Here is a 143,175-nt window from a genome sequence, read left to right on the forward strand (position 1 = left end):
AATGCATCATGAGGCAGGAAAATGATGTGGATATATTGATACAACATCTCAAGACATCAGACAGGAAGTTAAAGCTTGGTCGCAAATGGGTCTTCCAAATGGACAATGACCCCAAGCATACTTCCAAGGTTGTGGCAAAATGGCTTAAGGACAACAAAGTCAAGGTATTGGAGTGGCCATCACAAAGCCCTGACCTCAATCCTATCGAAAATGTGTGGGTGGAACTGATAAGCGTGTGCGAGCAAGGAGGCCTACAAACCTGACTCAGTTACACCAGCTCTGTCAGGAGGAATGGGCCAAAATTCACCCAACTTATTGTGGGAAGCTTGTGGAAGGCTACTTGAAACGTTTGACCCAAGTTAAACAATTTAAAGGCAATGCTACCAAACACTAATTGAGTGTATGTAAACTTCTGACCCACTGGGAATGTGATGAAAGAAATAAAATATGAAATAAATAATTCTCTCTACTATTATTCTGACATTTCACATTCTTAAAATAAAGTGGTGATCCTAACTGACCGAAGACAGGGAATTTGTACTTGGATTTTTACTTGGATTAAATGTCAGGAATTGTGAAAAACTGAGTTTAAATGTATTTGGCTAAGGTGTATGTAAACTTCTGACTTCAACTGTATATAGTAGGCCGTGTCAGAGGAAGGCCCAAAAAATTGTCAAAGACTCCAGTCACCCAAGTCATAAACTGTTCCCTCTGCTACCGCACGGCAAGTGGTACCGGAGCGCCAAGTCTAGGTCAAGGTCCAAAAGGCTCCTTAACAGCTTCTACCCACAAGCCATAAGACTGCTGAACAATTAATCAAATGGCCACCCAGACTAATTGCATTGACACCCCCCCTTGTTTTTACACTGCTGCTACTCGCTGTTTATTATCTATGCACAATCACTTTACCCCTACCGACATGTACAAATTACCTCGACTAACCTGTACCCCCGCATTGTATATAGCCTCATTATTTTTATTTTATTGTGTTACTTTATTTTATTTAATTTTTTTTGCTTTAGTTTACTTAGTAAATATTTTTCTTAACTGCATTGTTGGTTAAGGGCTTGTAAGTAAACGTTTCGTGGTAGGGTCTACACCTGCTGTATTCGGCGCATGTGACAAATACAATTTGATTTGATTTATTTATTCCAGACTGTGAATATATTAAGGTATCATGTCATACTGTTGTCAGGAAGGTAAACAGGAAAGGTGGTTGGTTGAGAGGGTAGGAGAACTAGCATAAGGTACCTGAATCAGAGGTTACTACATTTCACATTTTTCAGTGAGGTCAGCTGAGGATATAACAGTCTCATTGAGTCATTAGTCAACAAGCACCAGGCTAACTCTCACTACCTACAGAGAGAAAACGGAGCTGGACTGACAGAACAGTTTCTTCCTGGCTGCCACCATTTCTCACGCCTCCTTGAGCTGTCTGAGCAGAGCAATGATCACAGCAGTAGCGATCAGTGCCATTTAAGATAAGGGAGGATGATTATTATTTTTTTAGCATGGCCTTATTTCTATTACAGCATTTTGGATGGCTGTCATTCATATTCCATTCACCCAGCTCAATGCAACATCGATAGGTTTAGGCTACTACATGATACTCAAATTTTCTATGTACCCATCATGAGGTTGCTACAACCTAGCTGATGAATGAAAGTTTAAAACGTAGGTGCACAGGTTGAGAGAATTTTGGGTAATCAAGGTAACAGACAGTGACACGTTCAATACCGGCTTGCACACTCTTGCCTGCATCTAGCTGATCTAGGGTGTAATCATTAGTCTTTCCAAGCCAAACTTTCATACAATGACCGCTAACCGGTACACACAGCTTACATCGTTGTCAAGTCATAGTCTACATAGCTACTAGAACTAACGCATTAGTAAACCCGCTACAATCATGCAGCCAGCAGAAAGCAGTTTAGCAGTTACACCGGCAGCCCCTGGTGGCAACAAATGAATAAAACCAAAAGCTTACCTTGACTTGGAAGAGTTCCAGTGTTGGTTATCCATAGCCACCTAGCTAATATAGCATCCCTCTCTGTTTAAGCCGGGAATTTGAGTAGGTTAAACTAGCTAGCTGCATTCGAAGCTAGCTAAATAAGTGAAAGTGAAAAAAATATATACTATGAAATATACAGTAGCTAGCTCTCTCTCTCTCTCTCTCTCTCTCTCTCTATTGTTTCTCCATTTTGGAGAAATGTCAAAACTGTTCAACTATTGTCTTTTTCTCTCTTTGAGTCAAGACCGAGACTGCTCTTCTCTGGGACACGGAGGCTCTCCGCACTGCCAAAGCTGACTCTCTCTCCTCTGTTTTCATCTTCTTAGATCTATCCGCTGCCTTCGACACCGTGAATCATCAGATCCTCCTCTCCACCCTCTCAGGGCTGGGCTTCTCAGGCTCAACACACTCAACACACTCCGCTCTGGGTTGGCGCCCCCCCCCTTGGGTTGTGCCATGGCGGAGATCGTTGTGGGCTATACTCGGCCTTGTCTTAGGACGGTAAGTTGGTGGTTGGAGACATCCCTCTAGTGGTGTGGGGGCTGTGCTTTGGCAAAGTGGGTGGGGGTATCATCGGATGGGGCCACAGTGTCTTCTGATCCCTCCTGTCTCAGCCTCCAGTATTTATGCTGCAGTAGTTTATGTGTCGGGGGGCTAGGGTCAGTCTGTTACATCTGGAGTATTTCTCTTGTCTTATCCGGTGTCCTGTGTGAATTTAAATATGCTCTCTCTAATTCTCTCTTTCTCTCTTTCTGTCTTTCTCTCGGAGGACCTGAGCCCTAGGACCATGCCTCAGGACTACCTGGTATGATGACTCCTTGCTGTCCCCAGTCCACCTGGCCGTGCTGCTGCTCCAGTTTCAACTGTTCTGCCTGCGGCTATGGAACCCTGACCTGTTCACCGGACGTGCTTGTTGCACCCTCGACAACTACTATGATTATTATTATTTGACCATGCTGGTCATTTATGAACATTTTAACATTTTAACATCTTGACCATGTTCTGTTATAATATCCACCCTGCACAGCCAGAAGAGGACTGGCCACCCCTCATAGCCTGGTTCCTCTCTAGGTTTCTTCCTAGGTTTTTGGCCTTTCTAGGGAGTTTTTCCTAGGGAGTTTTTCCTAGCCACCGTGCTTCTTTCACATGCTTTGCTTGCTGTTTGGGGTTTTAGGCTGGGTTTCTGTACAGCACTTTGAGATATCAGCTGATGTACGAAGGGCTATATAAAAATACATTTGATTGATTGATTGATCTTGGATTGCATCCTACCTGGCAGGCCGCTCCTACCAGGTGACGTGGAGAGAATCTGTGTCTGCACCACGTACTCTCACTACTGGTGTCCCCCAGGGCTCGGTTCTAGGCCCTCTCCTTTTCTCTTTATACACCAAGTCACTTGTGTCCGTCATATCCTCACATGATCTCTCCTATCATTGCTATGCGGATGACACTCAACTACTTTTCTCCTTCCCCCTTTTGACACCCAGGTGGCGACACTCATCTCTGTATGCCTGGCAGATATCTCAACTTGAATGTCGGCCCACCACCTCAAGCTCAACAAGACGGAACTGCTCTTCCTCCAGGGGAAGGCCTGCCTGCTCAAAGACCTCTCCATCACGGTTGACAACTCCACAGTGTCGCCCATCCAGAGTGCAAAGAACCTTGGCGTGACCCTGGACAACACCATGTCATTCTCTGCAAACATCAAAGCAGTGACCCGCTCCTGCAGGTGCATGCTCTACATCATTCGTGGAGTACGACCCCACCTTACGCAGGAAGCGGCACAGGTCCTAATCCAGGCACTTGTCTTCTCCCATCTAGACTACTACAACTCGCTGTTGGCTGGGCTCCCTGCTTGTGCCATCAAACCCCTGTAATTTATCCAGAACGCTGCTGCACGCCTGGTTTTCAACCTTCCCAGGTTCTCTCATGTCACCCTGCTCCTCCGCTCTCTCCATTGGCTTGCAGTCAAAGCTCGCATCCACTACAAGACCATGGTGCTTACCTACGGAACAGCAAGAGGAACTGTCCCTCCCTACCTTCAGGCTATGCTCAAACCTTACACCCCAACCCAAGCACTCCGTTCTGCCACCTCAGGTCTCTTGACCCTCCCACCCCTACAGGAGGGCAGCTCCCGCTCAGCCCAGTCAACGCTCTTCTCTGTCCTGGCACCTCAATGGTGGAAGCAGCTTCCCCCTGAAGCTAATATATTTAATATAGTTTTATCTTGAAAGGATAACTTTTTAGATGTTTCACCGTTTTTTTATTTCTGAAATTCACTGAGGATTTGGATCACAGAGGGGGAAGGCTGTGGCTTACCTTCCATGCCATTTGTGGTCTGTTGGCCTGGTAAACTGCCCTTAGTGGCTTAGCATCCGATTTCAATCATGAGTTGAAGTTGGAGTCACTTAGTTAATACTACAGAAAATGGCATTAATGTTGTTACTGTAACTATTGTGTTCTGTCACATCATTCATAGTCATTTAGTATCAGGTCTGAGGATGCAAAGCACTTGAAAAGTCAAGTTTACCAGGCCAACAGACCTGGATTCATATTATTCAGACCACTGAATAATGTAAATCCATGCCCTGACACGCAGGTCTATGAAGGAGAAATGTAGTCCTTTAGGGCAGTGGTTCTCCACCTTTTTCAGGTACTGTACCACCAACTGAATGTTGCTCTGCCCGGAGTACATCTGAAGTACCCACTCATCTGCATTTTACCAGTAGGCCTATGTTCTCATGTGTGTTCTCAAGTACCCCCTGTGGACAGACCAAGTACTCCCTGTGGACAGACCAAGTACTCCCTGTGGACAGACCAAGTACCCCCTGTGGACAGACCAAGTACTCCCTGTGGACAGACCAAGTACTCCCTGTGGACAGACCAAGTACTCCCTGTGGACAGACCAAGTACCCCCTGTGGACAGACCAAGTACTCCCTGTGGACAGACCAAGTACTCCCTGTGGACAGACCAAGTACTCCCTGTGGACAGACCAAGTACCCCCTGTGGACAGACCAAGTAATCCCGGGGGTCCTAGTACACCTGGTTGGGAACCACTGTTCTAGGGAATGTGTAATAAACCATTTCACTGGTGTTCATAGATCCTCATTGTTTCATTGGAAGTAGAGTATCACACATGCTGAAAAATGTATATACCCAGATAAATGTGTGACACCAGAAAGGTGGCAATAAATGCAACACAATATAAATTCATTTATATAAAGATTTATTTGAGAAAGAGAAGTAAATATTTCATGATGCTTTTCTCCAACACTTGAGTACTGGTATAGAATAGAGTATTACAGCCTCATAATGTACAGCAGGGTTTCCCAAACTCAGTTGTGGGGCCCACCCTGGGTCCATATATCTTTTTTGCCCTAGCACTACACAGCTGATTCAAATAACCAATTTAAATGACTTTGGGAAACCCTGCTTTACAGCATAAATATACTTGTAAATAGACTTACTGCATTTCACAAACACTAGCATTAGAAATACAGTACTGACATAGACAAATAGCACAGTACAACATAATGCTTTTACATACAGTACAGTGGTGGTGAAGGCTAGGATAAATCCTTTTCATTAGGGAGATGGATGGCACAAATCATTTATGAACCCAGGTTGATTTTCAGTAGTGGGGTCCTGTACCATCATCTTGATGGTAATAACTTGTATTATAAATCACTACATTCCTCCCTCAGCCATGTGCAGACCAGACTCATATGAAGTTTCAAAGGTGGAATGGGTGTTATAGAACATGTGTAAATTATAATTCATTGGTGGGTTAAAGTGAATCAACTTTTGAATAAGCTTATCTCTGCTTGATTAATAACTGGACATATTTTCCTTTTTTGCCCCATTCAAAATACCCTGGTAGATGCGTCATGGGTAAAACATTTGTATTTCCATACTTATTCCTAAGAATAAGAGTAGGCTTTAGCCGGCTGGTGTCAGTATTAGAGGACCAAAAATTATCCAAGGCACTGGTTTAACGGTACTGATTTACAAGAATATGAATATGAAAACGTATTAAAAGATTACAACTTTAAGAAGAAGAGTTAAAGTGATGGAATTAAGGCAGAGATAACGCAGCAGCATCCTGATCTGGGGGTTTGGGTAGTCCTGAGTGCTGTCCCTGTCACTTTCTCTGGGGGTTGGGTCCAAATAGCTTGGTTAAGGGATGGGTAGTCCTGAGTGCTGTCCCAAAAAAGGAAAGAGATAGGGAAGAGATAATGAATAGGATGTAGCAAGCAGTATCTACAAATGTCTGGTGTTTAGGCCCTCAGTGACATCATAATCACAGTATCTATGAATGTCTGGTGGTCAGGTCCTCAGTGACATCATAATCACAGTATCTACAAATGTCTGGTGGTCAGGTCCTCAGTGACATTATAATCACAGTATCTATGAATGTCTGGTGGTCAGGTCCTCAGTGACATCATAATCACAGTATCTATGAATGTCTGGTGGTCAGGTCCTCAGTGACATCATAATCACAGTATCTATGAATGTCTGGTGGTCAGGTCCTCAGTGACATCATAATCACAGTATCTATGAATGTCTGGTGGTCAGGTCCTCAGTGACATCATAATCACAGTATCTATGAATGTCTGGTGGTCAGGTCCTCAGTGACATTATAATCACAGTATCTATGAATGTCTGGTGGTCAGGTCCTCAGTGACATCATAATCACAGTATCTATGAATGTCTGGTGGTCAGGTCCTCAGTGACATCATAATCACAGTATCTATGAATGTCTGGTGGTCAGGTCCTCAGTGACATTATAATCACAGTATCTATGAATGTCTGGTGGTCAGGTCCTCAGTGACATTATAATCACAGTATCTATGAATGTCTGGTGGTCAGGTCCTCAGTGACATCATAATCATAAGCTATAGACAAGTCTGTTGTTACAGCCTGATAGAGAACACACTCACCCTTATATGACATAGTTTTTTATTTTGCGCTTCTTGATACACCTGTAAGTAATGATGCCAATGCAAACAACGACCAGGACAGGGATAAGTAAACACCACCACCCTTAATAACAACAGATAAAAACACAACATTATTGGATAAGTATGTATCATATTACAATTGGAGGACTAATTATTTACAATGAGGAGGAATCATAAAGCACTAATCAATCAACGGATTAATATTTTTTTTTTTAAAAAGCCACTGAGGAGTATATTAGTCTGTCAGAGTGAAATTGTCAGTGTTGAGCAGCATTGCTGCGCTGTGTATTTCTGCACTCACCAGGATGTCCATATTGAGCAGCAGCTCCAGTGAAGTCTGAACCTGCCACCAAGACAAACAACTCAACAGCCAGACTGCAGATGTCTTTGTTAGGGATTCACTCAACTGTACACAGGACAATTAAGTCTCACTAACAAAGCTAGGATGGGAATCAATCCGAGTGTCAATTTGGACAATGCTCCATTTTAAGGTAATTTTCAATTGAGCAACCGTGAATGTGATCTCCACTAAGGCAGAAACATTGCCTTTAAAACGTGCATTGTGGGCAAAGCTCAATCAGACTGAATCCTGGCCTTAGTGTTCAATTAAGCAAGGGACACTGCATAAATAGTGCTGTGTAAAATGACCATAAGATTCTCTACAGCCAGTTTGTGAAAATAATACAGAATGTTTGAATCGATGACTCACCATTCACAGTAGTTGGTGCGATGCCGATGACAAGGCAATCTGAAATAGCAGAACAGGGCTGATTAGCCTACATGCAACAATTGACAGACGGAGCACATATGGAAATTTGTTTTTGGTTTGGTGATGGATTTTTTCTCATACTCTATAATATAGGCTACTGGTAACTTCCTATAGCCCCTGGGATTATAGACACCCAGGACCATCGATTTGTTCACTCTACGCACTCTAGCATTTTGTTCACGTTGTATTATCTTGGGCCATCACAGAGACACTCACTGGCTTGTTCATAGTTGGTAATGGCTGTGCTGTTGGCCTCCAGGGCAGGCTGGAAGCTCTCTGAGACGTTTCTGCACACAGTGTAATAATAATCCAGACTACACATGGTGCACCTCCCAGAAGGAGGATAGGGGGTGGATGTGCATTGCTGGAAAGGACCTGGCACCATCAGCAGATTCTGGTTCAGGTCATCATTATGATCAAAACATTTCGTCACCTCTGGGCACTTTGTGTCATTACACCGGAAACACATGTCCTTCATTGCAACTGAGAGAAACAGTGAGATGTATTCACACAAACAGGCAGAGGAGGATTACACTGTTGGCCAGAACAGACAACTCATCACATCGGCCATCCAGTGGAATAGAGACAAAAGTATACCAGTTTCATGGGTTAACTTTGGTTTTAATCACACATACATGTATACATACACATATACGTTAGATTATTCAATGTAAAGATCATTCTATAGCTGGGGTGGTGACATTTTTCTCATGTCAGGCATTAATACTGATGAATGATAGAGTGTGTTATCATACCTACCTTTTATTCGAATCCAACCTGTGAAATAATGGACCAGGAATATTAGTCTAACGCAAACACTACAAATTCCTGCAATCATTTGTCATACCATCTCTTCAAGTATGAGTTTTAGGACATTCTTATCTTTATTAAATTCCTAACAGAAAATAAGAAATAAAGCTCTTCCTTCCTGTTTTTACTGAACTTTTGGTATTTGAAGGACAGCTTGAGATAATATAATAATTCCAGTCTAGCAAGGAACATAAAAACAGCATGACGGTCTCTCCGTTTGTCTGCGGCGTAAGATCTCTGCAGGCTACCTGCTAGAATTCTCCCCCCTCCCTTCTAATTTCCTTAATTTTGTGGCTAGAGTCAAATGCTTTCTGTGACACAGAGTCAAATACTTTCCGAAATTAATAATGAATGTACGTGTGTTATATTAAACAGAGGAGGGAGTAAAATGTTGGCAAGCAATAAACATTTCAGAACAACTATGGCTGAATTATTATCCTTACACTTTCAAAAATACTAGTCGAATAAGACATTGGAGAGATTACGAATTTTGGCAAAGTGATTTATTTATTGACTAATACAAAAATCAGTAGCGGTTCGGGCGACTTGGGCAGCCGCCCAGGGCGGCAGGTTCGAGGTTCGCCCAGGGCGGCAGGTTCGCCCAGGGCGCCATACAAGCTAGAACCGTCACATACACTTGAAACAAATAGCCAAACCGAAAACTGCAGACAAAAATGCTATCTTCTACTGTGATCGGTGAAATGCAGGTTAAACTGACAACGGAGTGAAGAGCAGAAATCTCAACTAGCAAGCAAGTCGCAGCAATGAAGACAGCAAAGGGGGGGGGGGGGGTTCTGGCAGGGGGAGATTCTCGGCACAACACCGGTACCTGTGGTTCGAAGCATTCCAGTATCTATCTGCAGGTTGGCATTTATTGTCATGAATCTTACCTTGGAGGCAGTTCTGCAGAGATGTCAGCCATAAAGTCATAAAATCGGATTTTAAACCTAACCTTAACCACACTGCTAACCCTAACTCAAACGTTAAATTAAGACCAAAAACCGCTGGCCCAGAGAGGAAATCGCTCAGTTCTGCATACAGGGCAAGATTCGTGCCAAACGTCGACCTGCTCCCTATCCTGGCGCGTAGACTCTGAGACCGCAACAAGGTTATCGAGTTGGGTCAGACGATCGTCTGGCCAAAACGATCTAGAGGCCATCAGAACAGTACGATATATTCAAATAAATAGGCTATATAGGCTCAATATGGCTCTGATATTTCCGGTTATATTCCATGCAAAATAAGATGATATATTCTACGTCTACAAGCGTGGCCGACCTTGACATGTGATACAATTCCATAATAAGGTCTTGAAACACCATGAAAGACAGCGGTACTCTATAACAACATTCAACGACCCAACCGATACAATGACAATAAACTCACCTGGCGGTTGTATCCTTTGGTACCGGCCCAGTATTTTCTGGCTACTGTTATCTACTGGTGCGTGCAGCCCTACTTACTACCCTCTCCGCCTCTAGCCAGTACCCGATCCGCACTCGTGCTTTTTTGTCCACCCACACCAGACGCGCTCAGGTCACGCAGGGGGGGAGGGGGGGCCACAATAATTTTAACATAACTAATTTTTGCTATCGTTCTTTTTTACATCCGTTATTAGACAGTGGCAACGATGATGATTATGAACATGGTATTTTGCCTGCTAATGCCTACAATGCAGTGAAGAACAATAACGTCTAATGTAACTGGTCCCTCTAACAGTACAACTGGCCCCAGCTTGGCCCCCCCAATTGAAATGGTCTAGAACCGCTACTACTACTACTACTACTACTCAGGGGCGGAAATCCCGGGGGGGACGGGGGGGACACGACCCCCCCATTATGGGAAAAATATGATTTGTCCCCCCCAATATATCACTGAAACATAACTATGTCATTTAAATAATATTAATAATATGCAATGAAAGCAATTGTGCTAATTATAGACACTTAATAGCATGTTTTTAAGTTTCAAAAGATTGCGACCCCCCCACCCTTTGCCTCACAATGGTTTGATCCACTGCCAGTTCCTTAGTTGGCAAGGTAACAGAGGGGTCGTATCTACTGTCTGAAAGGCACTCAACGAACGTAACTGACATGAGGTTAATCCAGTCAATCGTGCACACACACTAGCTGAATATGCAGAGCTAGCGCGCAAATATTAACTATTAAGCTAGCTAGTACCTATTCCATTTATGTGGCCTCGTCAAAGATGGAATCTTTGCTATCGTCAATTTATTCCAAGATCAGCATGCAGATGATGTAAGTTAGTGCTTCAAAGTCCCTGTGATAAGGTTAGCGATAAACTGAAGTCCAAACTGAACAGAACTACACTCTCTTCTACCATTGTCTGAAATATATTTAATGGTCTCGTTGCAAAAGCTAAATTGTCACAAGGGAACTTTTATTTATTTATTTTATTTAACCCGGGTAGCAAAGATTATAGCAAACACCACTGAAACGGAATTGGTGCTCGCTAGCTTTGCAAATTCAGCTATTGTTGGAAGCCAGCCAATATGAAACAAACTATTAAAATTACAAAAGGTTGCAGCATATGTTGTGTAAATGGTGAACTCATACAGCTGTCAACTCTTGTCATTTTAATCCGTTTCACATTTGCTCGCTACCTTTTAGATCGAAGCCCAAATAGAATGATAAAAGAGAAGATGATAAAAGCCCATCTCCTACTGTAAATAACTTACACACTGTGTGTGTGTGTAGCCAGCCAGCCAGCCAGCCAGGTAGAAAAATGGCAGAAAAATAAAAGACGGACATCAGAGTATTTTTCAGTACACCAAAACGCAAAGTAAGAACCCTAGTAGCCTAATATCTCAAAGACTAGTTGATAAAATGTTCATAAGAAAGAAATGAAATTCTAATGGAAATGTTTCACAATGATGTCATTGGGCAGAGCAGGCAACAGATGGCACACAGACAGCAGAGTTGGGGACAGATATGCAGGGACAGACTGGCAGAGACAGGGAGTCTCAGGTAAGTTTGTTGAGTCTTTGTTTGGCAACATTATGAAAGGTTCTCAATTTTTTTGACTTGTAAAATAGGAACATAATTGGAAAATGCCATGGATACCCCCAATCTCAACTTAAACTGGTAACTGAACTAAGATTTGTTAAAGGCAATGGTATTGCTGTTGTGATTAGTTGTGTAGTTTTGGGTACCGGTAGTTAGGAGTACGGCAAACACCTTATTTCTTTGGTTCCTCAATATACATTTACCATATTACAATGTAAGCTATGTGTTACAGCACTACTTTTGGTATCCCCCTCAGGAATTGCTCTTGAGAAAATTTCATGTAATTGTCCCCTCCAAAGTTGATATCAGATTTTCGCCCCTGCTACTACTACTACTACTACTACTACTACTACTACTACTACTACTACTACTACTACTACTACTACTACTACTACTACTACTACTACTACTACTCATGCAGGTCCAGGATTTGTTTCAGCCTGGGTTCGTTTGCATTTTATAGCATCAAACACTCTAGGATGAGCTCTAACAGAATATGCGAAAGCGCAGTAGCTGCATAGCTCAGGACTCCTGACAGCTAGTTTTAGCTTATTTGGTTCTGCTGCCACCATCTGGTCAGTCGAGCGTTGGAAAAGTAAACTGATGTCTTGGCTCTTTCTGGCCCTGGCTCTGACTGCAAGTGGTGAATTGTCCTGTAATGCCATTGCTGCAGACTCTGTAGTATGCACCACTTATTTAGCTACATGGTATGGATACTCAACTATTGTTGTCCATGTTCAGAAGCAGGCTACTGCACCTTGCATGTAGCTTGGTAGCTGTAGCGTTTCTGCTTTAGCCAGCAACTCATCATGCATGACAATGCCAAATAAGTCTTTAAAGCAGGAACAAGCAGGTAAATGTGCTACATGTACTGTTCCTTTTCCTAATGAGCATCATTATTACTGCTAATTAGAGATGAGTCCTGGGGGATTGCAGTGAGCTGGCTTGTTGTTTAACAGGCAGCCTGCTCCATGGGGAGGGTAGGCCACTGCATCTGCTGCTAGGTTTAGGAACAGAACCTTACAACTGGCCTCTCTGTGTGGTAACCTACAGTACCATAGTCTGCTGTGTGTGTAGCCATATGTAACTGTGAGGCAGGGGAAGTACTATTGGGTCAAAGTTTATGGTACACCTAATGTCCAGTCATGATCATTATATTTATGGGATTCTGAGTGGCGCAGCGGTCTAAGGCACTGCATCGCAGTGCTAGAGGCGTCACTACAGACCCGGGTTTGATCCCGGGCTGTATCACAACCGGCCGTGATTGGGAGTCCCATGGGGCAGCGCACAATTGGCCGGGTTAGGGGAGGGCTTGGCTGAGGTACGCCGTCATTGTAAATCAGAATGTGTTCTTAACTGACTTGCCTAGTTAAATAAAGGTAAACAAATATATATATATTTGAGATAGGGGTTGGCTTTTATTGTCGTTGTGTGCCCAGTTCATCTCAAATAATGCCATTGGCAAACTCAATAGAGGTCCAATTCAATTACTCACATTTCAGTATTTACACAGTAGTATACACAGTATTATTTTAAAAAATCATACTAAATCAAAGACTCCCCTCACTGTTTTCAGAGTAAACATTGTGAACACTGACAGCCTATTGCATTTGGCTCCTATGTGTTGATATTGAGCTGCTCAGATTTCACCCCAGCCCTATAGGGTAGTAATGTCCTTCTCCTATTGGTGGTAGGCCATGTTAGATGTTTCTGTAACGTATCGGTCTCATGCTGTGTACATGACAGTGTCACTATCTGGATCCGCTGTGTCTGTTGACCTTTCCATTGGTTGAGGTTCATCACCCACCACTCCTAAAGAGTTCCTCATAGATAGATGTTTTATGTGAGTTTCCAATCTCTATGCGTTTTTCTTTGTGTATACAGTAATGGTTGAGGCTCTGTCTGGGGGAACTCAACCCTCTGGTATATGATTCTGTATGGATCATCAACTAAAGGTCAAATGTTCAGGACCGGTTTATAAAGTGAACATTTTCAGCCTGTGTCATATTTCTAACAAGGAAATTGTTAGTCAATGCAGTGAGGAACAACATTTGATCTCTTTGTTATTAATATGCCATTGTGTTCATATTGTTATGTAATGTTTAGTCAAATATGGCCACGGCTGTTTCCCAAACTCCAGTCATCCTGTGTCTTTTGACCTGCCACACTGTTACAGGGAAAGATGGTAGCATTACTTATATTACTGTGAGGCTACTTGATTGAATATAGGGCCTAGTCATTCTGACCTTCCCACCCATTGCCCAATCTCTTCATCTTCAGAAATACAAATATTTGTTTACCCGCATCTCACTCTCATTGTCATTAGTGAAAACATTCCCCTACCTCACTGAATGTAGAGAAGACTAAATGGAGAGAGCACTGAATGGAGAGAGCTTCTGCCCTGTGTAGTCTTTGATAAGCACAAAGATATGAAACAGGACTAAACCTCACTACAAGGTTGTTTTTTTACCATGTTACAAAGTTGATATGATGCCATAGGGTAATCCCAAGGATCTAAACTTCCATAAAGGTCAGTTAAAGGTCATTGTGTGGAATGGACGTACAATAACAAGATCCACAGGGCCATGATCGGTGTGCCCACTCACAGATATGCTCCTGAGTGGCGCAGCGGTCTAAGGCATTGCATCTCAGTTTAAGAGGCGTCACTGTAGTCCCTGGTTTGAATCCAGGCTGCATCACAACTGTGATTGGGAGTCCCATAGGGCGGTGCACAATTGGCCCAGCATGGTCCAGGTTTGGCCGGGGTAGGCCGTCATTGTAAATAAGAATGTGTTCTTAACTGACATGCCTAGTTAAATAAAGGTTACATTAAAAAAATATGTACACAAAGATCATGTCTCTCATGTTTGAGTAGGTACAAGTTGCAACTAATTACTGGTTTGATGTTTTCATGTTAACGTGTATTTGAAAGTTCACCTGTGTTTGAGTCATTTGAAAAGATTACGTAAAAGAGATTTTAAGCCTTTTTCCAAGACACAAAACATTTATTCTCTGAGAATGTATTTCTCTCTGATATAGTATGATAATGATGATCTTTGACATAAAATGACTGTGAACTAAGGCCTGATTACTGTAACATGGCCAACATAGCATTCCCACACACAATACTGTGGGCTTGTATGAGACACACACACACAGAGCGTATGCACCTGGTCTGACACCTTTACAGGTAACCTCCCAGGAGGGAGGGAGGGAGGGAGAGAGGACACATACACTCTTCTCCTGCTGAACATACTGCTGTTACATACTCTACTCTACATCCAACAAGAAAACACCATTCAGTAAGTACATTTATATTTGGTTTGGTTGTGGACTCCATTATGGTTAGAACTGTGTTGGTTGTGGACTCCATTATGGTTAGAACTGTGTTGGTTGTGGACTCCATTATGGTTAGAACTGTGTTGGTTGTGGCCTCCATTATGGTTAGAACTGTGTTGGTTGTGGACTCCATTATGGGTAGAACTGTGTTGGTTGTGTGTTGTTGCTCTGTCAATTGCATCATTATCTAATAAGGATTTGACAGTGTGTTGCTTTTTATATTTTGAAGTAAACAATTATCTGTCTCACAGAAGAAGGATATTTATAATACTTTAAAAAAGCCACCATTTTCAATCAATGAATAGTTAATCTATGAAAAATGCATCACTAATGTTCAAGGACAGAGTATTAAAAATGGACTAATGAACTAATTCAAATGAATAAGATATTCAGAATAGACTGGAGTGTATTTAGAGGAGACAGTCCCAGGAATTTGTAACCAATGTATATTCATATAGTGAAATAATTGTGTGATTGGTGATTATGACCATAAACCCCAGAATCCCCACGCTCAGACAGGCAGATTGCATGACACACCTCAAGGCCAAACCCAAATGAGAAGTCAAATCTTCGGAAGCCATGCCAATGACTTAGAGAGGAAAGTCTTTTACAGAAGTGATGATAGGAAAGCAGTGGTTTTGAAAGAGAGACATGGAAAGAGAGGAGGAGAGAGAGAGAGAGAGAGAGAGAGAGAGAGAGAGAGAGAGGGAGTGGAGGGAAGAGGGAGAGAGAGGAGGAAAAGAGTACGGTAGAAAGGCAAATATAACCGAGAGAAAGATAGAGAGATGGAGAAAGAGCGTGACATAACACATCAATTAAAGTGCATGTTTTTCTCAGCATGTTTTCCTTTACCCCCAGTGGGCTATATCCATGGGGCAGGTAACTAGGTGGGTAACTAGGGCGGTAGCTAGGCAGCTGTGAGCTCACAGCCTCAGAGGAGGAAGCCTTAAAGAATATACCCTAGTATCCCTGAGACCTGGCTCACATGGAGACACGTTGTCCAGCTGACATTTTTCCGACAATAAAAGTTGTCTTTTACTGAGAACGAAGGGATGCACAATAGATAGAAACAATATTAGAATTACGTTTAGTGAAAGGTGGGAAATTAAAATGATTCCACGTTTAGAATTGATGTTTACAATGGCTGACATCACCTCTCTCCTCCTCTTTAAAGCAGAGGTGGACTGTTCCACCATGGCTTCACCAGGGGAGAAGGCTCTCCTCCTCCTCTTCCTAGTCCATGCAGTCTCAGGTAAGCAGCAAACGCACCAGGCCTAATCCTCTTCCATTTTGCAACAGTGGATCATTCCTAAATTACATTTAGATCCAAACAGGAAACAAGTGTAGCATACACACATAACATGTTGACAGTTTGTGGACGTGTGCGTGTCCGTGCTCATGCGTGTGTCTGTGTATGCGATATTCCCCTCTCAGCCCTCTACCCAGATACAATGCCACCGATGTCTCCCATGATGCTTAACCCTGACCCCGCGACCCCAGGCTTCCCATCTCCACCCGCTCGCTTCCAAGACATGGCCAAGAAACTGGTAATCAATCAAACAATCAGTCAATCAATCAACCAATCAATCAATAGTCTATGGCCTGCCTTACCTGACCAGGTGACCTCCCTCACCAGAGGTGTCTGTAAACTGTGACCACAATACACAGAACCATGTGACTGGATGATCTATTTTCCTGCTTTCCCCTGAAGGACACATACTACTCCCTCCACCTGGATCAAACACACACCTCTGGGTGATATTACTGCAGTACTGATCAAACACACACCTCTGGGTGATGTTACTGCAGTACTGATCAAACACACACCTCTGGGTGATGTTACTACAGTACTGATCAAACACACACCTCTGGGTGATGTTACTACAGTACTGATCAAACACACACCTCTGGGTGATGTTACTACAGTACTGATCAAACACACACCTCTGGGTGATGTTACTGCAGTACTGATCAAACACACACCTCTGGGTGATGTTACTGCAGTACTGATCAGTACACACACCTCTGGGTGATGTTACTGCAGTACTGATCAGTACACACACCTCTGGGTGATGTTACTGCAGTACTGATCAGTACACACACCTCTGGGTGATGTTACTGCAGTACTGATCAGTACACACACCTCTGGGTGATGTTACTACAGTACTGATCAGTACACACACCTCTGGGTGATGTTACTGCAGTACTGATCAGTACACACACCTCTGGGTGATGTTACTGCAGTACTGATCAGTACACACACCTCTGGGTGATGTTACTGCAGTACTGATCAGTATACACACCTCTGGGTGATGTTACTGCAGTACTGATCAAACACACACCTCTGGGTGATGTTACTGCAGTACTGATCAAACACACACCTCTGGGTGATGTTACTACAGTACTGATCAAACACACACCTCTGGGTGATGTTACTGCAGTACTGATCAAACACACACCTCTGGGTGATGTTACTGCAGTACTGATCAAACACACACCTCTGGGTGATGTTACTACAGTACTGATCAGTACACACACCTCTGGGTGATGTTACTACAGTACTGATCAGTACACACACCTCTGGGTGATGTTACTGCAGTACTGATCAAACACACACCTCTGGGTGATGTTACTACAGTACTGATCAGTACACACACCTCTGGGTGATGTTACTGCAGTACTGATCAGTACACACACCTCTGGGTGATGTTACTGCAGTACTGATCAGTACACACACAGTTGGCCTATGTTGATGTTACAGTTACACCCTTCCCAGCTGTAGTTTAAGCCCTACACAAACTCCTTCACCTGCTATGTGTATTGTTACACCCTAGACTGGCAAGGCTGTCTCACACCTCACTGTAAAGTGGTATGACATTATACCTCAGTTTGTACTGTAGGTTACATGTAGATAGTCAATGAAGATACAACAGGTAGAAAGACATCAGTAAAAGTAACAGTTCCGTAGTTCATTCTGGTGTCCCTCTGTCCCCACAGATGATGAGATGCCTGCAAATGGGTGAGGACACAGCACATACCTCCTCTAACCTAGTAAACACAGAGGGTATCACTAATGTATCGTTGTAATAATATTGCTCATGAACAACATGCTGGAAACAGCACTACATTATTGTTGCATACATTAACACAGTTTGATAATGCTTATTACATCATCTTGTTTTTTCCTGTGTGTTTCTTAATGCATGGTTGCTATGCTACAGGACACCTGGTACCCATGACGATGGACAACCCCTTTAATAACAGGTAAGGTGACCCATGTGTGTGTGTGTGTGTGTGTGTGTGTGTGTGTGTGTGTGTGTGTGTGTGTGTGTGTGTGTGTGTGTGTGTGTGTGTGTGTGTGTGTGTGTGTGTGTGTGTGTGTGTGTGTGTGTGCAAATTAATGGATCTACAAGTTAGCCCCCCCTCTCGCTCTCTCTCACGCTCTTTCTCTTTCTCTCTCTATCAGTGGGGTGCAAATGGAAGACAGCATGTCTAGTCCCAACCCTCTCTCCCACTTCCACTCTCTCCTCACCTCCCTCTCTGCTGAGGAAACAGATACCTACTCAGACATGGACTCTGCTTCCCACTTCTATTTCCAGCCCAATGGCACCATGAAATACCCTGACTCTGACCGTGAATGGGTACCTCAACATTCATCTTCATTTACATAGCTAGATATATTCAAAATATGCAAATACACTGACAGTACTCTAGTCATACACCAGGAGTGTTGCAAACAATTATTTACATAATGAGGATTGTATCCATTTTAGACACAAAGGCCATATTTGGTCTTGTTTTATGTAAAGTTTTACAGTGGTTTTTATAACCTGTTTATTAAACTAAAAGGCATAAGATAATGACATATTTAATAAATGTTCCTCTATCTCTCTCTTTCTAGAACGTGACAGAGAGGATGTGGAACTGTTCCAGTCTACCAAGCTTCATTGAGCACATGAGGAACTCTTCGGTCAGTGTCACTCAAGCCCTCTCAGCCAATTACCAGCTGTTTTCAACAATACTGCATCTTCAGTCCTCCCACTAGTCGTGGTTTTGTCACGCCTGCTTCCGCTCCCCCTCCCTGGTGCTCGAGGGCGCCAGGCTACCTGTCCTTATACGCAACTGTTACCATCATTACATGCAGCTGCGCTCATTGGACTCACCTGGACTCCCTCACTTTGTTGATTGTCCCTGCATATATGTCTGCTCCTCTGTGTTGTTCCCTGTAGTAGCACTGTTTGTCGTGTCATATCTATGTCCAGACGCTGTTCTTGTTCCGCTGTGTGTCCGTCTATATTAAATGGTTCACTTCCTGTACCTGCTTCTCATCTCCTGCGTTGGGCGTGACAGGTTTAGCCCTAGCATGAGATTATAACCTGGCTTCAACAATGCTCCTGTTTTACTTCCCAAATGCAACATCTTTCTTTCTCTCTCTCAGGCTGGTCCCCAGTGCTTCCTGAGAGCGTTCATCGCCCCCCTCTCTTGGGTTGCCCTGATGATGAAGGGTGGGGACGACATGGAACCAGAGGATTATGGGAGGCTGGTGTGGGCTGCTAAGCCCCTCCTACAGAACATGCCCCCGCCTCAGATGACCCTGCCTCCCTGGATACAGAACCCCCACCTGGAAGAGATGTGAGTGGATGTGGGGCTGGTGTGTGTGTGTGTGTGTGTGTGTGTGTGTGTGTGTGTGTGTGTGTGTGTGTGTGTGTGTGTGTGTGTGTGTGTGTGTGTGTGTGTGTGTGTGTGTGTGTGTGTGTGTGTGTGTGTGTGTGTGTGTGTGTGTGTGTGGTAACAGTATGGTCTGGTTCCAGGATGAAGATGTTGGGAGAGGTGTTTGGGTCTCTCTCTGAGGAGCAGCGTGTTCAGATCAGAGAGTGGGCCAAGGAGCGGGTGGCCCAGAACAACTACAACTGCAGCCACACTGCTGCAGCCTGGCGCCCCAGACCTATACCAGAACAGAAACCAGCACCGACACACAGACCAGCACAGGAACCAGGACAGACACACAGACCAGCACAGGAACCAGGACAGACACCTAAACCAAAACAGGAGCCAGGACAGACACTCAGACCAGAAGTAGGACAGAACTGGCCTGCTAGACCACCACAGCCTGATATGACAGGTGAGAACCACCTCAGCACAGATAGAATATGTTACATTATTCATTATTATAATTAAACTAAATACTGATACAAATATGTTTAGTTGAGATTTTAGATGTTACAACAATCTTTGATTTATCAAGCTCTTAGAAACAGTCTTGTTATATACCTTATGACCCAAATACTAATGATTAATCTCTTCAAGTCAAACCGGGGAAAGAAAATGATAGATAGGATGAGAGGGACCCAAATCAAGAGGGGGAGAGAGGAAAGGAAAGAGGAGTAGAATGAGAACGAGAAGAAACCATTGAAAGGTGGGAAACCTCCTAAAGGAAAACCAAATGGAAAGAAATTATGAGAAAATACAGGAAACAAGCTTGGAAGAAGAGGAGAAGAGCAGGGAGGAAGGAGAGAAAGATACAAGCTAGAAAGGAGAGGAGAAGAGCAGGGAGGAAGGAGAGAAAGATACAAGCTGGAAAGGAGAGGAGAAGAGCATGGAGGAAGGAGAGAAAGATACAAGCTGGAAAGGAGAGGAGAAGAGCATGGAGGAAGGAGAGAAAGATACAAGCTGGAAAGGAGAAGACCGAAGCAGAGTGGAGGGAGGAAGAGGAGGAAGAGGAGGAGGCATGAAAAGGGACATAGATGCGGGAAGTAGGGATGCTGAGGGTGTTGCAGCACCTCCTGAAAAATCACCCCAAAACTAATTCCCGCGGCTATGAAAAGGGAGAGAGTGAGTTGTGTCCAAAGGACAGCGGAGAGGTGTGTGTTAATTCGAGACACAACACCTGATTTGCGTGTGTGTCACACAGATCTTCACTCTGCAGTGTGTTTATGTGTTTATTACATCTGCATGTGTGTGTTCAAGTAATACTGGGCCCTGCCGTGTGTGTGTGTGTGTGTGTGTGTGTGTGTGTGTGTGTGTGTGTGTGTGTGTGTGTGTGTGTGTGTGTGTGTGTGTGTGTGTGTGTGTGTGTGTGTGTGTGTGTGTGTGTGTGTGTGTGTGTGTGTGTGTGTGTGTGTGTGTGTGTGTGTGCATGTGCATGTGTCTACTGAACACAACTCTGGTGACTACAACCACTGTTGTGACATCATGTGTGTGTTCAAGTACTACTCTGCCCTGTGTGTGTATGTGTGTGTGCCAACTGTGTGTGCCAACTGTGTGTGTGTGTTTGCCACCCTCCTCTCTCTCCAGTGATGCCCAGCCCCTGTCCTCCCAGGCTGGTGTGGCTGAAGATGGATGTGATGAAGATGATGGGGCCCTTCCTTTCCGGGCTGCCCATGGACGACATCCAAACCATCCCCAACGACCAGGTCTTTGTTTGTTGTTGTTCTCCCCACTCTGCTTTTTAATGGATCACATCAAACCTCACTGAGGCCCTCAAACAGATCACAGTCCCCTATTTTAATCTATCTGTTTTCCACACTATCTCTCTCTTTCCCTAGTTGTGTCAATTCTTCCATTTGCCCCAGTTCCCTTCCTCCTTCAGAGGGGTGGGGGGGCTCCCTCCTCTTCAGGGCAGAAAGATACTCCAGAAGATCCGAGAGTGTTCCCAGAAGAGAGATGACTTGGTGCAGAACCTGGACAGGTCTGTACGTGCCTGAGAGAAGGACTGGAGCAGTATCACCTGGACATCACAGGAGGCTGCTGAGGGGAGGACGGCTGATAATAATAGCTAGAATGGAGTGAATGGAAAGGTATCAAACACATAGAAACCATGTGTTTGAGTTCAATTCCATTCCATTCATTCCATTCCAGCCATTACTATGAGCCCATCCTCCCCAATTAAGATGCCACCAACCTCCTGTGCTGGACATGCAAATTACCATTCATTTTGCTAATTGTTCAGACCATCCTGTAGTTACATAATTACTTTACTAAACAAAATATGTATTGACGGTTAGATTAGCATTTTTCCTGAATTAGCCAGATCTACAGTACATTTACCTTGACCATGAGCGAGTGCTTAGTCACAGAAATGTGACAAATAAACAAGAAAGGAGAGTTCAGAACAGATGTTGGATGACTTACCAAACACAGTACTGAATAGCCAGTAGGGTATTTTACTTAACTCTGACCTCTGACCCTTTCCTATCCAGACTAGGCTCGCTGGCATGTTTCTATGACGACGCCCCAACCCTAAACTCCTCCATGAGCCGGCTCCTCCTCTCTCAACTCGACGACTGTAGCAACTCTGGAGTCAACAAGGTATCCCCCCAATCTCTCTCTCTCACTCTTTCCAAAGTTGTTGTAGTTTATAGTTTATAACTCAGGAATCACTAAAGTAGGGGTTTTACAGAGAACAATTATGGGAATAATCTGTGGTGTTTATTTTTAACCCTCCTCTTCCTCCCACATCTCCCCTCCACTTCCTCTCCCCTCCTCCTCCGGCTTCCAGCTGAAGAAGAAGCTCGTCAACACTGTGATGTCATCATCTGTGGATGATTCCAGTCCTGAGCTGCTGCGTGCGCTGGGTCCCGGTGTTACACTGCTTTCCCCTTTCCATCTCTCCCAGTTCTCCCCCGACGCCCTCAAGGACACCCTGATGTCACTGGGGTCAGAGGTGAAGTGGGGTCTGACCCAGGCCAAAACACTGGCCAATAAACTACTGCAGGGGAAGCAGGTGAGAGAGGTGTTACTCTTATCAATATGTCTTTGTCTCAGTCAGTACTATTAACAGGCTTCTTAACTGGAATGTTTAGGTGATCCTCTTCTATTGTATGAGGGGCCGAGTTAGGAACTAATGGTCAAATAGAGAGCAGCTCTAAAAACTCTCATTTCTGTATCTGTACTCTTCCTTCTTCCCTTCCTCCCTCTTTCTTTCTCTCTCTCTCTCTCTCTCTCTCTCTCTCTCTCTCTCTCTCTTCCTCTCTCTATCCCTCCCTCCCCCCCTCTCTCTCTCCCTCCCCCTCTCTCTCTCTCTCTTTCTCTCTCTCTCTCTCTCTCTCTCTCTCTCTCTCTCTCTCTCTCTCTCTCTCTCTCTCTCTCTCTCTCTCTCTCAGGAGGTGTCTGGTAAAGAGTTAATGTCTCTGGGTTCAGCTGTGACGGGCGTGGCCTCCTCTGTCCTCAGGAAGGTCAAATCCCAGGGGCTTCTGGGTAATGAGGGTCTGGACATGATGAGTCAAAAGATGACCAGTCTACAGAGAAAAGCATTGTTGGAGGGGGTGAGAGGGGAAGGGAGGGGTGAGAGGGGAAGGGAGGGGTGAGAGGGGAAGGGAGGGGTGAGAGGGGAAGGGAGGGGTGAGAGGGGAAGGGAGGGGTGAGAGGGGAAGGGAGGGGTGAGAGGGGAAGGGAGGGGAGGGAGGGGTGAGAGGGGAAGGGAGGGGTGAGAGGGGAAGGGAGGGGTGAGAGGGGAAGGGAGGGGTGAGAGGGGAAGGGAGGGGTGAGAGGGGAAGGGAGGGGTGAGAGGGGAAGGGAGGGGTGAGAGGGGAAGGGAGGGGTGAGAGGGGAAGGGAGGGGTGAGAGGGGAAGGGAGGGAGAAGTCATAGAAGAAAAGTAGATGTGCAGCAAAGATGGTTCAGGTTGATCCTAAAGTTGTGTGTGTGTGTGTGTGTGTGTGTGTGTGTGTGTGTGTGTGTGTGTGTGTGTGTGTGTGTGTGTGTGTGTGTGTGTGTGTGTGTGTGTGTGTGTGTGTGTGTGTGTGTGTGTGTGTGTGTGTAGCTGCTTGGGGATGTGAATGCCTCAGAGCTGATCCAGAAAGTCCCTGCCTCTCTGCTGTCCAGCCTATCCCTGACCACCCTGGACAAGGCTAACCTGACCTCCCTCGACCAACTGGAGGGCAAGCAATGGACACGTGCACAGGTGTGTGTGTGTCTTCTGAACGCAACTCTGGGGACTACGGCCACTGGTGTGACATTACACACTGTTCTCTGTCTTGCAGTCGGCCTTTCTGGTCAGAAATATCCTAGGCAAGAAGATGACACTTACAGACATGCGGTGAGAACACACACATCCAGTTTTTAATGGTACTGATGATGAGGATGATGATGATAAGCAAGGTAGTTGCTCCTGTAAGTCGCTCTGGATAAGAGCGTCTGCCTAATGACTACAATGTAAATGATGATGATGATGATGACAGGAAGCTGGGCTCGGCGATGCAGGGCGTGGCCTGTGAGATGATTGAAAAGGTGGCTGAAAGTGGCGTCATGGAGATGGCCCAAGCTGTGACAGAGACTCCACGCTGGCTCTCTAAGACACAGGTACACACACGCACACATATACACACATACACACATACACACACACACACACAAGTCATGACTGCAACTCCTACTATTCTGTATGTAAATCTGTGACAACTGATAGGTTACATTAGGTTACATTATGAATGGAGTAGCGCTCATTAAATATCATATGAATTAGAGGACGTATAGTATCATACATCTCATACAATAGCATACGAATTGGATGATGTAAGTTATTATACATCTTGGAGGACTGATATGTATTTCTCTGAGACCAGGGTGCTTGTTGCATCATAACAGCGAAGGAGAATTACGTTCGTGGTTAGGTGAACTAACAACAAAGGTTAGGATAATTTGCATAGCCTGTTAGGTGAATTGGGTCAAGTTTAGAATAAGGGTTAGGGGAAGGGTTAGCTAATTAAGTGATAATGCCTGATAAAACAGTGTTTGGAGGATATATTGGCACGGGTGTTGTTAGGCCCGTGACAAAGTCGAGGGCCGGCAAACTGTGCCAATATATCCTCCAAACACCGGCTTCTCTGGCATTATCACTTTTATACACCGGGTTACAAACATATTCAAACAATGATTGACATATTTTCATTAAAAAACGTTATTTTGATTCATTTATTTATACTATTTCATGCTTCCACAAGATATAGTCCGGACACAAATCTAGGGTTGCAAACAGAATAATAGCAAAGTAGCTTCATTTGCATTTGTTTAAGCTGTTTTCTAGTGACATTTATTTGGATACATCCATAACAATGAGCTAATGATGCGTGATTTTGCATGGCATAGAAAATGTGCTCACTCCTCAGGACACTGTTGTTCAGAGGAGCTAGCTAACACAATCACTTCAAACGGAAGCTGGAAAGACTGCAAACTAGCTGCTCTTCGTTTCGTTTGACCGTTTTGCAATTTACATTTCTTTGTATATATCCATGAAAATGATGCCAGCTGATTCATGATTTCGACTGGCTGAGAAACACTGCTTGTCTGTCTCGTCCCGACACGTTCATTACTATGGGACAGCTGGAGATCCAATTTGAATATTGAAACAATGTTGCAAATGTCGGAGAGACCGATAGCAAGGTTTATACAAATCTCCACTGTTGAAAACTAAACACTGTCTAAAAGAAATGTCTAGATGTCTAGAGATAATGTCTAGATGCACTTTATAGTGGAGATCAAGTTTATAAATTGCTTGGCTGGGCTGATGAGACAGTGGATTGCACAGTCAGATGAAACGGAGTAAATAGGCATTTTAATGTCATAGATTTAGCCGGTGGTAATTTATGGAATAGACACCGGCTGGAATGCGATTTTAACCAATCAGCATTCAGGATTAGACCCACCCGTTGTATAAAAAGCTACAATTGCCCCCAACACGACTCAAACACGCAACCTTTGGATTGTTAGATGGTCGCGGATTACACCCACTCATCCTCTCCGACCAACCTCCCTAAATTATCTTCTGTCTAAAGTAACTAGGCCATTAGTAGATATCATACGTCTTGGAGATGCTCAGAAATACATACAAGTTTGTTTCATATAGCTCTGAGGTCAGGCTGGTTATTACATGCTTAGGGGCTATTTTTACATTGATTTTGAGACACTCTTTTATCTCCCGCCCTCTCACTTTGTCTGTCAGGTGTGCTGTACTGCACAGAGTCTGTTTGCAGGTTTGGAGAAAAAGAGAGCAGGCTACTTCAACAACATCACAGACACAGAGCTGGAGGAGATCCCCACCCTGCTGCTGCTTCACCTGCCGTGATTACACACACACACACTGGCAGATTTTGCTGTGTTTCAGGGGTTTCAATTGAAATCGTCACCAGCTGTCCAGGGGGCCACACTGACCCATTGTTTTTATGCAAATGATTTTTTTGTTAAAGTGTATACCCTATATATTTCAGAATTTCCTGAAATTAAAAACATACATGAAATAAATATTTTTAATTGTGGGATAATAAATTAAGAATAAATCAGCAGGTAATGTCTGTGGAAAAATTGCTCTTTTGGGGGTGACGCACACTTACACACACATATTCACTCTCTCTCTCTCTCTCTGTCTCTCTCTCTCTCTCTCTCTCTCTGTCTCTCTCTCTCTCTCTGTCTCTCTCTCTCTCTCTCTCTCTCTCTCTCTCTCTCTCTCTCTCTCTCTCTCAGGGCTGAGAAGATAGCCAGTCTACCTGCCTCTGTATGTGCTGTGTTCATGAAGAAGATGAAAGAGGCCAACCTGAGTTCTTTGCCTCTCACCTCTCGCTCTCGCCCCACACTGACCAACAGAGCCCTGAACTGCCTGGTAAACACACAACCCTAACCATAACCCTACAGATGTAGGGTCTTCATTTGGTCACTCTATTGTTGCTGAGACCGTAGGAATGCAAACTTGTAGTGTATTCAAGGTTTAAAAGGGCTTCTAAGTTTATCATTTCTACTTTAAAATGTCAGACTTGATTTGCCATAACAATATTTTTTATCAATCCCAGCAACAAAAAATGATATTGATTATAATCCACATAATAATTCATATTTCCTGTTGCTGCAGGATTATTTTCCTACTGTAGCAGACGGGCTCAAATTAAGATCGTACATGTGTAGCTTCATGTCCACATCCTAGTTCAACCTTAACCCTAAACTTAGTGTAAATCACACACACACACACACACACACACACACACACACACACACACACACACACACACACACACACACACACACACACACACACACACACACACACACACACACACACACACACACACACACACACACACACACACACACACACACACACATATACTGCAATGAGTGATAGAGAACGGTGCACCCCTGTGTCCCCAGGGGAGGAACATGTCAAAGTTGTCCAGTGAGGAGGTGTTGAGTCTGGGGTCGCTGCTGTGTGAGTTGGCCCCCTCTCAGATGTCCCTCCTGGCCCCTGAGATCCTCAACTCCACCTTGCAGGCCCTGGCCTCCTGCAAACAGATTCCTCCACGCCACTGGAGGGCGCTCTTCCAGCTGCTCAATGATACATACGGGTACGAACAAGCACATCCTCTCACCTTTCTAGATAGAACTGCTACTGCCAAAATAACATTTGACAAATATACAATTATTATTGTTTCTCTCCTCTGAAAGTGACCCGTCTGATTGGACGGCTGACACCATCAAATCCCTGGGTCCTCTCCTCCTGTGGGATGATTCTGCTGTCCGCTCACTGCGCTTTAAGGTCAGTGACTCTCTATCACCATCATCTCCTTGACAACCACATATGAAAGGCCCTTGAATAGTCTCTCCCTGATGTTGTCTACGCTTGTGAAAAAAAGAAAGCTTTCATAATCCAAAATGTTTCTGTGAATTTCAAAAAATTAAGATAACCTCTGCACTTTTACTTTCTACCCTGGCTTCTCCCCCCTCTAGTCGTGGCTGAAAGAGACTCTGTCTGACCTGATGGACAGCCTACCCAGCCCTCCGGTCCCTACCCCTCCTCAGGAGTTTAGTAGGGGTCCGGACCTCTCAGCCCTGCGATGGAAACTCTTCTCTCTCTCCACCTCCACATCTGAAGTAATGCCCATGCGCAGGAGGAGAGAAGGTGAGAGAGGAGAAACACACTGCACTAAGGTGCAGATAAGAATGTGTGTGGGATTATTTTGAATATGAACATGTTAAAGAGGTACATTACAATACATTTACCACAACCTCCCTGGACCCTCTCTCTCTAGTTCTCCCTCAGGGGGAGGCGGGCCTTACTGTGTCTCTGTTGGAGGAACTGAGCGGAGCCAATGTCTACTGGAGCCCAGCCCAGCTCTCCAAGATGGACGCCGCCACAATCACCGCTGCCGTGGAAACGCTGGGGGAGGTCCTTGATTACAGCGCCGAGCAACTAGTGGTGCTCAGAGAGAAGGCCATCCAGGTAGTTGGCCAGGCTCAGGCACAGATCAGTTTACCCTCTTCAAGTCTACAGGGGATTCCGAAACGTACCTTAGATCAGTGTCTTAATCTTGGGGCCATTTCATCCAACTCCACAGAAGTTAGAAGAATCTCGAGTGCAGGGGTGAGCATCTTCTTTTGTTCTGATGTTGAGTGTCTTTCTGAGCTGTGCTGTACTATATTGTACTACAGGCCTGGGGTCCAGTGTCAGGTTTGAATGAGAGCCAGGTGCTCCGGCTGGGCTGTGTCTCTCAGGGGTTCAACCTCACTGAGCTGCCCAGCCTCCCCTTCTCCTCCCTGGACACTCTGGAGACACTTTCCCGCTGCTCCTGGACACAACCACAGGTACTGTATATATGAATTTACACACACACACACACACACACACACACACACACACACACACACACACACACACACACACACACACACAAACTAACTACTAGACTCTAATGATGGTCATGTCTGGTCCCTGGCAGAGGGAGGCTGTGTGGAGGGGTTTTGTGGAGCGTATTAATAAGACAGTGGGAGAACTGGGAGCTGTGGAGTTGGTGGGACTGGGCCAGTTCATCTGTGGTCTGAACACTGAGGAGACTGGTCAACTCAACACTGATGCCTTCAGGTCAGACATGGACAGTGTGTGTGTGTTTGCGTGAGCTTGTTTTATAATGTGTTATGTATCTCTATAGGGAGGCAGTACAGTCGGTGGGCGAGGTGCAGTGCCCCCTGGCAGTAACAGAGCTTCTGAAGCAGCGCGCCGTGGCTGTGTTTGGAGAACCACAGGGATGGACCGAGGCTCGGGTCAACTCTCTGGGCAACATCATGGGTCAGATACACTCCTCTGTTCCCCTCTTTCTCTCTCTCATGCTCTATGACGCTCTCTTATTTTGTGAAATACATTTTAAAATGTAAGCCATTTCTCATCCCTCCTCCCCCCTCTCTCTTTCTCTCTGCTTTATCTCACTTTTCTCCAGCTGGTTTGAGTTTGTCAGAGTTTCCTTCTCTCAGTCCCTCTGCCTTCTCATTCCTCAGTCCGACCAGCGTTCCCCTCATCCCCCCAGACCGCCTCGCTGTGAGTACACTCTCTCGCTGCCTGCCTCCCTCTATCAATTCAATTTCAATTTCAAATTAAGGGCTTTATTGGCATGGGTAACATGTTTACATTGCCAAAGCAAGTGAAATAGATAAACAATAGTGAAATAAACAATAAAAAATGAACAGTAAACATTTCACTTACAAAAATTCCAAAAGAATAAAGACATTTCAAATGTCATTATGTCTATATACAGTGTTGTAATGATATGCAAATAGTTAAAGTACAAAAGGGAAAATAAATCAACATATATGGGTTGTATTTACAATGGTGTTTGTTCTTCACTGGTTGACCTTTGCTTGTGGCAACAGGTCACAAATCTTGCTGCTGTGATGGCACACTATGGTATTTCACCCAGTAGATATGGGAGTTTATCAAAATTGGGTTTGTTTTCAAATTCTTCATGGATCTGTGTAATCTGAGGGAAATATGTCTCTAATGTGGTCATACATTTGGCAGGAGGTTAGGAAGTGCAGCTCAGTTTCCACCTCATTTTGTGGGCAGTGTGCACATAGCCTGTCTCCACTTGAGAGCCAGGTCTGCCTACGGTGGCCTTTCTCATTAGCAAGGCTATGCTCACTGAGTCTGTACCTGTACATAGTCAAAGATTTCCTTAATTTTGGGTAAGTCACGGTGGTCAGGTATTCTGCCACTGTGTCCTCTCTGTTTAGGGCCAAATAGCATTCTAGTTTGCCCTGTTTTTTTGTAAATTCTTTCCAATGTGATTATCTTTTTGTTTTCTCATGATTTGGTTGGGTCTAATTGTGTTGCTATCCTGGGGCTCTGCTTGTGAACAGAGCCCCAGAACCAGTTTGCTTAGGGGGCTCTTCTCTATCTCTGCTGTGTTCCACTGAGGTTTTGTAATGATTAGGTTTACGGGAAAAAAAATAGGTGACTTTGGAACCCAGCACTCCATACTCTTCTGATTTCTGATCAGGCACTTTCAACCAGCCAGTTGAAGGCCCTGGGTCCTGACAATGCTGCCATGGTAACCAAAGCACAGTGGGCGGTGCTGGGGGAGGTGCAACGGGCCGCTCTTGGCAATGCTCTGGGTGTGGCCTACGACCGTGTGGCCTATGACCGAGCAGAACCGACTACAAACCCACCCAGCAACCTGCCCCAACTCTCAGGTGAGTAGGAGAGAGGGGACTGGGAGGGGAAGAGATGAATGCTGTGTTCATAGCAAGTGGGAAACTCAGAAAATACTACTTGTAAAGTGTTCTAGTGATTTGAACTAGTTGAGAATGCCAATTGGCTAATGGCAAACAAGCTGAGCTCAGAGATTTCTTTTACTTTTTTTATTTAACTAGGTAAGTCAGTTAAGAACAAATTCTTATTTACAATGACTGCCTACCGGAAAATAGTGGTTTACCTGCCTTGTTCAGGGGCAGAACGACCTTGTCAGCTCGGGGATTCAATCCAGCAACCTTTCGGTAACTGGCCCAACGCTCTAACCAATAGGCTACCTGCCGCCCCATTATTGACAAGTGGATATATCCCAGTCATATGCTGGTAATTACAAATTTACGAGATGTTATGAACACAACAGGAGTGAGAGACGGAGATAGGTAGAGATAAAGGAATGCTCCTGTGGTCAGGTAAGAGAAAGATAAAGAGTTTATTAGACTATGAGGAAGAAACTGAAATGAAGATGGATAGGCCGGAGAGAGAGAGAGAGGTCAAGTGGCGTAATGCCTTTTTTTCTCCAGCAGGAGCATCTATGCTGGGAACTCTGGGAGTTGGAGTCTTTATGCAGCCCTTCTTGTTCCTACTGCTGGGGTTTGTCCTGTAGTGAGAAACTACACCTCCAATAGACACGCATGACATATGGAACTACTCATGCATGTGTTGAACAAGAATAGAGATTGTTAATATATATGGCATATTTTAACACATGTAACAGTAACAAATATAACTTGTATATCCTGCTTCTTATTTTACCTATTCTAGATTAAGCCAGAGCAGGTCTTGAGCACATCAAAGCAGATACAGATACCTGTGACAATGTAAAAGCACTTAAGATATTTTTATTCTATTTGTTAAAGAAATATGTATATCTTTCTATATCTTTGTTGCAATGGTGGGTCTCTTCTAGTAGGACAATGCTGGAACATGTAATGTGTGAGTCGGTGATCTGCATTGGTTATTTTCTGAGAGTTGGGATCATAAGACGAGGATTATGGGTGCTAACCCAGTGCTGACAGGATTGGAAGTGAAAGATGAACTTAATAAAAGATTATGAACCTACTATCACTTACTCTATGGATTGTTACGACTGACAGAAGCTCAAATGAGACTCAGAATATAATAATCACTTTATCTCTGGGTATTTTATTAGAAATGCTCTACACAAGAAAGAAAACATAGAATTGGGTTACAGGGAGAAAGAGGGCTGTGTGTTAACATTGTAATCTCTGAAGACTGAAGAAACTCTAGCTGGAGACACGCACACAATACCTTTATCAAAAGAGTAGAAGAGATAACAGTTAACACGGCTGATTGGGTGACTAATCTTTAAGTTAAAAAAAGTATCTTTTTTTTTTTTACTGTAGTTCAACACGCCTTACATGCTTTTCTTTAACATACAATCACTGTCCTCAACCCCTCACACCTCTCCTCCTACACCAGGAGTTTCACTATCACTCCATCCATATCTCCCTCCCTCGCTCCCGTCCTCTCAGAGAAAGAGAGGATAGCTGTCTAGTACTCATATTTACATGGTTATGGTTCAGTTGTGGTCAAGTACAACCACTTTAGTAATGGAAGGTTCCAACCCCTCCAGGTTATAGAGGGTCATCTTGAGATGGGATGTTTCCTGATTCATCTGGAATTCCTGATGTTACAAGGATCAACAGGAATAGTCTGCCGGACATCTCTGTGGAGCCAATCTCATCCCTGATCATAATATATGGTTAGACGGACCGGGATGAGAATGGAGAACATTCAAGAGACCAAGCCAATCCAGAGCTTACAATGAAAAACAAATACCCACACATACACAAACCCTTAAATCAAAGCCTATGAACAAAACTATAAGAAAATCAATGCAATAGTGAGAATGAGAACAGACTGGCTCTATACAGAGAAAGGCCAGTTGTGGCTGTCACCAATCCACTGTGAGATTCTGTGCTTGGATGAACCATAGGAAACTGAAACATTCAAATCAATAAGCAAATCACACCCCCATGTTGACTAGTCTCTTCCAACACCAGTCACATTGCCTGTTGACGGACAACAGAACCCTAATAGAACTCAGCTGTAGACTGACTGGTGGTTAACTGTCTCCATTTTAAAAAGTACACTTCTGAATGGAAATGTTATTTGGTAATATAACCTGTAATAATGCGTTTCATAACTCATTTACAACCAAAGGAGGTTGGTGGCACCTTAATTGGGGAGGATGGGCTCATGGTAATGGCTGGAGTGGAATCAGTGGAATGGTATCAACTACAAACACATGGAAACCAGGTGTTTGATGCCTTTCCATTGGCTCCGTTCCAGCCATTATTATGAGCCGTCCTCCCCTCAGCAGCCTCCACTGTTTACAACTCAGTGAGAAGATGTTAATACTACCTCAGCTTAGACAGGTACAGCACCTGAGGTACTGCGTTCAGAATCAGTCAGACAAACACACACAGGTTATGGCTGCCATATGACAAATGTGCCAGAAAATTAAATAAGAAAAAAATTGAATGAAAACAACTTATCACAACGTGCTTGTGTGTCGGATAAGTGATGACAGGAACACACTGCTGAAGAACAGTTTACAGTGAAGAGCTTTCCTTCCCATACCTCCTCTCTCTTACTAAAATATCTGCAGTTTATAGTACTCTATCACCCTCCTTCCCTCCAAAATATGATCTCCTCCTCCTTCTCTACCTTCCCCTCCCTCTCTCTTTTTTCTCTCAGACAGGTTTGTCTGTCTTGCGTGCGGTGATGAAGGCCATGCCGTGAGTCCTGAAGTGTGTGTTCAGATCCGAAACCTTCTCAAAGCGTTTCCCACACACCTTACACCCCACCCTGCCCTCCCCGTCCTCCCCCAGCGGTGTGGGGGGGTGAGACGAGGAAGAGGGAGACCCTGGCAGGGAACCCCCTCTGGGACTCCCGTCACCATGGTTACCGCCGTTGCCGGGCGATGATGTCAGGGAGCGGTCGTTATGGCCATGACGGCTGTGGTTGTCAGGGGGCGTGTCTCGAACCCTGTGGCTGATGAAGCGGTGGCGGGAGAGGGAGGGGGCGGAGGCAAAGCAGGCTCCACACTGTAGACACTGCAGGCTGACTCCTCCCCCCAGGGCCTCGGAGCGGTGCTGGGGGATGTGGTCCAGGAAGACGGCGCGGTCCTCGGTGGTGAAGCCACACGGAGCACAGTGGAACCCAGACTCTGGCTGAGGAGGGGGGGCCGAGGAGGTGACGCGAGGTCTCTTAGCAGGGACGATGCCCTCGGACACATCGTCCTCTTCCTCCTCAGTCTTCGAACCTCCTCCTCCGTCTTCCTCAGCTGAAACAGTGAACGGAGGGTTGGAGCCTCCGTCCTGCTCCGAGGAACTGTCGGCCCCCTCTGCACCCCTCCCTCGCTGACAGACAGAGAAAATTAGAGTTAATGACATTTAGCATTAATAACCGGTCTTCCTATATTAAGGCTGCAGTCGGTAGTTGTGAGAGAAAGTGGAACTCTACCTTTGTGTCCACAGCTGACATGCCGTGTCTCAGCTGGACATGTCTCTCCAACACCAGTCTACTGCTGAACGTCCTCTTACCCTCACTACACAACCTACACACACACACAAGTTAGGGTTTAGTGTAGGGGTTAAGGTGAGATACAGCTGTTGTAGGGTAGTATAGGGGTTAGCGTGTAGTGTGCATACTTAGTAGCAGTAGATGACTCATTTAGACTCTGACGTGGGGGTAGGGTATGTAGGGGTTAGGGTGTAGTGTGCATACTCACCGGCAGTGAAAGGCTCGTTTGATGCCCTTGTGTTTGACTCTGATGTGGCGTCTGAGGCTGGACGTGGAGGAGAAGGAGTTCTCACACAGACTACACGGGAACTTCTTCAGGATCTACACAAAACACAGGCACCTTACAGTGAACAGTCCCCTCAGCTCCCCTAGTTTAAAAACAGAAAGGCTACTAAAGACAATGATGCTTACTGAGAAAAACGGCTGAAAATCTGTTCTTCAAAGAAAAAAAAGAGGGCAAACTTTCCTGGATCCCTCCACTTCATGTGAGAGGTGACTGTGCTCCAGAACTTTAGATATACATGATATGACTTTATAACCTATATGATCGGGCCCAATCCCAACTTGAGAAACACCTGGGGAGCTCAAAGGTGAGCATAAATAAACTCTGATCGTATTTTGATGGAAGAACGTAAGTGACGTATTAAGCATAACTTTTCTCAAGTGAGGATTGGGCCTGTGGTGATTAGGTGATTCGTTTAAGGGCCAGATAGGGGTTAATTTTGGGCGGGACTGGGCCCGTGGGCTGGCAGTAGAGTAGGCCTGACCTAGAGGGTCAGAAGATACAATGGATCACTGATCAGTTAGAACCGATTCAGAATCAATCTACTGTACTGCACATCAAACAGTATATCACTACTGCATGAAACATTTAACTGTCTTTATGTGTAGTCTATGTGCAGTCTGTGTTCCTGACCTTGCCATGCTGCTCGGCCATATGGGTAATGTAGTCCTCTCTGTCAGCGTAGCGGGCGTGGCAGGGAGAACAGCTCCACCCTGGGCTTGTCTTACTGCTCTCTTCCTCCTCTTCCTCCCTTCCCCACTCCTCTCCGTCAGAGCTCTCCGTCTTCACCGAGCTCCGCACCCGAGGGGGAGGGGCAGGGGAGGGCGCCATGGCAACGGGAACTTCCTGTTTGACTGCGGGGCCTCTGTGAGTAGTCTGAGCGAGGGAAGGGGGAGGAGAATAGAGAAAGGAACACAGCAGATAGGGAGATGGAGGAAAGTTAAGCTACATATCATATCAACAGAACTGACTGACCCAAACCCAGTCTGGAGAAGGACTGTGTGAGAGGAGAACCCATAGATGTACCTTGATGTGCTCCAGCATGGAACTTCTCTGCGCATAGAGTTTGGGGCATTCAGGACACTTGAACACGTGCACCTTCTGCTTGACTAGGTGGGTGTCAAAGTGGACGTACAGCAGTGGCTTCTGGGTAAATACCGTGTCACACATCACACACTTGTAGATCATCCTGTAAGGAAGGAGTGAAGGGTATAAGCTTCAATGCCATACAACACTCCTTCTGTGGCCTCCAACTGCTCTTAAACGCTAGTAAAACTAAATGCATGTTCTTCAACCGATCGCTGCCCGCACCCGTCCGCCCGACTAGCATCACTACTCTGGACGGTTCCGACTTAGAATATGTGGACAACTACAAATACCTAGGTGTCTGGCTAGACTGTCAACTCTCCTTCCAGACTCATACTAAACATCTCCAATCCAAAATTAAATCTAGAATCGGCATCCTATTTTGCAACAAAGCCTCCTTCACTCACTCTGCCAAACATACTCTCGTAAAACTGACTATCCTACCGATCCTCGACTTCAGCGATGTCATTTACAAAATAGCCTCCAACACTCTACTCAGCAAACTGGATGCAGTCTATCACAGTGCCATCCGTTTTGTCACCAAAGCCCCATATACCACCCACCACTGCAACCTGTATGCTCTCGTCGGTTGGCTCTCGCTACATATTAGTCGCCAGACCCACTGGCTCCAGGTCATCTATAAGTCTTTGCTAGGTAAAGCTCCGCCTTATCTCAGCTCACTGGTCACCATAACACCACCCACCCGCAGCACGCGCTCCAGCAGGTATATCTCACTGGTCACCATAACAACACCCACACGCAGCACGCGCTCCAGCAGGTATATCTCACTGGTCACCATAACACCCACCCACAGCACGCGCTCCAGCAGGTATATATCACTGGTCACCATAACACCACCCACCCGCAGCACGCGCTCCAGCAGGTATATCTCACTGGTCACCATAACACCACCCACCCGTAGCACGCGCTCCAGCAGGTATATCTCACTGGTCACCATAACACCACCCACCCGCAGCACGCGCTCCAGCAGGTATATCTCACTGGTCACCATAACACCACCCACCCGCAGCACGCGCTCCAGCAGGTATATCACACTGGTCACCATAACACCACCCACCCGCAGCACGCGCTCCAGCAGGTATATCTCACTGGTCACCATAACACCACCCACCCGCAGCACGCGCTCCAGCAGGTATATCTCACTGGTCACCATAACACCACCCACCCGCAGCACGCGCTCCAGCAGGTATATCTCACTGGTCACCATAACAACACCCACCCGCAGCACGCGCTCCAGCAGGTATATCTCACTGGTCACCATAACACCACCCACCCGCAGCACGCGCTCCAGCAGGTATATCTCACTGGTCACCATAACAACACCCACCCGCAGCACGCGCTCCAGCAGGTATATCTCACTGGTCACCATAACACCACCCACCCGTAGCACGCGCTCCAGCAGGTATATCTCACTGGTCACCATAACACCACCCACCCGCAGCACGCGCTCCAGCAGGTATATCTCACTGGTCACCATAACACCACCCACCCGCAGCACGCGCTCCAGCAGGTATATCTCACTGGTCACCATAACACCACCCACCCGTAGCACGCGCTCCAGCAGGTATATCTCACTGGTCACCATAACAACACCCACCCGCAGCACGCGCTCCAGCAGGTATATCTCACTGGTCACCATAACACCACCCACCCGCAGCACGCGCTCCAGCAGGTATATCTCACTGGTCACCATAACACCACCCACCCGCAGCACGCGCTCCAGCAGGTATATCTCACTGGTCACCATAACAACACCCACCCGCAGCACGCGCTCCAGCAGGTATATATCACTGGTCACCATAGCAACACCCACCCGCAGCACGCGCTCCAGCAGGTATATCTCACTGGTCACCATAACAACACCCACCCGCAGCACGCGCTCCAGCAGGTATATCTCACTGGTCACCATAACAACACCCACCCGCAGCACGCGCTCCAGCAGGTATATCTCACTGGTCACCATAACACCACCCACCCGTAGCACGCGCTCCAGCAGGTATATCTCACTGGTCACCATAACAACACCCACCCGCAGCACGCGCTCCAGCAGGTATATCTCACTGGTCACCATAACAACACCCACCCGTATCACGTGCTCCAGCAAGTATATCTCACTGGTCACCATAACAACACCCACCCGTATCACGCGCTCCAGCGGGTATATCTCACTGGTCACCATAACACCACCCACCCGCAGCACGCGCTCCAGCAGGTATATCTCACTGGTCACCATAACAACACCCACCCGTATCACGCGCTCCAGCAGGTATATCTCACTGGTCACCATAACACCACCCACCCGTATCACGCGCTCCAGCAGGTATATCTCACTGGTCACCATAACACCACCCACCCGTATCACGCGCTCCAGCAGGTATATCTCACTGGTCACCATAACACCACCCACCCGCAGCACGCGCTCCAGCAGGTATATCTCACTGGTCACCATAACAACACCCACCCGCAGCACGCGCTCCAGCAGGTATATCTCACTGGTCACCATAACACCACCCACCCGCAGCACGCGCTCCAGCAGGTATATCTCACTGGTCACCATAACAACACCCACCCGCAGCACGCGCTCCAGCAGGTATATCTCACTGGTCACCATAACAACACCCACCAGCAGCACGCGCTCCAGCAGGTATATCTCACTGGTCACCATAACAACACCCACCCACAGCATGCGCTCCAGCAGGTATATCTCACTGGTCACCATAACAACACCCACCCACAGCACGCGCTCCAGCAGGTATATCTCACTGGTCACCATAACAACACCCACCCGCAGCACGCGCTCCAGCAGGTATATCTCACTGGTCACCATAACAACACCCACCCACAGCACGTGCTCCAGCAGGTATATCTCACTGGTCACCATAACACCACCCACCCGCAGCACGCGCTCCAGCAGGTATATCTCACTGGTCACCATAACAACACCCACCCACAGCACGTGCTCCAGCAGGTATATCTCACTGGTCACCATAACAACACCCACCCGTAGCACGCGCTCCAGCAGGTATATCTCACTGGTCGTCCCCAAAGCCAACACCTCCGTTTGCCGCCTTTTCTTCCAGTTCTCTGCTGCCAATGACTGGAACGAATTGCAAAAATTGCTGAAGTTGGAGACTTATATCTCCCTCACTAACTTTAAGCATCAGTTATCTGAGCAGCATACCGATCGCTGCAGCTGTACACAGCCCATCTGTAAATAGTCCATCCAACAACCTACCTCATCCCCATATTCTTTTTTTTTTGCACACCAGTATTTCTAGTTCCACATCATCTGCACATCTATCACTCCAGTGTTAATTTGCTAAATTGTAATTACTTCGCTACTATGGCCTATTTATTGCCTTACCTCCTCACGCCATTTGCACACACTGTATATAGACTTTTTCTATTGTGTTATTGACTGTATGTTTGTTCATTCCATGTGTAACTCTGTGTTGTTGTTTGTGTCGCACTGCTTTGCTTTATCTTGGCCAGGTCACAGTTGTAAATGAGAACCTACCTGGTTAAATAAAAGGTGAAGAAAAAAAATATATATATATATAAAAAAATATCTGAGAACACAACCAGTGTGTGTGTACATACTTGGCCTGTCCTCCAGTGAGTGTGGGGTGCTGGGTGTTGATGTGGCTCTGGGCGCTGGGGGAGGACTTGAAGGCCATCGGGCAGCTGGGACACTTATGGAACACCTCACAGTGGGCCGTCTGGATATGGGACTTGACCGAGTTTAACCCTCCAAACACCACCTGACAACTAGAACACCTGCAGACAGAGAGAAATATCATTGTAGATGTTGTCCCTAAACACTGATTCAGGGTCAGATATTTCTTCATCCTCCTAATGGTTAAAGCATGGGTTGGAGGTATGGCTGTTGCGGTGACCATACTACTGACACACTGGCAGTCACGAGTCATGACCAGAGTAAAATTCCACGTAATTGTTGAGTCATGGTAATCTCTTATGCACTCTGGACATGTGTTAGTAGTACTCAAGTTGCTAACTACCACCAGGTCCTAATGGCCTGGTACTCAGGGCTCTACTGTCCCTCCATCGGGTCCTAATGGCCTGGTACTCAGGGCTCTACTGTCCCTCCATCAGGTCCTAATGGCCTGGTACTCCGGGCTCTACTGTCCCTCCATCAGGTCCTAATGGCCTGGTACTCAGGGCTCTACTGTCCCGCCATCGGGTCCTAATGGCCTGGTACTCCGGGCTCTACTGTCCCGCCATCGGGTCCTAATGGCTTGGTACCGAGGGCTTGATTGTCCCTCCACCGGGTCCTAATAGCCTGGTACCCAGGGCTCTATTCTCCCTCCATCGGGTCCTAATGGCTTGGTACCGAGGGCTTGATTGTCCCTCCACCGGGTCCTAATAGCCTGGTACCCAGGGCTCTACTGTCCCTCCATCAGGTCCTAATGGCCTGGTACTCAGGGCTCTACTGTCCCTCCATCAGGTCCTAATGGCCTGGTACTCAGGGCTCTACTGTCCCTCCATCAGGTCCTAATGGCCTGGTACTCAGGGCTCTACTGTCCCTCCATCAGGTCCTAATGGCCTGGTACTCAGGGCTCTACTGTCCCTCCATCAGGTCCTAATGGCCTGGTACTCAGGGCTCTACTGTCCCTCCATCAGGTCCTAATGGCCTGGTACTCAGGGCTCTACTGTCCCTCCATCAGGTCCTAATGGCCTGGTACCCCGGGCTCTACTGTCCCTCCATCAGGTCCTAATGGCCTGGTACCCCGGGCTCTACTGTCCCTCCATCAGGTCCTAATGGCCTGGTACCCCGGGCTCTACTGTCCCTCCATCAGGTCCTAATGGCCTGGTACCCCGGGCTCTACTGTCCCTCCATCGGGTCCTAATGGCCTGGTACTCCGGGCTCTATTCTCCCTCCATCGGGTCCTAATGGCTTGGTACCGAGGGCTTGATTGTCCCTCCACCGGGTCCTAATAGCCTGGTACCCAGGGCTCTATTGTCCCTCCATCAGGCCCTAATGGCCTAGTACTCAGGGCTCTATTGTCCCTCCATCAGGTCCTAATAGCCTGGTACTCAGGGCTCTACTGTCCCTCCATCAGGTCCTAATGGCCTGGTACTCAGGGCTCTACTGTCCCTTCATCAGGTCCTAATGGCCTGGTACTCAGGGTTCTATTGTCCCTCTAACCACTCTGACATCAATGGAAAATATAATCAAACACTAATCATCAAAACAGTAGGACTATTGTACTTTTAAAACTCACTGTGATAATCAATTTGAAGAAAGACGTTCAACAGCAGTTCAACTTGGACCAGTGCAAAATATGGTCATTGTGGATGTTGTTTCAAAGCCTAACACAACGAAATGGACGCTTTCTAAGGTGATGATTCATTCAAAACACCTATTAGAGCTTATTCATAGGCTTCTATTATATGACCCCAAGCCTGTTATACAATACATAGCATAAAGCATATTATGCACGGTAGAAAAACATAAAACAAAACTGATTTAAGATTTCTTTGGTACATAATTGATCTAGCCTATACTCCAAAATTAAACCAATTCTAGTAATGGCCTTTGAGTGTGGGCTGTATTATTATGCATACTGGATGGACTGGTTACCTTATGCTACGCTCCAACATTTCTATCCATGAGTCTGGAAGAGAACGTATAGGCCTAGGCCATGCTGTTGCTTCATTTATCATGCAGGGCAGCTTATAGTTAGCCTACAATGATGGTGAATTTGATTTTGAATAGCCTAGTAATAGGGCATTTTTTACATTTTCAGAATTAATTGGGTGACACATTACCTTTAACTATACAGAATATCTCACCACCATGCGTTTCCATCGCCTCCCCTCTCTCCAGCGCGCAGACGGGCTGTCAACAGTTTAGTGAAATATGTTTCATTGCGAAAACATGTCACTATCGATGTTCTCAAACAGATTTCACTTGGTTTCTCAAATGGAGCACTGGGTAGCTACAGGAACGGGGTTGGAGAACCCATGGCATACAGAGTTTGGACGGAATAGCACCTGTAGGGCCGCCAGAGCACGGCCTGTAGGGCCGCCAGAGCACGGCCTGTAGGGCCGCCAGAGCACGGCCTGTAGGGCCGCCAGAGCACGGCCTGTAGGGCCGCCAGAGCACGGCCTGTAGGGCCGCCAGAGCACGGCCTGTGGGGCCGCCAGAGCACGGCCTGTAGGGCAGCCAGAGCACGGCCTGTAGGGCAGCCTGAGCACGGCCTGTAGGGCAGCCAGAGCACGGCCTGTAGGGCAGCCAGAGAACGGGCTGTAGGGCAGCCAGAGCACGGGCTGTAGGGCAGCCAGAGCACGGGCTGTAGGGCAGCCAGAGCACGGGCTGTAGGGCAGCCAGAGCATGCTCCTCAAACAATGGTTGGTGTGTGGAGTGAAATAATTGTTGTTATATTTATTTCTCAGCTGCTCATTTTAAGCACATGCTCCGCTAACCCAAGTAGCCTACAAAACGGACCATTTACATTTATTTATTTTTTTATTTTTTTTGTCACTTTAGCAGACGCTCTTATCCAGAGCGACTTACAGTAGTGAATGCATACATTTCATTTCATGCATTTTTTTGTTGTTGGACTGGCCCCCCGTGGGAATCGAACCCACAACCCTGGCGTTGCACACACCATGCTGGCGTTGCAAACACCATGCTCTACCAACTGAGCCACAGGGAAGACCAGCGGGGAAGCGCACGGCCTCCATTCACTATTGGAGTGCATACAGATGACATGTCTTTTTCCCCTGCCCCAGTGATAATGAGCCATTCTAAATCGAAATACATTTTACACATTAGTAAAGAAAATATTAAATTAAGAGTAGTCTGATGGGTGAAAATATGATGACTTGATGAGAGCACAGCTGTGCAGCCTGAGGCAAGGAACAGAGCGCAAGCTTTTTCTGCTACTTTTCTCAAATCATCAATAGCCTGTAGTCGCACCATGCAGCCCATATGTTTTGATTTCTAAGACATTTCTGTATCATTCACAACTAAAGTTCTTAAATAACTCAAAATCTAGAATATAGGACCTGTTTCAAATGATCACTTTTATGCTCAACATAGCTACTTCATATGCGAACACACTCTGTAATGGGATTGTTTTCCCCCAGCTAAGTTCAATTATACTGTTCTTACTATAAAATCATATAAAATAAAAAGCATATATTGTCAGCTAAATGAACAAGCCTACAGCCTATGGCATGGAGCATAGCCAGATAACATAGGCATACAGTAGCCCAACTCAAATGTTAATCTTCTGAAATACATTTTCTTCATATCAAAATGTTTCTTTAGACCTGAATAAAATAAATAATCAATTTATTGTGATGGTGTACATTACATAGATTTATTATACTTTTTTATATGTTGACGTTCCAAAGGTGCACACGTTTACGTTAATTAACGGTCAATTTCCTTGAGACCGGCAGACTTTAGCAAAATTTCATGACCGCTACAGCCCTATTTGGTGGTAAGGCAATCTGATCCTAGATCAGTGTCTACGGGAGTAACTAGGTTTGTTTCAACTACAGAGGGAGTGAGGGGTGAAAGGTCACCTGTATCCGATGCGTCGTGTGAAATGGAGACAGGCCTCCTCCAAATGGGATTTGAAGGCTGGCTGCTTGGCCACACCCCCACACTCTGGGCAGACGTAGGGGGGGCGGGGGTTGTGGATGCGAGCGTGAGCAGAGGCACTGCAGCCGTTAGGAAGGAGCATGGGAGGAGAACACTCCGTACAGGACTGGAGAGAGAGAGACAAATGGGGAAAGGAGGGTGCACAGGTCAGTAAGGCAGGTACTCCTAAAGCCATAAAACAAGCTATTACATACAGTGTCTAGACTGAAAAAGTTCTGTGGATTTTTGAACACACACACTGCTCTACTCACAGTGTTAAGGGCTGGTTTGACCTCTTGGAAGTGGGCAGCCACCTCAGCCTTGCTGCAGAACTGCACCTTACACTCAGGACACTTGTTATTGGTGTACAGCACCGGCTCTGTCGCCTTCTTACAGATGATTGGCTGCTGCAGCTGGGGTGCGGGGCTCAGGGTTGCCGGGGTCACTGCTGAAGTCACAGCCGGAGCAGAGGACGCTGGGACAGAGGAGGTGGAGAGGGAGGGAGAGAGCATGCCTGAAGGAGGCATAGAGAGAGACAGGGAGATAGATAGGGGAAGGGGAGTGAAAGGTAAAGAGGAAAAAAGAGTGAGAGGTAAAGAGAAAGGTGGGGTAGATAGGTACTGATAAACAGCGCTGCACTAGTATTCATAAAGCGTCTCAGAGTAGGAGTGCTGATCTACGATCAGGTCCCCCCGTTTATATAATATTCATTATGATCTCAAAGTCAAATCTGATCCTAGATCAGCACTGCTACTCTGAGATGCTTTACAGTGCATTCGGAAAGTATTCAGATCCCTTGACCTTTTTCACATTTTGTTATGTTACAGCCTTATTCTAAAATTGATTACATAATTTTTCCCCCTCATCAATCTACACACAATATCCCATAATGACGAGGTGAAAAAAGGTTTATAGAAATAATTGCAAATGTATAAAAAAACAAAAACACCTTATTTACTTAAGTATTCAGACCCTTTGCTATGAGACTCCAAATTGAGCTCAGGTGCATCCTGTTTCCACTGATCATTCTTGAGATGTTTCTACAACTTGATTGGAGTACACCTGTGGTAAATTCAATTGATTGGACATGATTTGGAAAGGCACACACCTGTCTATATAAGGTCCCACAGTTGACAGTGCATGTCAGAGCAAAAACCAAGCCATGAGATTGAAGGAATTGTCCGTAAAGCTCAGAGAGAGGATTGTGTCGAGGCACAGATCTGGGGAAGGGTACCAAAAAATGAACAGTGGCCTCCATCATTCTTAAATGGAAGACGTTTGGAACCACCAAGACTCTTCCTAGAGCTGGCCGCCCAGCCAAACTGAGCAATCGGGGGAGAAGGGTCTTGGTTAGGGAAGTGACGGAGAACCAGATGGTCACTCTGACAGAGCTCCAGAGTTCCTCTGTGGAGATGGAAGAACCTGCCAGAAGGACAACCATCTCTGCAGCAATCCACCAATCAGGCCTTTATTGTAGAGTGGCCAGATGGAAGCCTCTCCTCAGTAAAAGGCACATGACAGCCACTTGGAGTTTGCCAAAAGGCACCTAAAGGACTTTCAGACCATGAATGCCAAGTGTCACGTCTGACGGAAACCTGGCACCATCCCTATGGTGAAGCACGGTGGTGGCAGCCTCATGCTGTGGGGATGTTTTCCAGCGGAAAGGACTGGGAGCTTAGTCAGGATCGAGGGAAAGATGAACAGAGAAAAGTACATTGATCTCCTTGATGAAAACCTGCGCCAGAGCGCTCAGGACCTCAGACTGGGGCGAAGGTTCACCTTCCAACAGGAAAACAACCCTAAGCACACAGCCAACGCAGGAGTGGCTTCGGGACAAGTCTCTGAATGTCCTTGAGTGGCCCAGCCAGAACCCGGACTTGAAGCCGATTGAACAGCTCTGGAGCGACCTGAAAATAGCTGTGCAGCGACACTCCCCATCCAACCTGACAGAGCTTGAGAGGATCTGCAGAAAAGAATGGAAGAAACTCCCCAAATACAGGTGTGCCAAGCTTGTAGCGTCATACCCATGACTCGAGGCTGTAATCGCTGCCAAAGGTGCTTCGGCAAAGTAAAGGTTCTTAAGTAAATTATTGTATTTTTTATACATTTGAAAACATTTCTAAAAACCTGTTTTTACTTTGTCATTATGGGGTATTGTGTGTAGATTGAGGGAAAAAAAACTATTTTATCAATTTTAGAATAAGGCTGTAAACTAAAAAAAAAAATGTGGAAAAAGTCAAGGGGTCTGAATACTTTCCGAATGCAGTGTATGTATACAGTCCTAGGTGAGATATGAAGGTAATAGCACACAGTCTCTCTTACCGATGGGAGTGGTGTCCTGTTGGCCTATCATCTGCTCTACACTGACAGGTCTCATGACCAGGTGGGAACACTGCATGACCAGTCCCCTCTCCTTGTGTTCCCTGGCGTGGAGCAGCAGGCTGCACTTGTTGAAGAATGCCAGCCGCTTGGCACAGTGGTTACAGGTCACCTCGATCCTCAGGGACCGCCGGTCGTAGTGGCGGGCCAGGCTGCGCTCCAGGGCAAACGCATCGCCACACTCCAGACAGCGGTAGCCCTGCGACGCAAAGGAAGAACAACATGAATACAATACCTGCATACTCATTGGTGTTGTATGTATTGGCTGGCGCAATCAAATTTCCCCTTTGGGGATTAATATGTGCCCTTGAGCGAGGCACTTAACCCTAATTTGCTCCAGGGGTGCCGTAGTACTATGGCTGACCCTGTAAAACAACACATTTCACTGCACCCATCTGGTGTGTGATCATAAAAAACAACATAAACAAGAGCGATTTATTGGTATACTGAACACAAGGTCTAACAGAAATTGGACGTCCGCTTTTACTCCAACCACTACTAGTGCAATATTGAATCCATGCTGATATAGATCCATCAAACTCAACTCTGGACCTCAAAGCCAGTTCCACTGTGTTTTTTCATTGTTCCCATCTAATCTGGGACCGATTTAGACCTGGGACACCAGGTGGGTGCAATTCATTACCATGTAGAACAGAAAAGCAGCAGGCTCTGGACCTCACGGGGTAAGAGTTGAATACCCCTGATATAGACCTAGGTCTGTTACCTGTGCAGGCAGAGGCAGGTCCCACTCCGGTGGTAGTGGTGTACAGAGGTCTGGTCTGTAGCTGGGCAGCAGGTTCTTGCTGTTGAGGATCTTGTTGAAGGCCTCCACCAGACTGGACTGGCTCCTGGAGATAATGGCTCCTGTACTGTTCACTATAGAGGCTGGTCTACTGCCCCCCTGAGGGGTTAGGAGGGGGGAGGGGGACACAGACACACCCCCATTCAGGGTCTTCTGGCCCAGGCTGCGCACGCCGGCCCCCCCTGGACTGAATCTGGGGGAGGAGGAAGAAGCGGAAGAGACAGAGGGGAGGGCTGCTGACTTGGTGATGCTGACAGCCGTAGCCGACACTTTGGGCTTGTTGCTGTCGGCGGCCATCTTGTTTTGGGCCTTGCTGGCAGCCATCAACATGGCGGTACTTGCATCCTGGAGTGTAGACACAGGCAGGAGGCTGCCACCCTTTGACTTCTGCTGCGGAGGCAGCTGAGATGCCACCCTCTTGGGCCGGTTGAGGACCTTACGACTCCCCGGGGAGGGTTTGGAGCCATCTGCGCCTTTTGAGGGGGTCCCCCCTGCTCCTTTGGATGCTACTCGCGTCACTGTCCTGGTGATGCTGCCTGTAGGGGTCTTGACCGTTTTGATTCGGACTTTCAGCGGGCGAACGGGGGCTGTTGGTGTTGTCGTAGCGTTGGCCGGAGCCGTCTCGGTGTCTCCTGTTTGTCTTCCATCCACAACCTCCATCTTCTCGCTGTTCTCTGACCTGCTCCCCAGGCTAGGCTCACTCTCCATGGGCTCCTCTCCCTCTCTAGCCCCCTGTGGAGTTGATGCTGAGGTTGGTACAGGGCTGGAGCTCCTCTTGGGCACAGTGGACATAGCAGAACCTGTCTGGTCAGGCGGGGGGCTCTCTGGTGAGTCCCTCTCCTCGATCACATGTTCCGGGTTTCTTTCCTCCATCACAGGGCTAGAGATGGGTCTGGGGTTACTGAGGGCGGCAGCCAGCCAGGACTGACGGGCCAGGGGCTGGGCAGGAGGAGGGGAGGGAGACCTGGGGGTGGAGGGTACTTCATCTGGAGGGGGGGGTTTAGAGCTGGAGGATGTCTGAGAGATGGAGGGAGGGGGTTTGGAGGAGAGAGGAGGAGGGCAAGAGAGGAGAGGAGGGGAGGAGGGAGTTGGGGAGCTGAACAGCTCTGAAGAGGACACTTGGCGGTGTCTGCGTGGAAATTTGGGAGGGGAGCACATGGGAGAATCTGGGCTCTCTTGGATCACTAGCGGGCTTCCTAAATCCGGTTCAGAGTCATCCTCATCCGAGTCCATGATGCGCCTCACCCCCACTCTCAGGCTTCCGTTGGAGGGAAGGGGGGAGGAAAGAGGCCCGGGAGGGCACAGAGTGTCCTCACTCAGGATGGAGGGAGGAGAGAGGTGTGGGTTGACAGAGAGTGAGGAAGAGGATGATGATGATGAGGAGGATGTGGAGGTTATAGGACCAGCAGAAGTATGAGAGGAGAGAGGTTTCCGTCTGTTGAGAATATTAACTGTATGTTTGGTTGTGCAGGCCGACCCCCCTGCGCCTCCAATGCTGCCCCCTCCTTCACTCGCAGTGGGAGGGGAGCAGGTTGACCAGAGATCCCCGTTGGCCTGGCCCAACGCCTGGCCCAGCCCCTGGCCTCTCACACTGGGCTCCAGCATGACTGTTGACCCCTCAAACCCATTCTGGAGGAGAGGTTCTGAGGAGACCAGACCAGGCATCCTAGGAGCCAGTTGTGAATTCAGCAGGCCCCCCTTGACTCCCATCCCAGTCTCCACCTCAGGGTCTGTCCCACTGCCCCCAGGGCTGTCCCCATCCTCTTCATCTGACCCCTCAGTCTCTTCATAGGAGTCAGGCCTCACCCTGTTCTTAACAATCACACTGACCACTGGAGGCTCACTTTGGGAGTTGGGAGGGGAGTCAGTGGGGCTGGAAGGTCTTGGCGAGGGACCCCCGGCACCCGACACGCTGCCCCCAACCTTCCCTGACCCCTCCCCACCCTCTTCCGGCGCAGACTGGATGGCCTCTTTGGCATCTATGTCTGGAATGTCGAAGGCTGCCAACAAGTCGTCGAAATCTGGGGTTTTCATGTCCCCCATTCCTGGATTACAAAACCTGCAGAACGGACACACAGGGGTGAGAAATAAACACTGTTGTCTCCAACCCAACCGAAGCCTGAGGCAGGACCGAATACTATGAATCTTGATAATACATGACAAACCTAGATGTGACTTCCTGTTTTGAACGTGCATCATCATAATGTTGAATAGCAATGTTGAATAGCCTATATTTCAGGTAGCTATGTAAGTAAATTACTAGAACCCAATAAACCTCAAACCTGGCAAACTTGTTGAATGAGTTAGCAGTTAGAAGCAACCACTTTATTTGGAAGTTAGAAACTTATTTGAAAGTTCAAGTTCCCCAACAGCCCTCGTGTGAACTGGCTACTGAGCTAATGTTAGCAAGTTAGTACAGCAAAGACAGCTAGCAAGACCGATAGCTAGGCCTAGTTTTCAGACATGTTGCACATGCTTCATGCAGTGCAGCTGTACTAGCTATTCTCGCTGAGTTTGCGAGAACACAAAATGTGGATATTTTATCGTTATCAGACAGAATGTGTATTTAGCTATGTAGCTACCTACCACACTGAACTGTCAACCACCTCGGCACACATACACTAACTAGTTACGTTCCCTTCTAGCATTGCTCCGACAAGCTAGCGTAGCTAACATTACTTAGCTAGCTTGAATTTTCTACGTCGTCGTCAACGCAAGGAAGCCTTTTAACGCCTGCTTTTCAGGTATTTAAACCTTACAAGTGGAAATTATTTAAGGACATTCCTTTAAATAAGTGGTTTATACGGGTATATGTGACAAGCAGAAATGTATATCTAGTTTTAAATGCGAAGGAGATGTGGTTTGTTTACCTGGCTCTTCGGTTCCCGACTTTCCTTTTTGACGCATGAGTTGTTCGTCACCAGAAACGACAGGGGAGATAGGTCCTGCCAGGTTCATAACGTGTCAACGTTGGAAGCTGATGTGTATGCAATTTGCCAGCTGTTTTCCACACTCCTGACGTACATACGTGTTATATTGTAATGCCTTGTTCTTGCTCGTGTTGGCTATCATTTCCTGAAAATGGCAGTGGTACAATCAAATAACCTTTCTGGCACAATGTCCTCCAAAGCCAAGGGCATGCTTTTGTTGCAGCGGACAACATTTAGACAATGTATTTTATGTGTTTCACAAAGCATGGCTTTTCAGAAAGACCTACAGTTACACAGGGATAGTTTGCAATAAAATCAATGTTTAGCTGACATTTTTATACTAAAAGTCAAGTCCATATTCCACCACATCTGTTGTGTAGTCATCAATCCCCTTTTTGGAAGGAGTATGTGTACAGCATGTCAACATTGGCACAAAATTCCACAACATCCAGCCGAGGTGTTCTCTTGAATTATGTAAATGTATTTATTATTATCAGCACACAAATGTACACTTACTGAATGTGCTTGGGTTGATAAGGTCCCACTTTAGTACAAACTTTTTATTTTTTTTAAAGGCAACATGCATCATTAACCTTGACACAACAAAGATAAAGAAAGCCCTGTTGAACTGTTTGAGTATGGCGATACAAAAAAACCTAGAGGTCATTTGAGGTTACAGTTTGCACAACTATTATATTAAAGGAGCCATTGTCAACAGGTCAACGCCAGGGTATCTATTATGTTTACTGTGTAAATGTTCATTTCTTCTTCTCATCGTTTTTATCTTTCTTGCTGTCAGGTTTGGATCCTGTCTGTGAGGCCAGCGAGCCCATGGCATTCCGGATGGCCTCGTTGTTGGGGTCGACACCCGGTAGGTTCTCCAGGACGCTCTGGAGGAACTCTGGGTCCTGCATCACATCATAGTCCTCCTCATCCTGCAGAGAGAGATCAACATACGCTAGAAAAACAAGAGCCTTTGAGCATGTGTAATGTGCATATGTCCGCCACACATGTATACTTTCATCTCAGTGGTGTGTGAGAGTTGGCCGTACCTTAGCACCCTCTGAGTCTACGGGGGCTCCTGTGTCCATGTCCATTGACTCTGCACCAAACTCTGCTGGGTAGGATAGGACAGATGTTACAGACTGACTGTGCCATGTTATAACTGGCTATGGCTGGTTATAACAGGTGTATGTCACTGACCTCCACCCTGCATGGACATCTGTAGGGCGTAGGCAATCTGCTCGTCCTCCGTCATGCGGCTGAAGTCGGGCATAGCGGGCGTGGCCGTGTCAGCCTGGGGGACTGACATCTTCAGCAGAGCTTCGTCTGACTCTGGAACAGGGGGAGGTTAACAGTTTAGTCCCCCATATGCAGCGTCTCCCTCCAGGGAAGATCCAAGTACAGAGAGATAATGGTGTATGGGCATTGGTTGGTTGCCAGTTATAGATGAGTGATTAGTTTGTAGGTGGAGGGTTATAGTTGTGTACAGGGTGTAGATGGAGAGTTGTGTATTTGTCTCACCGTCAGCAGTAGGCGAGGGAACCCCGGCCTCAGCAGCAGACACCACTGCTGCCCTGCGAGTCTCATCCTCCTGCCTCTGTCTCTGCTCCTCCATAGACACCCTCAAAGCCTGGAGAAGGCACGGAGTGCAGAAAAAGTTCAAAGGAGGAAGATTGTAGCATACGATAATAATCATCCAAAAGAGGCAATGAGAGAGAGAACTAGAAAGCATAAAAACAAGAGTGAGAGAAGATGATCAATCCATCTAGTCCTCCCCCTCTCACCAGTGCCAGCTCTGGGTCTGCACTGGGGTCCACTCCAAACTCAAAGTCACTGGACCCCAGGCCCAGCATGGCTCCTCCCTCTCCAGCAAGGATAGGAGAGGACAGCAGGGCATCAGCCAGACTGGGACCTGGAGGCACTGTCACAAGGTGGGACCCTGCTCCTTCCTTCCCATTCAGAGTGTTGATGAAGGCCGTCAGCTTTTCTGTGTTCACCTCCTGGAGACCAAAAGGAGTTTATGTAAGGGAGACAGTGATGGCTATAAAGAAATAATGAGACCAGATAAATATTAGGTAAGATATTTGGTACCTCTTCGCCAAAGTTAATGATGTCCACACTGACTTTCTCTTTCTTTAGACGCTTTGCCATTTTCACCAGCTAGAGAGAATGTGACAGGAAATTATGTCAGAGCGGACATGCATGCAGTTAACAACACACGCCACACACTGCATTGATTGAACACTCACATCCTTCTCGTTGTCCTCCACTGGGCTGCCCACAAAGGCAATTATACGCATCTTGTGGTTCTTCCCCTGTCTGTGCTTCAGAGCCAACTGGGAGAGGAGAGGACACAGGGTTCAGTGTCGTGACATACAATAAGATGAAGGGTATTGTATTATTGTGTAGTATACATACATGTGCCACTCTGATGCCGGTGCAGAAGCTGATGTTTCCACGGGGCTGGACAGCGTGCAGTTTAGACAGTATCCTCCCCGCATCTGCAGTCAACGTGGTCAACACCTCACAGTTACTGCGCAGAGAACAATAGTTACTACACATTTCTTACACGCAATCACTAAAAACAATCACAAGTATCCTGGCATCCTGTAATATCTAAATGATGAATGTTTAAAAATGTTGTTGCGACCATAGGACAAACACAAAGACACATCTCACACACACAGCTCCTTACTTGGCCATGGTGATGAGGCCCACATTGTTCTCGGGGTTGCTGCGCGTCTTGGAGTGACACACAATGTTGACAGCATCTTGCTGGGCCTGAAGTCTGGTGGGGAGGAAGTCTCCATTCCTCATATACTCACTGTTGTCCACACTGAGGCACACGGACAACACAGTACATACATACATACATACATACGTACGTACGTTACACAGTGTAGCATGTAGGCCAGGGAGGGGCAACTCCAGTCCTCAGGAGCCAGAGTCGTGTCACACTTTTCCCCCCATCCCTAGCAAACACAGCTGATTTAAACGAATTGCATTCTAAACTGACGATCATGATTAGTTGATTATTGGAGTCAGGTGTGTTAGCTGGAGGAAAACGGTGACACCAACTAGGCTCCCGAGGACTGGAGTTGCCCATCCCTGATGTAGGCCCACTAGAGCAGGGTTTCCCAAACTCGGTCCTGGGGCCCCTCCTTGGGTGCACATTTCATTTTTTGCCCTAACACTACACAGTTGATTCAAACCACCAAAGCTTGATGAGTTCATCATTTGAATCAGCTGTGTAGTGCTAGGGCAAAAAACAAAACGTGCACCAGGCCTGAGTTTGGGAAACCCTGTATTAGAGCACAGTGACAAGGTGGCTGGTATATCTATATTTAGAACAGTGTTGCATAAATTAGTTAATGCTGCCATTTGTACGTTTTTGGGCGCACCGACCAAATTCACATAGAAATGCGAGTTATATGTAATTCTCATTGAAAGCAAGTATTTTACGTTTGGTTTTGTACACCAGCTTCAAAACAACTGAAAATACAATATTTGTGGTTATGGAAAAGATATTTCGCAGTGGTTTAGATGGTGCAATGATGCTCTACACTATACTTGCTTTTTTTGTCACAAATTACAACTATTAGAATTTTAGCAACCATTTCTGCAACGTGCATCTAAGTGTGCCCTTTAACTGGCAACAGTTTAACATTCTGCCAACCGTTTTCCCCAACCAGGACTCTCCATTTTACCCCCTTCTCCCATACTACTGCTAATCCCTAGACAGATTGATGGTAGGGGACATATTGAGGTGCCTAGTTAGCGAATGTTGTCGATGTTGACATAGGAAGCTTTTATCCAGAGCAGCTGAGGTAATCGTTTACCGAACCTTATGTTTAAACCACTGCCTTGTTCACCAAATAACGAATACTAGCAAGCTAACGATAACATTAGGAAAATCCATCACGACCTTACTTGAAACTTCTCGGAGAACATCTTGCTAGGTAACTAAGCTGCTCTAAATTCTCTGTGTTTTATTGCAATCATAACCGTTGCATGTCATAGCGAAGCTAGCATTAGCAAGCCAAAAATGACTCAGGAAAATGGCTAGGATTGCTGGCCGGATGTGTTTACATAACTCATGTTAGCGGTAATTTCATGATTTAAAAAAAAGACGCACGTTCACATTAAACTAAACAAACTCTTCCTCTTACTTAGTTAGATAATAATACATATGACAATTTATTTTTCCTTTCCCTTACCAGACCATAGTACTTTCAAGCCCCATCTTGGAATCTTTTTGTTGCCGGCTACGTCACCAGAACTGATGGTCGATGGGAAATGCACTTCGGCCCAAAAATACCTGCGCATATATTTGTTGACAATAACTTACACGTACACCACAGGAGGTTGGTAGCGCCTTAATTGGGGAGGACGGGCTGATGGTAATGGCTGGAGCAGAATTAGTGGAATGGTATCAAATACATCAAACCATGTAGTAATTCAGTAATTACTGTAAATAACTCATTGTGGAACCAATACCCCCCTCTCCTGTGCCCTTCCTTCCTTTCCAGCCATTGTGAGCAGCCTCCACTGACATACGTTATGGACCAAGAGAGACTGCAATCCACATTTTGGTTTGGTTTACTGAGCAGGGAAGCTGAGCAGGGTTATCAGGGTCAAAGGTCAAAACATTCAAAAGAGCACAACGTTTGAGGGCCATGGTTGGAAATAACATTAACCAGGAATACATTGAGCTTTTTACAAAGAGGGTGGGTTAGGGAGGAAAAGTAGTGAACGCAAGAACACCTAATATTACATTTTTGGGGCACTGCTTAAGGCCTTCTTTGACACTCCTGCAAACAAAAAACTAAAAGTCAATATACTGTAAAATGCCATGTCAAGGACATGACTCCCCCACTCACAAATAAAGTGATGTGAGTTTGTGGATCTAATGTAGTGTAGACCTACCCTTCCAATCCCTAAACAGTTGTATCATGTTCAGGAATAAGGACAAGAACCAACATTTAGAAAATAAGTTTATTCTAAAATCAGAGCCAATATGAAAAACATCACATCACTGAAAGATGGTAGAAGGAACAGGCAGCATGAGAAGGCATTTCCGTGACTACTATATACATATACACATTTTATACAGGCAGAGTAAAAATAGAGTAATTGAAGCATAGACGGTAACCAGCAACATTGGCTCGGAGGCTGTGTGAAACATTCAACATAGAAAAGCATGGGACATCCTTGCCCCAGAACAATGGAGAATATATCACTATCAAAATCAAACATGAAATATAAAAAGTGAAATTGTCAAATAATCCCCTCCCATATGCAATACACTACTTAAGTCTGACATTTCCTGTCAGAAGAATACATTATTATACGTACAATCATCTACGGTACATGTACAACTTATGAATAATTTCAGGCTACAAGGTCATAATACAAATACAATAAATATGATTCTTGGAACTTTAAGATGGCAGACTTGTTCATATTGCATTAGTTCATATGTTCTGTAGTGTCTGTGTTGCAAGTGTACCACCCTTTGAGCACCAAAGGGTGAGGTGTCTGTTGTGCTGTGGTCCAGTCAAGTCACCAGACACTGCAACGGGTTTAATCCAGCATCTACACAGAAGCACACAGGCTTTAAAACAACATTGTTCTGACTGTCAGATGTTAGTTTGTAAAGTTAAGCATACACTAAGTCATGATCAGTGTTAATGGAGTCAAATCCAGACCCTGTTGTCACACTAAGGCCCTTGTTATAATAAGACACAATACCATCTATTGAAAATGTGATTCAAAACTTGGGAACATGGGGCTTGGAGTGTTTTCTTTGGTGGCCAATTGTTCTCAAACAAAAAGCACGAGACTTAACTGAGCTCTTTGAAATGATGGGGAAGCTGAGCAGGGTTATCAGGGTCAAAGGTCAAAACATTCAAAAGAGCACAACTTTTAATTGAGGGCCATGTTTGGAAATAAATCAACCAGGAATACCATATGAGCTTTTTACAAAGAGGGTGGGTTCGCGAGGAAAAGTAGTGAACGCAAGGACTTGAAATGAATCAAATCATGTAGTAAGTTATTTGTGTAAATAACTCATTTGGAACCAAAACCACCCTCTCTTGTGCCCTTCCTTCCTGTGTGCTTTAAAATATGTATAGTTATCATGCAGGACAGCTCCTCTCAAACTGTGAGCGCTGCAACTCTGTTTGAAGGGTCATTAAACTCAGATCTGTTAGGAAAACATCAAGTTCATCAAAACTCATAGTTCTGAAACATAGGTCTCCATGTAGTTTCCATATGCAGTGAGTTCATCCATGTTCAAGTCCATACCATTTTGATTGCTTTTCCAATTTGTCATGACAGTTGATCAGAAAGAGCTCCACTTCCAGCCTCTAGTTTCTTCAGGGCATGGCTGTGTTCTTGTACTCCCCCATTCCCTTTAAACATTCCCTATTGTCTCACGGTGCATCGATGATCAATCATTTCCACCACAGGCTGATATCCCCCAGTTTGTCAGTCTGTCCATCTCTCCCTCTCTGCTTTGGACCACATGTGCACTCCCTTCTACTTAGAAATGTGTCCTCACAATCAGGCCATGGTGGCCCTTTAAATCACACTGTGTTGGTGTGAAATACAAGATCTAGCATAACCACTAGGCAGTGATATGTATCCCTGTGTCTGAAATATCCTACTACAGGATAAATAATATGAGCGGCCACCCGGCACTTGTGTTAGCATTCTACGCAATGACTGAGCAAATGGGAAAAAAATAACAAACCCATGTTTATATAAACGTTAATGTACAAGAGGTGTACTACAGAGACGCAAACAAAGTCATTCACACAATGTGGTGAGTCTCAAACTCAGTGGGGTGAAGCAGCCGTTTCTGTAGCCTGCAGAAATCCCTCGTTGCTTATTAATGAAAGTCAGGTCATTGTACATAAAAGTATCAAAGTGCTTGAATGACAGTGGTAGAATTACCATTGCTTGAAGAACACTTATAATCTTTGTGCACAAAACAGTCTAAATGGCTGGGTGTGAATGACTGATGAAACGGAACTGCCATACGAAGACAGAAAAAGGCATGTGTAGAGTGTGCGTGAAACGCTCGCTCTGAATTTTGATTGGCTCATTCCTTTCAACACTGCCGGTTGATTGGTACATTTTCTTTCAAAGATACTATTGATTGGTAGTGAGAATATAAAAACAGACTCAAACAAGAGTTTGAATGTATGTGTAACGGGACATTAAAGAAACAAAAATATGAGACACACAGCTCAGCAAGACTAGCACCAGACAGACACAAAGGCACAGATATAAAAAGGAAGACCGTAAGTGACAGGCAGCTAGCGTTAGTGTGGTCAGGTCACTGTCCTTCTGTTACTGCTCCTCTTTGTCTCTTCTCTGGTGTGGTGAACCTCCATTCGAAGGATCATCAACTAGATTCAGCTGTGGGGTGATTTTCTTTCTTGAGTGGATGGTCAGGGGGCCGGAACATAATTACAAATCATTTGTAGACTGCAAATTGACCACAAGAAAGCCCAAACATAATATTTGACAAACAATTTCAAACCTTGCTTACAAATCACACATCTCTATTTTGCATAGGAATACTTTAGAACAGATTTCTTAAATTGAAATCATTTGGAGCCGATTTGCTGGTGTTTACCTTTTATGTCCACCAATAAAAAAAATGTGCATCCGCTGGCCGCCAGTTGGGGAACCCCGCTCTACTCTAAGGGCATGGCGGCCATTACTATGTTCTTGCTCTAGTCTCTCACTCCTAGATCAATATAGCACATGTGGTCTCATCAGAGAGGAAGATTCCAGGATAACCATGGAGACAGTGACAGACAGAGCCATCCCATCAGCCGGTAACACTGTGTATAGCAGTGGAGGCTGTTGAGGGGAGGACGGCTCATAATAATGACTGGAACAGTGCAAATGGAATGGCATTACACCATGTGTTTAATGTATTTTATACCATTCCACTCAAGCCATTACCACGAGCCCGTCCTCCCCAATTAAGGTGCCACCAACCTCCTGTGGTGTATAGCCTACCCATACTGCCCTACCAAGAAAAAAGGCAGCAACTGCTCACTTGGTCAAAAATGAGTTAGCATGTATTTAATGTAGCAAAAATGACTTAATCATGTGGGAAAGTATCCTGCCTCGTATTGTATTTGAGAAAATGGGGGTCATATTAGCAGTAACTGCACTAGGTAACTGTGAAACTAAGGTAAATAAAAGCCATTTTTCTCAGTTCCACGCTATGAGCAGTTACTGCCTTTTTGCTTGGTAGGGCAGTATAGCTCTGGCCTGTACATTCCTGCCCCCAAATCCAGTCAGTCAGCTACTGTATACATCTATAATCTAAAAGAATAGAAGGTCTGTGTGATGAAGTCATATGTTCTGTCCATAGCAGTAAAAGTGTGGTCATAATAAAAAGAATAAAAAACACTACATATAGAGATGATTCTCCTGTGTCCGTCCCATCTCCTGGCTGTGTGGAGGGAGGAGGGGGTGGACAGATGTAGAATGATAACATATGAGATATTATGCTCAGAGTCACTGAAAACTGAACCCACTTAGACTGTCCACAAGAAGGAATGCACAAAGTAACAGAACAGAGAGTGATATAGAGCATGGTGTTCCTCCTCCACACTGTTGATGCAGGGGTGTCTATGCCCACATCCCTCTCCCCTTCAGACTTTGTGATAGGTGGGACAGTGTAAGTGGGTTTCGTGACACAGAGACTCCTGTAACTTAGTTGGAGAAGGGTTTCTAGCAGCATACCCGTGTGTCTGTCTGGCTGACCAAGCCTTTAGACAGCCACCACCTCCTCACACACACACACATACACCTCTCTCCCTCTTTGTTCCTCTCTCTGGCACCCCGTCACACTCTCCCTCTCTTTCACTTCCCAACCCCCCCCCATTCCGTTCAGTCGGCCTGGAGTATGTTCTAAACCTCCCCCGCAGAAAAGGAGGGATGGATCGAAAGAGGAGTGAGGATGGAGGATGCAAGACTACTCTCCCACCCACCTCCTTGGTTCCAGAATCACCTTTTCCTCAGATGACTCCAGATCAGTTGTTACTGTGGGGGACACACAGGGAGGGAGGCCAGTGAGCTATGGGAAACACCATAGTGAAGATCTTAAGAAGAGGAGGAGGAAAAGGATAGGGCCAGACTTACAAAGCAGATGTTGGTCTCTGGGACGATGTCTGATAGTGAGATGGCATCTTCATTACCTGACTGATCACCTGACGCTTCCACTTCCGCACCCATACTGAGAGACAGAGAGAGAAGACTGATAAGGGTGTGTGTGTGTGTGTTCATGTAACTGGGAATACATGAGTCAGTGGTGTAATTCATTTGTGTACCTGTGGGAGACACTGTGGTCTTGGTCTGTGCTTGTTACTGCTCTATGCACCTCAACCCCTACTGACCTAGAGAGAGAGCGAGAAGGCGAGAAACACATGAGAACTGGATGACTTGAAGAGGAGGACTGACTTTGTGGAGGAGAGGGGATGGAGGGATGTGTTACTGTAGCGGAGGAGAGGAGGAGGTGAGTCCTGTGCTTCCTAATGAGGATGTGGAAAAGTTGGCCTCTGCATCGCCCGACCCTCCCGCCAGGGGAGGGGTCCTTGGCACCAGGTCTGGCCTGCCCGACTGCATGCCTGAACAGAAAGAGGGAGTAAAGAGGGGAACTAATAGCACAATTCCAAGTCCACCTCTAATCCCTTGTCCATAGGCACTTCATGTAGCTCTGGTCCACCTTGACCTCTGATCAAACATACAATCAATGTTTGTGTTAACTGTTCACTCACCACTGTCTCCCTCTGCGTCAGCCCTGTTGAAGTGGGATTGGTAGACGAGTCGGGAGTCCACCACAGACTGTCCAGCAGCGTGGGAGAGGGGTGTGGGGCCTCCCAGGGTAGGAGCTCTCCTCAGACCCCCCGGACCCCCACCACGAGACTTCTTGGATGGGGAGAGCTTCACTGAGGGGTGGGGAAAACAAAATAACGACAGCACGTTATATCATAAAAGTAAATATTGAAAAGAGAAGATACACACACACACAACAGTCTTACATGGGATCTTCTTGAACACTGTGTTACACATGAATTGTTGGAAGCGCTCAGCGTAGAAGCCTGGTCTGTGCACCGACACTGTATCCTACAGAGGAAAAGGAATAAACCAGTTATAACCTGACATAGGCCTGACATAAGCAGTGGCAGATCTGACACATGCATCTGTGGCATCTTTCATAATGTACTTCAGGTAATGTGTGTGTGTAGATCTTACCCCATCATGGACGAGGGCCTTCCACGAGTGTTCCAACTTCTTGATGAACCTGAAAAACAGTCTTAGTGAACGTAGCTCAGTTGGTAAAGCATGGCGCCAGGATAGTGGGTTCAACTCCCAGGACCATCCATACGTAAAATATAAGAACGCATGACTAAGTCGCTTTGGATAAAAGTATCTGCTAAATGGTATATACAGTGAGCTCCAAAAGTATTGGGACAGCGACACATTTTTTGTTGTTTTGGCTCTGTACCCCAGCACTTTGGATTTAAAATGATACAATGACTATGAGGTTAAAGTGCAGACTGTCATCTTTGATTTGAGTGTATTTTCATCCATACCAGGTCAGTGTATCATTTCAAATCCAAAATGCTGGAGTCAAACAAAAAATGTGTCACTTTCCCAATACTTTGAGCACTGTGTCATTATATTACTATGTGAAATTGTATGTAGTCTGTACACAAGAACGCACACACACAAAGAAACACAAGCACCTACCTGTAGGACTGCAGAATGTCGATGATGCCGATAAAGACCAGCAACCTCTCTCCTTTAGAGTTCCTGGCTGGGATCCCACCCATACTGAAATGACATCATACGCCACACCAACCAATCACCATCAACAAATCCTGATTTACGTGACAGTTTGCACTTTTCCCAAGGTAATATTGTGTGATGTATTGATTGACTCACTGGTCCTCAGACTCCAGGGCTCCCTTCCCGCGGGCCTCTCCCTGTATAGACTCCATGGCTGTACAGTATAGACTTTTCTGGGCCTGGGGTCGGCGCTGGTCTGGGGTCACCGCCCCCTCTGACCCCCCACTGTCCCCCATCTGCCCCCCACCTCGCTCCCTCTCTCTACTAGCCTGCTCCAGGTTATGGATCCCCACCAGTAGACTGTAGTCCATGATTTTAAAACTCTGCAGGAGCTGGAGCACACACACAAACACATAAGAGTTACTATACAGTAGACCCAAACAGCACACACAGAACACACACCCCCACCCACCCTCCCTCCCTCCCTCCCTCCCTCCCTCTCACCAGGCAGTCTCTCTGGATGGTCTTGCTAAGGGCGTTGTAGTTGTCCGTCTCCAGCAGCAGTCCATCAGGCAGGTCCTGGATGAAGTCCAGGTCTTTAAAGGTGGGAAAAGTCTTGTCCCTCTCCTTGGCTGAGGCCCGTCTCTTATAGGTGGAACCCTTCATGTCGTACTTATGGTGCATGTGGACCACGCGGGGCAGCAGGTTGTTCATCACCACCAGGCGGATGTTCTTCCCTCCCGCCTGGATGCAGTACAGACCGTAGAACTTAGGGAGCAGGGTCCGTTTGTTCTGATTCAGGTTCTATAGAGGAGGAAGGGATGGTAGAAAGGAGAGGAGGAGAGTGAAAAAGACAAGAGGCCACCACAGACAGCTAGGTATTATATAAACACTAAAACACACAGGCCACTGAAGAATCTCCCTCCTCATCCTTCAATATCTCACCATGAAGTTTCCCTGCTCCTCCTCCAATATCTCACCATAAAATCCCCCCACCCTCCTTCAATATCTCTCAATTAAGTATCACCCCCTTCAATATCTCACCATGAAGTTTCTCCCCCCTCCTGCTTCAAAATCTCACCATGAAGTATCTCCTCCTTCAACATCTCACCATGAAGTATCTCCTCATGAAGTCCACACCTCCTTCAATCTCTCTCCATGAAATACCTCCTCCTTCAATCTCTCTCCATGAAGTACCTCCTCCTTCAATATCTCACCATGAAGTATCTCCTCATGAAGTCCACACCTCCTCCTTCAATATCTCACCATGAAGTATCTCCTCATGAAGTCCACACCTCCTCCTTCAATATCTCACCATGAAGTATCTCCTCATGAAGTCCACACCTCCTCCTTCAATATCTCACCATGAAGTGTCTCATGAAGTCCACACCTCCTTCAATCTCTCTCCATGAAATACCTCCTCCTTCAATATATCTCCATGAAGTACCTCCTCCTTCAATATCTCACCATGAGGTACCTCCTCCTTCAATATCTCACCATGAGGTACCTCCTCCTTCAATATCTCACCATGAGGTACCTCCTCCTTCAATATCTCACCATGAGGTACCTCCTCCTTCAATATCTCACCATGAAGTATCTGCTCATGAAGTCCCCCCCTCCTCCAATATCTCACCATGAAGTATCTCCTCATGAAGTCCACATCTCCTCCTTCAATATCTCTCCATGAAGTACCTCCTCCTTCAATATCTCTCCATGAAGTACCTCCTTCATTATCTCTCCGTGAAGTCTCCCCTCCCTCCTCCTTCAATACAGTTGAAGTCAGGAGTTCACATACACTTAGGTTGGAGTCATTAAAACTCATTTTTCAACCACTCCACAAATTTCTTGTTAACAAACTATAGTTTTGGCAAGTCGATTAGAACATCTACTTTGTGCATGACAAGTCATTTTTCCAACAATTGTTTATAGACGGATTATTTCACTTATAATCCACTGTATCACAATTCCAGTGGGTCAGAAGTTTACATACACTAAGTTGACTGTGACTTTAAACAGCTTAGAAAATCCCAGAAAATGATGTCATGGCTTTAGAAGCTTCTGATAGGCTAATTGACATCATTTGAGTCAATTGGAGGTGTACCTGTGGATGTATTAACCTCTCTGGGAAATGTGGGACGCTAGCATGTCAAACGATGTATAGCATCAATCTTTAGGATGTTTTTATCATAAATCTTCAGTAATACTCCAACCGGACAACTCCAATGTCTTCAGAAATGAAAAGGAACACAGATAACTCTCATGGGAGCACGCGCCACTGAACTCATGTCATTCTCTCAGTCATCTGACTCCAGGACCTCTTATTCTCTCCCCATTCACAGTAGAAGCATGAAACAACGTTCTAAAGACTGTTGAACTCTAGTGGAAGCCTTAGGAAGTGCAAAATGACCCCACAGACACTGTATACTGGATAGGGAATCACTTGAAAAACTACAAACCTCAGATTTCCACACTTCCTGGTTGGATTTTTCTCAGGTTTTTGCCTGCCATATGAGTTCTGTTATACTCACAGACATCATTCAAACAGTTTTAGAAACTTCAGAGTGTTTTCTATCCAAATCTACTAATAATATACATATCCTACCTTCTGGGCCCGAGTAGCAAGCAGTTTAATTTGGGCACGTTATTCATCTGAATTTCCGAATACTGCCCCGTCACCAAAAAGTTAAGGCCTACCTTCAAACTCAGTGCCTCTTTGCTTGACATCATGTGAAAATCAGCCAAGACCTCAGAAAAAAATATTATAGACCTCCACAAGTCTGGTTCATCTTTGGGAGCAATTTCCAAATGCCTGAAGGTACCACGTTCATCTGTACAAACAATAGTACGCAAGTATAAACACCATGGAACCACGCAGCTGTCATACCGCTCAGGAAGGAGACGCGTTCTGTCTCCTAGAGATTAACGTACTTTGGTGCAAAAAGTGCAAATTAATCCCAGAACAACAGCAAAAGACCTTGTGAAGATGCTGGAGGAAACAGGTACAAAAATATCTATAGGACTCGTTTTACTGTGGATATATCGACATAATCTGAAAGGTCGCTCAGCAAGGAAGAAGCCACTGCTCCAAAATCGCCATAAAAAAGCCAGACTACGGTTTGCAATTGCACATGGGAACAAAGATCATACTTTTTGGAGAAATGTCCTCTGGTCTGATGAAACAGAAATAGAACTGTTTGGCCGTAATGACCATTGTTATGTTTGGAGGAAAAAGGGGGAGGCTTGCAAACCAAAGAGCACCATCCCAACTGTGAAGCACGGGGGTGGCAGCATCATGTTGTGGAGGTGCTTTGCTGCAGGAGGGACTGGTGTACTTCACAAAATAGATGGCATCATGAGGATGGAAAATTATGTGGATATATTGACGCAACATCAAGACATCATTCAGGAAGTTAAAGCTTGGTCGCAAATGGGTCTTCCAAATGGACAATGACCACAAGCATACTTCCAAAGTTGTGGCAAAATGGTTTAAGGACAACAAAGTCAAGGTATTGGAGTGGCCATCACAAAGCCCTGACCTCAATCCTATAGAAAATTTGTGGGCAGAACTGAAAAAGCGTGTGCGAGCAAGGAGGTTGGTTACACCAGCTCTGTCAGGAAGAATGGGCGAAGATTCACCCAACTTATTGTGGGAAGCTTGTGGAAGGCTACCCGAAACGTTTCACCCAAGTTAAACAATTTAAAGGCAATGCTACCAAATACTAATTAAGTGTATGTAAACTTCTGACCCACTGGGAATGTGATGAAAGAAATAAAAGCTGATATAAATAATGCTCTCTACTATTATTCTGATATTTCACATTCTTAAAATGAAGTGGTGATCCTAACTGACCTAAAACAGGAATTTTTACTAGGATTAAATGTCGGGAATTGTGAAAAACTGAGTTTAAATGTATTTGGCTAAGGTAAACTTCCGACTTCAACTGTATCTCTCCATGAAGTCTCCCCCCCCTCCTCCTTCAATATCTCTCCATGAAGTCTCCCCCCCTCCTCCTTCAATATCTCTCCATGAAGTCTCCCCCCTCCTCTTTCAATATCTCACCATGAAGTATCCTGGTAGTAGCTTCTGGAGAAACTCAGCCTCTTTGTGCTGCACCGTCTTGATAATGAACTCATCATCACTGGACACGTAGAAGAGAGAGCCGCTGGCCCCGGAGTTAGACAGCTCTATCAGGCCGTCGTTACACAGAGAGTACTGTAGGAGAGGAGTTAGTTAGCATCCTGACCACAGAACTACAACCAGACACAACCAATCAACCAGATACAATTAAGTGCATTTTTGTAGTCTACTGACCAGGTAGTCATCTGGCCGGATGCCAAAGAGTTCTCTGAAGTAGCGGAAGGCAATGGGGGCGTAGGTCTTAAACCTGAAATCACTGTAGTGGTGGGCAGGGGTCAGGTTACTGCCCTCACTGAGACAGAGAGAAGGGTGTTAATGAGTGCTGAATACAGGAAGACTTCTCTCAAGCATAAATGCAAGATGGGCACAGACCAGTGGTGTAGCGCAGTTCAGAATAAATTGTTTTCTAGCTAATCTCATGCTGTTTTACACATCTGTAATTATTTGCATATGCTATTTTACAGATTTTGCCATGAAGCTGAGAGAACATGTTTCAGTTTTCCTAGCTAATCTCATGCTGTTTTACAGATTTTGCCATGAGGCTGAGAGAACATGTTTCAGTTTTCCTAGCTAATCTCATGCTGTTTTACAGATTTTGCCATGAGGCTGAGAGAACATGTTTCAGTTTTCCTAGCTAATCTCATGCTGTTTTACAGATTTTGCCATGAGGCTGAGAGAACGTGTTTCAGTTTTCCTAGCTAATCTCATGCTGTTTTACAGATTTTGCCATGAGGCTGAGAGAATGTGTTTCAGTTTTAAAGCCAATTTCCTGTAATTCTAAACATTTCCTTCATGGTTTATGACATGTTCATATATTATCTAGGGATGCTCCGGATGCTCATGCGGATGCTCCGGGGTTGTGTGCTACGCCAGTGACACACACACACACACACGTCTAACCTGGGGAAGAAGATGCTCTCGACCACCACAAAGTCCTGCATGAGAACATCCCTCTCAGCCTTCTGACTCAGGCTGCCCACAGTGTGAGTGATGCCCAGCTGAATTGCTCCTTTCAGGGCTGACGACGTGGTCTGGAGGGGGAAGTGGAAGAGAGAAATGGAGAAATGGAGGCTTGTCAAGAGAGATTGATAAATTAATTCTGTCTGAGGAATTCTCATGTTATAATTAATCTATGACTCTCAAATGCTTGTGTACATTACATTCTGCGAGTCATCATTGGGTGTGGATGAGGAAGGGTTTCAGGCTACAGGTAATTTTAGCACACATGTGGTGTGTGTGTGTGTGTGTGTGTGTTGACCCCATGCTGACCTTCTTATAGGTGGTCTCTCCAGTGTTCGTCTCAACTCCTCTGTGTCCAATGGTCTTCTTCATACTCTGACTGGATCCAGGCATCTGAGACAGAGAGAGACAGGATGAAAGAGAAAGAGAGAGAGCATGGGGAGAAATAAAAGGTATTAAGAAACTAAGAAATGCACAGTAGAGAAGGTGTGTTTGACTCCATTAAACAAGTTGCAGCATCATCCTGTTCTCTCCATTGTTTGGTTTTATGACACACAGCTTAAAGGTAAACATCTGCCATTGACACACAGAAACCATCAAAACCAGTTCCCCCTCCTTTTCCACATATCCTGTGTCCTCTCCCTAGACAGAGAGGTGATATACAACACATCTTCACCAGGGTCTATAGATGTTGTGTAAATACACACACACACACACACACACACACACACACACACACACACACACACACACACACACACACACACACACACACTTCCCTAAACCTAAAGGTAGTGGAAAACACAATTTCACCAACAGTGCTCCAGCATCAGCAGCAGAGTGCTGTAATTAGTGGTTTTGTGAGTCAGGGATGGTGTCTGTCTTACCTCTGGAGATGCCATTTTCCGAGACACACTGGACCCTTGAGAGAGAGAGAGGAGAGAGAAAAAAGGAAAACATATTAGAGCGTAGAGTGATGGGCCTATTTTTGTTAGGCTCCTCCACGTTCCATGCGCAACTCAGTCCTCTTAGAATCTAATAGTTACCGACAGAACCTAGCGAATATCACAGAGCTAGAGTCATGCTAGCCAGCTGTGGTGATGAACTTATCATATAGTATAGTAGTTTTTGGAGGAAGGAACCCGCATTTAAGTGTCTGATCGGGTTGTGCGATGTCTGGAATGACACATCGTCCCATCCAAACGTCGTTGATATACAGTGCGCACGGAGGGGAAGAACGCAATATAAAAAGACACATTGGTTATACCAGAACTGTGATTTGGTGCATGTCATCATTGTTCTCATTCAAATTGTTACAAAAGCCACAAACAAGTTGATTAAATCATTGTTCAAAACAAGGCTTAGTTATTATTTTTACCTTGTTCTTGGCTACAGAAGGATTTTCAAGCAGGAAGGTTTATTATTCTCTTGTCCATAAAAATACTCAGATATCAGTTATATTACTAGACCTTTTAAAAACAAATATTACAGCCGTATCAAGTGTATTGTTATTTCATCTTGAAAAGCATATGTGACATTCTTTCTTCCATTAAGCTTCTTTCCTTCAGTTTCAAAAAGTGGATTTCACTTAGTAACTGTAGTGTAGCCTGCTGTTGCTAAATCAGAAAAAAAAACTATGGCTGACTTTTAGTTGGGGGGAAGCACGTCTTCGCCTGTTTGGCAGTTTTTCGATCAATTTCAGGCCATATGATTAAGGTGAGCCAGCAGACCTTACCCAAGGCACTTGCAGAATATGCTAAAAGATTATCAAGGCAAAGGATGGACAGACTACAAACCTCCATCATCATCCTGCTGAGTTCGATACTCTGGGGGTGAACATGCTGGTGTTCCTTTTTATAAATAATCATTTGTTTTATCCGATTGTATATTTAGGATTTTTAGCCTAAGGATAATAGGCCTATTCGTTTTAAGCCTAAACCAATGCTCATTCAAGTGTTATAAAAGAATGTTAAAGGCTAAATAATAATTTGTTTAATCTGATTGATGTTGACTATTATATAAATGCACAATTTAAATGCTTTCAAAAGAAAGTTGTTTGTGAGACAACTCATTCATTTACTTTTTGTTCCCCCGATTGCCCAATTCAAGGACATTAATAAACACTTCGACAATATTATAAATATTAGTTTAACTTGTCAAAGTAACGTTTACTGCAACTTATTGACAGTAGCCAATATTATTGGCTGTTTGGTTTGTAAAGAGGGATTTAACGGCAGAATTTATTTTGCCAACACTGATCAAGTAAAGCAGAAACGTACTGTATCAGGTTTGTTTAAACTTCCTAGTCGATTAGTTTATCTTGCAATTGTTTTCGCTCTCTCTTTATTACTATACTATGTTTTTATTTAGGCCATTTGCAAACAACTTTCTGAGATGGAACTCCGTCTATAGATTCATTGGATGGTTGATCATGAAAGAGCAGGCTATGCCTACAACAACAAAGACACATTCCAATCAAATGGGGATTAAGGACAAAAAGGGAAATTAAGATTTTAAAACAATAAACCAGACAAGAGTGTCAGCTGCAAAAGGCCCATTGTCATCCTACATTGGAGAGGGGATATTAAAAATGTAAAAACATAAGTTAGGCCCGGTCTGACATTTTGCTCTGCTTTGGTGCTCTCCGCTTTTTCTACATTGTTCTCTTGCATTATGTTAATAATCTAACTACCACATGTTTTGAAAATGTAGGCTACGGCAATTAGGGTGTAGGCCATTTGGCATGCCGCCCTGCTGTGTGCTCACTGCACTGTTGTGAGCTAACAGACTCCAGCGATGTAGTCAAATTCAAATACGTTAAACTATCGTTTGACATCGAGATGTCATCATGAACGATGCAATCGTACAATCGCCCAACCCTAGTGTCTGACCGAATTGCTTCATTGCAGTCTTTCCACTCCATGCACAAAACCTAATACATTTCAGCGTAATTTTGACTTGAGAGGAAATTTGTCACAGTAAATGCTTGACAACCACTCTTAGTTAATTACAAAAACAGCCATCAACCGTGTAATTTTCCAGATGCCGAGCCATGGTTAGACCTACACAGCCACAGGAATGGATAGGCCTAGGCTAACTGCTGCTCCCATTCACATTCTGTTCTAGATTTACACCACTTTCCCTCTAATGCTGCTTCCATGTCAGCCTGCCCTGGATGCTGTGGTGGTTGGGCCTTTGCCTCAAGCCTAAAACAATCCAGGGGAACCCTTGTACTTCAGTCACTGCTCAGGATGCATTGCATTTGTATGACTTTTTTCACTAAATTCTAAAACTCCAAATGTTGTAGCTTGCATTTATTACCCTTACTGACTGCCTATCTGTTACTTAGTGCCTCTCCATCTCCAGACAGTATAGTATGACAGCAGACATTCCCTCTCAGACAGTCTACCACAGAGCAGATACTGTGAGAGAGCACAGAGCAGCAGAAGGGCAACAAGTTAACTGACCACTCACTGCATAACACACCACACACACAGAAATACAGAGCGATGAGTGGACATAGCCTGGTATTAGGTTTAATGGGGAACACCGGATACAGGGAAAGGTCAGGATGGTGGGAGGAAATTACGAGAACTCTTGGCATCGACACAGGGACATACACCAGTCTCTGCAAAACATAACTTCAGTCTGATACTGTGTCTAGACCACTGGGTCCTCTACCACAGGTCTCTGGCAGACATAACCCCAGTCTGATACTGTGTCTAGACCACTGGGTCCTCTACCACAGGTCTCTGGCAGACATAACCCCAGTCTGATACTGTGTCTAGACCACTGGGTCCTCTACCACAGGTCTCTGGCAGACATAACCCCAGTCTGATACTGTGTCTAGACCACTGGGTCCTCTACCACAGGTCTCTGGCAGACATAACCCCAGTCTGATACTGTGTCTAGACCACTGGGTCCTCTACAACAGGCAATGACTAAACTTTTTCCGTCACCCAAACTAAGCTTGGGACTTTCCCTGTGACTCACCGAGTTGCCATCGTCCTTTTTGGTAGGGATGTGCTCATTACCAATCCTCTCTAAGAATAAATTCGACCCTGCAGACCCCAGCCCCAACTTTATCCAGCCCAAGAGATAACATCCCATAGCCTATTGTAAAACATTGCCAATTTGTGCAAAACATGCCAACATAGAGAAACACAGCAAACACGTGTGAAAAATCTAGAAGCAAAATATGTCTGGTATTTTCTCAATGTTTTCACATCGTCATGACAATGCTTGAAATCTGTGCTCCTTACAAAAGGATTCACCATTTAAAATTGTGTGGGAGATTTGCCTTCTCACCCACTCCATGAGAACTTCAGGCCTGTAACCAATAGCAACTGCTATTTCTGAGTTTCAACATAGTGATATTACAGTCAGTTGGCAAAAAACTGTCTGCTGTTATAGTAATAGTGTGGGCAGGTCAGAGTTATGTTGAGGACAGTGAGAGGCAAGAGGAGGGAGATCTACTGAAAATATATCATGGAAAGGTGGGGTACTGATAGTGAAACAGGAAACAGCCTAAAGGATATTTGTCTGTGATATTAGGCTAGGCCTATTCAAATTGTGAGATGGATGAAATCAATCAATTAAACCAATCCACATTGCTTGAGCAAACACCACAAGGACAACTTCATTCAGGGAGTGGAGAAGCACTTTGTCTTGCTAAACCATGTTGTAGCCATTTCACTGCGAAATGCATTGCACACACAATAGAAAGCAAACACGCACAAGAGAAAACAACGGTTAACAGCCTATATTTGGTCCACTCGTCCTTTGCTTGCTCTCAACTTGCTCAAATGCCACAAGGCCCTGTAATATCTGTAAGAGGCACTCACAGGAACGAAGCACACGCTCAGCCGCTCCCTCACACACAAACACACACTGCAACCCCATGCAGGTACCTCTCTGCAAGGCTCTCCTCCAGAACTGAGTCCTAATGTCTATGGAAGAAGATACAGAACAACCACAACCAGTTACACATGAACAAGGCATGCATGCAACCGAATTAGGCTTCAATCACATTGCTCGCCTCTAAATTAGCCTAAATGGACCACATGCTACAGAGATCTAGAAACAAGCAGCGCTCCATTTAAGAAAAGCTTGTTTTTACAATAGGATTTCAATAACATCCTAGTTCGACATTGTGTCCAAACATTTCCACAGTTACAATGAGGGTGCGTGCATACTAAACATATCTCCCAGTGCCAGCGCAGTTCACTTCAAAACACATGTTGGCTGTTTGCCTGCTAGCAGCCTGTACTGTAGCCTGCATGTAGAGCAATATTATGGGACACTCCCCTATTTTTGTCTGACAGAGTAGAGTAAATGTGCTGGTTATTGGCCTAATTTATGAACTTATACAGTACCAGGCAAAAGTATGGACACCTACTCATTCCAGAGTTTTTATTTTTACTTTTTTCGACATTGTAGAATAATAGTGAAGACATCAAAACTATGATATAACACATATGGAATCATGTAGTAACCAAAAAAGCTAAACAAATCAAAATATTTCATATATTTGAGATTCTTCAAAGTAGCCATCTTTGCCTTGATGACAGCTTTGGCACTATTGTTATTCTTTCAACCAGCTTCATTAAATAGTCACCTGGAATGCAATTCAATTAGCAGGTGTGCCTTGTTAATAGTTCATTTGTGGAATTTCTTTCCTTCTTAATGCGTTTGAGCCAAATCAGTTTCTTCAAGTGCAGTAACAAAAACCATCAAGCACTATGATGAAACTGGCTCTCATAAGGACCAGGAAAGGAAGACCCAGAGTTACCTCTGCTGCAGAGGATTTTTATTTTACCTTTGTTTAACTAGGCAAGTCAGTTAAGAACAAATTGTTATTTACAATGATGGCCTAAGAACTGTGGGTTCAGGGGCAGGACGACAGATTTTTACCTTGTCAGCTCGGGGATTCGATCTAGCAACTTTCCAGTTACTGGCCCAGCGCTCTAACCACTAGGCTACCTGCCGCCCACAACATAAGTTCAAGTTAAGTTCATTCGAGTTACCAGCCTCAGAAATTGCAGCCCAAATAAATGCTTCACAGAGTTCAAGTAAGACATCCCCACATCAACTGTTCAGCGGAGAATTCAGCGTGAATCAGACCTTCATGGTCGAATTGCTGCAAACAAATCACTACTAAAAGGCCACCAATAAGAAGAAGAGACCTGCTTGAGCCAAGAAACACAACCAATGGACATTAGACCGGTAGAAATCTGTCCTTTGGTCTGATGAGTCCAAATGTGAAATGTTTGGTTCCAACCGGCATGTCTTTGTGAGACGCAGAATAGGTGAATGGATGATCTCTGCATATGTGGTTCCCACCGTGAAGCATGGGAGAGGTGTGATGGTGCTTTGCTGGTGACACTGTCAGTGATTTATTTAGAATACAAGGCACACCTAACCCAAATGGCTACCACGGCATTCTGCAGCGATACGCCATCACATCTGGTTTGGCTTAGTGGGACTATCATTTGTTTTTCCAACAGAACAATGACCCAAAACACACCTCCAGGCTGTGTAAGGGCTATTTGACCAAGGAGAGTGATGGAGTGCTGCATCAGATGACCTGGCCTCCAAAATCACCCAACCTCACCCCAATTGAGATGGTTTGGGCTGAGTTGGACCATAGAGTGAAGGAAAAGCAGCCAACAAGTGCTCAGCATATGTGGGAACTCCTTCAAAAAAGATTCCTCATGAAGCTGGTTGAGAGAATGCCAAGAGTGTGCAAAGCTGTCATCAATGCAAAGGGTGGCTACTTTGAAGAATCTCAAATATAAAATATATTTTTATTTGTTTAACACTTTTGGTTACAACATGATTCCATATGTGTTATTTCATAGTTTTGATGTCTTCACTATTATTCTACAATGTTGAAAATAGTAAAAATAATGAAAAACCCTGCAATGAATATGTGTCCAAACTTTTGACTGGTACTGTATATAGAGAGAACACCCTGTATCATTTGTATGTGTGTGTTCATTGGCCTAGTTCGCAGTCCTGTAGTCAGACTTAGATCCCCATAAAGCAATCAGGCTTGTTATTGCGGGACCAAAACAGACCTGTCTATTCTCATGACCTGACTCAAACTGGCTAGCTACTACAGTACCAAGGAAAGATCAACTGTAACAAACACCGTAGTCAAGCTGATAAGAGCCTGTACCATAACAGGCTTAGAAAGGTGGAGAAGACTCTCCTGTCCTGACCCAGCGTCACTGTTCACATCATAACCTCTGATATAAACTGATTCTGAACAAGTGAATAATGTGACCACAACCAAAAACCAAATCCGTCAGGACTAGACCTGGTGAAATAAACCAAAAATGATCAACACTGATCACTTATCGCAGGCATTTTGCTGATATCATTCATTTCAATCCATAGCCTATACTAGAAAAATGTGAAGTTTGAAATTAAATAAGTTGGCTAATTTGGGCGATTGTTAATGGGACCATTGATAACTACAACCATCAAACCAGTAGTAGTATAAAGGATGATTTTTTTTAAAGTATGGCGAACATTAATGTTATAAACGTATCGTTCTCGCATCAATTCAGGCAATTTAACGCGATATGGATTGATGTACTTATCGCCCAGCTCTAGTCAGGACTCCCCGTGAATCCTCTTCCTCTCTGTGACTTCCAGTGAAGTTCTCTGTAAATGTGCTGGAATGATGACAGACCAGGAGTCTCTTCTTCAACCACATAGCCTAGTGGTTAGAGCGTTGGACCAGTAACCGAAAGGTTGCCAGATCGAATCCCTCGAGCTGATAAGGCAAAACTCTGTCGTTCTGCCCCTGAACAAGGCAGTTAACCCAGTGTTCCTAGGCCATCATTGAAAATACGAATGTGTTCTTAACTGACTTGCCTAGTTAAAATATTATCTCCCGTGGAAGCGAAATCTGTATCCATTCCACCCTAAACTAACGTTGATTAGCGACTGCCTGTTTTTGTCATGAGTCCAAAAGCTGTAGAACAACATTACTGTGTCAACAACATAGACCGACCGCCACATTCTATTCACGAAAACAATTGTGTTGGCATTACAAGTAAATATTCAACACACCTAGTTAGTTAGCCAACATTGCTGGCTGGCCTCAGTTTGTTGGGTTGGCTAGTTAGCTGGCGAGTTAACAGGTGTTTTGTCCTACTACGAGATGCGGTAAATATGACATAATATCAACAAAGGCCCACTGGTTTCGAGCATGGCGCAAATAGAGGCAGTAAATTAGCCAACTACTGTAGTTAACATTGCTTGAGTTTGAGAATTTGCCCCATTCAGGGTGAGCTAACATTAACTAGCTACATCTGATTGAAAATAACCAAATGTTCGGGTGTGCGGCTATCCCATCCCAAGCCTTTACTACAAACACCATAAAGTACATGACCCAATTTCAAGCGTGTAACGCTAGTTGGTAACGTTAAATGCCTAGCTAACTATAACGCAATCATTGGTAACGTTAGATGCCTAGCTAGCTATAACGCAATCGATCCGATTGTTGACGTTAGCAAACTGGCTAACAGCAACTGTGATAACGTTAGCTTGCTCAGACAGAAGGAGAAATGTAGTCAGTTGAATTCAGACAAAATGACCATATTCAGCTACAGGCTGTGCTGAATCTGTAGCTACGTTAATTAGATTGCATTTTCGTGCAAACTACTTCACGGTGACCTAAATTAGTTATTATAGATACCTGTCGGAGCAGTCAATCCCGAATCAACTGGAACGGCGGTCGCCATTTTGGATTGGCCGGTATCGGAACAGATATAACAAATCTTTGGTATGGGTATCCACTAGCTAGTAGATTGCCAGCGGCAAAGTCAAAATTGGCTATATCGTAAAAATATATGAAAACCAAAATGTGCTATTTGGTCTTAATTTGGGGTTATGGTTAGATTTAAAATAAAAATGTAAGATAAATTGTAGAAATAGGCTGGTTTATGACTTTGTGTATCTCCCTTAGACCGGTTCGTACATAAAACATTCTAATTCAGGCTGCAAAGGCATCGATTTAATGGCGAGGAGGCGGGGGGAACAGAGGTAATATGCATACTTTCTTTATGAAACACCATTTTCCACCATCATAATATAGTTGCTAATGCTAGTTCCTGATGTTGCGCTCTTCTTCTTCGATGACGTTTAACGGCGGTTGGCATCCAATAAACTTGCATTACCGCCACCTACTAGACTGGAGTACAACTCCCTTATACTTTGCTTGAAAAAACAAATTAACAAATATCCTACTATCTAACACTACAAAAAAAATATCAAAATTAACACCACCCTACTCCACTATTTAAATCTATTTAGTCCTACCTCAGGCCAACAACCTTCACACATCCTGTAATTCTTCTGATGTCAAGCCCACACACCGAAATACCTCTCTGCGGCTGCCACCACAACCTCAATTTTCTGCGACTTAGGTTCCATCCCTGCAGTACAGTTGATAACCATTGCTATAAATGCCCAAAATCCAATCTTCCTGAAACGTATATCACTTGTTGGCATATCCCTCTGTACTGGTACAGATCTACAACTCACACCACTCCTCTCAAGATCCCTCCCCTTAACCCATCTTACTCTACTTTCTTCACTGCCTCAGCATATGGCAACTTCTGCACTACTCTAACCCTGGAAACCTCAACCTGCCTCTCTTGCACTGGACATTTTTTATCCTCAGGCCCATCGGCACCCCTACAACTAACACATACCACTACCTTCCCCAATGCTACACATTCCTTTGTCTCATGCCCTTCTGCACACTTCTCACAACTAAGAACCTCCCTCTAACACACTGCTGCCACATGCCCAAAAGCTTGACACCTGTAACAACTTAATGTATTTGGCACAAAATCTCGTACAGGATAACTTACATATCCTCACATCACTTTGTTGGGCAAAGACTCAACATCAAAACTCAAAAGAACAGACAATGACTCTTCTGTTTCACCACTTGCCACGTTGTCTGCGTCACACCAAATGACGAGCATCACAAACACCGGGAATCTTCCCCATTAGTTGGTAAACTTTTACATTTACTGTTAACCCAGTAATCAATCCTTTCAATGGTGCCATTTTCTTGAGAGCAAAACAATTCACATTTCTTGCCCCCATTCGTTTAACGTGGAGTGCCTTCTCGCTCTGACCAGCAGAAACACAAACAATTATCACAAGACCACTTCTGGTTACCCTCACCGATTCCACAGCACCCATCTCTGTTTTAACCCAGCCTGAAACCACAAATGGATCAGCCAAAAGGCAGGGGTCCAGTTTTTCCCAAAACTTCACTCCTACTATCACACTCCTCTATATCCTGACCCTCGGGCTCCGAGAACTTCACCACACCTACCACCTCCGATACTTCAACCTCATTCACTTCCATTTCTCCTCCTGTCTTCAGCTCAATCTGCTTACACTTTTTACAATTCTTCTTTAAGAAATGATCTCCCTTTTTCCCGCCATTTTTAACCAACTCAAGCTCAGCCTCTTCCTTCCTCTCTCTTAGACCTCCTCTGCCTCTCTTTTCCCTCCATTCCTCCTCCGTATTCCAAATATACATCTCCTTGTGATAATACTGAACTTCTCCTGACATCCATCTTGTTCTTGCATTCTCAAGGGATGCCATTTAGCCGGCTGTCACAATCTTCGTCTTGATGTTCTTCTTTATCAAAAGCTACTGCAACGCTTTTCCATTTCAAACAAGCGCGCTCTTCCCTGATGTTGCCCTCCCAGTTCAGCCAGGGGTAAACTAACATAGCAGGCATAGAAAGAAGCCTGAGCGGAGTCCCCACTTCTGTTTTTCAGGGGAAACAGAAGTTAGTTAAAAAATACTGTGTCCCTGAAAACCAGAAACATCCGCCAACACTGCTATGGGTGGGGTATACAGACTTCTGCAACCTGACTGGCTGAACGCAATATGCAACATCTGGGACTAACATTCTTAGCCACTCTAGCATGGTGGTGGAAAATAGTGTTTCATAAAGAAAGCACATATTTTCGCTTTTTTTCTGCCTTCTCGCCACTAAATCAAATTGAGGAAATCGATGCCTTTGCAGCCTGAATGGAGAATGTTTCACGTAAGAACCAGTCCACCGGGGATACAAGTGTATATAAAATCGGCTTCATACAATGCCTTTGGACGGTAAGATGAAACGACTCAATGTCGCCATCTGCCAGGCTTTGGGCTAAACTCTGTGGCAGCTAGTGAGGACCTTGTCTGTCTCTATTAATGCAAGTTCTACTACACTAACTTAGTGGATAAATGTCAGTCACACAGTCACTATAACATAAGGTCCACTTCCATCAACATTTCAGTTTATTCAAATAATAATTTCAATGTTGTTCATGTGTCAGATAACGACAAATTACAATAACTGGCAGTGCTTCACTCCAAAATGATTAAGACATGGCACAGGAAACATTTTGAAAATGTAAAGATTTATTTCAAATGTTAGAACAGGAGAACTGGACTAGCAGTTCTGTAGCTATAAGAAAAATACAACTAACAAATCTGAAACATGAGTATAAAAATAAGTGGTCATACAAATGGTGATTTAATTCATAAAGCAGATATAATGATAGAACACCTGGAGAGCTGATATAACACCCTCTTAATGACAGACACTGACAGTAATACTGAAATATTATGTGCACTTGTATACCATACATTAATTGGTTGTCATCTGGCCATGCTAGAAAATATGGAATAAATGTAACTTTCTAACTAGAAATTCTGCTTACTCTTACCCACACCTTATCCCCTGTTTGACTAAATCATGCACTTGCTCAACAGTTCTTCTGTATTAGCCAATTGTATCATGGTCATGTAGTGACTACTGCACAAATCCCCTGACCGCCAATTCAGATTGGCCCACTGCCATCAGAGTGAAACGTGAAAAGTCATCAACAAAAACAAAAATCAGGCGAGGGGGCATTTCCTCTTTCTAAGGTGTGGGGACTTGGTTGCCTTGGTGATGGCATTCATGAGCAGGCCGGAGAGACACTTTGGGGCGTCCTGGGAGGAGGGAGGGCAGCATTTTTGGAAGACAGCAGAGGAGGAGGGCTTCTCTGCAGAACAGCGGCTCTCCGCCAGCGTCACTAGCTGGGTTCACAGTCAAAGAGAAGTTATGAAAACAACAATATTAAAAAGCCTGCTATATGCTTAGACCTAAAATATAACTTTCAGTCTAAGATCCTGTAGACACTTAATGGGCAATCATGTTCATTTTATCCCATTGGGACAACCTGGTTAATATGAGATATGGGGTTGTCTGTGTGAACCTGTATTATTAAGTGAACCTGTATTATTTGAACTCACCTTTTCCTGAACACATGCAGTTCTCTGGTCTGCTGGCAGGGGGCAGCAATGGACCACTAAGTTCTGGACAGGGAGAGCCACAGGGAACCTGAGAGAGCAGATTGAAAGATCATCTCAGTATACTACATCTTTGTTTTACTCGATAATCAAATCAGTCAAAGGGCTTTGTTAGACCGATATGTACAAATGTCCCTGGATCAAACTAGCTGCTGTAATAAGATACTTGTGAAAGTTATTGTTGACTATTGTTTTTAAACTTTTGGTAATGGTCTTTGATACAATGCAAATCTGGAATTTTAATGTCATTAACCACGTTTCCATCCACAGTTTTATTGCGAGTAAGCTCATACCGTATAAAACAAAACCACAACAACTGTAATGGAAACAGGAGTTTTCGGTGAAATGTTATAAATGCCAACAAATAATTTGTTCGTTTGACATGGTGGGATCTTTTTGTGTCTGTAAAATGTATTATGTGAGAAATGATGGTGGAAACAGCTTTATGTGCAAATATTGATATAATAACCATCACAGCAAAGTAAACTTGTAGTCACGTGATAATATGATGTTGTCCTTCCACTACGACTCAGGAAACTATGCAGTTTATTAGGCTACAGATTAAATAAATGATGAACTTCACAGGGTAGTGAAAGTGCACAGTGATGAGCTTGATGCTCCTTTCCAATAAATATTGAGGGTCTTATTCTGGTGACATGATGATTGATGATTGACTGCCATTTGAAAAATGTAAATATTGTTTGCTGTTATCCATAATAAATCTCATAATCTAGACTAGCCTACCCACACTGTATCTGCTAGTTGTTGGCTAGAGCGCATGTGCCAAGACCAGACTTGGCACATTTGCTATTTGGAGCAACCGTTTTTGTGACATCGGTAGGGTTGAAATATGATAGAAACACACTGAACTTTAGATTTTTATTCAGGAAAATGAAGAAAAAAATATACATTTTGTGTGCACTACAAAAATCAGCAACAAGTCAGTTTGGTGGAAAAACATCACTGGCGGGAAAATGCGCAGTTCTGGTTCTGTCAACCAGAAAGATAAACAATCAGGCTGGGCAGCATAAAAATGTGACTGAGGAGGAAAAAGGTCAAATTAAAAACACACACACCATAATGCTAAACAAACACACTTACTTCTTCTTGATGATCTTGTATGTTTCACAGATGTGTCCGAGGTTGTGGGTCTGAGGTGCGGCAGAGTCAAGCTTTTGGTCATAGTCTGGATGAGGGGCGCGGGAGGAGAAACAGGTGTACCTCTCCTCACCTTCTCCCACATCACAACAGGAGGAGTTGTGAAGCCTCCCCTTCTGCTCTTCCTCACAGAACCTGTCAAGCACCTCACGCCACTAAGAGAGAGATGAAAAAAGATGTACATTCTTTTTCACTGTAGAGGATAGTTTATACAGATATTTCTGTTTAGTAGCCTTCTACAGTGTAGGTATGAATTGGATCCTTACTTTTCCCAAGTTGACAAGTGCAGGTAGGCAGGCCATAGCACATAGCCCCACACACACACACACACACACACACTGCTCCTTACCTTTCCCTCAGCACAGGGTAGCACGTCCCCCTGTCCCTTACAGCAGTGTTTGAACCCTCTCTCCAGCCGGTTCACGGCCTTTGATTGGCGGGCCAGCCAGCCAAAGCCTGTACGTGGCAGGCACTTGGGGGTGTAGAGAGGGCGGTGCTTGCGTAGGCGGCAGACCAACCCGATGTTGTCGAAAGTGGGGCGTCCAGGGGGGAAGCTGATGTTAGAGTCTCTGGGAGGAGCTTGGGGGCTCTTCTCGAGCTTCTCCCCTCTGATAATGCGCGGACCGGGCTGGGACCTGGGAGGAAAGGACACAATACATGTAGTCATTAGTTGCCATAGAAAAAGACAATTTGAACTTAACATTAACCCTAAACTAGGGCTGTGGAGGTCATGAAATGTTGTCTGCCGGTGATTGTCATGCAAATAACTTCACAGTAAATTGACAGTTGATTAGGCCTACATAAACACATTTAGCATCTCCTGACTTCCACACATAGCCACTGATGCCACTGTCAGTCTCACGTAATTGACAGTTAATTAGGCCTACAGGCCTCTTCTGTTGTCCTGGTTTCCAGTGGTTTGCAGAAGAGAATGTCTTCCTTAATTGACCCCCCATAAACGTAACAGACATATACAAGGAGCTGTGCCAGGCCCGCCACGTCTATTGACTCATCCAGCTGTAACGCATAGAATTCAATGGCTTGTATGCGAAGCAGTAATTGTTTCAAAACATCACCTGCAATGTCACTGATGCGTCATGAAACTGTTGTTTGATGAAGAAATTGTCTGTATAATTTTGGCCTTTTCCCCCAGCATTGTCCCAGCCATATCCGCAGCAGCAGGAAGAATTAAGTCCTCCACAATAGTATGGGGCTTGCCTGTCCTAGCCACTCGGTAGCTCACCATATAAGACGCTTCTAGACCCTTCTTATTAATGCTATCTGTTGCTTTTATACATGTCTTACTACTCGAAAGTTGTCTTAAATCTCGCAAAAAAAAAACGTGGCTTATTTTCTTTCTAAATGTCTGTGCAAGACGTAAGGTTTCATCAAGTTGTGAGATAGTACTTTTGCACATATAACACACTGTGGCTGTGGAAAGGCACTACTCCCAATATAAGTGAACCCCAAATCAATGTAGTTCTCATCATATTTGCGCCTCTTCGATGGTCCAACGTCCCTGTCTGTTGTTCGGTGCTTTCCCGGGTTAGGAGGCAGTAGCTCTTCGGCTACATCAGGTTCACAGCTGTCAGTGACCATGCTACCTGGGCTAACAACAAATGTAGAATGAATGATGCTAGCATTGTATGTGCTTGTGGAAGCAGATCAACTTGTGTCGTCAACAGGTGCAGTACTGCTCGTAGTAGCAGTACCACCAGTAGAGCTGGTATGTGTCTATGGACGCGGGCCTTTTTTTAAAAACATTTATCAATTTTCGAGCAAACGGAATAAGCAGCAGCTACGTTTGGCTACATACGGACCGTTAGTGGAATTCCCACGAGAGAGTAACGGTTAATGTGATTGGATGTTAATTATTTGACTAGACTACCTGTATTTGACATTGTGTTGTTATTTCACTGAACACTAGATGGTTTCATTTTATTTTTGACAGTGAAACGAGGGTAAGGTGAGAAAAAAACCTTACCCAAATGTATAGCCCCATTGTAAAATATAAATGGACTGTTTGAAAATGTGAAGAAAATTTTTAAAAAGTGTTATAAAACATTTCTTTAAATGTGAATCACACTTTTATTTGTTGTACTCCCAACGACATAGCGTACCCCAGTTTGGAAATACCTGGCCTACACCATCACAATTAATCCAATAAATGTATTTTAGACAGGTCTAAAGAAACATGATATGAAGAAAATGTAGTCTATTTCAGAAGAACAGAATAGCATACTCAGTTGTCCTTATGTTAGTCCCTGATCAGACTATGCCATATGGCTGTGGGCTACACTAGTTCATTTAGCAGACAAGATTGTCTTAGAATTCCGTGGCATTATTTTATAGTATGAAGAACACAATTGAACATAGCTGAATAAAATATAAAATATATTTTCTCCAAACGATTTCTGAGAAAGTGCGCACATGCAGCTATTTTTTCATTAACAAAGAAACAGGACCTCCTACAGTGAATTTGGAAAGTATTCAGCACAGTTGACTTTTTCCACGTTTTGTTACGTTACAGCCTTATTCTAAAATGGATTAAAGAGAACAAATTCTCAATCACCAAAAATACCCCATATTCAGAAAGAAAAAAACAGGTTTTTGTACATTTTTGCAAATTTATTACAAATAAAAAACATAAATACCTTATTTACATACTGTACCAGTCAAAAGATTGGACACACCTACTCATTCCAGGGTTTTTCTTTATTTTTACTATTTTCTACACTGTAGACTAATAGTGAAGACATCAAAACTATGAAATAACACACATGGAATTATGTAGTAATCAAAAATGTGTTAAACAAATCAAAATATATTTTATATTTGAGATTCTTCAAAGTAGCCACCGTTTGCCTTGATGACAGCTTTGCACTCAGCATTCTCTCAACCAGCTTCACCTGGAATGCTTTCCAACAGTCTTGAAGGAGTTCTCACATATGCTTAGCATGCGTGTTCTAACTTTTGACTGGTGCTGTAAGTATTCTAACCATTTGCTATGAGATTCGAAATTGAGCTCAAGTGCTTCCTGTTTCCATTGATCATCCTTGAGATGTTTCTACAACTTGGAATCCACCTGTGGTAAATGAATTTGATTGAACATGATTTGGAAAGCCACACACCTGTTTATATAAGGTCCCACAGTTGGCAGTGCGCACGTCAGAGAAATAACCAAGCCATGGGGTCGAAGGAATTGTCCATAGAGCTCCGAGACAGGATTGTGTCGAGGGACAGATCTGGGGAAGGGTACCAAAACATTTCTGCAACATTGAAGGTCCAAGAACACAGTGGCCTCCATCATTCTTAAATGGAAGAAGTTTGGAACCACAAAGACTCTTCTTAGAGCTGGCCATCCGGCCAAACCGAGCAATCAGGGGAGAAGGGCCTTGGTCAGGGAGGTGCCCAAGAACCTGATGGTTACTCTGACAGAACTCCAGAGTTCCTCTGTGGAGATGGTTGTCCTTCTGGAAGGTTCTCCCGTCTCTGCAGTACTCCACCAAAGAGGCCTTTACGGTAGAGTGGCCAGACAGAAGTCACTCCTCAGTAAAAGGCACATGACATTCCACTCGGAGTTTGCCAAAAGGCACCTAAAGGAATCTCAGATCATGAGAAACAAGATTCTCTGGTCTGATGAAACCAAAACTGAACTTTTGGCCTGAATGCAAAGTGTCACGTCTGGAAGAAACCTGGCACCATCCCTATGGTGAAGCATGGTGGTGGCAGCATCATGCTGTGGGGATGTTTTTCAGCGGCAGGGACTGGAAGACTAGTCAGGATCGAGGGAAAGATGAACGGCGCAAAATACAGAGAGAGATCCTTGATGAGAACCTTCTCCAGAGCACTCAGGACCTCAGACTGGGACAAAGGTTCACCTTCCTACAGGACACCGACCCTAAGCACACAGCCAAGACAACGCAGGAGTGGCTTCGGGACAAGTCTCTGAATGTCCTTGAGTGGCCGAGCCAGAGCCTGGACTTGAACCCGATCAAACAGCTCTGTTGAGACCTGAAAATAGCTGTGCGGCCAACGCTCCCCATTCAACCTGACAGAGCTTGAGAGGATCTGCAGAGAAAAATGGGAGAAACTCCCCAAATACAGGTGTGCCAAACTTGTAGCGTCATACCCAAGAAGAATCAAGCCTGTAATCGCTGCCAAAGGTGCTTCAACAAAATACTGAGTAATGGGTCTGAATACTTATGTAAATGTCACATTTCTGTATAAAAAAAATATATATGTTTTTGCATTATGGAGTGTAGATTGAGAAACAAATGTGTGTAGATTGAGGGGGTAAAAGCGATTTAATCCAGTTTAGAATAAGGCTGTAACATAACAAAATATGGAAAAAGTCAAGGGGTCTGAATACTTTCCGAATGCACTTTATATGCTTAATTTTGAGTTATTTATGCAACTTTAGTTGTCATACAAATGTTAGGCTATAGGTTTTGATATTTAATAGGTTCTAAGGCTGCATGATGCGACTGATGATGCTTTTGAAAAAAGCAGGAAAGGCATGTGCTCTGCTCTGTTTCTTGTACAGGCTGCACACACTTCATCATTCACAATTTGACAAGCACTTGATAATATTCTCACCCATCAGACTATTCTTAATTTAATCTGATCTTTACATATAGCCTACTAATATGTGTGGAATTACTTTGATTAGAACGGCCCACCTCTTCCAGTTTAGATGGACGTCATATTCTATTTGTGCCCTTCTCGTAGGCCTATTATATAGACAGTGTCGTTTTTTATTTAAACTGTTGTCACTGTCAACAGAGTAGGCTACCCTTTAACTTGTCATATAAAAAAATATTCTGCTAATGTCTCCAGTCATATATAGTGTAGTAGAAATGCATGAAATGTGTTTCTAAAAAGGCAACATTTTCCACGTTCAAAGAAAGAATCAACGTAGGCCTATCTGATACAGCCTAGCCATACTCTAGTCTATGCTATACACGCTCAGCCATGCATTGAATGATATTTTTTTTTGCGAACAATGATTGAGTTCTATTATTAGCCTAAATTATAACTATCCAATCTACTCATCACATTTCCAATAGTAGGCTATTTTACATAAGAAACAGCATTATATGCATGTAATGCTTTATTATAAAGGGTGCATTTTTATGGTGAAAAACAGCTTCCCCAAATATGAAACTCACGCACTGCCTATGTATGCCAGTCAGGCTACACCGGTTGTAAAGCAGATTAATGTGCTTCATTTTAAAAATGGATACATAAATATCAGCACATGAAAGCTGGGATCCTCTTTTATATAGTGGCCAGTCAAAAACTCTGTTTTCACACACAACTGTGCAATGACTGGGTTTATAAGAACTAGAGGTTGACCGATTATGATTTTTCAACGCCGATAGCGATTATTGGAGGACCAAAAAAGCCACTACCGATTAAATCGGCCAATTTTTGTTGTTGTTGTTGTAATAATGACAATTACAACAATACTGAATGAACACTTATTTTAACTTAATATAATACATCAATAAAATCAATTTAGCCTCAAATATATAATGAAACATGTTCAATTTGGTTTAAATAATGCAAAAACAAAGTGTTGGAGAAGAAAGCAAAAGTGCAATATGTGCCATGTAAAAAAGCTAACGTTTAAGTTCCTTGCTCAGAACATGAGAACATATGAAAGCTGGTGGTTCCTTTTAACATGAGTCTTCAATATTCCCAGGTAAGAAGTTTTAGGTTGTAGTTATTATAGGAATTATAGGACTATTTCTCTCTATACCATTTGTATTTCATATACCTTTGACTATTGAATGTTCTTATAGGCACTTTAGTATTGCCAGTGTAACAGTATAGCTTCCGTCCCTCTCCTCGCTCCTACCTGGGCTCGAACCAGGAACACATCGACAACAGCCACCCTCGAAGCAGCATTACCCATGCAGAGCAAGGGGAACAACTACTCCAAGTCTCAGAGCGAGTGACGTTTGAAACGCTATTAGCGCGCACCCAGCTAACCATTTCACATCGGTTACACCAGCCTAATCTCGGGAGTTGATAGGCTTGAAGTCATAAACAGCACAATGCTTGAAGCATTGCGAAGAGCTGCTGGCAAACACACGAAAGTGCTGTTTGAATGAATGCTTACGAGCCTGCTGGTGCCTACCATCGCTCAGTCAGACTGCTCTATCAAATCATAGACTTAATTATAACATAATAACACACAGAAATACGAGCCTTTGGTCATTAAAATGGTCGAATCCGGAAACTATCATTTCGAAAACAAAACGTTTATTCTTTCAGTGAAATACGGAACCGTTCCGTATTTTATCTAACAGATGGCATCCCTAAGTCTAAATATTGCTGTTACATTGTACAACCTTCAATGTTATGTCATAATTAATTACGGCCTTTGTTAGGAATAAATGGACTTCACACAGTTCGCAATGAGCCAGGCGGCCCAAACTGCTGCATATACCCTGACTGCTTGCACGGAACGCAAGAGAAGTGACACAATTTCCCTAGTTATAAGAAATTAATGTTACATTACATTTCAATGTTACATTACATTTAGCAGACGCTCTTATCCAGAGCGACTTACAGTAGTGAATGCATACATTTCATACATTTTTGTTTTTCTGTGCTGTTAGCAGGCAATATTAACTAAATATTCAGGTTTAAAAATATATACTTGTGTATTGATTTTAAAGAAAGGCATTGATGTTCATGGTTAGGTACATTGGGGCAACGACAGTGCTTTTTTCGCAAATGCGCTTGTTAAATCATCACCCGTTTGCCGAAGTAGGCTGTGATTCAATGACAAATTAACAGGCACCGCATCGATTATATGTAACGCAGGACACGCTAGATAAACTAGTAATATAATCGACCATGTGTAGTTAACTAGTGATTATGTTAAGATTGATTGTTTTTTTATAAGATAAGTTTAATGCTAGCTAGCAACTTACCTTGGCTTCTTGCTGCCCTCGCGTAACAGGTAGTCAACCTGCCACATAGGCTCCTCATGGAGTGCAATGTAAGGCAGGTGGTTAGAGCGTTGGACTAGTAACCGGAAGGTTGCAAAAACGAATCCCCGAGCTGACAAGGTAAAAATCTGTCGTTCTGCCCCTGAACAAGGCAGTTAACCCACCGTTCCTAGGCCGTCATTGAAAATAAGAATGTGTTCTTAACTGACTTGCCTAGTTAAATAAAAGGTGTATAAAAAATAATATTAAAAAAAAATATATATATATCTTTTTTTTTTTATCAGAAAATCGGTGTCCAAAAATACAGATTACCGATTGTTATGAAAACTTGAAATCAGCCCTAATTATTCTGGCCATTCCGATTAATCGGTTGACCTCTAATAAGAATACGTTTCACTAGGCTCTGTAGGCTATGTGCTCTCTTACCGTGTCCCAGGGGTTCTAGGTCTGTAGGCTATGTGCTCTCTTACAGTGTCCCAGGGGTTCTAGGTCTATAGGCTATGTGCTCTCTTACCGTGTCCCAGGGGTTCTAGGTCTGTAGGCTATGTGCTCTCTTACCGTGTCCCAGGGGTTCTAGGTCTGCAGGCTGCGTTTTGAGTTATTTGGCCACGTTAGATGTTATGATACAAACCTTATCAAAACATATAGGCCTATGGGCTAGGCTACATGACGTGTGATTTGAAAAAGTAGGACTAAAAAAGGCATGCGCTGTTTCCTGCCTTACTGCACATGCAGGGAATCATTAAGTGATAATACATCATTCACAAGTGATAATATTGTCACCCATCAGACTATTTTAATCTTGACTTTACATATACTAAATAATATATGTGTGAAATGTGTTATGATTTAGAATGGACCATTATCATGCACCTATTGGAATAGGGGAGCTTTTCCCATGGTTCATTATCATGCCAGCCACGTAGGCTGTACTCCTGTTGTAAATCGAAGCAATGTGCTTAATATTTGGAAAGTTGAGAAATAAATATAGTAGGTCTAGCCTATAGAAAGCTGATGGGATCCTCTCTTAAAAAAAATAAAAAAAAGAGGCATAAAAAATGGTTTTGTTGACTGCATAGCCAATAGAAATGTTGCGCAACATGAGCTCATGGGCTCTCATGAAGTGTTTGATTATATTTTCGATTACATTTCTATTGTTGTCAGAGTGATTAGAGAGACAGTAAGGTGCTGAGTACCAGCACATTAGAACTGGCTGTTAGCAAGTTTGGTACTCTACTAATGATCACCAGCACCATCAGAGTGCAGTTTTGGAGAAGCCTAGTTACCGTGACTAAACGGTCACGTAATACCGTCACCATAACAGCCCTACCCTAAACCGGTCTCTCTCTCTCTCTCCTTACTTGTGACAAGTGTTGGGGTTAAAGGTGAAGCCAGGTTCAGGTATGGGGGAGGAGCCTGCCCCCTGGGTGTTCGGCAGGTAGTTGGGGTTTGGGGTTTGGCTATGGAAACAGCTCAGTCTGTCCCCGCCCTCTTTCTTGCAGCAGTGGTGGTGGCGTGTCTTCACTGAGAACTCATCAGTACAGAATGTGGACAGGGTCTGTTCCCACTGTAAGTGACATACAAACATCAATTCACACATGAAAAATAGAGATAAAGGAAGTCCTAAAATGGTTAAGGTACAGCTTTAGCCCTCAAGGGCCTGACTCATGAACACCTTCCCCTCTACACAGCTATACAGATAGACACCAAGGCTGATCTGTTGTGTCTGTATGGGCTTTCCTTCTACTGAGTCTCATCTTCCCTGGACATCCTCTGTCCTCATCACTACTACTGTCTCGGGTTGGGTTAAATGCAGAAGACACATTTCAGTTGAATGCATTCAGTTGTACAACTGACTAGGTATCCCCCTTTTCCTTATATTCCCTAGACATCCTCTGTCCTCATCACTACTACTGTCTCATCTTCCCTAGGCATCCTCTGTCCTCATCAATACATCTGTGCACATAGAAGGTGGTTCTGTTGGTACAATAGGAGCGAACGGACCAGAACTGAACACAACACGACAGAACAGAAAGGAACAGGGCAGAATCCAATGTTGCCACAGAAACACTCACCGCCTGTGTAACGCAGCACAGCGTCACTTCCTGGACCTGCTGTGTCCCGTTCCTATGGCAACACGCGCTGTACCAGGACTCTATCCGGTTGATGGCGTCACCTTGACGACGAAGGTAGCCAAAGCCTGTCTGTGGTAAGGAGTAGGCAGGGTACCTGGGACGACGGCTGCTATGGAGACAGATGGCCTGGAGGTTGTTAGGGGAGGGCTGGCCAGGAGGGAAGAGGACACTGGGGTGGGAATCCCCAAACGAGCGAGGCCCAGCCATCGGCCGAACTCCAGGTGTAAAGTCTGTGTCCAGGTGCAGGGTGATCTCCCTCTGGGTCATGTCTATGTCAGCTGCCCTGGAGCCCGCTGGGAACACACACTTCTGTTACTGTACTTCCCTCACACAGGATACAGCACACACATCATACTCCATTGGCTGTGTGATATGAAGTATACCAGCAAGGAAGGCATCGCCACCCACCTCTCTCCTTGAGGACTTTGAGCAGGTCAGGCTCAAAGTCCTCATGTACATAAGTGACCTCTCGCTGCTCCACGACAGGAAACTCTACACAGTGACAGACAGGAATTAGTACTGACAGCCATACACTAATAACATGTCATGTGCCAACACTGTATTAATTACATGGCAGAATGGCATGGGCATAGGAGAGGATGTGTCCCAAATACTTTGGAATACTTTCCTTCTCTCGTCTGCTTTCTTTCATTATTCACAGATCTATCAGTGTTAGGCTGGATATAACAAAACACACTCACCTATGGGTTACAGTTAGAACACACTCACCTATGGGTTACAGTTAGAACACACTCACCTATGGCTTACAGTTAGAACACACTCACCTATGGGTTACTTAGTTACGGTAACAACACACTCACCTATGGGTTCCCAGAGTCCCCCAAAGTCCACCTCCCTCTGGGTCATATCAGGCTCCAGCTGACTCGCACCTGGAAGACATTAACACACAGCACTGTGAGGACATTAACACACACACACACACACACACACACACACACACACACACACACACACACACACACACACACACACACACACACACACACACACACACACACACACACACACACACACACACACACACACACACACACACACACACACACACACCACACACACACACACACCTTGCAGGAGCTCCTCTAGGTCAAAGGAGGCCTCTCGCTGTAACATGTCAGGCTTATCTATGGAAGGGATGAGAGAATGTAAACACAGACATAAAAACACAGAGACCGGCACTGTTACATTAGCCATCACACTCTGACCATGTAATGTCAGTATGGTTGTCCACCACCTAGATTTCACATAGAAATATGACTTATAGATATGTTATACTAATTGAAAGCAAGTCTAAGAAGCGGAAGATCTGTTCTATGTGCACTATTTCTATCATTCCCATTTCTTAAATTACATTTTTGCTTCTGGTTTTGTATACCAGCTTCAAACAGCTTAAAATACAAATATTTTGGTTATTGAAAAATAATTTCATAGCGGTTTAGATGGTACAATGATTCTCTACATTGCTTGTTTTGTCACAAATTGAAATTAGGCTAAATATTAGAATTTTAGCAACCAGGAAATTGCGGAGCCAGTTCTGCATATTGCACCTTTAATTAACATGGTGTGAATTCTTTAGTCTAGATGTTTGTTACACCTAAAATAATAGTTCTACTGTTAGTAGACTTGGACAAAGAATGTATCACGTCCAACAAATAATGTTTTTCTTCATGATCTTGATAGTGCATAGAGCTGGCCTCTTCTGCGAACTTCTAACAGACCATGCACGAACAGAAGGTGAGCCATAAACATACCAGTACATAAAACAAGGACAGAAAGAACTGATGATTACATGCAAAAACCTCGTAGGCTACAAACCTTCAGATGCCGCGGACACCAGCACTAATGCACACCAGCAGGCTAGAGCCCGAGCCCAAGACCAACCCATTTCGAGTACTGACACAGTAGGTGTCCGATATCCTTGTCCTCTTCACAGGACTGTTTCCACTCTCTCTGTTTCGCCCCTTTTCACCACCCCACTCTCTTTCCCTGTGTTTCGCAGTCGTTCCAAAGCCACGTCAAGTTCAGGAAACGACCTTTGAGCGTCAAATCAAGGTCCTTCCTTTTCGAACCGTTAAGTCTTTTTGGAGTGGTATGAAATAGAGAACGAGAGTTGTGAGAGGGCATAGATACATGTATGTTTGTTTTGTGATTGGAGGGAAAAGAAGGAGGGATATTTTCCACCATGAGTCAGCAGTGGCGTGTTTTCTTGGAAAGAAGCCAGGCTTCTCCCAAAAATGGACTAATAAAATAAATAAATAATTGTCCTTCATTTCGCAAGAGGCTGAATTTATCACACTGGAGAAAGGATCGGAGCGAGCGAAACAGCGCATTTCTTTATGTTTAGCGTCGAATGCAAGGGTAGCCATCAAGCATTTGCCCTCCCTTGATAAAACAAGTATAAAGTCATAGCCAATCAGTGTTGAGCTAAACCGAGTGAGCTCAACTGTGAATGGTCCTGGCACACCCAAAAAAGTGTCAAAGAAGCCAGTTTGGACTTGGCTGCACTCCAATCACGTCATGTCACATCCAGAGCCAAATGTCATTGACAGAAACAACTTGAATCTTGTTGTGTTGTTATCCTCCAGTGACTAGCTAGCTAAGATTGTCCCTTTCCTAAATTAGCCATGGATGAAGATAAGGATTTGGACTTGTGGTTTTACTTAATTCTCCATACTGGCAAATGATTATAACAGTGATTCTGATCCAACCATAAATTCATACATTGTGCCCATGCCTGAGAGGATGGAAGATCAATATGTAGCTAGATGTAACTAGCTGGCTCATCATTTCCCATGAAAGCAAGTCAGGCTAGGGAACAAGCATTTTAGCCAGGTATCCTAGGACAACAAAAAATAAAGGCGTGTACTGTATGACAGACTCATAGACCGTTTCATCAACATGAAAGAGAGGAGGATGGCATTGGCGTTTCTCTATAAGTAGGGAGGGTAAACATGTGCGTGCATGCACACAGGCACTCACACACACTCACGAATCAGAACCATGGACAGCCACATCATATTTAGCTTATGTCGATTGGACAAAATTATTTTTGGTATCTTTTAGTTGTCACTGTATTAGCCTAAGCGATCATACACTGTTTACCAGGGGGCAGGGCTACCAACGTTAAGGATAATCTAAAGACGGTGGTGGCTAAAGCTAAAATTGGCGAGTGTAGAGAGTATAGAGATATTGTTATCCACGTCGGCACCAACGATGTTAGGATGAAACAGTCAGAGGTCACCAAGCGCAACATAGCTTCAGCGTGTAAATCAGCTAGAAAGATGTGTCGGCATCGATTAATTGTCTCTGGCCCCCTCCCAGTTAGGGGGAGTGATGAGCTCTACAGCAGAGTCTCACAACTCAATCGCTGGTTGAAAACAGTTTTCTGCCCCTCCCAAAAGATAGAATTTGTAGATAATTGGCCCTCTTTCTGGGACTCACCCTCAAACAGGACCAAGCCTGGCCTGTTGAGGAGTGACGGACTCCATCCTAGCTGGAGGGGTGCTCTCATCTTATCTACGAACATAGACAGGGCTCTAACTCCTCTAGCTCCACAATGAAATAGGGTGCAGGCCAGGCAGCAGGCTGTTAGCCAGCCTGCCAGCTTAGTGGAGTCTGCCACTAGCAATGTCAGTGGAGTCAGCTCAACTATCCCCATTGAGCCCGTGTCGAGGTTGGGCAAAATTAAAGATGGCGGTGTTCGCCTTAGCAATCGCACTAGAATAAAGACCTCCTCCATTCCTGTCATTATTGAAAGAGATTGTGATACCTCACATCTCAAAATAGGGCTACTTAATGTTAGATCTCTCACTTCCAAGGCAGTCATAGTCAATTAACTAATCACTGATCATAATCTTGATGTGATTGGCCTGACTGAAACATGGCTTAAGCCTGATGAATTTACTGTGTTAAATGAGGCCTCACACCCTGGTTACACTAGTGACCATATCCCCCGCGCATCCCGCAAAGGCGGAGGTGTTGCTAACGTTTACGATAGCAAATTTCAATTTACAAAAAAAAAAAACAATGACGTTTTCGTCTTTTGAGCTTCTAGTCATGAAATCTATGCAGCCTACTCAATCACTTTTTATAGCTACTGTTTCCAGGCCTCCTGGGCCATATACAACGTTCCTCACTGAGTTCCCTGAATTCCTATCGGACCTTGTAGTCATCGCAGATAATATTCACATTTTTGGTGACTTTAATATTCACATGGAAAAGTCCACAGACCCACTCCAAAAGGCTTTCGGAGCCATCATCGAATCAGTGGGTTTTGTCCAACATGTCTCTGGACCTACTCACTGCCACAGTCATACTCTGGATCTAGTTCTGTCCCATGGAATAAATGTTGTGGATCTTAATGTTTTTCCTCATAATCCTGGACTATCGGACCACCATTTTATTACGTTTGCAATCGCAACAAATAATCTGCTCAGACCCCAACCAAGGAGCATTAAAAGTCGTGCTATAAATTCTCAGACAACCCAAAGATTCCTTGATGCCCTTCCAGACTCCCTCTGCCTGCCCAAGGACGTCAGAGGACAAAAATCAGTTAACCACCTAACTGAGGAACTCAATTTAACATTGCGCAATACCCTAGATGCAGTTGCACCCCTAAAAACTAAAAACATTTGTCATAAGAAACTAGCTCCCTGGTATCCAGAAAATACACGAGCTCTGAAGCAAGCTTCCAGAAAATTGGAACGGAAATGGCGCCACACCAAACTGGAAGTCTTCCGACTAGCTTGGAAAGACAGTACCGTACAGTATCGAAGAGCCCTCACTGCTGCTCGATCATCCGATTTTTCCAACTTAATTGAGGAAAATAAGAACAATACGAAATGTATTTTTGATACTGTCGCAAAGCTAACTAAAAAGCAGCATTCCCCAAGAGAGGATGGCTTTCACGTCAGCAGTAATGAATTCATGAACTTCTTTGAGGAAAAGATCATGATCATTAGAAAGCAAATTACGGACTCCTCTTTAAATCTGTGTATTCCTCCAAAGCTCCGTTGTCCTGAGTCTGTACAACTCTGCCAGGACCTAGGATCAAGGGAGACACTAAAGTGTTTTAGTACTATATCTCTTGACACAATGATGAAAATAATCATGGCCTCTAAACCTTCAAGCTGCATACTGGACCCTATCCCAAGTAAACTACTGAAAGAGCTGCTTCCTGTGCTTGGCCCTCCTATGTTGAACATAATAAACGGCTCTCTATCCACTGGATGTGTACCAAACTCACTAAAAGTGGCAGTAATAAAGCCTCTCTTGAAAAAGCCAAACCTTGACCAAGAAAATATAAAAAACTATCGGCCTATATCGAATCTTCCATTCCTCTCAAAAATTTTAGAAAAAGCTGTTGCGCAGCAACTTACTGCCTTCCGAAGACAAACAATGTATACGAAACGCTTCAGTCTGGTTTTAGACCCCATCATAGCACTGAGACTGCACTTGTGAAGGTGGTAAATGACCTTTTAATGATGTCAGACCGAGGCTCTGCATCTGTCCTCGTGCTCCTAGATCTTAGTGCTGCTTTTGATACCATCGATCACCACATGCTTTTGGAGAGATTGGAAACCCAAATTGGTCTACATGGACAAGTTCTGGCCTGGTTTAGATCTTATCTGTCGGAAAGATATCAGTTTGTCTCTGTGAATGGTTTGTCCTCTGACAAATCAACTGTACATTCCGGTGTTCCTCAAGGTTCCGTTTTAGGACCCCTATTGTTTTCACTATATATTTTACCTCTTGGGGATGTCATTCGAAAACATAATGTTAAATTTCACTGCTATGCGGATGACACACAGCTGTACATTTCAATGAAACATGGTGAAGCCCCAAAATTGCCCTCGCTAGAAGCCTGTGTTTCAGACATAAGGAAGTGGATGGCTGCAAACTTTCTACTTTTAAACTCGGACAAAACAGAGATGCTTGTTCTAGGTCCCAAGAAACAAAGAGATCTTCTGTTGAATCTGACAATTAATCTGGATGGTTGTACAGTCGTCTCAAATAAAACTGTGAAGGACCTCGGCGTTACTCTGGACCCTGATCTCTCTTTTGAAGAACATATCAAGACTGTTTCAAGGACAGCTTTTTTCCATCTACTTAACATTGCAAAAATCAGAAACTTTCTGTCCAAAAATGATGCATAAAAATGAATCCATGCTTTTGTTACTTCTAGGTTGGACTACTGCAATGCTCTACTTTCCGGCTACCCGGGTAAAGCACTAAATAAACTTCAGTTAGTGCTAAATACGGCTGCTAGAATCCTGAATAGAACCCAAAAATGTGATCATATTACTCCAGTGTTAGCCTCCCTACACTGGCTTCCTGTTAAGGCAAGGGCTGATTTCAAGGTTTTACTGCTAACCTACAAAGCATTACATGGGCTTGCTCCTACCCATCTTTCCGATTTGGCCCTGCCTCCAGCAAACAGCTGGAGGCAGGGCTTTCTCCTATAGAGCTCCATTTTTATGGAATGGTCTGCCTACCCATGTGAGAGACGCAGACTCAGTCTCAACCTTTAAGTCTTTACTGAAGACTCATCTCTTCAGTAGGTCCTATGATTAAGTGTAGTCTGGCCCAGGGGTGTGAAGGTGAACGGAAAGGCTGGAGCAACGAACCGCCCTTGCTGTCTCTGCCTGGCCGGTTCCCCTCTTTCCACTGGGATTTTCTGCCTCTAACCCTATTACAGGGGCTGAGTCACTGGCTTACTGGTGTTCTTCCATGCCGTCCCTGGGAGGGGTGCGTCACTTGAGTGGGTTGAGTCACTGACGTGGTCTTCCTGTCTGGGTTGGCGCCCCCCCCCTTGGGTTGTGCCGTGGCGGAGATCTTTGTGGGCTATACCCGGCCTTGTCTCAGGATGGTAAATTGGTGGTTGGAGATATCCCTCCAGTGGTGTGGGGGCTGTGCTTTGGCAAAGTGGGTGGGGTTATATCCTGCCTGTTTGGCCCTGTCCAGGGGTTTCATCGGATGGGGCCACAGTGTCTCCTGACCACTCCTGTCTCAGCCTCCAGTATTTATGCTGCGGTAGGTTATGTGTCGGGGGGCTAGCGTCAGTCTGTTACATCTGGAGTATTTCTCTTGTCTTATCCGGTGTCCTGTGTGAATTTAAATATGCTCTCTCTAATTCTCTCTTTCTCTCTTTCTTTCTTTCTCTCTCTCGGAGGACCTGAGCCCTAGGACCATGCCTCAGGACTACCTGGCATGATGACTCCTTGCTGTCCCCAGTCCACCTGGCCGTGCTGATGCTCCAGTTTCAACTGTTCTGCCTGCGGCTATGGAACCCTGACCTGTTCACCGGACGTACTACCTGTCCCAGACCTGCTGTCCCAGACCTGCTGGAACCCTGACCTGTTCACCGGACGTGCTACCTGTTCCAGACCGGCTGTTTTCAATTCTCTAGAGACAGCAGGAGCGGTAGAGATACTCTCAAAGATCGACTATGAAAAAGCCAACTGACACCTACTCTTGAGTTGCTGACTTGTTGCACCCTCGACAACTACTATGATTATTATTATTTGACCATGCTGGTCATATATGAACATTTGAACATCTTGGCCATGTGCTGTTATAATCTCCACCTGGCACAGCCAGAAGAGGACTGGCCACCCCTCATAGCCTGGTTCCTCTCTAGGTTTCTTCTAGGTTTTGGCCTTTCTAGGAAGTTTTTCCTAGCCACCGTGCTTCTACACCTGCATTGCTTGCTGTTTGGAGTTTTAGGCTGGGTTTCTGTACAGCTCTTTGAGATATCAGCTGATGTAAGAAGGGCTATATAAATACATTTGATTTGATGATGTTGAAATGATGAAGTTGAAATGGTGCTGGAATAGAGGAGGTAGCTACTGTTTTCTTGGCGACTTGCATAACTCTCCGTGGTTCTAAATCAATAGTTGTTTAGTAGCCTGAAAATAATACATTTTTAACCTTAACATAAAGTATTCTTCATTGAGAATGATATAAACATTAAAATGTCGTTAAGAAATTCTCAGCAATCTAAATCAGAGTACATTTTTCATCAGTACTAAACACAATTATCACCTTGACACTGAGCATACTCCAATTGGTCAGATTGGTGGAAATAACTATTTCCATTCCTATAACACCATCTGTAGAAACTAAAATTATTTTCTTGGACAAATCCAGGTAGTGACTCCCGTTTTAAGTAACATTTCTTCCTTTTGGTGCCTAATGAACATGACCCAGGACAAGCATCATGATCCCACTATTTATAAGGACAATGCCTATGGACTCTATGTGCCATTAGCACAAACCTGCTATAGTTCCTGAGTATTATCATTATCATCAAATTATAATTTGGCAATGGGATATAGGTAAACTAGATTAGGAACAGATTCACTCTCAGGATCAGAGGGTTCCCACTTTCCATTCAGCAGGGGCATGGTGACAAGTGTCAACATCTTTATACACAACTTCTACTAAAGCTGTTGGGCAGTCACAATCAGCATAACAATCAATTCATAATACATTCATTGCTCCACTCATATAGTTATTTATTTACTAAAAACTTACTCAAATCAATCAGTCAGTTTACAAAAAAAATCTTTCAGTTTTCAAATCATAATTAAAACCCAATTAATAATCCAACCCAAATGTAGAATTACAATACTTAGTGATCACTCAAACTTAAATCCCTCAACTTAACACACACTGGCAGAATGTACTTTACATACAATATATTCATCTTATAATTCTAGTATTAACTTTTCTCATCACGGTCATAATTACAAATCAGTATCTTAATGCATTCTTAGTCTAAATTACTATAATTTTTGCAGTGTGTAGACCTCTACAATCAACTTGATACCCCAAATAAACAATTTAGGGCAACCCTAAATCAATTACGGGCACAGTTGACCAACACCCCCTTCAGGCACTCATTCTTCTGGCATCTCTTCGTTGTCATCTTCAGATAGCTTCACAGTTCAAAGTGGATGGCCCATGATAATGTCCCAATTTCACTGTCTCACCTGGGCCGCCACCACCTTTACCACCCATTATGTTTTGTCCATTTGCCAACCAGTATACCAGCAACATGAGAAAAGTTTGGAACGGATATCTTTCCATGCTCCCTCCACATGGACTCATGTCGCACTCTTGAGAGAAAAGGCATGACAGAAAAGGCAGTTGATAGCTTCGACTGGATGCTGTGTACAAGTTGCTGGTTCGGACTCAGGTCTCAGATAGAAGTGGTGAAGGACCATACTGAACACCATTGTCGTGTCTTTGGCATCATTAAACTGAAGACTGTTTAGTTTATCAAATCAATTCTCTGTAATTATTATTACATGATTAACTAATCAGGTAGATGTAATTAATCCACTTAATCCAAGATGGCGTAGCAGTCAGACGTCTTTGTCTTTGTTCTGTCGTGTCCCTTGTATATATCTTTTTACATCTTTTTCTTCGCATATCTTTTTAAAATATTTTCCTAACCTCAACTTCTAAATACTCTCCTGCAACCCGCCTCACCCAATGTGGCGTGGATCAGTTCTTTTTTCTAAAGTATTTCTATTTACTTCGGATCTGGAATCCCTCAACTGAAGCTAGCCAGCTAACTACCTACCAGCTATCAGTCAGCAAACCATTGCTAGCGGTCATCAGCTAGCTCGGAAAGCTCTCGCCAGGTCGAACAACGTGACTCAAACCAGAGCATAACGGACCTATTATTATTATATATTTTTTTTCCCCCCATATCCCCGGATTCCTACCGCAAACTCTGAACATTTTCATCTGGATCTTCACAACTAGCTAACCGCAATCCCAGGTGACTACTCCAGGCTAGCGTTTCCATCCCGGAGGAAGCACCAATTAGCCTGAAGCTAGCCCGGCCAGGGCTCCTGTGCTACCAACAAAGCCCACTCCTGGGCTACAATATCCGGACCCCTTCTAATGCCGGTACGGGGCACGGAACCCCACCGATCCTCTACGACTGGAATACCGACATAATCTGCCCGAGGATTCCAACAGGCCCCTCAAGCGCGACGTCCGCTGAAGGCCCATTCTGCTAACCGCGGCCTACTAGCTACCTAGAGCTACTTGGAACCCTACTAATTCCACGACTGGTCTATCGCACCGCACGAAGAGGCAAAAACAGACTTACCCCCATCGTCCCCCAAAGGCTAACTTGCTAGCACTGGTCTGTTAACTGCTAGCTTGCCTGCCCCGGTCTGCTAACTGCTAGCCCCGGTCTGCCAACTGCTTGCTTGCTAACCCGGTCTGCTAACTGCTAGCTTGCCAGCCCCGGTCTGCTAACTGCTAGCATGTTTAGCCCCGGCCTACTAGCTGTTAGCTTGTTAGCATCGGCCTACTAACTGTCTGAATCGCCGTGTCCCCAGTCAGCCCAACCATTCACTGGACCCATATGTTCACTTGGCTACGCATGCCTCTCTCTAATATCAATATGCCTCGTCCATTACTGTCCTGGTTAGTGATTACTGTCTTATTTCAGTGTAGAGCCTCTAGCCCTGCTCAATATGCCTTAACCAACCATGTTGTTCCACCTCCTACATATGTGATGACATCACCTGGTTTAAACGTCTCTAGAGACTATATATCTCTCATCATTACTCAATGCCTAGGTTTACCTACAATGTACTCACATCCTACCTTACCTTTGTCTGTACACTATGCCTTGAATCTATGCTATCGTGCCCAGAAACCTGCTCCTTTTACTTTCTGTTCCGAACGTGCTAGATGGCCAGTTCGTATAGCCTTTAGCCGTACCCTTATCCTACTTCTTCTCTGTTCCTCTGGTAATGTGGAGGTTAATCCAGGTCCTGCAGTGCCTAGCTCCACTCCCACTTCCCAGGTGCTCTCATTTGTTGACTTCTGTAACCGTAAAAGCCTTGGTTTCATGCATGTTAACATTAGAAGCCTACTCCCTAAGTTTGTTTTACTCACTGCTTTAGCACACTCTGCCAACCCGGATGTCTTAGCCGTGTCTGAATCCTGGCTTAGGAAAACCACCAAAAACCATGAAATCTCCATCGCTAACTATCAAATTTTCCACCAAAATAGAACTGCCAAAGGGGGCGGTGTTGCAATCTACAGCAAAGATAGCCTGCAGAGTTCAGTCTTACTATCCAAGTCTGTACCCAAACAATTCGAGCATCTACTTCTAAAAATTCACCTTTCCAGAAACAAGTCTCTCACTGTTGCCACTTGCTATAGACCTCCCTCTGCCCCAGCTGTGCCCTCGATACCATATGTGAATGGATTGCCCCCCATCTATCTTCTGAGCTCGTGCTACTAGGTGACCTAAACTGGGACATGCTTAACACCCCGGCCATCCTACAATCTAAGCTTGATGCCCTCAATCTCACACAAATGATCAATGAACCTACCAGGTACAACCCCAAATCCGTAAACACGGGCACCCTCATAGATGTCATCCTAACTAACTCGCCCTCCAAATACACCTCTGCTGTTTTCAATCAAGATCTCAGCGATCACTGCCTCATTAACTGCATCCGTAATGGGTCTGCGACCAAACGACCACCCCTCATCACTGTAAAACGCTCCCTAAAACACTTCTGCGAGCAGGCCTTTCTAATCGACCTGGACGGGGTATCCTGGAATGACATTGACCTCATCCCGTCAGTAGATGATGCCTGGCTATTCTTTAAAAGTGCCTTCCTGACCATCTTAAATAAGCATGCCCCACTCAAAAAATGTAGAACTAGGAATAGTCCTTGAACTAGAACTAGTCCTTGGTTCACTCCAGACCTGTCTGCCCTTGACCAGCACAAAAACATCCTGTGGCGTTCTGCATTAGCATCGAATAGCCCCCGTGATATGCAACTTTTCAGGGAAGTTAGGAACAAATATACACAGGCAGTTAGGAAAGCTAAGGCTAGCTTTTTCAAACAGAAATTTTCATCCTGTAGTACTAACTCAAAAAGGTTCTGGGACACTGTAAAGTCCATGGAGAATAAGAGCACCTCCTCCCAGCTGCCCACTGCTCTGAGGCTAGGAAACACTGTTACCATCGAAAAATCCACTATAATAGAGAATTTCAATATGCATTTCTCTACGGCTGGCCATGCTTTCCACCTGGCTACCCCTACCCCTGTCAACTGCCCGGCACCCTCCACAGCAACCCGCCAATGCCCCCACCATTTCTCCTTCACCCAAATCCAGATAGCTGATATTCTGAAAGAGCTGCAAAATCTGGACCCATACAAATCAGCCGGGCTAGACAATTCCCAAAGATTGGAAAGCTGCCGCGGTCATTCCCCTCTTCAAAGGGGGAGACACTCTAGATCCAAACTGCTACAGACCTATATCTATCCTACCCTGTCTTTCTAAGGTCTTCGAAAGCCAAGTTAACAAACAGATTACTGACCATTTCAAATCCCACTGTACCTTCTCCGCTATGCAATCTGCAATCAGACTCGACAGCCTTGGTTTCTCAAATGATTGCCTCGCCTGGTTTACCAACTACTTCTCTGATAGAGTTCAGTGTGTCAAATCGGAGGGCCTGTTGTCCGGACCTCTGGAAGTCTCTATGGGTGTGCCACATGGTTCAATTCTCGGGCGAACTCTCTTCTCTGTATACATCAATGATGTTGCTCTTGCTGCTGGTGATTCTCTGATCCACCTCTACGCAGACGACACCATTCTGTATACTTCTGGCCCCTCTTTGGACACTGAGTTAACTAACCTCCAGACGAGCTTCAATGCCATACAACTCTCTCAGTGTAATCCTGCAGAACGTGACGTTCGTTTTCCTTTTTTGTTGTTTTGTTTAGTGTTCTGAGTTATAATAAAATGTATCATGAGCACTTACCACGCTGCACCTTGGTCTCCTCATTACGACGAACGTCACAGAAGATCCCACCACAAAAAGACCAAGCAGCATGCCCAGGAGGAGCAGGAATCCTGGGCCCGGGAGAAGAGAGAGTGGAGGACGTCCTGGACCTGGGAGGAGGTAATGGCAGGGGACAAGACCCTGCCATGGAAGCAGGTAGAGACAGCGAGAGAGGAACGGCAACGATACGAGGAACTAGCGCGGAAACGAGGGAAGCATGAGAGGCAGCCCCAAAAACTTTTTTGGGGGGGCACACGGGAAGATTGGCAGAGTCAGGGTGGAGACCTGAGCCAACTCCCCGTGCTTACTGTGGGGATCAGGTGAACAGCCAGGCATCGTGTTATGCTGTGATGCACACTATATCTCCAGTTAGCATTCATAGCCCGGTGCGCACTGTGCCTGTGCCCCGCATTTGCCGTGCTAGAGTGGGCGTTCAGCCAGGACGGATTGTGCTGGCTCAGCGCTCCTGGTCTCCAGTGCGCCTCCTCGGTCCAAGATATCCTGCGCCAGCTCTACGGACTGTGTCGTCAGTGCGCCTGCACAGCCCAGTTCATCCAGTGCCAGTGCCCCGCACTTGCCGGGCTAAAGTAAGCATCCAGCCACTTCTCTTGCGTTCCGTGCAAGCAGTCAGGGTATATGCAGCAGTTTGGGCCGCCTGGCTCATTGCGAACTGTGTGAAGTCCATTTATTCCTAACAACGGCCGTAATTAATATGCCAGAATTGTACATAATTACGACATAACATTGAAGGTTGTACAATGTAACAGCAATATTTAGACTAAGGGATGCCATCCGTTATAAAATACGGAACAGTTCCGTATTTCACTGAAAGAATAAACGTTTTGTTTTCGAAATGATAGTTTCCGGATTCGACCATTTTAATGACCAAAGGCTCGTATTTCTGTGTGTTATTATGTTATAATTAAGTCTATTATTTTATAGAGCAGTCTGACTGAGCAATGGTAGGCACCAGCAGGCTCGTAAGCATTCATTCAAACAGCACTTTCGTGCGTTTGCCAGCAGCTCTTCGCAATGCTTCAAGCATTGTGCTGTTTATGACTTCAAGCCTATCAACTCCCGAGATTAGGCTGGTGTAACCGATGTGAAATGGCTAGCTAGTTAGCGGGGTGCGCGCTAATAGCGTTTCAAACGTCACTCGCTCTGAGACTTGGAGTAGTTGTTCCCCTTGCTCTGCATGGGTAATGCTGCTTCGAGGGTGGCTGTTGTCGATGTGTTCCTGGTTCGAGCCCAGGTAGGAGTGAGGAGAGGGACGGAAGCTATACTGTTACACTGGCAATACTAAAGTGCCTATATCAACATCCAATAGTTAAAGGTATATGAAATACAAATGGTATGGAGAGAAATAGTCCTATAATTCCTATAATAACTACAACCTAAAACTTCTTACCTGGGAATATTGAAGACTCATGTTAAAAGGAACCACCAGCTTTCATATGTTCTCATGTTCTGAGCAAGGCACGTTTTAGCTTTTTTACATGGCACATATTGCACTTTTACTTTCTTCTCCAACACTTTGTTTTTGCATTATTTAAACCAAATTGAACATGTTTCATTATATATTTGAGGCTAAATTGATTTTATTGATGTACACTGCTCAAAAAAATAAAGGGAACACTAAAATAACACATCCTAGATCTGAATGAATGAAATAATCTTATTAAATACTTTTTTCTTTGCATAGTTGAATGTGCTGACAACAAAATCACACAAAAATAATCAATGGAAATCCAATTTATCAACCCATGGATGTCTGGATTTGGAGTCACCTTCAAAATGTAAGTGGAAAACCACACTACAGGCTGATCCAACTTTGATGTAATGTCCTTAAAACAAGTCAAAATGAGGCTCAGTAGTGTGTGTGGCCTCCACGTGCCTGTATGACCTCCCTACAACGCCTGGGCATGCTCCTGATGAGGTGGCGGATGGTCTCCTGAGGGATCTCCTCCCAGACCTGGACTAAAGCATCCGCCAACTCCTGGACAGTCTGTGGTGCAACGTGGAGTTGGTGGATGGAGCGAGACATGATGTCCCAGATGTGCTCAATTGGATTCAGGTCTGGGGAACGGGCGGGCCAGTCCATAGCATCAATGCCTTCCTCTTGCAGGAACTGCTGACACACTCCAGCCACATGAGGTCTAGCATTGTCTTGCATTAGGACTTGCAACCCCTTCCCACGCCGAGAGCAGAGTGTTGTCACCTGTCAGTTTTTAACTGGACAATGACTGCAAAGAAGGAGAGAAGTAGAAAATATAGAACAAACATTGAGCATTTTGAGAAAAAGAGCTCATTAGCATCTTGGAGTGATTTTCTGTTTTTATTTGGGATTTTCAGGGCCAACCGCACCAGAATATGGTCTCACAAGGGGTCTGAGGATCTCATCTCGGTACCTAATGGCAGTCAGGCTACCTCTGGTGAGCACATGGAGGGCTGTGCGGCCCCCCAAAGAAATGCCACCCCACACCATGACTGACCCACCGCCAAACCGGTCATGCTGGAGGATGTTGCAGGCAGCAGAACGTTCTCCACGGCGTCTCCAGACTCTGTCACGTCTGTCACATGTGCTCAGTGTGAACCTGCTTTCATCTGTGAAGAGCACAGGGCGCCAATCTTGGTGTTCTCTGGCAAATGCCAAACATCCTGCACGGTGTTGGGCTGTAAGCACAACCCCCACCTGTGGACGTCGGGCCCTCATACCACCCTCATGGAGTCTGTTTCTGACCATTTGAGCAGACACATGCACATTTGTGGCCTGCTGGAGGTCATTTTGCAGGGCTTTGGTAGTGCTCCTCCTGCTCCTCCTTGCACAAAGGCGGAGGTAGCGGTCCTGCTGCTGGGTTGTTGCCCTCCTACGGCCTCCTCCACGTCTCCTGATGTACTGGCCTGTCTCCTGGTAGCGCCTCCATGCTCTGGACACTACGCTGACAGACACAGCCAACCTTCTTGCCACAGCTCGCATTGATGTGCCATCCTGGATGAGCTGCACTACCTGAGCCACTTGTGTGGGTTGTAGACTCTCATGCTACCACTAGAGTGAAAGCACCGCCAGCATTCAAAAGTGACCAAAACATCAGCCAGGAAGCATAGGAACTGAGAAGTGGTCTGTGGTCCCCACCTGCAGAACTACTCCTTTATTGGGGGTGTCTTGCTAATTGCCTATAATTTCCACCTGTTGTCTATTCCATTTGCACAACAGCATGTGAAATTTATTGTCAATCAGTGTTGCTTCCTAAGTGGACAGTTTGATTTCATAGAAGTGTGATTGACTTGGAGTTACATTGTGTTGTTTAAGTGTTCCCTTTATTTTTTTGAGCAGTATATTATATTAAGTTAAAATAAGTGTTCATTCAGTATTGTTGTAATTGTCATTATTACAAATAATGTAAAAAAATATCGGCCGATTAATCAGTATCGGCCTTTTTGGTCCTCCAATAATCGGTATCGGTATCAGCGTTGAAAAATCATTGGATGGGGCCACAGTGTCTCCTGACCCCTTCTGTCTCAGCCTCCAGTATTTATGCTGCAGTAGTTTATGTGTCGGGGGGCTAGGGTCAGTCTGTCATATCTGGAGTATTTCTCTTGTCTTTTCCGGTGTCCTGTGTGAATTAAAAAATGCTCTCTCTAATTCTCTCTTCTCTTCTTTCTTTCTTTCTCTCTCTCGGAGGACCTGAGCCCTAGGCCCATGCCTCAGGACTACCTGGCTTGATGACTCCTTGCTGTCCCCAGTTCACCTGGCCGTGCTGCTGCTCCAGTTCCAACTGTTCTGCCTCCAGCTATGGAACCCTGACCTGTTCACCGGACGTGCTACCTGTCCCAGACCTGTTGTCCCAGACCTGCTGGAATCGTGACCTATTCACCGGACGTGCTACCTGTCCCAGACCTGCTGTTTTCAACTCTCTAGAGACAGCAGGAGCGGTAGAGATACTCTCAAAGATCGGCTATGAAAAAGCCAACTGACACTTACTCTTGTGTTACTGACTTGTTGCACCCTCGACAACTACTATGATTATTATTATTTGACAATGCTGGTCATTTATGAACATTTGAACATCTAGGCCATGTACTGTTATAATCTCCACCCGGCACAGCCAGAAGAGGACTGGCCACCCCTCATAGCCTGGTTCCTCTCTAGGTTTCTTCCTAGGTTTTGGCCTTTCTAGGGAGTTTTTTCTAGCCACCGTGCTTCTACACCTGCATTGCTTGCTGTTTGGGGTTTTAGGCTGGGTTTCTGTACAGCACTTTGTGATATCAGCTGATGTAAGAAGGGCTATATAAATAAATTGGATTTGATTTGATAATCGGTCGACCTCTATTCTGGACGGCTCTGACTTAGAATACGTGGACAACTACAAATACCTGGGTGTCTGGTTAGACTGTAAACTCTCCTTCCAGACTCACATTAAGCATCTCCAAACCAAAATTAAATCTAGAATCGGCTTCCTATATCGCAACAAAGCATCCTTCACTCATGCTGCTAAACATACCCTCGTAAAACTGACCATCCTACCGATTCTCGACTTCGGTGATGTCATCTGTAAAATAGCCTCCAACACTCTACTCAACAAACTGGATGCAGTCTATCACAGTGCCAGCCGTTTTGTCACCAAAGCCCCATACACTACCCACCATTGCGACCTGTACGTTCTCGCTTCATACTCGTCGCCAAACCCACTGGCTACAGGTTATCTACAAGTCTCTGCTAGGTAAAGCCCCGTCTTATCTCAGCTCACTGGTCACCATAGCAGCACCCACTCGTAGCACGCGCTCCAGCAGGTATATCTCACTGGTCACCCCCAAAGCCAATTCCTTTGGTCGTCTTTCCTTCCAGTTCTCTGCTGCCAATGACTGGAACGAACTGCAACAATCTCTGTAGCTGGAGACTCATATCTCCCTCACTAGCTTTAAGCACCAGCTGTCAGAGCAGCTCACAGATCACTGCACCTGTACATAGCCCATCTGTAAACAGCCCATCTATCTACCTACCTTATCCCCATACTGTATTTATTTAGTTATTTATTTATCTTGCTCCTTTGCACCCCAGTATCTCTACTTGCACATTCATCTTCTGCACATCTACTATTCCAGTGTTTAATTGCTATATTGTAATTACTTCACCACCATGGCCTATTTATTGCCTTAACTTACCTCATTTGCACTCACTGTATATAGACTTTTTGTTTTCTTTTGTTCTACTGTATTATTGACTGTATGTTTTGTTTATTCCATGTGTAACTCTGTGTTGTTATATGTGTCGAATTGCTATGCTTTATCTTTGCCAGGTCGCAGTTGCAAATGAGAACTTTTTCTCAACTAGCCTACCTGGTTAAATAAAGGTGAAATAAAATACATTAAAAAAATTTACTTGGAAGTCGGGGCACCAAGGAAAATATTCAGGTTACAAAGTTATAATTTTCCTAATTTAACTTTCAGATATTTTAATATCTGATCAATTAGTCTTCTAATTAATGAATTATTCTTTACCTCACGTTAGTCTCATTCCAAACGTCGTAAATTGTTGGTTATCTGCACGAACCCAGTCTTCACTATGAGTCATCCATGCATCAATTGTCTCAATCATTTATTTATTAACTAACTAAATAATCACAGAAATGCACACACAAACAAACAAGTAGATATGGTTACAAGGAAATGATTGGGGAATGTGCCCTAGTGGTCTACACCGGCATAGCGGCTTGTTAGACAAAGGGACTGACAAGGGCGCGAAAGATAAAAGACACTACAAAGTTGGAAAATTCCAGAAAATGATGTCATGGCTTTAGAAGCTTCTGATAGGCTAATTGACATCATTTGAGTCAATTGGAGGTGTACCTGTGGATATATTTCAAGGCCTACCTTCAAACTCAGTGCCTCTTTGCTTGACATCATGGGAAAATCCAAAGAAATCAGCCAAGACCTCAGAAAAAAATGGTAGACTTCCACAAGTCTGGTTCATCCTTGGGAGCAATTTCCAAATGCCTGAAGGTACCACGTTCATCTGTACAAACAATAGTACCCAAGTATAAACACCATGGGACCACGCATCCGTCATACCGCTCAGGAAGGAGACGTCTCCTAGAGATGAACGAACTTTGGTGCAAAAAGTGCAAATCAATCCCAGAACAACAGCAAAGGACCTTGTGAAGATGCTGGAGGAAACAGGTACAAGAGTATCTAAATCCACAGTAAAACGAGTCCTATATTGACATCAGTCAGGAAGTTAAAGCTTGGTTGCAAATGGGTCTTCCAAATGGACAATGACCCCAAGCATACTTCCAAAGTAGTGGCAAAATGGCTTAAGGACAACAAAGTCAAGGTATTGGAGTGGCCATCACAAAGCCCTGACCTCAATCCTATAGAAAATTTGTGGGCAGAACTGAAAAAGTGTGTGCAAGCAAGGAGGCCTACAAACCTGACTCAGTTATTGTCACGTCCTGACCAGTATAGGGGTTATTGGTTATGGTAGTTTGGTCAGGATGTGGCAGAGGGTATTTGTTTTATATGGGTCGGGGGGTTATGTGTATGTAGGTGGGTAGTTGTATTTTGCACTGCTGTTATTATAGCCTGTTAAACTGTCGGTCTGTCGTTCTTTGTTTCTTGTTTTCGTGTTCACTTTAATTAAATAAAATAATGATGAGCACGCAACCCGCTGCGCCTTGGTCCCCTTCTCTCTTCAACGACGGCCGTTACAGTTACACCAGCTCTGTCAGGAGGAATGGGCCAAAATTCACCCAACAAGAAGCTTGTGGAAGGCTATCCGAAACGTTTGACCCAAGTTAAACAATTTAAAGGCAATGCTACCAAATACTAATTGAGTGTACTTCTGACCCACTTGGAATGTGATGAAAGAAATAAAAGCTAAAATAAATCATTCTCTCTACTTTTATTCTGATATTTCACATTCTTAAAATAAAGTGGTGATCCTAACGGACCTTAAACAGGGAATTATTACTAGGATTAAATGTCAGGAATTACATAACACATATGGAATCATGTAGTAACCAAAAAAGTGTTAAACAAATCAAAATATATTTTAGATTTTAGATTCTTCAAAGTAGCCACCCTTTCCCTTGATGACAGCATTGCACACTCTTGGCATTCTCTCAACCAGCTTCACCTGGAATGCTTTTCCAACAGTCTTGAAGAAGTTCCCAGATGTGCTCAGCACTTCTTGGCTGCTTTTCATTCACTCTGCGGTCCAACTCATCTCAAACCAGGTCATCTGATGCAGCACTCCATCACTCTCCTTCTTGGTCAAATAGCCCTTACACAGCCTGGAGGTGTGTTTTGGGTCATTGTCCTGTTGGAAAAACAAATGATAGTCCCACTAAGCGCAAATCAGATGGGATGGCGTATCGCTGCAGAATGCTGTGGTAGCCATGATGGTTAAGTGTGCCTTGAATTCTAAATAAATCACAGACAGTGTCACCAGTAAAGCACCCCCACACCATCACACCTCATCCTCCATGCTTCACGGTGGGAACCACACATGCGGAGATCATCCGTTCACCTACTCTGCATCTCACAAAGACACGGCGTTTGGAACCAAAAATTGCACATTTGTACTCATCAGAGCAAAGGACAGATTTCCACCGGTCTAATGTCCATTGCTCGTGTTTCTTGGCCCAAACAAGTATCTTCTTCTTATTGGTGTTCTTTAGTAGTGGTTTCTTTGCAGCAATTCGATCATGAAGGCCAGATTCAGGCAGTCTCCTCTGAACAGTTGATGTTGAGATGTGTCTGTTACTTTAACTCTGTGAAGCATATATTCGGGCTGCAATCTGAGGTGCAGTTAACTCTAATGAACTTATCCTCTGCAGCAGATGTAACTCTGGGTCTTCCTTTCCTGTGGCGGTCCTGATGAGAGCCAGTTTCATCATAGCGCTTCATGGTTTTTGTGACTGCACTTGAAGAAACTTTCAAAGTTGTTGAAATGTTCCGCATTGACTGACTTTCATGTCTTAAAGTAATAATGGACTGTCATTTGTCTTTGCTTATTTAAGCTGTTCTTACCATAATATGGACTTGGTCTTTAAATCAAATAATGCTATCTTCTGTATACATTTTTTTTTACATTTTAGTCATTTAGCAGACACTCTTATCCAGAGCAACTTACAGTAGTGAACACATACATTTCATTTTCATTTCATGCATTTTTTAAAATTATTTCTTTTGTACTGACCACCCGTGGGAATCGAACCCACAACCCTGGCGTTGCACACACCATGCTGGCATTGCAAACACCATGCTCTAGCACCCCTACCTTGTCACCCCTACCTTGGCTGAAACGCATTAAAAAGGAAACAAATTCCACAAATGAACTTTTAACAAGGCACATATCCATAAAGTTGAACACTCTTTTGGTTACTACATGATTCCATATGTGTTATTTCGTAGTTTTGATGTTTTCACTATTATTCTACAATGTAGAAAATAGTACAAATAAAGAAAAACCCTTCAATGAGTCCAAACTTTTGACTGTTACTGTAGGTATTACAGACTCAGTCAGGGACAAGATGAAAATGTCAGCGCATGCCCTAGGTACACGTCCTGGTAATCCGTCTGGCCCTTCGGCCTTGTGAATGTTGACCTGAATGTTTAAACTTCTTATTCACATTGGCTACGGAGAGTGTGATCACACAGTTGTCCGGAACAGCTGGTGCTCTCATGCATGCTTCAGTGTTGCTTGCCTCGAAGCGCGCCTAGAAGTAATTTAGCTTGTCTGGTAGGCTCATGTCACGGGGCAGCTCGCAGCTGGGCTTCCCTTTGTAGTCTGTAATAGTTTGCAAGCCCTGCCACATCCGACAAGCATCAGAGCTGGTGTAGTAGGATTCAATCTTAGTCCTGTACTGAAACTTTGCCGGTTTGACGGTTCGTCTGGATATTCTTATGTGTCCTCCTCTTTAAAGCGTCATCTCTACCCTTTAGCTCAATACAGATGTTGCCTGTAATCCATGGCTTCTGGCAGATGCAGAAATGCCCACAAGCAGGAACACCCCAAATTGATATACAAACTTTCTAAATGTCTACAAAAAAATCACAGGACAAGTTATTGGAAACATAGCTGCTGTGCACACACAGAATAATAATAATTTGATTTAACTAGGCTAGTCAGTTAAGAACAAATTCTTATTTACAATGACAGCCTCCCAGGGAACAGCCTTGTTCAGGGGCAGAACGACAGATTTTTACCAGCTCCAGGATTCGATCCAGCAATCTTTCAGTTATTGGCCCAACACTCTAACCACTAGGCTATCTGCCACCCCAGTTAATCCAGTGCAGAGTTAACACTGAAGGATTCCATTGTAAATCCACAGACTGTGGCTCCCCCTTGCCTCGCACTTTTACCCCTTTCCTTTCCCTCTGTCCCTTCATCCCTCTTCCCCTTCATGGGCGACACACAAACACAATGTCCCTGAGCAGTGTTTCTCAGCTTTAAAACTTCCCAGTGAAAGCAGAATTAAGTGGAGGAAGAGTAAGATAGCTTATATGACTAAAACTCAAGGGACAATCTACCGATAATCTTCAAACGTTACTTTAATCTCACAGAATTAGTACTTTTGATGGTACAGAGATTGTATGCCAGATTTGACTGAGACTTTTTGTTCTGAGATGTGTCTTGAAGAACCAATAAGTCAGAAATGTGTGTTTGTGCTGGAACAGAACACACATTCCCCAGGAAAGGCCAGAGAGCACAGCAAAAAACAACTCAGAGAGAGACCACATGTAACTCTCCCTCTCACTGTTACTGTGTGGGACTGATCCTAGTCCCTGACCGCTGGGCAACCTCTCTGACCGGATTTGAAGCGTTTGTGGTTGTAGGGCGGAGAGAGAGAGAGGTTGTCTTAATCATGTCCTAACAACTCACCCGGGTCTTAGTCACTTCTCCTTGGAAGCTCAGTAAACAACATTCTTTAGTTCTCTCAAACAAACTCTTAGACCGAACAAGTCTTCCCATACATACAACAAAGCTCAGCTGAATGTCAGCCACTGCCACTCTCACACGCAGTTAAGAAGTGGTGTCCTGTACCCACATCCAGTTAGGCTACTTTCAGCTACGAGGTACCGAAGGTTAAGTCATGAAAGAAAAACAGACATCCGCACACTGCTGAATGCCTCTGCAGTTTGTCAAGGGGTGAATCTTAACTCCCACTTAAGTTGAATTTTGACTCTTAATGACATCAATGCGTGACTAAGTTACATTTGAAACTCAAATGGAAATTATGATTCAAGCCTGGACATTGCACTCGATGAACAGCCACAGCATTCAGCAGTGTGGTGGGGTCTACTTTGCTTTCACCACGCTCTCTCACACACAAATACACACAGATGTCGATAGAACACACTCAGCTCATTGGATAGTCTATGAATCAAACACACACACACCGTTGAGGACGGCTCAAAGCAGGAATGTCTGTGTGTTTTGTCATAGATGTGTCGTTAAAACATGTCAATTCTACCAGTGTGCAGCTGCATGCACTGAGCTCTCCCCGCTATGTTTCTTCAAGCTCTTTCCCTTCCTGGTATGCAATTAAACATCCTATTTTGTACATTGGGAAAACAGACAATACAGGAACACCAGTCATTTTTGTAACCATATCAGCTGTTTATTGGATGCCTTTCCCATGTGAATCACCATGGTAACACTTAGGAGACAAACTAACAGAGAGAGAATGTTAAAGAAACACACCAGTAATGTTTGTGAAATCTGTTTACAATAACAGTCATGCCCAAAGTTAGTCATTCAAATGCCTACATACTGTAGGCCTACAGTAATATTACCCAGCATCCAAGTTTATGTTCTAGATTATTCATATTTACATTTCTGCCTGTCTAGGATTTCTGACTCTGTTTTAATGCAACACACAGGCTCTTTTAAAGCTCGATCGAGACAGATGGGATTGTTGGTGAAATTCGATCCACACACAGTCCATTGAGAAGACTAGCTATATACTTGACTGTGTGTTTGGGTCCTGAACCGTGGGGCCCATGGGCTATAGCTCAGGTACTCAGTCTGATGGGTTAGCCGACTCTGTAAAGTCACACTTAAAAACAACTCAGAAAACACCCATTAGATTTCATAGTGATCATCTAAATATGGTCATTTATGCCAGCTAGCAACTGGTCTGGATACAGTCACAACAGCCACCCCAACAGTCACAACAGCCACCCCAACAGTCACAACAGCCACCCTGAGTCAAAATAACATACAAAATAACATACATCATCTCAAGGACCAAATAAAATGTAAATGTAAATGTAACACTCTCAAAAAGGAAAAACAAAACAACAATCTATAAAACATTTTTTTGCATAAAAATCGCTTCAATGTCCAATCACTAATAAGCTACTGAAATAATTTCATCAAATCAAATCATTGCTCTCTGAAATGACAAAAATGTATTTATTCAACAAGTGAAGCATTCAAAGTAATTTCATCTCATGTTATCAATGCATTCTCATGTGTCTGTGTCTCTGTGTGTCTAAGTTTGTGTGTCAGTGTGTCTCTGAGTGTCTGTGTCTCTGTGTGTGTCTGTGTGTGTGTGTGTGTGTCTGTCTACCGCTGTATGCATGTTTCTTTGTCTAATTATCTGTCAACATGTACGGTGCAGTTCAGAGGGAGTCCACAGAAGGCAGGTCGGAGGTGAACAGCTCCTTGTATAGAGGAGGGAAGACAGAGTGGACGGTGAACGGGTAGCGCTGGCTGAACCAGTGCAGCTTCTCCACATGAAGACTGCACAGAGACTGCAACACTGACACCTTCTGGTAGAGCTGGGGACAACACACACACACAGAGCTAGTCAATGACAGTTCTACACACTGTCCAGTGATGTCATAGAGGGTAAACACCAGTGGTGGAAAAAGTACTCAATTGTCATACTTGAGTAAAAGTAAACATACCTTAACAGAAAATGACTCAAGTAAAAGTTAAAGTCACCCAGTAAAATACTACTTGAGTAAAAGTCCAAAAGTATTTGGTTAAAAATATACTTAAGTATCAAAAGTAAATGGAATTGCTCAAATGTTCTTAACCTGTTAGGGCTAGGGGGCAGTATTTGCACGGCTGGATAATTTTTTTTTACCCGATTTAATCTGGTTACTAATCCTACCCAGTAACTAGAATATGCATATACTTATTATATATGGATAGAAAACACCCTAAAGTTTCTAAAACTGTTTGAATGGTGTCTGTGAGTATAACAGAACTCATCTGGCAGGCAAAACCCTGAGACATTTTCTGACAGGAAGTGGAAACCTGATGTGTTGTATTACCTTTAAACCTATGCCATTGAAAAACACAGGGGCTGAGGAATATTTTGGCACTTCCTATTGCTTCCACTAGATGTCACCAGCCTTTACAAAGTGTTTTGAGTCTTCTGGAGGGAGATCTGACCGAACAAGAGCCATGGAACGATGATGGCCCATTAGACACCTGGCGCGCGAGTTCATGTTGGGTACCCTCGTTCCAATACGTTATAAAAGAGAATGCATTCGTCCACCTTGAATATTATTCATGTTCTGGTTAAAAAAGGCCCTAATGATTTATGCTATACAACGTTTGACATGTTTGAACGAACGTAAATATATTTTTTCCCCTCGTTCATGAAGTGAAGTCCGGCGGGCTTAGATCATGTGCTAACAAGACGGAGATTTTTGGACATAAATGATGAGCTTTTTTGAACAAAACTACATTCGTTATGGACCTGTGATACCTGGAAGTGACATCTGATGAAGAGAATCAAAGGTAATGGATTATTTACATAGTATTTTCGATTTTAGATCTCCCCAACATGACGGCTAGTCTGTATCGCAACGCGTATTTTTCTGGGCGCAGTGCTCAGATTATTGCAAAGTGTGATTTCCCAGTAAGGTTATTTTTAAATCTGGCAAGTTGATTGCGTTCAAGAGATGTAAATCTATAATTCTTTAAATGACAATATAATATTTTACCAATGTTTTCTAATTTTAATTATTTAATTTGTGGTGCTGACTTGACTGCCGGTTATTGGAGGAAAACGATTTCCTCAACATCAATGCCATAGTAAAACGCTGTTTTTGGATATAAATATGAACTTGATAGAACTAAAAATGCATGCATTGTCTAACATAATGTCCTAGGAGTGTCATCTGATGGAGATTGTAAAAGGTTAGTGCATCATTTTAGCTGGTTTTATGGTTTTGGTGACCCTGTCTTTGAATTGACAAAACATTACACACAACTCTTGTAAATGTACTGTCCTAACATACTCTAAATTTATGCTTTCGCCGTAAAACCTTTTTGAAATCGTAAAACGTGGTTAGATTAAGGAGATGTTTATCTTTCAAAGGGTGTAAAATAGTTGTATGTTTGAAAAATTAGAATTTTGACATTTATTTGGATTCAAATTTGCCGCTCTTGAAATGCACCTGCTGTTGATGGAGTGCACCACGGGTGGGACGCTTGCGTCCCACCTAGCCCATAGAGGTTAACCTGTTTGGGATAGGGGGCAGTATTTTCACGGCCGGATAAAAAACGTACCCGATTTAATCTGGTTACTACTCCTGCCCAGAAACTAGAATATGCATATAATTAGTAGATTTGGATAGAAAACACTCTAAAGTTTCTAAAACTGTTTGAATGGTGTCTGTGAGTATAACAGAACTCATATGGCAGGCCAAAACCTGAGGAGATTCTATACAGGAAGTGCCCTGTCTGACCATTTCTTGTCCTTCTAGGGCATCTCTATCAAAAATACAGCATCTCTGCTGTAACATGACATTTTCTAACGCTTTCATTGGCTCTAGGAAGGCGCCGGAAAGTGGAATGAGAGCTCTCCAGTCTCTGGGCGAAAAACAGCAGGGGTTTTTGTGAGTGGTCCTTCTGGGAACAATGACACTGAGGCGCGCGTGCACGAGACGAGTTCATTTTTTTCTTTCAGTGTTTGAACGAATACAACGTCGCGCGGTTGGAATATTAGCGCTATTTTACGAGAAAAATAGCATACAAATTTATTTTAAACAGCGTTTGACATGCTTTGAAGTACGGTAATGGAATATTTTGACATTTTTTGTCACGAAATGCGCCGGTGCGTCACCCTTCGGATAGTGACTTGAACGCACGAACAAAACGGAGCTATTTGGATATAACTATGGATTATTTCGAACCAAAACAACATTTGTTGTTGAAGTAGAAGTCCTGGGAGTGCATTCTGACGAAGAACAGCAAAGGTAATCCAATTTTTCTTATAGTAAATCTGAGTTTGGTGAGGGCCAAACTTGGTGGGTGTCAAATTAGCTAGCCGTGATGGCCGGGTTATCTACTCAGAGTTTTGCAAAATGTGCTTTCACCGAAAAGCTATTTTAAAATCTGACACCGCGATTGCATAAAGGAGTTCTGTATCTATAATTCTTAAAATAATTGTTATGTATTTTGTGAACATTAATCGTGAGTAATTTAGTAAATTCACCGGAAGTTTTCGGTGGGTATGCTAGTTCTGAACAAAACATGCTAATGTAAAAAGCTGTTTTTTGATATAAATATGAACTTGATTGAACAAAACATGCATGTATTGTATAACATAATGTCCTTTTTGTGACATATATGCTAGCTTGAAAAATGGCTGTGTGATTATTTCTGGCTGGGTACTCTCCTGACATAATCTAATGTTTTGCTTTCGCTGTAAAGCCTTTTTGAAATCGGACAATGTGATTAGATAAAGGAGAGTCTTATCTTTCAAATGGTGTAAAATAGTCATATATTTGAGAAATTGAAATTATAGCATTTTTAAGGTTTTTCGTATTTCGTGCCAGGCGCTACCATTGGATATTGGTGAGGCGTTCCGCTAGCGGAACGTCTGTCCATAAGAGGTTTGTGATGACCAGGGATGTTCTCTTGATAAGTGTGTGAATTGGAACATTTTCCTGTCAAAGTGTAACGAGTACTTTTGGATATCATGGAAAATGTATGGAGTAAAAAGTGCATTATTTTCTTTAGGAATGTAGTGAAGTAAAAGTAAAAGTTGACAAAAATATAAATAGTAAAGTAAAGTACAGATACCCCCAAAACTTCCTTAAGTTGTACTTTAAAGTATTTTTACTTAAGTACTTTACACCACTGGTAACGCTCTCCACTCACTACTCCGTCAAACTTGAATGCGTGAGTGTGTGTCTGTGAATGTGTGTGCGCGTGTGTGTATGTGCAAGTGCCTGTGTGTGTGTGTGTGTGTATGTGCAAGTGCCTGTGTGTGTTACCTTGTGCTCAAGGCTCTCCTGGTTGTCTCTGCGTAGCATGTGGCTGAGGGATCCCTCCAAGTGTCTCCTCATTCTATGTACTCTGCCTCTATCCTCAAGACAGGGGCGATCTACACACACACAAAAACAAATATACACACAAAAAAAAGATTAGATAGAATAGATAATTTGATACCATTAATCAGCTTATTATGTTCTATGACTTTACGGATCTATGACTTTATGGATATATGACTTTATTGTTCTATGACTTTACTGTTCCAGGACTTTACTGTTCTACGACTTTACGGATCTACGACTTTACGGATCTATGACTTTACGGATCTATGACTTTATTGTTCTATGACTTTACTGTTCCAGGACTTTACTGATCTATGACTTTACGGATCTATGACTTTACTGTTCTATGACTTTACGGATCTATGACTTTACTGTTCTATGACTTTACGGATCTATGACTTTACTGATCTATAACTTTATTGTACTAATATTATCTGCAGTATCATTTTACAGAATGTGTGTGCATGTGTGTGTCTTACCTGTGTTAATGAGCACCAGTGAGCTGAAGAGAGCCATCTGCAGCTCAGTCAGTCTCAGGGCACACATACTGTGAGCAAAGTCGAACACCGCCACCATCAGATCACCACAGCCTGCAACAACACAGTTAGCACAGTTAGCATCACTAAGACTAGGAACCAATTGGCAAAGTTAATATGAGATCATGTCCTCCGTAATTATTGGGACAGTGAAGGATTTTTTTTATTATTTTGGCTCTATACTCCAAAAGTTTGTATTTGAAGTTAAAGTTCATAAGGTTAGACACACCAATATCATACAGCCTCCACATTAACGTAGAAGTGTTAGCAAACATATTCTATTCTTTACAATAAAAGTGACTCCAAAATGACACAATGCATTATTTACCATTAATTTCTATTGGGCACAAAATAATCTGAAACACAACCAAAACAAACAGCAAATGCATCCAATAAATGTTTTGAGTCACAAGCTTGATGTAGTCATTGTGTGCTATGAATATGGGACCAAATACTTAACTTTTTACTATTTTAATACACATATAAGTGACTTCGTCCCAATCATTTTGGTCCCCTAAAATGGGGGTGCTATGTACCCTCAAATTAAAGTGGACAGTCGGCACTTTAACCTCAGTCATTGTTTGATTTAAAATCCAAACTTTTGTAGTATAGAGCCATAAGAATAAAAAATACTTCACTTTCCCAATAATGACGGAGGGCACTGTAGCATCCATTCAACAGCTAAGACTAGGAGCCAATGGACTTACCCAGAGACTTGAAAAGTTCAGTGCTGGCAAACTTCCCATCGAAGAAGACGGTGCTGTTCTCTGTGTTAAAACACCTACTCATTCTGACCAGAACCACCTCCATCGAACCTGAGAGAGCGAGATGGAGGGAGAGAGAGTGGGGAGAAAATATTTAATAATGGCAATGTGCACTTCTTACAGGAAGATTTTTCTTGAGAGAGGATAGTAGAGTAAGTAGTGATTGAAAGGTGGGTTTGGCCTACCAGTCTTGAGCAGGGTGATCTGGTCGTTCTGTCCGAGCCCACGGAACCCTGGGATGCGTTTGGCGAACTCCACCACGTACTGTACTGCTTCAGTCAACCTCACGGCACAGTGCTGCCACATCTCATCTACTGACTGGAGGGAGGGAGGGAGGGAGGGAGGGAGGGAGGGAGGGAGGGAGGGAGGGAGAGGACAGGAGGGAGGGAGGGAGGGAGGGAGGGAGGGAGGGAGGGAGAGGACAGGAGGGAGGGAGGGAGAGAGTGAGAGGGCGGGAGAGGGAGGGAGAGGGGGAGACAAGAGAAAAAGAGAGATGTGAGGGGAGAGGGAATTCCAAAAAGAGGTGAGAAGAGAGAGACAAGATTTCTTGACATCTGGGCCGGCAGGTAGCCTAGTGGTTAGAGCGTTGTAAACGAAAGGTTGCAAGATCAAATTTCCGAGCTGACAAGGTAAAAATTTGTCGTTTTGCCCCTGAACAAGGCAGTTAACCCACTGTTCCTAGGCCGTCACTGAAAATAAGAATTTGTTCATAACTTCTTTGGGATAGGTGGCAGTATTTTCACGTCCGGATAAAAACGTACTCGATTTAATCTGGTTACTACTCCTGCCCAGAAACTAGAATATGCATATAATTAGTAGATTTGGATAGAAAACACTCTAAAGTTTCTAAAACTGTTTGAATGGTGTCTGTGAGTATAACAGAACTCATATGGCAGGCCAAAACCTGAGAAGATTCCATACAGGAAGTGCCCTGTCTGACAATTTGTTGTCCTTCTGTTGCATCTCCATCAAAAATACAGCATCTGTGCTGTAACGTGACATTTTCTAAGGCTTCCATTGGCTCTCTAAAGCTGCCAGAAAGTGGAATGGGGTGTCTGCTGTCTCTGGGCAAAGAACAGCAGGAGAATTTGTAAGTGGTCAGCCTGAGGACAGTCAGACTGGAGATGCGCGGTCACGAGACTACTCCATTTTTTTCTTTCAGCCTTTGAATGAATACAACGTTGCCCGGTTGGAATATTATCGCTACTTTACGAGAAAAATAGCATAAAAATTGATTTTAAACAGCGTTTGACATAGCTTTTTTTTTTCACGAAATACGCTCTTCGGATAGTGACCTGAACGCACGAACAAAACGGAGCTATTTGAATATAACTATGGATTATTTGGAACCAAAACAACATGTTGTTGTTGAAGTAGAAGTCCTGGGAGTGCATTCTGACGAAGAACAGCAAAGGTAATCCAATTTTTCGAATAGTAATTCTGAGTTTAGTGAAACCCAAACTTGGTGGGTGTCAAAATAGCTAGCCGTGATGGCCCGAGCTATGTACTCAGAATATTGCAAAATGTGCTTTCGCCGAAAAGCTATTTTAAAATCTGACACTGCGATTGCATAAAGGAGTTCTGTATCTATAATTCTTCAAATAATTGTTATGTATTTTGTCAACGTTTATCATGAGTAATTTAGTAAATTCACCGGAAGTTTTCGGTGGGTATGCTAGTTCTGAACATCACATGCTAATGTAAAAAGCTGGTTTTTGATATAAATATGAACTTGATTGAACAAAACATGCATGTATTGTATAACAATGTCCTAGGAGTGTCATCTGATGAAGATCATCAAAGGTCAGTGCTGCATTTAGCTGTGGTGTGGGTTTATGTGACATATGCTTGCTTGGAAAATGGCTGTGTGATTATTTGTGTCTCTGTACTCTCCTAACATAATCTAATGTTTTGCTTTCGATGTAAAGCCTTTTTGAAATCGGACAATGTGGTTAGATTAACGAGAGTCTTATCTTTAAAATGGTGTAAAATAGTTGATTGTTTGAGAAAATTGAATTGTGGTATTTTAGTTGGTTTTGTATTTCGCGCCGTGCGATGCCATCGGCTGTTGGCTAGGGGTTCCGCAGGCGGAACGGAGTTCTGCTAGCGGAACGTCTGTCCTCAACAGGTTAACTGACTTGCCTAGTTAAATAAAGGTCAAATGAAAAACTTGATTTCAGGGGTCAGACTTCTTTTAACTTATTAACAAAACTGTTATTTATTACTGACGACTGACTGATGATTTATAAGAGACCAGTGATGTGTTGGTACAGTACCTTGCTCTGGTAGGCATGAATCTCCTCTCTGCTGAACAACTTCCATCTCAGAGCCTGAAGTTCCTCCAGTCTGAACTGACTGGTGTCCCTATGGGACCGCACGATACTGTCACACAGCTCCTCTATGTGTAGCAGGGAGGGGCGGTAAGGGCAGTAGGGGTCTTCTGGGTCATACGATCTAATTCCCATCCCTATCGTCTGGTCAGGAGACGGCTGACGGGAGTCGAACCCTGAAGAAAAGGGAGTGAGAAGGGGGAAGGGGTAATAGATATTAAACAGTGTTAGTCTGATTATGTGTTTTGAGTGTGTGTATGTGTCCACTCCCTTACCTCTTTCATCTGAGTGCCCACTGCCAGGAGACACACAGGAGCCCTGGTAGGCCAGACCTGGAGCCTGGGACTCGCCTGGGGAGCACACCAGGTAGGGGAGCACATCTGTCGGGCAGGGTGGCAGCTCTGGCTCTCCCGGGAAGGAGTAGGCCGGAGCCGGGGCCTGGAGCAGGTGGGGTGTCCGGAAACAGCATGCCTTGCTGGGGTAGGGCATGGCGGGCTGGGCCTCTGCCTGGAGATGCTGCTGCTGCTGCTGGTGTCTCTCCACCTCGGCACGCAGAGACTCCCGCTGACGTTTCGACATCCGACCAAACTTCACCGCTGGGGAAACAAAAACAGTTTTTGGTGGAGTTGAGTTTAATTACTCTCATATAAAGTTAAATAAAGGTTAAATAAAATATATTTTTTTTTAAGTAATATGATTGAAAAGTGTGTATTTATTCAACCTTTATTTTTCCATGAGCCATCTTTTTTTTAATGTGTGCGTGCGTGTCTCACCATCCCGGCTCATGCCCTGGGTCACACACTTCTGCAGTCGGCAGCTCTGACAGCGGTTGCGGCTGGCTCTGTCTATAGGACAGTTACTCTGTCTGGAACAGGAGTAGGACACGGACGGCAGCTGGCTACGCCGGAAAAAACCCTGAGGGGGAGAGAGGACCATTGACATAACCAATGAAACCACTGGAAATAAGTCTGTTTGTTATGTCTGCTTGGTCAGTGTGAAATCAGCTGTGTAGTGCTGCAGTCTCACCTTGCAGCCCTCGCAGGTGATGACTCCATAGTGAACTCCTGATGATTTATCACCACAGATCTTACAGGGAATCACCTCAATCTGAGCTACACACACAATAACACACACATTACAGTTAACAGTAACACAATACAGTTAACACACACATTACAGTTAACAGTAACACAATACAGTTCACATACATTACAGTTAACAGTAACACAATACAGTTCACACACATTACAGTTCACAGTAACACAATACAGTTCACACACATTACAGTTCACAGTAACACAATACAGTTAACACACACATTACAGTTAACAGTAACACAATACAGTTAACACACACATTACAGTTAACAGTAACACAATACAGTTAACACACACATTACAGTTAACAGTAACACAATACAGTTAACACACACATTACAGTTCACAGTAACACAATACAGTTAACACACACATTACAGTTCACAGTAACACAATACAGTTAACACACACATTACAGTTCACAGTAACACAAACACCTGTGGACTACGTTGGCCAGCAGAGCCAATGTAGCCAATGTCCAAACCCAGATATTTCAGAAGTACAGTGTGAGCACATTCAGAACTGTCTATCAAGGAGATAAGGGAGACTTAGGGAGAGTTAGGGAGACTTAGGGGGAGAAGAGAAAGTGAAATATAGATGGTAAAGAGAATTGAGGGCAGGAAGGGGAAAGAGAAACCTAGACTGCAGAGAGGTAACATTAACACAAAATCAGACTGAGAAAGTTGGTTGACCACACAAATATGGAGTGGAAAACGGGTTTTTGGTCTACGTACGTGACACCTGATTACGTGAGACCTGCGTTGTGTGTGTTCAGCAGGTATGTCAGTATATCTATCCCATTGAGGTTTGACCATTCCCCTAACAAATCAACAACACTCCACATGAACACACACACATACACATTGCAACCTTGCTACAATAATACGGGCTTGTTAAAAAAGAGACAATTTGCTTGGTTGTCATCAAACGTTGCAATCAGAGTGAAAGAAAGAACACTCTGTTTTCCTCTCATTAGCATTTCTTACATTGTTAAAAATGAACCGAATGACATCAAATACACAGCGACAGACAGAAGAGACAACAGTAGAGGGGGAATATTTGCAAATGGAGAGAGGAGGAGGAGGTGAAGGTGTCAACCTCAGTCTTTTAAAGTGGTTAACTGGCTTCTCTTTTGCTCTGACTATCCTTCTTTCATCTCACCTCTCGCTCTCTCCATCCCTCTCTCTCTATCTGTCTCATAAAGGATAGTGCTGCCAGTAATAGAGTCTTTCATCTTGGTTGACACTGCCAGGAATGTCCATCCTCCTCCCCCCCACCCCCCTCTTCCTCCCCCATCCCCCCTCCTCATCATTCAACAAATCATACATTATTACATTCAGAACATTTGAAAATAAATATGCTATTCTATCGTGATTTTAGAGTTCGGGAAGAGTGTTTGTCTTTCTTTGTGTTGGTGTGTGTAAGTTAGTTTGTCAAGCGGTGAGACAATCCCTTGTGTTTACAGTACAGCAATTAATTGTGTGAAATGTATGTGTGTGTGTGTGTGTGTGTGTGTCAAGTGTTTGTGCCCTCTATTCAGGTGCCACAGGAATCTCCCAGAGGCCGTAAGAGAGGGCAGTCAGCGGTGAAACTGAGAAACCCCCTGCACATCTGATAGAATACACACTATACTGCACATCTGATAGAATACACACTATACTGCACATCTGATAGAATACACACTATACTGCACATCTGAAAAGAGTAACAAACTATAACCCTAAAGACTGCATGCATGGTATTGTCTATGTGCAGTAAAACAACTGAACAACACTTCATGAAGACTGACTAATTGTGTGAGAATGTTAATGGGAAAGTGGATAGACAGAATGGATGGGTCGGTAGATAGAACAAGTAGTGTGACTGCCTGCAAAACTGTATAGAGAGAGAGCTAAAGAGAGAGAGAGAGAGAGCTAAAGAGAGAGAGAGAGAGAGAGAATGTCAGTGGTCTCTGTTTTTTGCTCTCTCAGTTCTGATTCTCAACCTCAAACAACAGGAAACCAACCTGACCCACAACCTTTCACTGTTGACGCACATACACACATGCATGTTTCTATCTTTTCCATTCATTTGGGATTGAGGACCAGTATGTACTGCAGGGCTGTATGAGGATCAGCAATACCATAGACAACATATGGTGTGGGATGTGGACTCATCTCCACATTAGATCATTGATGACTGAAAACGCTTAAGAATAATTTGCAACTGCCACAGCAAACTATGTTTCCATCTCGGTCGCTATCTCTCAAACTCACCCTCTATCTCTCTATTCTCTTTCTTCATCTTATTCTGAAGCCACATTGCTGATATTGGTCTAGTTCATCTGTGTCCTTTATTCTCATATCTCTCCACCTATACAGACCACAGGCCTCTAGATAAATCTCTCTCTCAAATATATCTATAGATCTCCATCACCAAGACCAGTCAGTGATCTTCTGTGATGTGCACAGCAGCCCTATCTTTAACTGTTACAGGCATCTCTACCCCAGGCAGCCCTATCCATCTAGTTAAGATCAACAGCTAACCTGGCTAACAGCTAACCTGGCTAACTGCTAACCTGGCTAACAGCTAACCTGGCTCTCCAACTTCATCAGAGCCGTCATTTACCCAGCCTCCTTCACAATCTGTTGATAGCACCAGTGGTGGTATTGCTGGAGCGGATGAGGAGCGATGGCAGCTAGCTAATATAACATGACCTCCTACACTTCCGTCTCCTCTGACTAGTCACCATGGTAGTGTCTGCTACGGCACTATGGGCCTGGGACATCCTACACACTAACAAACAGTAGCTCGTCTAGGGATGGCAGGTGGATCCATGTTACTGTTCTCAACCTTTACTTGACTTTTCAATCTCCCCTCCCTGTAGTAAATTATGAAATGGTCTCGACAGTTACTGACATGATACTATTGACACTGAGTTCTCAGTCCCCCCTCATCCCATCCCTGATCTCTTTAGCCGAACCAGCTATAGGCCAGCTACATAAAAAAAGAGGGAATTACTGATCTAAATTAAGAAAGAAAAGCAGGAGAGAGAGTTGAGAGAAATAATAGAAGATGAGAGTAACAGTGAGCGAGAGAGAAGTGACTGGTAAGGAGAGAGGGAGAGTGGGGATAGCGAGGGAGAGCAAGAAATACAGTAAAGAGAGCGAGAGAGATAAATGTTATGCAACACTAGTCCACAGACACACATATAATCTCTTTTCCCCTCCCTCATCATCTTCCCTCTCTGTCAATGAGCATCAGAAATCACCTAGGCTACAACTGGATTGCATTAGCCGCCCCTACATACAAGTACTTTGGAGTATGGCTAGACGGTACACTGTCCTTCTCGCAGCACATATCAAAGCTGCAGGCTGAAGTTAAATCTAGTCTTGGTTTCCTCTATCGTAATCTCTCCTCTTTCACCCCAGCTGCCAAACTAACCCTGATTCAGATGACCATCCTACCCATGCTAGATTACGGAGACATAATTTATAGATCGGCAAGTAAAGGTGCCCTCGAACGGCTAGATGTTCTTTACCATTCGGCCATCAGATTTGCCACCAATACTCCTTATAGGACACATCACTGCACTCTATACTCCTCTGTAAACTGGTTATCTCTGTATACCTGACGCAAGACCCACTGGTTGATGCTTATTTATAAAACCCTCTTAGGCCTCACTCCCCCTATCTGAGATATCTACTGCAGCCCTCATCCTCCACATACAACACCCGTTCTGCCAGTCACATTCTGTTAAAGGTCCCAAAGCACACACATCCATGGCTCGCTGGTCTTTTCAGTTCGCTGCAGCTAGCGACTGGAACGAGCTGCAACAAACACTCAAATTGGACAGTTTAAATAAATTCATAACCCTTGACTTATTCCACATTTGGTTGTGTTACAACCTAAATTCAAAATGGATTAAATATAATTTATTTTCACACATCGACACACAATACCCCATATTGACAACGTGAAAATATGTTTTTCGAAATTCTTGCAATTTTTGGGGAAATGCAATACAGAAATATCTAATTTACATACAGTTGAAGTCGGAAGTTTACATACACCTTAGCCAAATACATTTAAACTCAGTTTTTCAAACTTCATGACATTTAATCCTAGTAAAAATCCCCTGTCTTAGGTCAGTTAGGATCACCACTTCATTTTAAGAATCTGAAATATCAGAATAATAGTAGAGAGAATTATTTATATCAGCTTTTATTTCTTTCATCACATTCCCAGTGGGTCAGAAGTTTACATACACTCAATTAGTATTTGGTAGCATTGCCTTTAAATTGTTTAACTTGGGTTAAACATTTCGGGTAGCCTTCCACAAGCTTCCCACAATAAGTTGGGTGAATTTTGGCCCATTCCTCCTGACAGAGCTAGTGTAACTGAGTCAGGTTTGTAGGCCTCCTTGCTTGCACACACCTTTTCAGTTCTGCCCACAAATTTTCTATAGGATTGAGGTCAGGGCCTTTTGATGGCCACTCCAATACCTTTGTTGTCCTTAAGCCATTTTACCACAACTTTGGAAGTATGCTTGGGGTCATTGGCCATTTGGAAGACCCATCTGCGACCAAGCTTTAACTTCCTGACTGATGTCTTGAGATGTTGCTTCAATATATCCACATAATTTTCCTCGCTCATGATGCCATCTATTTTGTGAAGTGCACCAGTCCCCCCTGCAGCAAAGCACCCCCACAACATGAGGCTGCCACCCACGTGCTTGTACACTCAGTGTATATCACACTACCACACACACACTGAGACGCCAACCACAGAGGGGCAGCTGTGCTACGGTGTGTGTGTGTGTGTGTGTGTGTGTGTGTGTGTGTGTGTGTGTGTGTGTGTGTGTGTGTGTGTGTGTGTGTGTGTGTGTGGCGCGTGTGTGTGTGTGTGTGTGTGTGTGTGTGTGTGTGTGTGTGTGTGTGTGTGTGTGTGTGTGTGTGTGTCTATGGCGCCATATGGATGTGTAAATAGAAACTGGTGCAGAGGATGCTCTGAGAGGACCATCTCACATCACAGTACAAACTCACTATCCCTCTCTCCCCTTCTGCCTACACAGTCCCTGTTCCTCTCTCGTGTGTCACATCACAGACTGTGTGAATGGTAGTTCTCGCGTGTCACATCACAGACTGTGTGAGTGGTAGTTCTCGTGTGTCACATCACAGACTGTGTGAATGGTAGTTCTCGTGTGTCACATCACAGACTGTGTGAATGGTAGTTCTCGTGTGTCACATCACAGACTGTGTGAGTGGTAGTTCTCGTGTGTCACATCACAGACTGTGTGAGTGGTAGTTCTCGTGTGTCACATCACAGACTGTGTGAGTGGTAGTTCTCGTGTGTCACATCACAGACTGTGTGAGTGGTAGTGAGAGAACATGGAAATGTGGTGCTGTAATTTAAGTCTTTGAAACATAAGCAGGTAAAATACTTAGTCATATCAGGACAGTATCCACGACCACAGTAATGACACTTAAATGTCCTAGTGCCCACTTACTAACCAATGAGAGGCTTCAAAGATCCCTCATTTGGTTTCAAAACAACCTAAACAAGTAGTCATAGTTAACCATTTACATATTCAGACAAAACCTATCAAATATTTTGAAGACTGATTAGGCCCAACTTCCACCTTGACATTTTATAACTACATCACTTGTGTATTTTTACAATAAGTGATAATGCTGTGCAAGATGTTTTGAAATATATACATTATTTTCAAGAGTATTATCAAAGTAAATGGTTACATTATATCACTTCTACAGCCCTGTAGAATCAGACGAAACGGTTCTATTCTGACTCCGGTTTGGGTGGTGTTCTTCGGCTTGCAAGCCTCCCCCTTTATCATCCAAACATAATGATGGTCATTATGGCCAAACAGATCTATTTCTGTTTCATCAGACCAGAGGACATTTCTCAAAAAAGTACGATCTTTGTCCCCATGTGCAGTTGCAAACCGTAGTCTGGCTTTTTAATGCCGGTTTTGGAGCAGTGGCTTCTTCCTTGCTGAGCGGCCTTTCAGGTTATGTCGATATAGGACTCGTTTTACTGTGGATATAGATACTTTTGTACCTGTTTCCTTCAGCATCATCACAAGGTCCTTTGCTGTTGTTCTGGGATTGATTTGCACTTTTCGCACCAAACTACGTTAATCTCTAGGAGACAGAACGCGTCTCCTTCCTGAGCGGCATGACGGCTACGTGGTTTGAAGGTAGGTCTTGAAACACATCCACAGGTAAACCTCCAATTGACTCAAATTATGTCAATTAGCCGATCAGAAGCTTCTAAAGCCATGACATCATTTTCAGGAATTTTCCAAGCTTTTTAAAGGCACAGTCAACTTAGTGTATGTAAACTTCTGACCCACTGGAATTATGATGTAGTGAATTATAAGTGAAATAATCTGTCTGTAAACAATTGTTGGAAAAATGACTTGTGTCATGCACAAAGTAGATGTCCTAACCGACTTGCCAAAACTATAGTTTGTTAACAAGAAATTTGCGGAGTGGTTGAAAAACGAGTTTTAATGACTGCAACCTAAGTGTATGTAAACTTTCGACTTCAACTGTAAGTATTCACACCCATGAGTCAATACTTGGAAAACCTTCCTGGTCTTTGTGGTGGAATCTGTATTTGAAATTCACTGCTCGGCTGAGGGACCTTACAGATAATTATATGTGTGGGGTACAGAGATGAGGTAGTCATTCAAAAATCATGTTAAACATTATTATTGTACACAGAGTGAGTCCATGCAACTTATTATGTGACTTGATAAGCACATTTTTACTCATGAACTTATTTAGGCTTGCCATAACAAAGGGGTTGTATACTGGACTCACGACATTTCCTATTTTCATTTGTAATTAATTGGTAAAAATGTCAAAAAACACAATTACACTTTGACTTTATGGGGTTTTGTATGTAGGACAGTGACAAAACATCTTACTTTAATCCATTTTGAATTTAGGCTGTAACACAACGAAATGTGGTGTGAATACTTTCTGAAGGCACTGTATTATCCATAAAGCGAGTCAAATCAAATACAGTGAGGTTGTGATGGTTTCCATGACAAGGTTCATTGAGCTAATGCAGAAGGGCAGTAGAAAGCTGCTATCAGAGGCTATGCAGCCTAATAAAAAAAGGGCCTTTTATATAAAATGTCCGTTGTCCTTCATAAGGGGTTGAATATCTTTGACATGAGCAGCGAGTGCCATTCAGCACCTTTCCCTTGTCTTTGTATAAAGTCCCCTGTCAGCATTCTGCATTTTGCTCTGTAAACGGACAAAAAACCTCAACTTTCCTCCAACGGAAACACACCGCAGAATTACACCCTCCAACATACAGATGCATGACAAAGAGAACACGGGGCATACGGTTATCCTTAGAGAGTAAGAGATTTACTTGAGATAACATTGGAACATTGTGTGAATACTTTGAAATAAAATCTCAAATCTAATTGATGGCACACTGACATGTTTTGACCAAAAATAATTGTGTTTTTCTGTCATAAAATGTTGGTCTCGATAACGATTACTTGATATGATATGATTTTTAATCATATAAATATGAATAGATTTCTTATTACTGACAAGCAGTATTTGGACAAATTTGACTATAAAAATGTTCCAAAGGGAATCAGAAATGTTTATTAAATATGATCAAATAATAAAATATCTATAAATGTAAATGTATTTAGGGTGATTACTGATCCTTAATGTTACTTACTTCTTGGTAGATTTCAACAATTTGCTATAAATGAATCAATTCCACATTTGAAAAACCTTAATATGAAACATTACAAAATATAGAAGCAAATATCACAATTAGAATGAAATGACTTCAAATTAAACATCTGAGACTAAGAAATATATATACTGTAAATATCAAATACGTATCCATCACACTTAACCTTAATATGCTCTTAATGCTTTACAATTAAAACATTTTGTAAAATGTGCTATAACATATTTATAATACTAATATAACTTAATTACTAAAGGAATCTCTGGAATTTAAGACACATTTAATTGAATGTATATTTGGAAGTTTCTTGTGCCGTTTGAGATCCATTTAATGTAAGGTATTTGTTATTGGTAGGTTATTGAGCGGTGATAGCTGATGTGGGGACAGTATGCCTCAAAATGGAAGTTGTGCATCACCCAGGTGGATGCTATATTGAAAGTGGATGTGGGAGCTATACAAATTGAAAGCGCTTTGAGAGATAGTGTAAAACTACATTTTTATGCAAGATAATCCTAGATAAATAACACCGTTTTTTTTACAGTATTGCCATGAGAATTCTCTACATGACAAGCTTGAAGACTATATCATAAATGAAATGATACGCATCACACTAAATTTGTTTTGAGTGGAGCCTCTGAATAGTTCTTTTGGAACGTGTAATTTGTGAGTAATACCATGCTGTCTGGTCACAAGAACTGTGGCTCTAGTAAGTAAAAAAAGAACTGAAATCTTCACAATCAATAACAAAGGCACCTTACGTATTTCAACATAAGCATTTTAGAAAGGCTGTTTTGAACCCCAGACTGAGTCCAAGGGGAACAATAATGAGTTGTGAGGTAAACCAAGTAATGGTGATGGGTGTGTGACCGTGTGACTGTGTGACTGCTCGCTTTCATTTGTCATGTTTGGGGGTGAATGTGTTACTTCAGATTTTGGTATCGACTCTTTGAAGTAAAGTGAGGTGCTTTGGAAGTGTGTATGTGTGTGCAGCTGTATGTACCCCCAACAGCTTAAGGAAAGTCTTTTGAAGTAAGAGAACATCAATCTGAACAGGAATCCCCCAGAAGCATCAGCAGACTCTTTGTTTGTGAATGGAGAATGTCGCCTGAATCAAGCCTATATGGCTATGATGGTGGGCCACTCTCAGAGAAAAATGAAAGATTCAAAATGCATAAATGTTCACTGTTGTATTTAAGTAATGTCATCATTGTAAAACAGTCTACAGTTGTGTTAATTATTCTAACAGGGTTTAGGAGCTAAGGTGAAACCTTTCCTTCCTTAACATTAAAATTAGAACCCAGTGTGTGTAAGATTAGAAATGACATCTGCATCATGTTATATTCAGTGACAAACACACATTCAGAAATCATTCAGAACACCTTCCTGACATTGAGTTGCACCCCCTTTGCCCTCAGAACAGCCTCAATTTGTCAGCGCATAGACTCTACAAGGTGTCGAATGCATTCCACAGGGATGCTGGCCCATATTGACTCTAATGCTACCCAAAGTTGTGCCAAGTTGTCTGGATGTCCTTGAGAGGTGGTCCATTCTTGATACACACGGGAAACTGTTGAGTGTGAAAAACCCAGCAGCATTGCAGTTCTTGACACAAACCGGTGCGCCAGGCACCTACTACCATACTCCGTTCAAAGGCAATTAAATATTTTAACTTGCCCATTCGCCCTCTGAATGGCACACATACACAATCCATGTCTCAGGGCTTAAAACTCCTTCTTTAACCTGTCTCCTCCCCTCAATCTACACTGATAGAAGTGGATTTAACAAGTGACATAAGGGTTGGTAGCTTTCACCTGGTAATGTTTTGTACACTCAGTGTATATCACACTACCACACACACACTGAGACGCCAACCACAGAGGGGCAGCTGTGCTACGGTGTGTGTGTGTGTGTGTGTGTGTGTGTGTGTGTGTGTGTGTGTGTGTGTGTGTGTGTGTGTGTGTGTGTGTGTGTGTGTGTGTGTGTGTGCGCGTGTGTGTGTGTGTGTGTGTGTGTGTGTGTGTGTGTGTGTGTGTGTGTGTGTGTGTGTGTGTGTGTGTGTGTGTGTCTATGGCGCCATATGGATGTGTAAATAGAAACTGGTGCAGAGGATGCTCTGAGAGGACCATCTCACATCACAGTACAAACTCACTATCCCTCTCTCCCCTTCTGCCTACACAGTCCCTGTTCCTCTCTCGTGTGTCACATCACAGACTGTGTGAATGGTAGTTCTCGCGTGTCACATCACAGACTGTGTGAGTGGTAGTTCTCGTGTGTCACATCACAGACTGTGTGAATGGTAGTTCTCGTGTGTCACATCACAGACTGTGTGAATGGTAGTTCTCGTGTGTCACATCACAGACTGTGTGAGTGGTAGTTCTCGTGTGTCACATCACAGACTGTGTGAGTGGTAGTTCTCGTGTGTCACATCACAGACTGTGTGAGTGGTAGTTCTCGTGTGTCACATCACAGACTGTGTGAGTGGTAGTGAGAGAACATGGAAATGTGGTGCTGTAATTTAAGTCTTTGAAACATAAGCAGGTAAAATACTTAGTCATATCAGGACAGTATCCACGACCACAGTAATGACACTTAAATGTCCTAGTGCCCACTTACTAACCAATGAGAGGCTTCAAAGATCCCTCATTTGGTTTCAAAACAACCTAAACAAGTAGTCATAGTTAACCATTTACATATTCAGACAAAACCTATCAAATATTTTGAAGACTGATTAGGCCCAACTTCCACCTTGACATTTTATAACTACATCACTTGTGTATTTTTACAATAAGTGATAATGCTGTGCAAGATGTTTTGAAATATATACATTATTTTCAAGAGTATTATCAAAGTAAATGGTTACATTATATCACTTCTACAGCCCTGTAGAATCAGACGAAACGGTTCTATTCTGACTCCATTATGCTTCTAGAAGAACTACAACAAAAATACACAGACACTTGGGGGGGCAGGTAGCAACAAAAATACACAGACACTTGGGGGGTCAGGTAGCAACAAAAATACACAGACACCTGGGGGGTCAGGTAGCCGAGCGGTTATGAGTTGGGCTCTTAACCGCTTGTTCGAATCCCCGAGCCCCTGAACCCCTGAAAAATGTGTCCCTTGAGCAAGACACTTAACCCTAATTGCTCCTGTAAGTGGCTCTGGATAAAAATGTCTGCTAAATGACTCAAATGTGAAATGTAAACTTGAAGAGCAGCTACAGAGTCAAGTTGTTGGAGGTTTTGGAAAGAAACAGGACCAGGATCTGGTGAGGATGTTGGACATGCCAACAGGCTGAAACACAACGCACTATAATCACTCTGAAAAGTCTGTTTACATGATCAGGTTTTGAGTTTAGAAATGAATATGACTGAGCGGATACGTTGATGTACTTGAAGAGTTGGAGGAATACGGAAGGAGAATGGGGGACGAAAAAAAGCCAAACAAACATACTTCAAATGTAGGCTACAGTACAGTATACACTCTCTCTCTCACACACAGATACGGTACTGTACAGAGTAACACACATTAAATCAAGGCCATCACTCCTACCTCGCATCATCTTCACTCCACTTCTGTCTTCTTGTCCCACTTTCACAAACTCTATTTCTCTCTCTCTTTCTTGTTCTCACCCTCACCCTCACTTCACAATCACTGTCAAATTGTCACTGTCACTGTCTTGATCGCTCTCTCTTTCCTCTCTTCTCTCTCTGTCTGTCCTTTCTCTTGCAGAGTGACTATCTTAGTGCGCCTTCAGCATGTTTAGGCCTCAGAGTCTCCGCTAGTCACTGCTCAAGCGCTCTGTCAGTCACACAGTGTGTGTGTGCGTGTGAAAGACAGAGGGCCTTTCCCCTTTCGCTCTCGCTCTTTTCTTACGGAACTTTTTTCCCGTTCTTTGTTGTGCATAACCCACTCACCTAGTCACCCTCAAAGCCTTAACCACTCTCTGTACCCACCGTTCTATCTCCCGCAAATATACATCGAAACACAAAAAAGTTTTATTGGCATGAAAGGACATATACTGTACTTCTCTAACACGTCAAGAGGATAGGACTGTACCCACAGCACAGAGTGACAGCCTAACTAGCCAATTGAGTATGGACTGACATCTGAAACAGCAAATAAAGAGAGATCTTTCTGATGATACACATTCCATCATCCGTATCATTATTATTCAAAGTGAAAACTAGTATCATGAAAACCGACCAGACATTTTTCAATTTTCTCCCTACACTCAAAACTAACAGGTGTGTTGTAGTCAGGAGCAGAAACAGCCCAGAAACACCACCACATGTGAAGGAGATACTATCTGATACTATCTGCATCCAGATGCCAGAATACCAATATAGAGTTTATCTCCAAACCTAAATCCAGCAAACAGGAGAATACTGTCTGTACAAAGTACCACAGGTGCATAACAGAGCTATAATGTTGATGTTGGCACCACAGAGAAACCTGTGTGTGTGTGTGTGTGTGTGTGTGTGTGTGTGTGTGTGTGTGTGTGTGTGTGTGTGTGTGTGTGTGTGCGTGTGCGTGCGTGCGTGCGTGCGTGCGTGCGTGCGTGCGTGCGTGCGTGCGTGCGTGCGTGCGTGTGTGTGTGTGCGTGCGTGCGTGCGTGCGTGCTTGCGTGTGCGTTTTTCAGCACAGGTGCAAACGTGTGCAAATACTAGCGATCCTGACATAACCACACTGCATGCTCATATAACTAGCACACACATAACACATGGGCTTGAACAGACAGGCATATTGACACATAACCAAACACACACACAAACACAAACACTTACTCAAATGAGTCTTCTTGGACACAGTGTCTCCTGTAGCAAAGAAAATACAAGTTAAATGCTGCTTGAACACAAGACACACTTCCTCTCTCACATCTTAGTTCAATGATCTACTGTAGCTTCAGCCCCATGTCCCTTATCAGCCCACTCACTCCCAACTGGGCTCATCTCAGTCTCTCTGACAGAGGAGGACTGAGTCTATGTCTCTCTGACACAACAGAGGAGGACTGAGTCTATGTCTCTGACACAACAGAGGAGGACTGAGTCTATGTCTCTGACACAACAGAGGAGGATTGAGTCTATGTCTCTGACACAACAGAGGAGGACTGAGTCTATGTCTCTCTGACACAACAGAGGAGGACTGAGTCTATGTCTCTGACACAACAGAGGAGGACTGAGTCTATGTCTCTGACACAACAGAGGAGGACTGAGTCTATGTCTCTCTGACACAACAGAGGAGGACTGAGTCTATGTCTCTCTGACACAACAGAGGAGGACTGAGTCTATGTCTCTGACACAACAGAGGAGGACTGAGTCTATGTCTCTGACACAAAAGAGGAGGACTGAGTCTATGTCTCTCTGACACAACAGAGGAGGACTGAGTCTATGTCTCTCTGACACAACAGAGGAGGACTGAGTCTATGTCTCTCTGACACAACAGAGGAGGACTGAGTCTATGTCTCTCTGACACAACAGAGGAGGACTGAGTCTATGTGTCTGACACAACAGAGGAGGACTGAGTCTATGTCTCTGACACAACAGAGGAGGACTGAGTCTATGTCTCTCTGACACAACAGAGGAGGACTGAGTCTATGTCTCTGACACAACAGAGGAGGACTGAGTCTGTGTCTCTCTGACACAACAGAGGAGGACTGAGTCTATGTCTCTCTGACACAACAGAGGAGGACTGAGTCTATGTCTCTCTGACACAACAGAGGAGGACTGAGTCTATGTCTCTCTGACACATCAGAGGAGGACTGAGTCTATGTCTCTCTGACACAACAGAGGAGGACTGAGTCTATGTCTCTCTGACACATCAGAGGAGGACTGAGTCTATGTCTCTCTGACACAACAGAGGAGGACTGAGTCTATGTCTCTCTGACACAGCAGAGGAGGACTGAGTCTATGTCTCTGACACAACAGAGGAGGACTGAGTCTATGTCTCTCTGACACAACAGAGGAGAACTGAATCTATGCCAGGATGATGCTGGGCCTCTGCACACAGGGCCTGATGTGTTTATAGTGTCTGTTGTACAAAATTAATTGGTGTGGAAGAGCCTTGAAAAAGAGACAGTTGGTAGAGTAGGAGCTGACACAAGCAGAGTGTGGATGGAGTTTGAACTCTCTCAGGCACACACAGACACACACACACACACACACACATTTATATACACACACCTTGGTGAGTAAGAGACAGACACAGTTATAGTGGAGGAAGGTGGGAGTCTAGCTTTCTGACCACAATTGTGAGAAAGTTCATATTAGACTGGGTGTGTGTATGTGGGTTGTTTCCAAGCTGAGGTGTGTATTTTTAGTGTGTGTGCGTGTGTGTTGAGAGAGGGCAGGGGAGATAAGCATCGCTGGGTGGAGGCAGACAGAGGCAGAGGTAGCCTGGGTCTTTATGTCTGGGGTAGAGAAGATCTGCTGCTGCTTTCACTGCTTCCCTCTGTTTCCCCTCCTCATCAAATCACGTTTGCTTCATAAGCAGAACACAGAGGTCTGGTGAGAGCAGAGCAGTTGACACACACACAGAAAACATACACACCTAGACTCAGAAAACGCAGAGACACACACACACACTGCCGTTTGCGATTCTACGCAAAAAGTAAGGATTTGAGTCGCTTTTCAACCTTCAGTGGAAGAACGTCAACCATGCTGTCGGATCATGAGTCAATTTCATGTGATTCCAAACTAAACTAAATCCTAAACCTAAGTGCTAATGATCTGATTCCAGTGAGAACTGCAGTGACACCTGACCCATGCCACTGAGTATCAGCCCAAGCCACAGTGTGGGGACTAAGAGGTCATGTTACACAAGACCAACATGAAGGCAATGGAAACCGCTATCTGCTTCTAACTCCTCAATGTGCTCTACTTTTCAAAAAGACAGGTCTGTCAGCATCAATACCAACCCACCCCATCTTATCTCTCTCTATCGCTCTCTTTCTCTCCTTATCTGTCTATTTCCCTTGCTCTCTCAATCGAATCAAACAGCAGCATTCTGTCTTTTTAAATCAATGTTTTTTCTAACAATGGAAGTCTTGCTAAGATTTAGACGGCGCTATTTAATCAAAAGCTGTTTCCAGGGGTTTCTCTTCTCCCCGTCTCTCTATCCTACTCTGTATGGAGATATAGCAGCTGCAGGCTGGAGAGTGACAGAAGAACACCCACAGAGAGATAACAGCTGCATGTTACACATTATCAGCTCCCCACACACACTCCACACACAATGTGATGTAATAAGGGAGCGACTGCTGGTGCATTTACGTGTGTGTGCGTGTGCATGCATGTATGTACACAGTATAGAAGAGAGTAGCTTTCTGTTGCATAACTGTATAGCTATCATGATGTCCTGTCAATGAGTAACAGAGAGAGTAGCATGCATTGTCACGGCACCGTGAGAAAGGGTTTTAATGGGTTCTAAAGCCAGATAAGTATCTAGAGGACAACTGTGGCATCATTGCAGGATATTGGTATCAGTGCACCCTCTCAGCCAGACCTGGTTAAATTTAGGGAATAAAGATGAAAATATCAATCTGAGTCTGTAGCCTATATTGAACTATGGTGTCCATCTCACTCCATGGAGAGCCCAGTGTCTGCTGGTTCTTGTTATTGAATTTCAATTTGTGTCCAATTAAGACCTAGAGTAGACAACCAGGTGAGGGGAGCTTCTAACTAATCAGTGACCTTCATTGATTAATCAAGTACAAGGGAGGAGTTAAAACCCGCAGACACTCGGCCCACCATAGAATGAGTTTGACACCTGTGGTTTAGGCCTGATGGATGACATCATTTAATGAATGACTATGGAGTATGTGTGATAGAGACTGAAGGAATCTAAGTTGAAAGCCATGGTTTGATTTTAGACTGTGTAGTGCTGGGAAATGCAGCAGGCCCAAAACAGCTAAGAGCTAATCCCTGGTTTTATAGAGGATTACTGCCATGTTTACCCTCAAGGAGCAAGAGTTACACCATCAGGTGGACAACAGAAGAGAGGTGAGTTAATGAGAGGCAGGGGGAGGAGGGAGGGAGGGAGGGAGGGAGGGAGGGAGGGAGGGAGGGAGGGAGGGAGGGAGGGAGGGGAGGAGAGTGAATGGGGTAAGAAGAAAAAGAGTGAGGGATAGGGAAGATGGGAGGAGGGAGAAGGGAGAGTGAATGAGGCAAGATGAGAAAGAGTGGAGGATATGAGGGGGAAGGCAGAGAAAGAACTTGGAGGGAGGGAGCCTTGGTGATGTGACAAAGACAGAGTGAGGGGGGTAAGAGAGAGAACGAGACAAATAATGTGTAAGAGAGAGACATAGTGACGGGGATAGATAAGAGATAAAAAGAGAGAAGGAGCTAAAGATAGAGAGAAACGGGAGGAGAGAAGGGAGAGATAAGCATTAGAATGAGGCTCTTTTAAAGGAGGGGACAGGGTGATGGGGGAGGAGAGGGAGAAAGGGGCAGTGACTGTATACCAAAACTCATACAGCACTTCTGTAATCCTTAGGTGTGCTCACACTACACAATAGTCAATGGTATAGACTGGAAAACAGGTGTGTCTGTGTGTGTGCATGCATGTGCATCCACGCACACAAGCACACACAGAGTATATTGCAATGTGCACACATACACATGCATTCACCTTTAAATGTGCATTAATTTATAATGCAAATCTGTGACCTTTTCAGTTCACCCAATCCACAACGTATAGCTAAAACAATAATAGTTGCATCTGCAAATAATTGACATTTGTGAAATGTAAATTACTGAATAGACTAGGCCTAGCCTACCATAGCCTACACATGAATACACTAGGCCTAGCCTATCAATAATCAAGATAATATATCTCACCTCTTTTGATTGGTTCTTCTGTAGTGATGTGTTCCGGTGATTCGGGCTCCTCATATTCCATAACTCCCCCCGTCAAAACAAACTGCGTGTGCTTGCACCTGGCTCTAACACACACTACGCGCACTTCACACTCCTGGGACAAGCGTGTCTACACACCCCTTTTTATTGTCTATTCTACCGCACGTTTTGCTATGCACTTAGTATGCAATGCACCATAAATAACTTCAACAACTTTGGATCATTAATTCTAAATATATAGAACTACCTGCTGTTCTAGAGACAGCGACGGCGCATGCGCTTTAAAACATGCACTACCATCTCTAGTAGAGTCGGTACGCTCATTTACTCTGACGTCTTTGTCATTTTGTCATTCTCTGTTGTCACTCTCTCTCCATATTCCGTCTTGTCTTCACGTGAGGATAATATCAGCCAACTTCATTTTTGCAACGAACTTCCTTGTACAAGCAGTTCAGGCTACTCCGGTTTCAACCCGCTTGCTCTTTGCGCCCTGGCTGTCGTCCCGAGCTCGCGCTCAGAGGTTATGTCACCAGGACTTATGTAATAACTCACGGCCGTTTGTTTGTTGCAGCGATTCGGTCTTTATTCTGTAGTTCCCGGTTAAAACATAGCCCAACCAACACATTTACCTAAATAAATATGAGGGCAGGCAAGCAAAACCCAAAACGTTTAGGCCTATAGGCTTGGCCTATATGTTTGTCTGGAGGTTTTTTTCAGTAGCTTGATATATGATGAGGCCTATGGAAATATAAGAAAATGTGTCATTATAGACTAATTATCAAACGTATTTAATTTCATTGCTTTCCTTTTCGGTTTTAATTACGGTCATTAATAGAAAGAAGCGCATGTAGTCTCCAGCAGTGTGAATGGTAAAGGGTTACCAAGGCCCGGTTTACCCGTTACATAATCTACAACGCACTGAATTATCCGGTGTAAACACATTACTGTATTTAACCACTACAGTTACTTAACCTGCTTGTTGTTGATGGTTCTAACACAGGTCATATCAGATAAAGCTGATTTAAGCAATGTAATATATATTTTTTTTGTGGGCTATACATAGCTACAATAGTTGGGAGCAAATTGTAACCAACCGTCCTTAATTTTGGTGTGGTCTCAATAAGATGACCGTAGAAATCTCGACCTCTGCGTTTGAAGCTCTGCGGTGGAGCGACTGACAACAATTTTGGACCCCCTTGTGGAGTATGAAATCATTTTTACATTACTAATTTTTGCTATCGTTCTTTTTTTACATCCGTTATTAGACAGTGACAACCCGGAACATTAATGATTATGAACATGGTCTTTTGCCCGCTAATGCCTACAATGCAGTGAAGAAAACGATATGACAACAATAACGTCTAATGTAACTGGCCCCAGCTTGGCCCCCCAGTTGAAATGGTCTAGAACCGCCACTGCTGACCACACCTGAGTCTCAGGCTCTCCCTACCGCCGCTCTGGCTGTGTCCTCCACGCACACACAAACACAAACACACACACACACACACACACACACAACTGCTCTGCAGCCAACTCTCTCCAGTATGAGGACAGAAACTCGAGGGGCCTAAGGGAAGGGGGATGGGGGAGTTCACACCTAACCACACACACACACACACACACACACACAGCAAAATACTCCAAAACCACACCAGTAAACTGTGTGCATGTATTTCATTGAGAAGGGACACTGTAAGGTTTCTGTGAAACACTAATTATATCAGAAACTCCAGAGAAATGAGCCACTAGTATCAGTTAGTTACCAGAAATATTATTTTCAGTTAGTTATCATGCCTAGTATTATCAGTTAGTTACCAGGCCTACTAGTATCAGTTAGTTACCAGGCCTACTAGCATCAGTTAGTTACCAGGCCTACTAGTATCAGTTAGTTACCAGGCCTACTAGCATCAGTTAGTTACCAGGCCTACTAGCATCAGTTAGTTACCAGGCCTACTAGCATCAGTTAGTTACCATGCCTACTAGTAACAGTTAGTTACCAGGCCTACTAGCATCAGTTAGGTACCAGGCCTACTAGCATCAGTTAGTTACCATGCCTACTACTATCAGTTAGTTACCCTGCTTACTAGTATCAGTTAGTTACCATGCCTACTAGTATCAGTTAGTTACCATGCCTACTAGTATCAGTTAGTTACCCTGCCTACTAGTATCAGTCAGTTACCATGCCTAGTTAAATCAGTTAGTTACCATGCCTACTAGTACAGTTAGTTACCCTGCCTACTAGTATCAGTTAGTTACCCTGCCTACTAGTATCAGTTAGTTACCATGCCTACTAGTATCAGTTAGTTACCATGCCTACTAGTACAGTTAGTTACCCTGCCTTCTAGTATCAGTTAGTTACCATGCCTAGTTAAATCAGTTAGTTACCATGCCTACTAGTATCAGTTAGTTACCATGCCTACTAGTATCAGTTAGTTACCATGCCTACTGGTATCAGTTAGTTACCATGCCTACTAGTACAGTTAGTTACCCTGCCTACTAGTATCAGTTAGTTACCATGCCTAGTTAAATCAGTTAGTTACCATGCCTACTAGTATCAGTTAGTTACCATGCCTACTAGTATCAGTTAGTTACCATGCCTACTGGTATCAGTTAGTTACCATGCCTACTAGTACAGTTAGTTACCCTGCCTACTAGTATCAGTTAATTACCATGCCTAGTTAAATCAGTTAGTTACCATGCCTACTAGGTATCAGTTAGTTACCATGCCTACTAGTATCAGTTAGTTACCATGCCTACTAGGTATCATTTAGTTACCATGCCTACTGGTATCAGTTAGTTACCATGCCTACTAGTACAGTTAGTTACCCTGCCTACTAGTATCAGTTAGTTACCATGCCTAGTTAAATCAGTTAGTTACCATGCCTACTAGGTATCAGTTAGTTACCATGCCTACTAGTATCAGTTAGTTACCAGGCCTACTAGCATCAGTTAGTTACCAGGCCTACTAGCATCAGTTAGTTACCATGCCTACTAGTAACAGTTAGTTACCAGGCCTACTAGCATCAGTTAGTTACCAGGCCTACTAGCATCAGTTAGTTACCATGCCTACTACTATCAGTTAGTTACCCTGCTTACTAGTATCAGTTCATTACCATTCCTACTAGTATCAGTTAGTTACCATGCCTACTAGTATCAGTTAGTTACCCTGCCTACTAGTATCAGTTAGTTACCAGGCCTACTAGTATCAGTTAGTTACCATGCCTACTAGTATCAGTTAGTTACCCTGCCTACTAGTATCAGTCAGTTACCATGCCTAGTTAAATCAGTTAGTTACCATGCCTACTAGTACAGTTAGTTACCCTGCCTACTAGTATCAGTTAGTTACCCTGCCTACTAGTATCAGTTAGTTACCATGCCTACTAGTATCAGTTAGTTACCATGCCTACTAGTACAGTTAGTTACCCTGCCTTCTAGTATCAGTTAGTTACCATGCCTTGTTAAATCAGTTAGTTACCATGCCTACTAGTATCAGTTAGTTACCATGCCTACTAGTATCAGTTAGTTACCATGCCTACTGGTATCAGTTAGTTACCATGCCTACTAGTACAGTTAGTTACCCTGCCTACTAGTATCAGTTAGTTACCATGCCTAGTTAAATCAGTTAGTTACCATGCCTACTAGGTATCAGTTAGTTACCATGCCTACTAGTATCAGTTAGTTACCATGCCTACTAGGTATCAGTTAGTTACCATGCCTACTAGTATCAGTTAGTTACCATGCCTACTAGTATCAGTTAGTTACCATGCCTACTAGTATCAGTTAGTTACCCTGCCTACTAGTATGAGTTAGTTACCATGCCTAGTTAAATCAGTTAGTTACCATGCCTACTAGTATCAGTTAGTTACCATGCCTACTAGTATCAGTTAGTTACCATGCCTACTAGTATCAGTTAGTTACCATGCCGAGTTAAATCAGTTAGTTACCATGCCTACTAGTATCAGTTAGTTACCATGCCTACTAGTATCAGTTAGTTACCATGCCTACTAGTATCAGTTAGTTACCCTGCCTACTAGTATCAGTTAGTTACCATGCCTACTAGTATCAGTTCGTTACCATGCCTACTAGTATCAGTTCGTTGCCATGCCTACTAGTATCAGTTCGTTACCATGCCTACTAGTATCAGTTCATTACCATGCCTACTAGTATCAGTTAGTTACCCTGCCTACTAGTATCAGTTCGTTACCATGCCTACTAGTATCAGTTCATTACCATGCCTACTAGTATCAGTTAGTTACCCTGCCTACTAGTATCAGTTAGTTACCATGCCTACTAGTATCAGTTAGTTACCATGCCTACTAGTATCAGTTAGTTACCATGCCTACTAGTATCAGTTAGTTACCATGCCTACTAGTATCAGTTCGTTACCATGCCTACTAGTATCAGTTCGTTACCATGCCTACTAGTATCAGTTCGTTACCATTCCTACTAGTATCAGTTCGTTACCATGCCTACTAGTATCAGTTCGTTACCATGCCTACTAGTATCAGTTCGTTACCATGCCTACTAGTATCAGTTCGTTGCCATGCCTCCTTGGATCAGTTAGTTACCATGCCTCCTTGGATCAGTTCGTTACCATGCCTACTAGTATCAGTTCGTTACCCTGCCTACTAGTATCAGTTAGTTACCCTGCCTACTAGTATCAGTTAGTTACCCTGCCTACTAGTATCAGTTCGTTACCATGCCTACTAATATCAATTAGTTACCATGCCTAGTTAAATCAGTTCGTTACCATGCCTACTAGTATCAGTTAGTTACCATGCCTACTAGTATCAGTTAGTTACCATGCCTACTAGTATCAGTTAGTTACCATGCCTACTAGTATCAGTTAGTTACCCTGCCTACTAGTATCAGTTAGTTACCATGCCTACTAGTATCAGTTCGTTACCATGCCTACTAGTATCAGTTCATTACCATGCCTACTAGTATCAGTTAGTTACCCTGCCTACTAGTATCAGTTCATTACCATGCCTACTAGTATCAGTTCATTACCATGCCTACTAGTATCAGTTAGTTACCCTGCCTACTAGTATCAGTTAGTTACCATGCCTACTAGTATCAGTTAGTTACCATGCCTACTAGTATCAGTTAGTTACCATGCCTACTAGTATCAGTTAGTTACCATGCCTACTAGTATCAGTTAGTTACCATGCCTACTAGTATCAGTTCGTTACCATGCCTACTAGTATCAGTTCGTTACCATGCCTACTAGTATCAGTTCGTTACCATGCCTACTAGTATCAGTTCGTTACCATGCCTACTAGTATCAGTTCGTTACCATGCCTACTAGTATCAGTTCGTTGCCATGCCTCCTTGGATCAGTTAGTTACCATGCCTCCTTGGATCAGTTCGTTACCATGCCTACTAGTATCAGTTCGTTACCCTGCCTACTAGTATCAGTTAGTTACCCTGCCTACTAGTATCAGTTAGTTACCCTGCCTACTAGTATCAGTTCGTTACCATGCCTACTAATATCAATTAGTTACCATGCCTAGTTAAATCAGTTAGTTACCATGCCTACTAGTATCAGTTAGTTACCATGCCTACTAGTATCAGTTAGTTACCATGCCTACTAGTATCAGTTAGTTACCCTGCCTACTAGTATCAGTTAGTTACCATGCCTACTAGTATCAGTTCGTTACCATGCCTACTAGTATCAGTTCGTTGCCATGCCTACTAGTATCAGTTCGTTACCATGCCTACTAGTATCAGTTCATTACCATGCCTACTAGTATCAGTTAGTTACCCTGCCTACTAGTATCAGTTCGTTACCATGCCTACTAGTATCAGTTCGTTACCATGCCTAATAGTATCAGTTAGTTACCCTGCCTACTAGTATCAGTTAGTTACCATGCCTAGTTAGAATCAGTTAGTTACCATGCCTACTAGTATCAGTTAGTTACCATGCCTACTAGTATCAGTTAGTTACCATGCCTACTAGTATCAGTTAGTTACCCTGCCTACTAGTATCAGTTAGTTACCATGCCTACTAGTATCAGTTCGTTACCATGCCTACTAGTATCAGTTCGTT

General features: G+C 44.0%; 7 protein-coding genes across 20 annotated transcripts; 1 reads left to right on the forward strand and 6 right to left on the reverse strand.

Annotated features, from left to right (window-relative positions):
* Positions 1–5,218: 5,218 nt before the first annotated feature.
* Positions 5,219–10,085, reverse strand: LOC145879577 (uncharacterized). Of its 4 annotated transcripts, none has more exons than XR_014392426.1 (7): positions 9,936–10,085; positions 8,499–8,516; positions 7,956–8,222; positions 7,680–7,718; positions 7,272–7,313; positions 6,950–7,052; positions 5,219–6,209 (listed from the first exon to the last, which is right to left on the reverse strand). XR_014392426.1 is itself a non-coding variant. In XM_082975609.1 (7 exons), the coding sequence occupies exons 1-6, from the start codon at positions 9,477–9,479 to the stop codon at positions 6,969–6,971; spliced, it is 429 nt and encodes a 142-aa protein (XP_082831735.1). In that variant the 5' UTR covers positions 9,480–9,900; the 3' UTR covers positions 5,219–6,209; positions 6,950–6,968. The 4 variants fall into 4 exon arrangements, 3 of the variants coding, with proteins under 3 accessions (XP_082831735.1, XP_082831733.1, XP_082831734.1); XM_082975609.1 differs by lacking the exon at positions 9,936–10,085 and adding an exon at positions 9,440–9,900 and having other exon boundaries at positions 6,950–6,991; XM_082975607.1 differs by lacking the exon at positions 9,936–10,085 and adding an exon at positions 9,440–9,897.
* Positions 10,086–14,788: 4,703 nt separating this feature from the next.
* On the forward strand, positions 14,789–31,475 carry LOC106575377 (otoancorin). 3 transcript variants are annotated; one of them, XM_045718959.2, is made up of 29 exons: positions 14,789–14,877; positions 16,092–16,166; positions 16,349–16,461; positions 17,912–17,933; positions 18,136–18,178; positions 18,381–18,555; positions 18,816–18,884; positions 19,353–19,546; positions 19,726–20,036; positions 21,209–21,327; positions 21,460–21,602; positions 22,114–22,222; positions 22,413–22,637; positions 23,017–23,178; positions 23,675–23,815; positions 23,895–23,950; positions 24,093–24,213; positions 25,853–25,971; positions 26,371–26,506; positions 27,049–27,242; positions 27,343–27,433; positions 27,625–27,796; positions 27,927–28,117; positions 28,327–28,479; positions 28,614–28,756; positions 28,824–28,960; positions 29,109–29,206; positions 30,165–30,357; positions 30,937–31,475. In XM_045718959.2, the coding sequence occupies exons 2-29, from the start codon at positions 16,109–16,111 to the stop codon at positions 31,017–31,019; spliced, it is 3,771 nt and encodes a 1,256-aa protein (XP_045574915.1). In that variant the 5' UTR covers positions 14,789–14,877; positions 16,092–16,108; the 3' UTR covers positions 31,020–31,475. The 3 variants fall into 3 exon arrangements, with proteins under 3 accessions (XP_045574915.1, XP_045574916.1, XP_045574914.1); XM_045718960.2 differs by having other exon boundaries at positions 30,940–31,475; XM_045718958.2 differs by having other exon boundaries at positions 14,796–14,877; positions 16,089–16,166.
* A 63-nt stretch (positions 31,476–31,538) lies between these two features.
* On the reverse strand, positions 31,539–49,236 carry LOC106575274 (zinc finger protein 687a). 2 transcript variants are annotated; one of them, XM_045718956.2, is made up of 11 exons: positions 49,021–49,236; positions 46,073–48,209; positions 45,292–45,547; positions 43,242–43,483; positions 42,912–43,096; positions 38,955–39,131; positions 35,274–35,436; positions 34,881–35,123; positions 34,173–34,285; positions 33,905–33,998; positions 31,539–33,801 (listed from the first exon to the last, which is right to left on the reverse strand). In XM_045718956.2, the coding sequence occupies exons 2-11, from the start codon at positions 48,191–48,193 to the stop codon at positions 33,133–33,135; spliced, it is 4,263 nt and encodes a 1,420-aa protein (XP_045574912.2). In that variant the 5' UTR covers positions 48,194–48,209; positions 49,021–49,236; the 3' UTR covers positions 31,539–33,132. The 2 variants fall into 2 exon arrangements, 1 of the variants encoding a protein (XP_045574912.2); XR_014392427.1 differs by lacking the exon at positions 31,539–33,801 and adding an exon at positions 34,376–34,731 and having other exon boundaries at positions 33,960–33,998.
* A 304-nt stretch (positions 49,237–49,540) lies between these two features.
* Positions 49,541–53,456, reverse strand: LOC106605937 (26S proteasome non-ATPase regulatory subunit 4). 2 transcript variants are annotated; one of them, XM_045718969.2, is made up of 10 exons: positions 53,301–53,456; positions 51,779–51,919; positions 51,502–51,616; positions 51,333–51,419; positions 51,175–51,243; positions 50,868–51,083; positions 50,605–50,713; positions 50,284–50,415; positions 50,133–50,194; positions 49,541–50,015 (listed from the first exon to the last, which is right to left on the reverse strand). In XM_045718969.2, the coding sequence occupies exons 1-10, from the start codon at positions 53,324–53,326 to the stop codon at positions 49,839–49,841; spliced, it is 1,134 nt and encodes a 377-aa protein (XP_045574925.1). In that variant the 5' UTR covers positions 53,327–53,456; the 3' UTR covers positions 49,541–49,838. The 2 variants fall into 2 exon arrangements, with proteins under 2 accessions (XP_045574925.1, XP_045574924.1); XM_045718968.2 differs by having other exon boundaries at positions 50,133–50,197.
* Positions 53,457–54,064: 608 nt separating this feature from the next.
* LOC106605934 (phosphatidylinositol 4-phosphate 5-kinase type-1 alpha) lies at positions 54,065–74,067 on the reverse strand. 4 transcript variants are annotated; one of them, XM_045718963.2, is made up of 17 exons: positions 73,713–74,067; positions 69,913–69,951; positions 65,890–65,924; positions 65,312–65,395; positions 64,943–65,073; positions 64,217–64,334; positions 63,965–64,117; positions 60,409–60,708; positions 60,061–60,296; positions 59,866–59,949; positions 59,368–59,416; positions 59,154–59,238; positions 58,890–59,060; positions 58,607–58,739; positions 58,443–58,508; positions 58,255–58,369; positions 54,065–58,155 (listed from the first exon to the last, which is right to left on the reverse strand). In XM_045718963.2, exons 1-17 carry the CDS (start codon positions 73,756–73,758, stop codon positions 58,153–58,155), a joined length of 1,848 nt encoding a protein of 615 aa, XP_045574919.1. In that variant the 5' UTR covers positions 73,759–74,067; the 3' UTR covers positions 54,065–58,152. The 4 variants fall into 4 exon arrangements, with proteins under 4 accessions (XP_045574919.1, XP_082831737.1, XP_045574920.1 ...); XM_082975611.1 differs by having other exon boundaries at positions 58,255–58,348; positions 73,713–74,060; XM_045718964.2 differs by lacking the exon at positions 69,913–69,951 and having other exon boundaries at positions 73,713–74,060.
* Positions 74,068–76,437: 2,370 nt separating this feature from the next.
* On the reverse strand, positions 76,438–89,821 carry LOC106593883 (extracellular matrix protein 1). 2 transcript variants are annotated; one of them, XM_045718966.2, is made up of 10 exons: positions 89,488–89,821; positions 88,740–88,796; positions 88,473–88,541; positions 88,060–88,143; positions 87,592–87,944; positions 86,878–87,083; positions 78,901–79,186; positions 78,495–78,706; positions 77,337–77,424; positions 76,438–77,120 (listed from the first exon to the last, which is right to left on the reverse strand). In XM_045718966.2, the coding sequence occupies exons 1-10, from the start codon at positions 89,555–89,557 to the stop codon at positions 76,938–76,940; spliced, it is 1,608 nt and encodes a 535-aa protein (XP_045574922.1). In that variant the 5' UTR covers positions 89,558–89,821; the 3' UTR covers positions 76,438–76,937. The 2 variants fall into 2 exon arrangements, with proteins under 2 accessions (XP_045574922.1, XP_045574923.1); XM_045718967.2 differs by lacking the exon at positions 88,740–88,796.
* Positions 89,822–111,104: 21,283 nt separating this feature from the next.
* LOC106605936 (nuclear receptor ROR-gamma) lies at positions 111,105–137,647 on the reverse strand. Of its 3 annotated transcripts, XM_045718970.2 has the most exons (11): positions 137,109–137,647; positions 133,059–133,088; positions 120,470–120,555; positions 120,217–120,358; positions 119,719–120,039; positions 119,390–119,619; positions 117,299–117,431; positions 117,057–117,164; positions 116,293–116,403; positions 115,754–115,863; positions 111,105–112,294 (listed from the first exon to the last, which is right to left on the reverse strand). In XM_045718970.2, the coding sequence occupies exons 1-11, from the start codon at positions 137,167–137,169 to the stop codon at positions 112,136–112,138; spliced, it is 1,491 nt and encodes a 496-aa protein (XP_045574926.1). In that variant the 5' UTR covers positions 137,170–137,647; the 3' UTR covers positions 111,105–112,135. The 3 variants fall into 3 exon arrangements, with proteins under 3 accessions (XP_045574926.1, XP_045574927.1, XP_045574928.1); XM_045718971.2 differs by lacking the exon at positions 133,059–133,088; XM_045718972.2 differs by lacking the exons at positions 133,059–133,088; positions 137,109–137,647 and adding an exon at positions 131,824–132,685.
* Positions 137,648–143,175: the final 5,528 nt, after the last annotated feature.

This window comes from Salmo salar, chromosome 05 (genome assembly GCF_965601325.2).
Source record: "Salmo salar chromosome 05, fSalSal1, whole genome shotgun sequence".
NCBI classification, from domain to species: Eukaryota; Metazoa; Chordata; class Actinopteri; order Salmoniformes; family Salmonidae; genus Salmo; species Salmo salar.

Bases quoted from the DNA above. Each gene is read 5' to 3' on its own strand.
- LOC106605937 (XM_045718968.2), bottom strand. From the start codon at position 53,326: ATGGGGCTTGAAAGTACTATGGTCTG. The intron at 51,084-51,174 runs GTACCAAATATC...TTTGGTCTCCAG, and splicing joins TCATTAACTTTGGCGAAGAG to GAGGTGAACACAGAAAAGCT. The intron at 50,416-50,604 runs GTGAGACAAATA...CCCCTGTTCCAG, and splicing joins TCCCTCGCCTACTGCTGACG to AGTCAGACGAAGCTCTGCTG.
- LOC106575274 (XM_045718956.2), bottom strand. From the start codon at position 48,193: ATGGGGGACATGAAAACCCCAGATTTCGACGACTTGTTGGCAGCCTTC. The intron at 43,484-45,291 runs GTAAGAGAGACT...TGCCTCCTTCAG, and splicing joins ACAGGACACCACTCCCATCG to GCATGCTCTCTCCCTCCCTC. The intron at 34,286-34,880 runs GTCAGGAACACA...TGTTTTGTGTAG, and splicing joins TGGCCGAGCAGCATGGCAAG to ATCCTGAAGAAGTTCCCGTG.
- LOC106593883 (XM_045718966.2), bottom strand. From the start codon at position 89,557: ATGGGTTGGTCTTGGGCTCGGGCTCTAGCCTGCTGGTGTGCATTAGTG. The intron at 78,707-78,900 runs GTAAGGAGCAGT...TCTCTCTCTTAG, and splicing joins TACCCTGTGCTGAGGGAAAG to TGGCGTGAGGTGCTTGACAG. The intron at 77,121-77,336 runs GTGAGTTCAAAT...CTGTGAACCCAG, and splicing joins CTGCATGTGTTCAGGAAAAG to CTAGTGACGCTGGCGGAGAG.
- LOC106605934 (XM_045718963.2), bottom strand. From the start codon at position 73,758: ATGGCGACCGCCGTTCCAGTTGATTCGGGATTGACTGCTCCGACAG. The intron at 69,952-73,712 runs GTATCTATAATA...CTTCTTCCATAG, and splicing joins GGGATTGACTGCTCCGACAG to ACATTAGGACTCAGTTCTGG. The intron at 58,509-58,606 runs GTAACACATCCC...CTCTCTCTCTAG, and splicing joins TCCTCCTCTCCTCCGCTACA to GTCAGTAGGGGTTGAGGTGC.
- LOC145879577 (XM_082975607.1), bottom strand. From the start codon at position 9,479: ATGACTTTATGGCTGACATCTCTGCAGAACTGCCTCCAAG. The intron at 7,314-7,679 runs GTGAGTCATCGA...TCTTGGTGGCAG, and splicing joins CGCACCAACTACTGTGAATG to GTTCAGACTTCACTGGAGCT. The intron at 7,053-7,271 runs GTGAGTGCAGAA...GTTGTTATTAAG, and splicing joins TGCTCAATATGGACATCCTG to GGTGGTGGTGTTTACTTATC.
- LOC106605936 (XM_045718970.2), bottom strand. From the start codon at position 137,169: ATGGAATATGAGGAGCCCGAATCACCGGAACACATCACTACAGAAGAA. The intron at 120,040-120,216 runs GTGAGACACGCA...TTGTTTCCCCAG, and splicing joins CCAGGGCATGAGCCGGGATG to CGGTGAAGTTTGGTCGGATG. The intron at 119,620-119,718 runs GTAAGGGAGTGG...CCTTTTCTTCAG, and splicing joins TGGGCACTCAGATGAAAGAG to GGTTCGACTCCCGTCAGCCG.
- LOC106575377 (XM_045718959.2), top strand. From the start codon at position 16,109: ATGGCTTCACCAGGGGAGAAGGCTCTCCTCCTCCTCTTCCTAGTCCAT. The intron at 21,328-21,459 runs GTCTTTGTTTGT...CTCTTTCCCTAG, and splicing joins AAACCATCCCCAACGACCAG to TTGTGTCAATTCTTCCATTT. The intron at 28,961-29,108 runs GTCAGATACACT...ACTTTTCTCCAG, and splicing joins CTCTCTGGGCAACATCATGG to CTGGTTTGAGTTTGTCAGAG.